Below are 144179 nucleotides of genomic sequence, written 5' to 3' on the forward strand. Positions count from 1 at the left end.
CTCTTGGATTAGATTACCTAATTTTAAGAGAAATTAGATCTAGATCTAAAGCTAAATCAAAAATCGGTTTAGATGAGAATTTAGGTTTTCAATCTAACTTGATGAAAATTAGATCTCAACACCTATTCACCATGGAAATTGCTCTCTAGAAAATCCTAACTCCGAGAATCTCACATCTTATAAATTTTCTTCTCTTTTACACTTCATTTTCAATTCAATTTGAATACATTGCTATCTTGAGAATTTATCATGCAATTTCAAGTAACTTTCATTTGATCACCATCATTTCTTATCATCTCGTTCAAGCCTTAATTACCGAGAATAATCCATCCTTGTGGACGATACCTAAATACCACTATACTACGGTAGTTTGTACTAAAACCACTTTTTGATCGGGTACAAATTGCTATAGAATAGTGAATTAGGTTATAAATTTTGTTTTGATCCAACAAACGACAAAATATGAGCGATCAAAAATGGCGCCGTTGCCGGGGATGGTGCCAAGGTGATTGAGGCATTTTCTTTGGTGAGGATTAACCCTTGTGATCCACATCACAAGATTGGTGAAGTTCTCTTTACCAATTCTCCACTTTCATCTTATTTTTCTTCCAGATTTCATCTTTCTTTTTCTTTTTCTCTTTTGTCTTTTTGTTGTGTTTTGGTTTTCCTTTGTTTGCTGTGTAGGTTAACCCTTGTATGCTCCATTGGGAACGAAATTCTAAGGGAAGGTTGGAAAGAACTAATTCATCTACTCAAGTGCTGAATATTGGAATTGCTAAAAATACAATGGAACCTCAAGGTGAAGATCAACTAAGTCAACATGGTCCAAATGAAGAAAATTTCCATTTGTATCGATCTATGAGGGACCATATGCATCCACCGAGAATGAGTGCACCATCATGCATTGTTCCTCCTAGTGAGCAAATGATCATCCGTCCTTATTTGGTGCCACTTCTTCCTCAATTCCATGGAATGGAGAATGAGAATCCTTACACTCACATAAAGGATTTTGAAGAAGTATGTCATACTTTTCAAGAAGGGGCTGCATCAATTGATCTTATGAGGCTTAAATTGTTTCCTTTCACTCTCAAGGACAAGGCAAAAGTGTGGCTGAATTCTTTGAGACCGCGAAGTGTCCGCTCATGGCCTGAACTACAAGCTGAATTTTTGAAGAAGTTTTTTCCAGCTCATCGTACTAGTGGACTGAAGAGACAAATTTCCAATTTTGTGGCCATGGAGAATGAAAAATTTTATGCTTGTTGGGAGAGATATATGGAGGCTGTCAATGCTTGTCCTCATCATGGTTTTGACACTTGGATGTTGGTAAGCTACTTTTATGAAGGTATGTCACCGGCTATGAAACAATTGCTAGAAACCATGTGTGGAGGAGACTTTATGAGCAAGAGTCCTGATGAAGCTATGGATTTTCTAAACTATGTGGCTGAAATATCTAGATCATGGGATGAACCTCATGGAAAAGACTCCAGCAAAGTCAAGCCCCAAAACAATGCTAAAGGGGGAATGTACACTTTGAATGAGGATGTAGATGTGCAAGTAAAAATGGCAACTCTATCAAGGAGATTGGAAGAACTTGAAGCAAGAGGAGCTAATGAAATCAAAGTGGTTAATGATGTTCCAATGCAAATTGCTCAATGCTCCATATGTCAATCCGGTGAACATCTAGTGAGCGAATGCCCCACCATACCAGCTGTTAGAGAAATGTTTATGGAGCAAGCTAATGTTGTTGGATTTGTTAAACACTCCAACAATTCTCCATTTTCAAACACTTATAATCCGGGTTGGAGGAATCATCCAAATCTATCTTGGAAGAGTGGACAAGGACAATTTTCTTCTAACATGCAAACTTCTCAACCTCAAGCTTCACCGGTAGAACAAGCTATAGTGAATTTGAGTAAAGTGATGGGGGACTTCATTGGAGATCAAAAGAGTATCAATACTCAATTAAATCAAAGGATGGATCATGTGGAGACATCTTTCAATCAGAAATTTGATAGCTTGCAAACCAATCTCACACAAAAATTTGATAATATGCAGCTTGCTATTTCCAAACTCACAAGTATGCATACGGTGCAAGAAAAAGGAAAATTCCCTTCACAACCCCAACAAAATCCAAGGGGAGTTCATGAAATTGGAGAAAAAAATGAAAATTTGGCTAAGGTAGATGAAGTGAAGGCAATCATTACCTTAAGAGGTGGAAAACAAGTTGATCAACCTATGCCAAAACCAAAAGAGAATAAAGGAGGGGAACAAGAAGAAAATGTGAAAGAACAAGAAAAAGAGAAAGAGGTGAATGAAGATGATGGACCAAAGCAAGATGAGGTTGTCAATGAAGAGGTTAAGAAGAAAGATAGGCTCTTATCTCCACCTTTTCCAAAAGCTCTTCAATCAAGGAAGGTGGTAAATAATGCAACTGAGATTTTTGAAGTTCTCAAGCAAGTCAAAGTTAACATACCACTCCTAGACATGATCAAGCAAGTTCCTCCCTATGCCAAGTTCCTCAAAGATTTATGTACAATGAAGAGGGGGCTGAACATCAACAAGAAAGCTTTCTTAACTGAACAAGTTAGTGCAATCATCCAATGTAAGACTCCAATCAAATATAAAGATCCAGGGTGTCCTACCATTTCGGTGAATATTGGAGATACATATGTAGAGAAAGCTCTTCTTGACTTGGGTGCAAGTGTAAATCTTCTTCCCTATTCGGTGTACAAGCAATTGGGGCTAGGGGAACTCAAGCCTACCTCTATCACATTATCTTTGGCAGATAGGTCAATTAAAATTCCAAGAGGAATGATTGAAGACGTATTGTTCAAGTGGATAAATTTTACTATCCGGTTGATTTTATTGTCCTTGATACGGAGCCAATAGCAAGAGAACCTAATCATGTTCCAATCATTCTTGGAAGACCTTTCTTAGCCACAGCAAATGCATTAATAAATTGCCGAAATGGGGTAATGCAGCTCACTTTTGGGAATATGACTCTTGAGCTGAATATTTTTCATCTATGCAAGAGACATCCAAATCAAGATGAGGATGAACAAGAAGAAGCTTGCTTGATTGATACTCTTATAGAAGAACATGTGGAAGGAATAAGGGAGGAAGAGATGGAGAAGGCTTATGAAGAATTTGAAGAAATTGAGCAAGAAGAAAAAACTGAGGAAGCTAATGAAATTACCTCCATGAATCATCCTATGCAATGGAAAGCAAAAGAAAAGCCTTTATCTCTAACCAATGATGAAGAAGAAAAGAAGGAAGGATCACCTAAGCTCGATCTCAAGCCCTTGCCAAGTGATTTAAAATATGCATACCTTGAGGAAGATAAGTTTCCAGTGGTGATCTCTTCAAAATTATCATGCCAACAAGAAGCTAGCTTGTTGGAAGTTCTAAGAAAATGCAAAGAAGCTATTGGTTGGTCCATTTCTGACCTTAAGGGGATAAGTCCTTTGGTATGCACTCACCACATTTATTTGGAGGAAAATGCTAAGCCAATTCGTCAACCTCAAAGGCGATTGAATCCTCACATGCAAGAGGTTGTTCGAAATGAGGTACTTAAGCTGTTACAAGCTGGAATTATCTACTCTATTTCGGATAGCACTTGGGTGAGTCCTACTCAAGTTGTACCTAAAAAGTCAGGAGTGACCGTGGTACAAAATGAAAAGGGAGAATCTATTCCTACAAGATTGACCACGGGATGGAGAGTGTGTATTGACTATCGAAAACTGAATGCTGTCACAAGAAAGGATCATTTTCCTCTTCCATTCATGGACCAAGTATTGGAGAGGGTCTCGGGACATCCTTATTATTGTTTTCTTGATGGTTACTCTGGTTATTTTCAGATTGAGATTGCCTTGGAAGATCAAGAGAAGACAACATTCACTTGCCCTTTTGGTACCTATGCATATAGGAGAATGCCATTTGGCTTATGCAATGCTCCCGCAACTTTTCAAAGATGCATGCTAAGTATCTTTAGTGACATGGTAGAGAGAATCATGGAAGTTTTCATGGACGACCTTACCATCTATGGTGAGGATTTTGGAGATTGTCTCTCAAATTTGGAAACAATACTTCAAAGATGCATTGAGAAAAATTTAGTGCTAAATTGGGAGAAATGCCACTTTATGGTAGAAAAAGGCATTGTCTTAGGTCATGTTATCTCAAGGAAAGGGATCGAAGTGGATAAAGCAAAGATAGAGATAATTGTGAATCTACCACCACCAACAAATGTTAAAGAAGTTAGACAATTCCTTGGTCATGCAGGTTTTTATAGACGTTTCATCAAGGATTTCTCTAAGCTAGCAAGACCTATGTGTGCCTTACTTGCTAAGGATGCCAAATTCAAATGGGATCAAAATTGTCAACATTGCTTTGAAGAGTTGAAGAGACTATTGACCACTGCACCTATTGTGAGAAGACCAAATTGGGACTGCCTTTTGAAGTTATGTGTGATGCAAGTGATCAAGCAATGGGAGCAATTCTAGGGCAAAGAGATGAGGGGAAACCTTATGTTATCTACTATGCAAGTAAAACTCTTAATGAGGCACAAAAGAACTACACCACCACTGAAAAAGAGTTGCTTGCGGTTGTCTTTGCATTAGACAAGTTTAGAGCATATCTTGTTGGAGCTCCTATAGTGATCTTCACCGACCATTCAGCTTTGAAATATTTAGTCAACAAGAAAGACTCTAAAGCAAGACTAATTCGTTGGATTTTACTTCTTCAAGAATTCAATCTTGAAATAAAGGATAAGAAAGGTGTAGAGAATGTGGTAGCTGACCACCTATCCCGAATTTCTGTGGAACACATTCCGGAAAGCCCCCCCATCAATGAAGAATTTCCTGATGATGCTCTTTTGAAAGTAGACACCAATCCATGGTATGCTCATATTGCAAATTATCTAGTCACTAGAGAACTACCTAAGGAATGGACTATTCAAGAGAGAAGATTTTTCTTATCCAAGGTGCATGCATACTATTGGGAGGAACCATTTTTGTACAAGTATTGTGCTGATCAACTCATTAGGAAGTGTGTACCGGAAGAAGAACAACAAGGAATTCTTATGCAATGCCATGCTTATGCTTGTGGAGGCCATTTCTCCACTCAAAAGACAGCTTTGAAGGTTCTCCAATCAGGTTTTTATTGGCCCACTGTATTTAAAGATGCACATGAAGTTTGTAAGTCTTGTGACAAGTGTCAAAGGCTTGGAAAATTGACAAAGAGACACATGATGCCACTTAATCCTATATTGGTAGTGGAATTATTTGATCTATGGGGGATTGATTTCATGGGACCGTTTCCACTCTCTTTTGGATACTCCTATATCCTGGTAGGAGTTGACTATGTGTCAAAATGGGTGGAAGCAATAGCTTGTAAGCATAATGATCACAAAGTGGTTGTTAAATTTCTCAAGGAAAATATATTCACAAGGTTTGGGGTGCCAAAGGCCATTATTAGTGATGGAGGTACTCACTTTTGCAACAAGATATTCAGTAACCTTCTCGCTAAATATGGAGTGAAACACAAAGTAGCCACACCTTACCATCCACAAACAAGCGGACAAGTGGAGTTAGCTAACCGTGAGATCAAGAACATCCTGATGAAAGTGGTGAATGCAAACCGCAAGGATTGGGCACTAAGACTTCAAGATGCACTTTGGGCTTACCGAACTGCCTACAAAACAATTCTTGGAATGTCACCATATAGGTTGGTTTTTGGTAAGGCATGTCATCTACCAGTGGAAATGGAGTATAAAGCATGGTGGGCCATAAAGAAATTGAATTTTGATATGCAAAGAGCTGGGTTGAAGAGATTCCTAGATTTGAATGAGTTAGAAGAAATGAGGAACGAAGCCTACATGAATTCAAAAATTTCTAAGGACAAACTCAAAAGATGGCATGATCAAATTGTCCTTAGAAAAGAGTTTCAAGAGGGACAAAAGGTGCTCCTATATGATTCAAAATTGCACATCTTTCCGGGAAAGCTCAAATCTCGATGGAATGGCCCATACTTGGTTCATAAAGCGTATTCGAATGGGGTATCGAAATTACTAATCCAAAGAATGGATGTATCTTCAAAGTTAATGGACATCGGCTTAAACCATATATGGAACCTATGGTGCAAGAGAAGGAGGAGCTGTACCTTCTTGACCCGTCCATAAATTGAGCATTCCAGGTTTGGTGGGCTTAGTCTTCTAAAAGACTAACTAGCCCAATGATCTTGCAAATCTTTTTCTTTGATTTTTTGTTTTGTTTTGCTTGTGTGTTTTTATTTTTATTTTTTTAGTCATTATGAATGATCCCTTTTTAATCATATCAGTTGTGTTTTGAAGGATTTTCCGGATGGATGGAATGCATAAGGCAAAGGGAGAAGGAGTTTTAATGGCCCAACACTAGTGTGCATATTCATGCCAAAACAGGGGAGTCTTCATGCCAAAAACAGGGGAGTCTTCATGCCAAAACAGGGGAGTTTTCATAGCTTAGGAAATGTGCAAAACGAGTCTCTGTCCCGTTTCGCATGATCATGCGGAATTTTCGCATGACTGTGCGAAACTGATAAGGGTGGTGCAAAATTTTTTAACCCTCTGGACCATTTCGCATAACTATGCGAACATTTCGCATGACCATGCGAAATCCAACTTAAGCACTGCAGCAAAATGAACCCTCTGGACCACTTCGCACACTTATGCGAAAATTTCGCATATCCGTGCCAAAATTTCTATCTATCAAAAAAAAAAAAAAAAAAAAAAAAAAAGACGAAATTGCCCCCAATTTAAGCCCTGTTTTATTTCGCACCATTAACTGAAAGTGGGCCTCATGCGAAAACGCTTCGTCTTCGTTAGTCATGCCAAACTGAGGAGGAATACCATCAGTCCTTTTTCCATTTCACCCACTCTCTCTCTCTCTCGCATATCTCCCTTGCCCTAAACCGCGATCAAACGTCGGGAATCTGATTACTTTCAGTTCTTGATTTTCGGAGATTTACTCGAACATTCCCGACATTTCAAGCGTTCCAGGTATTTGAATCTCACTCAACATCTCTCTGAAATTGCAAAACGAATCTGAGTTGAATAGTCTGAATCATTTTGGGAGATTGCCGCAATTTTTTTGCGAACTTCGGACAAATTGATATCTATTACTCCATTTCCCAGTTAATTCATCAAATTGTTCGTTGTAATTTTTTCTTCTTTGTTACAGATGGGAAATCAAAAACGAAAATCATTAGACATTGAGGAAGAATTTGTGGTGATGAATGACGGAAATGACGAAGACACCGATCCCGAATCACCTCCGGGATTTTCCCTCTCTGAACCTCCCATTTCTGGACATCGAAATCAGAGGAATGCCGCAAGATCTTCAATGGATAAAGGAAAATCAAAGATGGTTGCTACTCCTGGAAAATTACCGGTGAAGAGAACACGAAGCGTCAGAGCTCGAACTCGTTCAAATTTTCCGACATCCCTGCTACTCCTTCAGAGCAACATGCTGTAGTTCAGTCCACTGTTGCTAAAGCCCCTGCTCCTACTCCGGTTACAAAATCTGCACCTCCACCAAGCCGACCACCTCAGTTCCACTTCACGAAAGCACCGAAGAAGAAATTAGCCACTGGTGCAAGGGAGGACTGCTCAGATAGAAAATTTCATGAAGAATGTTACTATGATTTCAAGGCTTTTGCTGCATCATCTCTTACTAAATTCTCCACGGAGCTTTGTTGTCGATATTTTTTGGAGCCATTCATGGTGCCTAGACCATTCTTCTATCCTCGCATAATTCGGGAATTTTACCGCACCATGACCAGCAGAGGAGTATATCCACCTTCAGTGATTTATTTCGAAATTGATGGGAGACAAGGTATGCTGAATTCTGAAATGGTAGCAAGAGCTTTGGATATTCCTTTCACACCTCCAAATCCAGCTGAGTTTCAACCTATTACTCGAATTGAGGCTGCTGAGATGGTCCGGATTGTCTCTCAAAATCAATCCATCAACACACATGCAGTGCTGAGGAGAGAAATAGACTCAAAATTTTGGTTCTTGGATCATGTCCTACGCTCCAATGTCTATCCTTGCCAACATGCAATGCAAAGGCGAGAACAAATTCTAGAGGCATTATTCAAATTATTAGTGGACAATGGTGGACTCCTGCTGATTTATTCATGGCTGCCCTGTTTTACTTTGAAGATAAGGTACATCTAAAGCAATTGCAAAGAGCCAAGAAATATCCATTATTCTTCCCGCGCATGTTGGGCACCATATTGGAGTACTATGGCTTCCCTACTGAACCTGATAAAGAAAAGAAGCATCATTGTAGGGAAGTCTATACTGTTTCCAGATGGCAAGGTAGTGTGACCAAAACCGAGTCCACTCTCACAAGTGCCTCATTGACCACTGATAATGAACATCATTATGTGCCTCCTCCGAATCTGATCCTTGAAGATTTTGGTGATGGAGAAGATACACCCCCAAGATCACCAGCTGCAACCACACCAGGAGCTACTTCTACTCCCCAAAATCCGGATTCAGCTGCACATATTTTGGCTAGTCTTTCTTCTACCCCAAACATAGGTCCATCAGCTTCTGATGGCTATGTCCATATATCAGCTGAAGCATTCAATCAACTCTTAGCTCGCTTGGATATGATTCAAGAAAATCAAGCAAACATCCAGCTCACTCAGAGGCAACTTGTCCAAAGAGTTGATGAACTTACCATGGCTGTCCAACAATGGAATTCTTCTTCTGAGAAGCCAGCTAGTGTTCATGATGCTCCTCCTCTGTCCGTCCCACCTACACAAGAGACAAATTCCACAACAAGGGAGTCCACAGTACCCACCACCATTTTGACACCTTCCGAGATCACCCCCTCCCATCCATCTCATGCTTGAGGATAGGGAGTGCCCTCACTTTTCTCCTTGACTCCAATTTTTTTTAGTGTTCATTTTTTTATTTTTCCTCCTTTCCTAGCACACTTATACTTCTATATTGTTTTGTCACAGTTATAGAAGCTGGAAAACAAAGCTTTGCAGGTACTTTTCCCTTCCTTGCTTTACATTTTTTTTGGTAAACATTGAGGACAATGTTTAGTTTGGTTGGGGGGAGATAGGAAAGGAAGAACTTTTGCTAGCATGTTGATTCTTTTGGTTGCTAGAATTTTTTTTAGCTTGTGTATGAGCTAGATTTTTTTTAGTAATTTTGTTTTTGAAAAGATCATAGCACTTATGATTGATAAATAAGCATACCTAGCTTGAAAGAAGTTGATTTGGAATATCAGCTCATTTGCTTGATCTTAGAAAACTTGTTATGTGGATTGAGTTGATTTGACTTTGAAGTTTTCATCTTCCCAAGTTTTTTTTCTAATTGAGTCTTGACACACACTGTGCACTCTAGACCCCTGATATAAGATGAAAAACTAATCTAACCCTAAGACTTGGACCCAATTGTCTTAGCAAGTTGAATCACTTTTAAATTGAGTTGAGACACCTTAAGAAGAGGCCAATGTGCCCAATCCTTCAAAAAAAAAAAAAAAAAAAAAAAAAAAATTTGATTGAATAAAAAGGTTGAGTTATGCTTTCCTTGAAACCTGAGCAAGGTCCGAGGGGTATATGGCCCAAAGGTCTTTAAAACCTGGTGCCCTAAGCCATTATGGTTGGGAGTCACCGACCTCAATGCTCGCTACATGGGTGAATAGGTGGAGTATGAGCTCGATTGTGGGTGCTAAGGTATTGGATCCTAAATTGTGGAGTCCGGGGTGAAGTCTGAGGAGTTAGTGGCTGAATCAGTCCTATAAACTTGGTGCCCTATGCCTTATGGTTGGGAATCATCGATGAATCCCCGCTACATGGACCGTATACTTGGAGATACCTTTAGCATTGCATCCTACAATTAGACCTTTGAAAATAAATAAAGATAGGTGCGTTCTTGACCTATGAGAGAGTGGTTTTTGTTGCTTAAGATAAATTAGGCATGGTTAGGGGGATGAATAGTTTTGAATAATATATTAGGGGGCTAGTTTAATTTCACTCAAGACTTGTTTGGAAATATCATTTTGGGGAGTTGGAAATGGATATATCTTTGACGCTTTAATTTGCATGATGTCTTTTCTATTAGAGATAGTAAATGAGCTTGAGATTTTGATGACACCTATGGATGGTGAGGTGTGTTTTATTTTTGACCATTTGTGCTATGGGATTTTCAAACACATTGTCCAAATGAGTTTAAGAGTTTCTTTTTGAGTAATATTCTTTTTCTTTTTGTTATACCATTGCTAAGGGACTAGCAATGTGTTGGTTGGGGGGAATGATTACTACTCAAAAACCACATATTTTAGATACTAACTTTCATGTGTTTTACACCGTTTGAGTAGTAATTATGCCTAATTTGCCCAAGTAATACATTACTACCCTTGCAAGTGATACTAATGGTTTTTGTTGAGTTTTGGAGATATTTTAAGGTGATTTTTGAAGCATGGATTGACAAATGGAAAATGAATGGAGGAGGGTACATAATGTGGTCATGAGGAAGAGGAGATGCACTTTAACCAAGCTTTGAAGCTTAATTGAAGGTGGTGGAGATGGATTAAACATGAAGAAATGAGAAAAGTTGTAAAGAGGAGCCGGAATAGCATAATTGTCGGTTTCGCATGACCATGCGAAATTTTCGCACAGTCATGCGAAATGAGACAGAAGGGTGGTGGCTGCAGCATAAGGGGAATTTTTGAAGAAGTAATTTCGCATGACCATGCGAAATTTTCGCACAGTCATGCGAAACGCTCCAGAAGAACGAAAAGGAAGCTGTTGCATTCTCCACTTCGCACCATCATGCGAAATTGCTAGGGCTCGTGCGAAAATTCATTTCCTCCAGCTTCCTTGATGAAGAAGCATCCGGAAGACCTCTAGAATGTTGCCAAGTGTCATTTTTACCTTGGCCTATAAATAGAAACGGGATTAACTCATTGAAGAACTTTTTGATACATTTTCTAATTGTATAACTTTTCATACTTCTTCTCTCTATATAATTCTCCATTTTCCTTCAGTTTCTCTTATTTTCTCGGTAGCCAAACATGTCTTGTGAGATCAAATCTCCAAGCATGAGTGGCTAAATCACGTTTTTCTCGGAGGAGGGAGGATCTAAAGGCGAGATCTATGGTGAATTAGAGAATTGAGCCTGAATTGTAAAGGTAATTAGATCCAATTGGTTGATTAATTGAAATTTGGGGATTTTTCTCTTCAAATTGTCTTGAATGATTGCTACAATGCAAGCTAGGTAGATTCATCAAATTCTTAATGCTAGATTTGATGAAATTGAATAGTTGCATTGTGTGAATCATTGGAAGATAGTTTAAGATGAATTGGATTTATGATTCAAATTGATCTCTTGGATTAGATTACCTAATTTTAAGAGAAATTAGATCTAGATCTAAAGCTAAATCAAAAATCGGTTTAGATGAGAATTTAGGTTTTCAATCTAACTTGATGAAAATTAGATCTCAACACCTATTCACCATGGAAATTGCTCTCTAGAAAATCCTAACTCCGAGAATCTCACATCTTATAAATTTTCTTCTCTTTTACACTTCATTTTCAATTCAATTTGAATACATTGCTATCTTGAGAATTTATCATGCAATTTCAAGTAACTTTCATTTGATCACCATCATTTCTTATCATCTCGTTCAAGCCTTAATTACCGAGAATAATCCATCCTTGTGGACGATACCTAAATACCACTATACTACGGTAGTTTGTACTAAAACCACTTTTTGATCGGGTACAAATTGCTATAGAATAGTGAATTAGGTTATAAATTTTGTTTTGATCCAACAAACGACAAAATATGAGCGATCAACACTTGAATGTTGTTAGAATTTGATATTTAGGAGATTAAGTGATTAAATATGGATTGTTTGATGAATTATAATTGAGATTGAGTTAATTTTTTAAAATTTCTTTTCATCCAAATAAGTCATTGGATAATCATATGACAATTGGCTTTGAATAAACTTTCTTGATTTTGATTCATGAAAATCTGATTTATCTTAATTTTTTCAAATAATTCACACATGTACACTTACAATTTTTTTGGTGATCCAAGTTTAAAAATATATATGAATTGTTTTTCTTTTATATTATGGATCCATAAATCTTTTATATAATTTTATTCCTTTTTTATGTTTTCAAATTTATCGAAATTATTCTTTATTTTTCTTAAAAAAATTGAAAATATTAAATTTGTGTTAAAAAAAAAAACAGGAATAATAAATAAACCACAATTGCTAGATAGGTGTTAGGATAAGAAGCAAATAGAGCAACATCATATGCAATTATAAATCCTTCTAATGAAAAAGAAATAAATAAAATATTCAAAAATAGTAAGTTCTAAATCCAAAGAAAGTGAGAGAGCTTCAAGAACTCTAATAAAAAATTACACCACCACCATCATATTAGCCTTGCCTAATGATCAACTACGATTTGTGGGTGGTAGGGAAATCAACTTAAGTTGTGTTTCATAGTAATTCTAAAAAACGTTTTTAATCTATCCAACACTTAAATGATAAAAAAATTTAAATATTAAAAAAATTAAAAACATTTCCTAAAATTACTATCAATCGAGCTCTTAATAACTTAAAGTGACTTAATAATTTAATTTAAATCATTAAATAAATTAAATATGTTTGATAAAATAATTTAATAATATGATTTAAAGTAAAATATATATATATATATATATATATATATATATATATATATATATATATATATATATATATATATATATATATATATATTTAAATAATAAGTAAAAACAATTAACTTATTATCAAGTCCACATTTTTATTTTACTTTTTTATTTTCATTTGTCATAATTATCTCCACAATCCCTTTTGTTACTCCACAAATTCTATTATTACTCGACCTTATTTATCTTAATTATAATTTATGAGGATAAATATGTCAATTTGGTGATTCAAAATAAAATTTTTATGTTAATTTTATCAAAGAAACTTAATACTTAAAAATAAGAATTAAATAATAAATTTTAAATCAACAACTTAAATATAATTTAACTTAAATCATTAAGGAATAAGTATTAAATTTTATTAAATACCCTCTTAGTTGCCAAAGGTTGCAGTTATAAATCAAATGATAATTCATTCACAAAGTACATAACACTGCACTGCAGTTATAAAAATGTCATTCAATCTATATTCAATCAAAAGAAAGCCCAAAGAATGAAATCCAGAAAGCATGGAATTTCAAAGAAAAAAATTAAGGGAAGGGATCATATTGATCATCATCATCATCTATGAATCCAAGTACAAAAACAACACAATGCAAAAACTGTGAGATTTCATCACATCAATAAAAAGGTAGACAGCAGATTTGAGTTCTGAGGCAAATGTAAGCAGAAGCTTCAAAAGCTGGTTAATTCAATCTTGGTGTGAGCATGCATCAACATAGCTCTAAATTGGGAATCACCCTAACCCAAAACAATGAATAAATGAATGAATGAATCAGACTATATCCATGAAGCAAATGTTTACCTAAATTTTGGTGGTAGCCAACTTAACTATAGCTGTAAACTACTGATGGGAGGTGCGCCAGTGAAGGTAGATGGATGACATGAATGAAGATCATCCCCTAGAGATGGCATCTAGAAACAATAGAAACACAGAATAGAAACTTGAAGGGGAAAAGGAGCGCAATCAATGGCAGCTCGTTCCCACTAAAACCATAGATAAAACACATTATCCCTATTTAACAAGATTATTTAAGAAGTTTAAAACCATGTCCTGGCATGGTGAAAACCATTCTCCTATGTAAGCATTTCCTATTCCATATCCTCCCGCTTTTCTGCCAACCAGAAGTCAGCTTTACAAGTTAGAGATCCCTCTTACTATTAGACTTCTCAAAGATTCTATGAACAGACACCCCTTTGAAGGCTACAGTATCAAATGTAAGAAGCAGCAAACTCACGTAGGAGCGAACACCAGCATTGCTTTCATAGGAGACCTTCCCTCTCTTGTCATTCATTTCTTTCTTTTTTTCTTTCTTTCTTTCCCTTTTTTTCCCCCTTTTTTTTTCTTTTTTTAATTTTCATTTTTGCTTTCACAGGTAAGGATAGATATCCTTTCACTCAAGTCACTAAGTAGCCCATTCAAAATATGAGCAAAGTGCACCCCTAGCTGCAGTCCAATTCCCACATCCAAAGAAGAAACTTCCATGCATTGGACCTGGCTTGCGAAGCATCTGCCTGATGCTCCTCACCCCACAGAAACAATATGTTCCTAGGTCTTTTTCAGGCTCTACTGGGATTGGAGGAAACCGCATAAAGGGCCCTAGTGGGTGCTTCAATTCGTGGGGATGCTGGATGGGGCCATATTGGCAATCAAGGAACTGCTGCCTTATCGAAGGGCGCTCAGTAGATTGCCAAATCAGTGAGTTGGTTATACTGAACCTAAATCCACGATGCATGATATGGGCAAGTAAACGAGCAGTGTTCTTAGCATCATCCAAACCACAATGAGCACGGCCTTCCCACAGTAGCCCAGCCCGCTGAACAGCTTCTTTTAGGTTGCACCTGATGTTGCCAAATACCTCATGGAATGGAACCTTCAAGTTAATCCACCTGAAAAAAGATGAAATAAAGAGAAAAATCCATCACAAGTTTTTCTTTTGGTGTATGATATGTATGCATTAAGAAGGAAGATGAACTAGCAATAGTTTAATGACCTTGTTTACCATCTGAGATGACCATGAATGTGACAACATTACATAAGTGCAAAATATTAACACTTCAGCACATTCAGGCAAATAACAACCTGTTGTGGTGATGGCACATCAACTGTAAAGTCTGGTAAAAAAGAAAAGATGGTAAAAGAGACATTAAAACTAGCATTTTCCTATCAAGGACCATTCTTAAATGTGAACAAGGTGGAGCATTAAAATGTGTCAAATGGCATAGAATGTCGTTTTTGGATAATAATTTTCTGACATGTTTTCATATACCACAAGCGGAAAAAGGAAAATAAGAGAGAGAGAGAGAGAGAGAGAGAGAGAGAGAGAGAGAGAGAGAGTAATGCACATATAAGATGCGAATATGATTGTCATTTTAAGTTGCAATTTGTTTTATTAGCTGTTACAAGCAGTTCAAGAGAATGACAGAGCTAGTGTCTATTACTTTCTAGGGCTTTATTAGGCAGCGGACCCCTTTTTCCAGCTTATCAGGTAGTTACAAAATCCTGTTTGGGGATAAGAAAAGGCATAAAAGGTGTTAACTACCTAACAGCAACCATGCTGCAACTTAAACCCTAACTATCCTGCAGCAATTCACCCTAAGCCCTACACACCATGTAGCAACCACTCTAATCTACTGAAAGACTCGAATCACTTTGAATCTTGCAATTTTTATTTTTATTTTCCAGAAAATCAGATCTGGTTGCCTATGTAGATTTGTTCCTATTTTCTGCTTCCTCTCCAATTCTCATATTCAGATCTATTTTCTGCAACTTTTTGTTTGCCACTAGCTGTTTCTATTGGTAATTGATGATAGAAGTCTGCTGTATTTATGGATTAGAGACATGCAATTTGCCTTGCCTTTGGTCTATGACTTACTACTACCTACCATTGGAGTCCTATACTGTGAACCATATGCTGATCTAGAAATCTCCTTTTTGGTCTGTGGCCTATATACCTTTATTTTCTGCTACTATAGGAAATGATAATTCTGTCAAGTGACTATGTTCTGTTGTCTACTACCTCATAGCTGCTGTTGTCTTCTACCTCATGGTTGCTGCTTGCCTCTTCCTACTGTTTCCCCCAATAAGGCACAGAGTGGATCTCTATCTCCTGATCCTATGAATTTACAAATTATCTCAATAAAATGAATTGAATTGATCTATGTGTGTCTAAGGCAATTAAAAGTACATATTGGTGCATAAGGGATGCTATCTCCTTTTGAACCTCCAGATTCGAAGTCCCTAATTTTGAAAAGTGGCAATAGGATGATTTTATGATCATGTTGTGATTATTGAATAGCATGTCTCCTTATGTTAGTGCTAATATGATGTTTTTGGGTATTGCTAAAGAAACTCGGGACACTGTCTGTGAGGCAAGAAACTTATCCTCAAGATGGAAACATCTATTAGTTTGGAAAGGTATTTTAACCAAGGACAAGATAATGAGGATAGGTTGGATTTTGGTGAATAGGTGTTTTATGTGCAAAGGTGAGGAAGAATCTATTGAGCACATTCTCCGCCACTGTTCCAAGGAAAGAATTCTAGGGCAGTTAGTCTTCTCCCTACTTAGTATTGCATGGGTGTTGAGTTTTTTGGTGAATCAACTATTTTAAGTTGGAACAGTTGCTTTGTCAGGAAGCAATGGAAACACGCATGAAAGCCGCTCCTTTGTGCTTGCTCTGGACTATTTGGTAGAAGAGAAATAGGAAGGCTTTTGATAATGAAGAGCTTATTGATCAAGAGCATAAATCCTTTCTTTGCAAGACTTTGTAGATTGGTTAGATTGTAAGCAAGGGGAAGGAATGTTTTTGGTTTCCCCTCATCTTATTTTTAGCCCTTTAGTGCTCTTGTATACATCTTGTGTACTTTGGGCACCATTCTTTTGGCACTTTTTAATGTATTGTTTCCTTACTTGTCGGAAAAAATAAAAACATTTATCAGACATGAAAATATTTTTGGCCTCAAATATGATGATAAACCTCTTGGTGAATATGATAGGACTCTTAAAATTATGAGTGAAGAACTAAATATCAATTATAGTAATATGGAAAATTGCAAAAGCTAGCAAAAAGGGTTTCTAGTTGCTAAATTTTTATTTGGTCTTCATCCCATCTACTATAAAGTGAAGACTAACATAGTCTCAAGTGAAACCTTACCTTCAATCAGCAACATCTATTCTCCCCTTCAATGATTAATGTTTCCTCTAGCACTAGAGGAACAGGTGGTAATAGTCCTTGTGATCAAGCTCATTATGCAGTGGGAGGCCATGTTAGGGATGACCAATACTGTTTTTTTTTTATAGACAACAAGAACATGCAAAAATTAGCGCCTAAAAAGGAGGGGGGGCGCCCTATGTATATAGGTTGTATACACAGAAACAAGCTAAACACACCTCAAACAAAGAAAGATCACACAAACAAAACAAAGCAAAGTTAACCACAACAAAGAGTATCTAGGAAAATCAACATAAAGGGAAAATCCAGCTCCAAAGAATCCCTCATCCACTCAAAAAGAGTCCGAAAGAAGAGATCCTTTAAACCCTGGTCAGAGAGTTCTTCATCTTTGAAGGTTCTTCGATTACGCTCTTTCCAAACACACCAAAATAAGAAAATGGGAGCCAAGCACCAAATTGGTCTATTCTTCTTTTGAAACCCCTTAGCTTTCCATTGAAGGAGGAGATTTCTTAATGAATCTGGAAATACCCAAGTCACTCCAAAGAGGACTAATCCCTTAACTTTCCATTGAAGGAGGAGATTTCTTAATGAATCTAGAAATACCCAAGTCACTCCAAAGAGGACTAATAAAAAGATTCAAAGCTCTCTTGTCTTGGTGCAATGAATTAGAATGTTATTGGCTGATTCGTCACTCTCTTTACAAAGATTACATCTATTGACCATTTGTCATTCCCTCTTCATTAAGGTGTCTACAATTAGGATCTTCCCCCAAACAGCTTCCCAAGCAAAAAAGCAAGTTCAGAGGAGCACGGGATCCCCAAACCTCCTTTCCTGGAAAAGCAAAATTATTCTCCCCACTTAGAGAACAATAATTTTTTTTTTTTATGGATAAACACAGTAGAGAGTAGATTAATTAGAAAAAGGAAGACCGGAAAGCAACCCAAGGCATACAGAAAGTATACAATAGGTGCCAAAAGGCAAAAAAGAGCAAAACAGGAGGAAAAACAAAACCTCACCCGCTCTCACCTAGAGCCCAACCAATCAAAAAAGTCAATTAAAGATAAAGGGTAAGCATCTATATACAACTTTGTCCAAGACCATAAACTACATGCAAAAGAATGCTTCAATCTATGAACTGAAAACTCTTCTTTGTCAAACGTTATCCTATTTCTTTCTTTCCACACCACCCAAAAAAGACATAAAGGAGCCAGCTTCCAAGCTTTTTTGCACTTCTTGCCCACAAATGACCCAAACCAACCAAGGAGAGTCTCCCTTACCAAACAAGGGAGAACCCAAGTCACCCCAAAGAGAGCAAATAATAACTCCCACAAAACTCTAGTCTTCGTGCAGTGAATTAAGATGTGACTAGTAGACTCCACTTCGACTAGACAAAAGAAACATCGGCAAGGGACTAACCCCTCCTTTTGAGTTGATCCAAAGTTAAAACTTTCCCCCAAGAGGCTTCCCAAGGAAAAAAAACCCATTCTTGGAGGAACAAAAGGGCTGCAAATTATTTTTCTTGGAAACCGGACTGTACTTCCTGGTTCCTCAGCACTATAAAGAGACTTAACTATGAAAAACCCATTTTTTATCTTTTTCCAAATCACCCTATCCTCCAAATCTGCACTAACTCTAATTCCTTGTATTGTCAAGAGCAACCGCTCCACCAAGACTACCTCCCAATCATTGAAGGCCCTCAAAAAACAAGGACTCCAACTCCCCCCCTCAACCGAAGAGTCCCACACCTCCGCCACCCACTCTTCTTTAGAAACCACCAAAGCAAACAAAGAGGGGAAAGTGTTGCACAAAGCCTCACCACCAAACCAAGGATCCAACCAAAATCTGATTCTACTTCCATTACCCACAGAAAACCCAATGTATTTGCTCAACCGAGAACCTTCCTTTCTAATCTCCTTCCACAAACCCACTCCAAAACCCTCTATACCTTCCCAAGTATACTACCCCCCTTCTTCCACTTCATACTTCCTACTAATAACTTGATACCAAAGAGCCTCCTTTTCTACCATAAAGCGCCAACTCCATTTACCCAAAAGAGCTCTATGAAGAGTAGAGAGGCCTTTTACCCCCAAACCCCCTTTACTTTTATCCAAGCAAACAACTAGCCATTTAACAAGATGAATCTTGACACTGAACAATCCTCTCCTATCTTCTTTCCAATATAAAGTGTCCTCACGTTCTTGCACTTTTAACGAGTCAATACTATATTCACCATGGTAAGACTAGTCATTATTTCGACAAATGCTAGGACAAATCTGGGAAACAGGACTGGGATGCATCAGAATATGTGCCATCTACTATTCAAGTGGTGCTAACATCATCTAAGGCCCCTTCCACTACTAAAACCAACACTCCCATGGCTACAATGGCCCATACAGGTACTGCTCTTCTTTCATCTCATGACCCTAACCCTCAGATTATTGGCTCTGACACTTCCTTCCATATTTCTGGGACATCTTCAAAATTTTCCATACTTAATCCATCTTCAACAATTTTTCCATATGATTGGCTCATGGTTTTTCTTCTGTTGATAGTGGTCTAGGTGTTGCTCATCCTACTTTTTCTTTACCTCTTCACCTTGACCCGTGCTACATATGCCTAAAGTATCAATTAATCTTGTTTCTATTAGTCAATTAACAAAACAACAAAATTATTATAGTACGATCCTTCTTTTTTATTGTGTTTTTAAGGATTTGATCATAAAGAAGAAGATTGGTAGCAGCTTCACGATGATGGTTATTTTCATGTTGTTGCATTGTCCTCCTCTGTGTCTCCATTTCATTTTATCAATTAAAATGTCAATCTTATGTGTAAGGGAAACATCAGTGTTCTTCCTTTCCCATGCAACTTAAAAAAGAGTCCTCTTGTTTTAAAGTGGCTCCTTATGATGCTTGGGGCCCATGTCAAGTTCCCCATATTCAAGGCTTTTGCTATTTTATCAGTTTTGTCAATGATTGTTCACATGTTATATAATTCTACTTACATAAAGAACTTTTTGAAGTTCCTCATGTATTTCATTATATTTTTAATGAAATGAAAACTTAGTTTGATTATTTTAGTTGTTTTCTTCATTCAGATAATGTCCTTGAATATAAAAACGATGCTTTGACTTCTTTTTGCACAAGTTGTGGTATTATTCATCAAACTTATTGTGTACAGACCCTAACAAAACAAGGTTGCTGAAAGAAAAAACCACTATTTTTTTATGTTGGCCAATGTCTCATGTTCCACATGCATGTTCCTAAACAGTTTTGGGAGAATGCCATCTTAATTACTTACTATTAGATTAATCGGTTACCCCCCTTCGTATTAAAAGGGTATTCTCCATATTTGTTGTTGTGTCTTGATCAGCCTTCATTTGCTCTTCCACCTTGTATCTTTGGTTGTTTTGTTCAACATTGTCCTCCAAATCAAGATAACTTATCATCTTGTACCATCAAATGTGTTTCTTTCAATATTCTCAAACTTAGAAAGGCATAAATGTTATGATCCTATCTGTCATAGGAGCTTTGTCAATGCAAATGTGACTTTTCTTGAGTCTACTTCCTTTTTTCTTCTACAAGATCCTTGCTACACTCAAAACTTTGTTCTTCACCTCCTCATCCTTCACAAATTTCAGAAACTATTACCTCAGCCCCTTCTAAATTGTTGTTAGCATATCAATGGACCCATGGTTCAACTGCTCCTAATTAGTCTCTTTCATGCTCAATCCTATCTACTCTACCATCGGTTATCGAGACTGATCCTTCCAAATTATACATGGCTCTTTGTAAAGGTGGACATCCTTGTCTTCAATATCCCCTTGATAGTTATTTTACCACTCATGATCTCTCTCAATATTGTGCTTTATTAACTGCTTTGTCTGTTTTCTCTACTCCTAAAAATTATCAAGCCACCTTGAGTCATCCAAAATGGAAGAAAGTTATGGAGGAGATGAATGCCCTGGTAAATAGCGGCACATGGGAACTCACTACTTTACCTACCAGGAACACTAGTAGTGTGTAAATGGGTATATCCCATAAAATATCAACTAGATGACACAATTGAGCAGGGCTCAAAGTTGAACTTCTTGTTAAAGGCCATACTTACGCTTATGGGTAGACTATTTTGAGACATTTTCTCCAACTTCCTGTCTTGATTTAATCCATATCTTGATTCCCTTGGTCACCAACTTCAATTGGAAAATCTATCATGGAGTAACCACTTAGGTTCGTTGCTTAAGGGGAGTAAGGATTACAAGCATGATGTTTAAAGAGGGGAATCTGAGGGTTAAAGCAATCTTCTCCTGCATGTCTTGATAAGTTCAATGTTGTAGTAACAACAAATGGCTTTTATCAACGTCGGTCAGATCACTCAATGTTTGTTCCTAGAAGGAAGTCTAAAATAGTGATACTCATGCTACATATGGATGACACTGTCAATTGAGGAAGCAATTCTGTAGGAATTGAAAAAGTAAAGAACCACCTAAAAAATAACATTTTATACCATATAGGGATGAGTATGAGAAGGTTGTGCTTTGAGGTAAGATTTGAAGGCAAGGTTAGAGGGATATGGATATTGGTGTTAGAGCAAAGCCTAGGCTCTATTTTCTCTATGGGTTTTGAAAAGAAAGAAGTTCGATGGTTACTAGAGCAATTGGGGAAGCAGTTGAGGTGGAGGGGTTCATGGATTTCAACAGAAAATACTAAGGAAAGACTAGGGTTCATCTAATGGAAGTGCAATTCAACACAAATGGCAAGTTTATCAAGTGATCTAAGCTGCCATCTAACTGAAAGTCTACCTTTTTAGTAATACTAGACGGTGAGAAAGGCAATGGATCGAAGAAATCAAAACATGTGATTTCTTCAAGGATGGAGTCTCCACCTAACATGGCAGTTTATGGTGGCGGAGTGGTGGGCTCATGCCCGCTCCACATCCCCCCCCCCGGAGTGTTAAAACGTATTTGCGGTTCGTTCGGAGGTTTGACAATGATCCTTCTGCAAGTTCACCTACGGAAACCTTGTTACGACTTCTCCTTCCTCTAAATGATAAGGTTCAGTGGACTTCTCGTGACATCGCAGGCGGCGGACCACCCACATCGCTGCGATCCGAACACTTCACTGGACCATTCAATCGGTAGGAGCGACGGGGCGATGTGTACAAAGGGCAGGGATGTAGTCAACGCAAGCTGATGACTCGCGCTTATTAGGAATTCATCGTTGAAGACCAACAATTGCAATGATCTATCCCCATCACAATGAAATTTCAAAGATTACCCGAGCCTATCTGCCAAGGCTATAGACTCGTTGAATATATCAGTGTAGTGCGCGTGCAGTCTAGAACATCTAAGGGCATCACAAACCTATTATTGCCTCAAACTTCCTTGGCCTAAGCAACCATAGTCCCTCTAAGAAGCTGGTTGCGGAGGCTCACCTTCACATAGCTAGTTAGCAGGTTGAGATCTCATTCGATAACGGAATTAACTAGACAAAGATGCAATGCCCTATTTATGTTGAAAGAAAGCAATATTGAATCATTCCTATGCAAGAGTTGTTCAATAGGAAGGATCAAGGGAGGACATTATATTCCAATCGAGATGTGGGTGAGAGTAGTGATGCGCAAATACCCTTTGTTTAATGTTGACTGAGTTAAGGTGGGTCAAGCTCTAAGTTCAAAGGGCATGGTGTCTATTATCCCTTTCACAACAACAAAGGGGTTACTCTTTGCGAAGACAGTTGAGGAAGCTTCCTTTATACATGATTCGGGGCATGTCATGGTTGAGGGCAAATACAAAACTCTAGTGAGAAGAAGGTCACCTAGGGAAAACTTTTAATGGTTTTAGGTAAGTTCATAAAAAGGGTGGATTAAATTACATGGATTATCATTTCATTTGTGGTATAAAGAACATTTGAAGATGATTGTGGAGGTTCAGGGGATGATGGTAGAGATTGATTGGTGCACTCTGAAGTTGTATGATCTATCAAAAGTTAGGGTGAGGGTAGAGATGAAGGAACACACTGTCTTGCCCAGGTTGATGGAGGTGAAGGATTGGGCATGGATGTTTACAATCTCTATTGTATTGATCAGAGATGAAGATGAAAGGTGGTTTGGAAAGGTTGAGCCAACTCAAGGGAGAAAGGACTTATAATCAAGGACATGTGGCATGAATCAGCACAGTGGGGCATATCACGTGGCTAGGACTGGGTCTCAATGTGGGACACGTGGCAAATATCAACATTCTAATGCTCTTCAAAGGGCTAGGAGAGGGTCTCATAATGGGACACATGGCAAGAGAAGAGTCTTAGTGAAGGACAACTGTGATCCACTATCTCTGGTTTCAAATTTAAATTCAAATGGAGGGGGGCGGCCTCTCAGCAAAGGCAGAGCAATAGTCTAGCGTTAGCCCGTTTCCAAGACTCTAAAGATCTATTAATTGAGTACTTCCCCAGTAAGGAGCAAGAGTAACAAGTGTTAGAATAATAACATTAATATTCTTACAACCAACACATTTTCTCAAGTACAATGAAGATTTAATCATTACATTTCCATACTATTCAAAATGAACCACATTTGTTTTCCTCCACAAAAGGGTAGTCATTTTTTGGTAACCTTTGATTAAGGAAAAATTAGGACAAGGAGAAATGAAATCACTTCTAGCTCATAAGCATCTTACCGATTATGTAATGGTTCAATTTCAAACCATCAACTTGACTTTTGAAATGTGATATAAAGCACAATGAAATAATCCCATTTCCTAAGGAAATCCAAACAAACACTCATCAAAGGAGATTAAACTTGCCTATTGAAATACGGTGGCTTTCGGATCCTCTTGAATCGGCACTCAGATTCCAACATCACCCGACAATCCCAGTCTGACCATGTCACCACAGCAAAGTTGGTGTGCTTAATCCCCTTCTGTTCAAGCCATCTATCATGCATGAGTAGAGCTTCACTTAGGAGAACACCATTGTCCACCTGAAGGCATTGTGTATATTAAGATAACTAGGAAGCTTTATATTTATATGAATCAATAAGAGCCAATCTGGTGATGAAATAATGGATTATAATGTCAGAATACAAGAAAATCCAATACCTCAAGTTAACTGAAAAAGGAACTCAATTTGAATTATACAAATTTATTAAAAAAAAAAATTGATAGATAAAAAGGAAGTATATTAAACGAAAAGAGGAAGCACCAAAAAACAGTGTCCTCCAAGTATACAGGGAGTATACAATCAAGCCCAAAGACATACCCCTAAGGAGAAAGGAAAACAACACACCAACCTCCCTTACTTAGAGCCTAACCAGTCTAAAAAACTTACAAGAGATGAAGCGCTCAAAACTAAGTAAACCTTGACCCAAGACCAAAGATTACATACAAAAGAATATTTCAATCTTTAAAGCGAAAGCTCCTCATTCCCAAAAGCTAAAAAATTCCTCTCCTTCCAGACTAACCAAAAAATACACAAGGGAGCCATTTTCCAAGCCTTCTTACGAGCTTTCCCCACAAACGCTCCTTGCCATCCAAGAAGAGTTTCCTTCACTGTACACGAAAGAGTCCAAGACACACTAAAAAGGGAGAAAAGAAGATTCCACAAGACCCGCGTCTTGACAAAATGAAGTAAAAGGTGATCCACTGTTTCTACTTCCAATAAGCAAAGAAAGCACCTGTTTGCCAAAGAGAACCCCCTCCTTTGAAGTTACTCCAAAGTTAAGACTTTACCCCAGGAAGCCTCCCAAGCGAAGAATGCCACCTTAGGAGGCACTCTCACTCTCCAAATACTATCATAAGGGAACAAAGAAGAGCCTCTGAACTCCAACATAAAGTAAAGAGACTTGACTGAGAAAGCGCCACCCTTTGAAGTTGTCCAGAACACTATATCTTCCTCCTCCCTTTGCACCCGGAAGGCTTGAATCCTCTGCAAAAAATGTTCCACCTCCTCAATCTCCCAATCATTAAAAGCCCTTGCAAAAAGAGGGGTCCAACCCTCCCCATCACCAACGGAATTCCAAACATCCAAAACCCATGCATTCTTAAAGAAAGAGATGGAAAATAAAGAGGGGAAGGACTCACAAAGTGGCTCATCTCCATCCCACTTGTCTGTCCAGAATCTCACTCTCTGCCCACTACCCACATGTTAGGCCAATCTACCATTTAAAAGCAACCACTCCTTCCTAATTGCTTTCCAAAGTCCAACACCGTATCTCCCACTTCCTTCCCGAGTGCACCATCCCCCCTCATCTTCACCATACTTATGACTTATGACTCGCCTCCAAAAGGCCTCTCTTTCATTTGCATACCGTCAATTCCATTTACATAAGAGAGTTCTATTCATCAGAGCTAAATTTCTCACACTTAACCCACCTTTCTTTTTATCCAAGCAAATCAAGTTCCACCTAACAAGGTGAGGCTTTTGAACAAGAGCTCCCCCACCCCACAGAAAATCCCTCTGGATCTTCTCCAATCTCAGCCTCACTTTTCTTGGCAAGTAGAAGAGAGACATAAAGTATACAGGCATACTAGAAAGAGTGTTTTGAATTAGAGTGAGTCTCCCTCCTTTTGAAATATATTGTCTCTTCCACATAGCAAGCCTTTTACGAAAACACTCTTCAACACCATCCCACACAGCCATTGATTTGAAGGGTGCCCCTAAAGGCAAACCTAGATAACAGGAAGGGAGCCCACCCACTTTACAACCCAATTCCAAGGCCAAATCCTCTATATCATGCACCCTCCCCACTAAGATTAACTCGCTCTTCTCTAAGTTGATCTTCAACCCTGAGCACGCCTCAAACCACATAAGAAGCCAACTTAGATAAGTCATCTGGTCTAAAGTCTACTCACAAAAAACCAGTGTATCATCCGCAAATAACAAATGCGATATTTGTAACCCCTCACCATTCCTACCTCTCACCCTCCACCCAGATAAGAAGCCCCCACTAATAACCCTTCTCAATAAGCAACTAAAAACCTCCATGGCTATCACAAACAAATAAGGAGAGAGAGGATCTCCTTGTCTTAACCCCCTCGAGCTTTGGAAAAAACCGGAATGAGAACCATTTATTAAAACAGAAAATCTCACAATAGAGATACACCATTCTATCCACTTTATCTATCTCTCCCCAAAAGCCATCTTTTTAAGAACTACCATAAAAAAACTCCAACTAATATGATCATAAGCTTTCTCTATATCCAACTTACATAACACACCCCCTGCATTGTCTTTCATCCTTGAGTCCACAGCCTCATTTGCAATCAGAACTGCATCCAAGATCTATCTACCCTCCACAAAGGCATTTTGGGACGCCGAGATTACTTTCCCCATCACCTTTTTAATTCTATTAGTCAACACCTTGGTCAACAACTTATAAAGGCTGCCCACAAGGCTGATCGGCCTAAAGTCTTTCAAATCTTCTACACCTCCCTTCTTTGGAACTAAAACCAGAAAAGTAGCATTTAGAGACTTTACAAATCTGCCCCTCTCATGGAATTCTCTAAAAAAAACCCATAATCTCAATCTTTACCACATCCCAACAAAACAATCAAAAAGTCATGGCAAAGCCATCCTAACCAGGGGCTTCGTCCTTGCCTAGATCTGTAAGAGCTGCATACACCTCTCCTTCCGTAAAAGGAATTACCAGCCCCTTAGCCTCACTGCTCGCTAACCTCATGAAAGATAAACCCTCAATACAAGGACGCCATCCCTCTTCCTTAGAATACAGCTTTTGAAACTCCCCCACCACACTATTTTTTAAATCATTCTCCTCCGTATACCAGCAGCCATTCTCCATAATTGCGAGGACCTCCAGTGTGGTTTCTAAAATAGGACCAACTTCTCATGTTGTCTAAAGATTTTATCAGGGAATTAATTTCCATTAGTTGACCATCATTTCAAAGAGAGCTTCTACTTTTCCTTTTTGCAAGGAAATGACTCTTTTAGCTTGCTTGATCCCGGCTTTCTACAACTTCCTTAAACTCGTTTCCTTTCAACTACAAACTCCAGCTCTCTCTTTCTCTCTCTACCACATCTCTTTGCTTCCCAAACTGCTGTTATGCTCAACAGAGTTAGTACCATATCTCCCTCAGCAATTTCTTGTGCTTTAGTAGCTTTAAAAGAGTGTTTAATCTTTTCATGTTAGTTTCACTATGTTTCAAGTTTTTCTTTCAAGTGCTCTCTCCCTTTCAGCTTCGTTTTTTTTTTATCTTCTTCATTCTCCTCATGTCTAGTCTCAAAGGAATCATTTTTCTGTTCTATTTCATGCTCTCTTACTCCCTGCCTATCATTTTCATACCTTGCTTTCTGTCCCTACTGAGATACATTGCACATTGAGTATGCTACTTACATCAATTTCATAAATATTCACTGGTTCTGAAAAATCTAGTTGTTGTGGACACTGTCACACTAAGGACTACTAATAAGCCTTATTATAAAGGGACTTGTCCGGTAAAGAAAAAAAGGCAAAGTCTTGTTAGTGCCCAAGTCAAAAAGCTTATTAACAAGATCACTACTGAGTCCAATTTCACATATTATGGCTCCAGTAATGCTGCTGAGAGAGGCACATTGGAGAGAACTGGCCCAAAATAAAAGTTAGAAACTTTGGTGATTTGATGGTTGTGAAAACCACCAATGGGCAAATAGTTTCATTGTTTACAGCAAGAGCAAAAAAAAAAAAAAAAGAACATATCCTCCGTCATCATCTATCATCTTTTTAATATATGTTTTTGACACAAACAAAAAAAAAAAGAGAGAGAGAGAAAAAGAAAGACAAAAAAACTCATCACTCATGTTATGGAAGAGGCATCTTACTTTCATTGCTACAGAGTGCTAAGTATGGGAGAATAAAACCATAGACAGTTGAGTATCATTGGGCATCAGCTAACATGTTAACAAAATTTTAGACCTCTGAATTCAGCCACCAAATTGAACAATAAAAATAAGGAAATCTAGTCAAGAACAGGAAGAATTTGCTGAAATGTCCCTAGTATAGCAATACAGCAGGTACTCAATCAGCAACAACATTGAGACGCAATAACACAGTGAAGTAAAGGTGCACATCTTCTGAACTCCATGGCCGGCCTGCTGATTGAAGAAAAGGAGTAAAGTGCATGCAAGCAACGCTTGTTTAAGCACATGCAGAATGAGACATCATCACTTCAAATGAAAAAACAAAATTGAAAGAATGGTACTCACATTCTAAACATACCTGAATTTGCTGGATGCCAGTAAGCTCTTTGCAGAAATCACTCAGAAGATGATTGCATGTAGGCCGCACATATATTTGAAAAGAATCTTCCAGTTGGCCAGTCATACTGTTCACTAGTACTGATGGGAACTCGATAATCTCTTGTGGATGAGGATTCTTCTCTTTATCACAGGTTGCCTCAAAGTCAATTACCACAAAATACTGAAATTCTTGGAAATGGAAATCTTGTGGATGACTTTGAGATAACATCTTCAAGGGCACAAAGGGCACATAGTGAGGCTGATTACCCATAGGAAAGCAGGACTTGTGATTCATGGGATAAAAATGGCTTTCAACCATATGAAATTGGTTGTGGTGTGCCTTTTGAATGTATGGATGGGAAGTTGACCGTTGATAATAATCTTGTAGATGCATTGGCCCATAGTAGCCTTCATTAGGAGGTGCAAAAGACTCTATACTTGATGAGCAGTCTCCTTCAATGATACCACCTCGAGAATCAGTATGAACTTCATCTTTAACCCCTGGCACCCCTTCCACAAAACTCACATTAAATTGAGGGTTGTAAGGGAATGCCTTACTCTGGAGGCATCTCATGGATGCCTCCCAAGCCTTCTGCATTTTTTCTGCAATGAAAAGGCTGCAGGTAAGCAATAAACATCTATATTGGACATGATGTAAATAAAATAGTATCGATTCATTTCCAGATCAGAAAATTGCATGCTAGGTGCATAACACAATATTTAAAGTCATGTAAGCTTCATTAAAAGGATTTTGGTTTCTATTTGAAAGGATCCATCCAACTATATATCTCAACACTTGAACCATAGCAATAGAAGCAAAAGACATGCATGCATGTGTACAGACTCTACATGCATGCACACTAGAAAATTTTAAATCCCGATTTGAAAGCCATTTTTAAGTTTCAGCTAATGCTGATTATTAAAAACTAGAAACCAAGAACAGAACTGAGAAAACCAAAGAAAAATACAGAGATAAAACCACAGTAAAAGCCAAAGATGAAATTGCAGATCTATGCTAGCATAAAATAGTGTAAATATTGAATATTTAAATATTATAAAAAAAATTAAATTAATAAAGCCTACATATACATAGGAGGCTACTACAATACACACATGACATATCATTCATGCAGTGCACATGATGCTTTCTGGAAAAATTTAAAATACATAGAGGGAAGTTTTTGCAGGTGGCAGCAACAATGATGATGGTAATGCAACAATGTTAGGTTCAACTGTCTAAGTGGTGGCAGTGGTGTCCCTAGAATGGACCCCAGTAGTTGTAGTGAGTCTAGGGGTGATTGTAGGTGACAGCATCTTTTCTTCTTTGATTTAAGAAAATCTTATTTAGAAATGGAAAGGGTTATTGCAACAACAAAAAATGTTGCATTAGTTCAGTTATTACCCCCTCTCCCCCAAGTGTCAGCATATGCATTCTAACATAATTTTCATAGGTGCTTTGTATATTACCATCTGCCATGCAAACAAAGTATCTTTTACCAATCAAAATATTAAATATTTTGATAAAGATGAATATACAGATAATAAATCAGCTACCTCATCCAGAGGAAGAAGATTCCTAAAGTCATAATGCATGTTGCCTTTGACTATCCTTTCTCTTGATAATCTCCACAACACAAAAATAATTTTCCAATAGCAACTTCAGACAAATGTGGTTTCACAATCTTTGATATGGAACAATGCTATATCTTTTTCCCATATGCTGATCATCTTTTCTGTCATTCTCCCCTTGCATTGAAGATATTGTAAAAGCTTTTAGCTGAGTTGCATTGGTAGCATTGAGAGACATTGCACACTTGTAGGTGATCCTATTTTGCAGTTCTGAGAGGAGCTCTAAAGGGAGAGCATTACGGAATTGAGCTGCTCTTGCTCTGATATAGGAGCTCTAAAGGTAGAGTTGTTTTTCATGTTCTCTCTTATGTGGCTTTGCTTTTTTGTTCCTGTTGTATACTACTCTGGTGTACTCTTTTCTTTTGCCATATATATACGTCTTTCATTGTCTATCAATATGTATAGGCGATCTGAACAGAGAGGAACTCCAGAATTTATCAAGATCAGTGGATGAGATGGACTTATGTTGATAATTTGAGCACTAAATAACAAGTTAATAAGAGGCAAAAAGGACAATTAACAATCAAACTTCTCTTAATAAGACTCAAAATTCTCCTAATAGGGCTCAAACTAAAACTATGATTACCTAATTTTAAGAAAACTCTAACTAAATAACTCAAATGGACTTCTAAAAACCAAAACTTTCAAAGTGAATAAAACTTAATCCATAATGTGAATTGAAAAACCACATGCATCAATTAGTGTAGCTGATATCGCATTTTATGCTGCCAACATTGCACTCACCTTCCAATTTACATTAGTAGCATCAAGAAAGTCTCTTCAATAGGGGATAAGATATTTTTTTTGATAGGGATAGGGGATAAGATATTGGACAGTGAATACATCAGAAATGCAAATATGATGTGGCAACTTCTATGATAAGCATCATAATTAATCCTTTCAGAATCTCAGAACAACAAATCTTCCTTAGGCTTAACTTGTTATGTTATTGGGTGGAGGTGTAACTTTTATCATGATGACCCAAACAAAATCACTCATGTCAAACACATCAACTTGTTATATGTACCAGGTGGAATTCTATCTTTTGTCATCACAGACCGGGAAAAACACCAGTATCAAACACCACTCTTCTTCTATGTTCATCAACAAAAACATTATATTTGTTGTTGCTAACCTCAATGCAGTTCTTCCCATCCTCAGAACAGCACAAATATGATCAATTATGTTCTCAGCCTTCACACCAACTCTCTTTTGAGGAGATAAGGCACAGGATCCAAAACACTATAAGGATTTCAGCTATGAACTCTTCAAAAGGACTCTTTTCTGCACAAGACCTGGTTGGTTCCTCCTTGGTATGGTGCAAGTTTTTCATGCAGCCCCCCAAGCTCTAGAGTAAAACAAAACCAAACTCTTCACATAAGACTCACTCTTGAAAGGCCACTTTATCAACTTCCTCACAATCCTTAGGGCTTTTGCCTCCAAGGGGTTCATAGATGCACCTGTCAGCATTTTGTCACCAAATTGAAGAACTACCTGGTATTTTCAGGATTCCTCCACTTTAAGGGGTCCCTGAAGTTACTTTTGATCGTATCCTTGGGAAAATCCAGGTCATATAAGGGCCTTTTCAAAGTGAAACAAATTGGTTTGGCTTTTCAGACAGAAATCCTAGCCTTAATAGAGGGTCTAAAATAAGTCAGTAATTTGAGAATCTCTACTTTGTTGGCAGGAGATTTGACATTAATGATCTCTTGGGCTACACTGGTAGGAGAAGATATTGGAGATGAGCTCATGAGCTTTAAGGAATAGTGCACCTCTCTAGAGTTTCAAGATGCTTCTTCTTTTACAGACATAGAAAGGTAAATCAAGAGGTTGACTGTCTCATCAAGAGAGGAGCAGCAACCCTCCTGTAATTTGGGGGATTTATTTCCCCCAATGACCTTTTTGGGTTATTCTTGTATTGAGGTTTATCGTATCTATATTTCTCTTACAATGTCCACTTAGTTTTTGCATTTTATGAAAGGATCTGTCATCCTTCCTCACATACAACCTTATGTATAAGATTGGAGCCAATATGGCTTTGGAACATGTATGGGCTAGACATGGTGCAAGTCAGTCATGACTCAAATGTACCAACCATGACCCGTCCAGTATGGTCATGACTAGCTAATCCATTGCTGCAGTGGGCAAATCTTGTATCAAGTTTCGCTCTTGTCTCAGTAATGGCTGTTCCAATTACACTTAAGCTTAGTAGTATCGAATTTGACAAAAACTTTGAACCTTGATGCCAGCTCTCTGATTCCATTCCTTCACACACCCAAGTTATTGGCATTCCCTCCTCCAAGTGAGAATGAAAAGGAAAATACACACAAAACAAGCTATCCAAGAAATTGGAATAAAAAACCAAAATTTTTAGTTACATTCGATTTCATGTTTTAAAATTATTTTTGTTGAAATGATGATTTTCTATTCGCTTGAAAAAGAAAGTAGAACAAGCAAAGAGAAAATTATTTCTAATTTGATATTTTATTCTTTTAGGTTGATGAAAAAGCAAGTAGTCTGTGCTTGATCATAAAAGAAGCAATGGAAGAAAAAAAAATTTGTTTTTCTTTTTTCAATTGCATAATTTATGTAGATTTTCTTTTCTTTTTCTCAAAAACAAAAAACTCATAGAAATCAATTAGTAAGTACAATGAAGGACAAGACACCCTTCCAAAACTGCAATTATTTTATGCAGATTTGGATAATGAGAAAGTAGAGATTTTATGTGTGGCTGTCGAAAAGGTGGAAGAAACAAACAAAAATGAAAATTTTCCAAATTCATGCTTTGCATTATCTTGATTTATGAAAATGTGAAAAACTTTCCTTTTATTGCCAAGAGGGTGACGGAAAAGAAGAGAAAAAATGGCCCTTTTTTAATTCTTTTGGTTAAGAAAATGGAGGTTTTTTGTTTGGTTATCAACAAAGCGGAAGAAATATTGACAAAGGGATTACTGAAAATATTTTCCTTTTCTGATTTCATTAATGATACTGTTGTATAGAAAAATGGAAATGAGAAATTATTCCTACCATTTTATTCTTTACATGTTCAAAAAAAATCATATTCCCATCTAACCAAGAATTGGAATTGTGCATACATTTCTAGACCCCAATGATAGTCTATCAAATGCACCCTTAAGGTGATGCACTATCAAGTGAAAGACATAAATATCATTGCATATACCCTTATATTGTATTTTTTTATTTTAAGAAATCGAATCACCTATTCCATAAAGAAAATGAAAAATAAGTCTTTTCAATTGCAGGGTTGAGAGTGTGAGATAAGTGATGATAGCATTCATCATTTTACTTTTCTATGGATGGTAGTTGCTAAGAAGCCCGTTGTTGTTGTCATTGGCATCATATGGTCTGATTGGGGATTGAACTACCCACCTCATTTGTGAGATGTTGTTATCAGGGCCATATGGGTTTTCCAACTAATGAATGCCTCAAGCTCAATAGCGAATGGTAATGGGTGCTCGTTGGGTAATCCAAGTCAGATGGGTATTAAGGCCTTTTTAGGAGCAAGATTGATAGAGAATCTTCTATACCTATAAGGCTGATATTTTAGCTCTGGTTGAAGACCTCCAAAAAAGGCAATTTCATTACATATTACTAATATTTTAGTAGAGAGGGATTCAGTGATTGTTCTAGCCCAGGTGTCACAAGATAGGAGAGGTCCCTCAAGACATAATTAGTGGCTGTGGTAGATTTCCGTTTTTATTTTAGGATGCCCCTAAACCCCAAAGGAAAGAGACTTCTCAAGGGGGAGACTCCTCCTTCATAGTGTTTGTTAGGAACTTTCTCTCCCCTTGAGTCTATCGATCATGGTCCACTGGGCATTGTGCTTTGGAGTGATCAAGTCTTAGAGGTAGTGGCTTCTGTCTTGTATTTAGGAGCTGATTTCTTTGGATTTCATTTTTCTATGTTAAGCTAGAAATTTTTAATGAGGAAGACCACTTGTTATACTTCCATTTAAAATTTGAACCAACTGGAAACATATAATGGTTCATTAACCTAAAGAATTGGATACGATAATCAACAGAGCAAGTTAACACTTTTTATCTTTTCCACTGACATTGGTGTTTTAAGTTTTAACCATCACTCGACTTTCTGGAAGTTGCTGCATTTCAAGTGAATTGTACATAATAAAACCCACAAAGTTCCATCCCAGCATTTTCAAAATCCCTCCATTGGCTAACCTGAAGTCGAATCAAACAGTTCTCACAGTATAATACCACACACATCAAAAACAAACCAATTGACACATTAAAATCCATAAACCCACCTCCAAACACACCAAAAACACCAGAAATTTACAAACAATCAAAACCAACAACCCATTTCAGGTCCCAACATCAAAACCAACAAAAGGAACACACAAAAAAAATCACCTGAATTATCCCAAAAGCAGAGATCAAAGGATTCAAGTGATTGCAAGGTCAAACCTTTATGCTCAAGCGGCATCATGATCTTGAATGCAGCTGTAATCAACGGCAGGGCACATCAGATCTCCCTCCAAATTCCTGACGAAAATCAAGCCATTAGAAAAAAAAAAAAAAAAAATCATACCCAGAAAAAACCCGAAATGGGTCATCGAAAAAGGGAAGTACTTGGGTAAAACTCTCATGAGGGAGGGTGGGCGTGGTTGTTGCTTACATTAGGGAGAGAGAAAATGTATGAGAAATGAAAATGCTCCTGAGAAAGTAGGTGAGGTTTGGTTCCAAAACAAATATAGAAACTCACCCAAATTGAAAGTAAGGTATAAATATTATAACCGGGGAGAGAGACCAACAGCGGACCCCCCGCCATCTTGATCTGTTACTGTTACAGGTGCGTGCCTGTTGTTTCTACTCGCCCCCTGATTTTATCGTGCTCGCGCTTTCTATGGACCGCCTTTCTGTGGTCCCTGACGAAACCTCCACCAGATTTTTACCACTCAAACCCATACAAATCTTATCGGTAATTTTATAACTTATTTTTTATGGTTCAATTGCAAATTTTCACCAATTTTCTGTTTTTGAAAAAATAAAATTACTTTTTTGTTTGGGAAAGTTATCGAAAATATTTCTTAAAACATAATTTTATGTATTTTCATAATAAAAATCTATATAAAATCCGAAAATTTTTAATTCATTTTTAAAATCATTTTTATGTATAATATAGTGTTTTATTTTTAATCCTTTATCATATTTATATAATTTTTTTTTAAATAATCTCAAAATAATTATAAATATATCAAAAAAAATATTTTATTTTCAAAATAATTCTCAAAAACCAATTTTAAAATAATTAATAACTTAACTTGCTTTTATGTTAGTTTATTATCGAAAATACAAAATTATTCTAAAAAATAATGACCTAAAACTTGTTTACCAATTGCTTTCGAAAACAGTTTTATATTATTAATAACAAAAAAAAATATATGTTTGGCAACTAAAAATTATTTTTTGTTTTTTGAAAATAATTTTTAATTATTTTTACTTATTTTTTTAGGATTGTTTTAAAAAATAATTATACAAATATGTAAAATAATAAAAAATAAAACATTATATATAAAAATTATTTTTAAAATCATTTCTTAAAGTAGATTTTGAGAACCATTTAGTACATAATTTCCTAAAATTCTTTTGAAAATATTTAGAAATACAAATTCTTGACACATTAATAGGATTTTACAACAAATAAAATAGTAATTTTCATATTTAATGATAAACTGCTTTTGAAGAAAAAATTTACATCATAATTCAATTTCAAATTTTCATACAAATAGAGAATGTGTATGCTTCCTTGAATCCATTGTTATTAAGGCAAAAGATTAAATCCTCTTGAAGTAAGAATATGACCACCCTTCATGGTGACATCAACTTGCTTAAGATTGACAACCAATATTTAATTTAAATATTTATTAAAGTACCGATAGCCTCTATACTTAAATTGTCGTGTATCTAAAATATCTATGGGCTATCCCTTGAAATTCAATTGGAATATGGGTCTCAAACTCCTCTTTAGGTCTTTGAAAAAACTTAGCAATATTAAAATCTTTTTAAAATTAATAATTACAGCGTTACGTGTCTATTAAGTGCAAGAATTTTTAACATTTAGGATAAGGAATAGAAAGGATAAATTTAAAATCCCGGAAAAAATATGAATTTATAATCAACATCGCCCTTAGACCTAGATAAATTGCAGATGAACGATGTCGTTTCACCTGGAAAAAGCAATTTTAGAGTGCAATGTTTGACATAATGTGTATTTATATATGTGTGGACTATTCTTTGAAATTCAATTGGAATAAGGGTCTCAAACTCCTCTTTAGCTCTTTCAAAAACCTTAGCAATATTAAAATCTTTTTAAAACTAATAATTATAGCGTTAAGGTCCATTAAGTGCAAGAATTTTAACATTTAGGAGAAGAGATGGAAGGGTTAAATTTAAAATCCCGAAAAAAGTACAAATTTACAATCAACATCACTCTTACACCCAGATAAATTACTGAGGAACGACGTCGTTTTACGTAGAAAAAGCGATTATAGAATGCAATGTTTGACATGACGATGGGAGCTGATGCAGGATGTACAAATTTACAATCAACATCGCCCTTTGACTCTCTTGTTCTTCGAGTTAATCAATGTCTTTCAAATTACCAATGGTGAAAAGCAGTTATCCTGGCTGGTGTGAGATACTAGTACTGGGTGTACCCTCCTTTTTTTCCCTTTTGTTGGTTTCTTTTGTAGTCCCATGGCACTATTTCTTCTTGTTCATAATACTAATATTTTTACTTAATATTAGGACATGTCTTTTCTTAATAGACATAACTTATTTTAAAGGATGTGTTTTGATTTTAAAATACACAATCTCTTCCAAATTTTGTATTTGGTGTCTTAAGATACAATCCTTCAAATGATGTGTCTAGTATTTTAAAGATGCATCTCTTTTAAAGACCATCATCAAATCTATAAATAGGAATCCTCGTAACATTTTCATTAATTCATCAATTCTCTGTACTCTTTATACTGGGAGACAGTTGTCAATAAACTATAATCACTTAAATGAGGCAAATTTATCTTAATTGTTAAAAAAAAATTAAAAACATTTTCTAAAATCATTATCGAATGTACTCACATTTAATAGCGATTTTAGGAAATGTTTATAGTATTTTTAACACGTGTTTATTACCTTTATAATACTTGAAAATTTTTATCTTTCAAGTCACTTCCTATAATAATTGTCAAACACACACACTTTTAAATCTTTTTTAAAACTAATTTTATGAAAATGAAAATACAACCAAATACAATTTTAGAACCTTTTAAGATTGATTTTGCCCACAGGTTAAAAAATACTTTTAAGGATTGATTTTTTTTTAATTATGTAGTACAATATAAAAAACACAACTAATTTTTTCCAAAACATGTATTTTAACACCAAGGATTATCTTTAGTAGTGTTTATAATAGTATTACTATTGATAAAATCTTTTCAATAGAATCACTCCCAACATGCTCTTAGGTCGTGTTTACGCATCTGGGAGAGTTTTTATTTGAAGTGTTTTTTATTGAAGTTTTCTCCAAAAATATTTTTGAAAAAAATTACTTATCAAATACTTTCCTAAAGAAACACTACACTATAAATCATTTATTAATTTTTTAAAAATATTTTCTAAAATTTCGTTTTAGAAGATTTTAGAAAGTGTTTTTGATATTTTCTAACACTTGAAAATATTGAAAGAGTTGTTTTTATATATTAAAAATATTAAATAATTTCTAAATTTTGTGAATTTTTTTATAAGGATTTGCTTGGTAATGATTTTAAAAAAATATTTTAAATCTTTTTTAGTGTTTAAAAATTTGTATAAAAAATGTTTGTTTTTTAAATAATAGATTGATTAAAAATACTTGATGAGAGAATAATTTTTAAAAACTGTTATCAAAAATTGAATTTCAGAATTTTTTCCAAAAAAGTTATCGAATAGACTTTGAGGTTTAAATTTTTTTTAAAGTAATTATAAAAAAAAAATATGGAGAGAGTGAAGAAACATATGAAACAATTAATTAAAAAAATTACTTGGAAAAAAATTGTTAAGAGAAAAAAATAAAAAGGAAAAACCTTAAAAGAGCATAAATTTTTTTAAAAATTGAATATTTTTATATGGATTAAAAATACTTGATGAGAGAATAATTTTTAAAAACTGTTATCAAAAATTGAATTTCAGAATTTTTTCCAAAAAAGTTATCGAATAGACTTTGAGGTTTAAATTTTTTTTAAAGTAATTATAAAAAAAAAATATGGAGAGAGTGAAGAAACATATGAAACAATTAATTAAAAAAATTACTTGGAAAAAAATTGTTAAGAGAAAAAAATAAAAAGGAAAAACCTTAAAAGAGCATAAATTTTTTAAAAAATTGAATATTTTTATATGGAAATAGACCCTACATCATACTTATTGAGAAAATTTATTAATTAGAAAGTAAAAAAATGATAGTATATTTACTATGAAAATTTTAAAAATAATTAGAAAAGCAAGACGTCTTCGAATTAGAGTGTTTGGTTAGAAAAATTCTTTCTGAAGGGAAGAATTTCTCCTCCTTGCAAGATCTAGGGCAAAACCCAAACCGGAAACCACCGCCATGGCGACCATCTCTCTTCGAAAAGGCAACACGCGGCTGCCGCCGGAGGTGAACCGAGTACTCTACGTCCGCAACCTGCCATTCAACATCTCAAGTGAGGAGATGTACGACATCTTCGGAAAGTACGGTGCCATCCGCCAGATCCGAATCGGCACCAACAAGGACACTCGCGGCACCGCGTTCGTTGTCTACGAGGACATCTATGACGCCAAGACCGCCGTCGATCATCTCTCTGGCTTCAACGTCGCCAATCGGTACCTCATCGTTCTCTACTATCAGCAGGCCAAGATGAGCAAGAAGTTCGATCAGAAGAAGAAGGAGGACGAGCTCGCCAAGATGCAGGAGAAGTACGGCGTCTCGCTTAACAAAGATAAGTAGCCTGTGAGGATTCTGAATTTCATGGAGCTTTGGATTTGTCCACAATTGGAACTTCTATGCTGAATTGTCAATTAAAGCCATTATATTTGTGGACAGGGATGGATTTATGGATTCGATTACTTGTATATCGAAGTGCCTGATAGTATAGTGAAATGTAGAATGTTTTGGGTTTATTGCTTGTTGGTTCAATTTCTTTTTACTATGTGCTTCATGCTTGGAGACTTGGAGTAGTGTGTGTTTTACGAAGCAAAACCATAAAAAAGGAAACTTTATAGCAATGCGAGGGGCTACAGACAGGGGCGAGTAATGCCAAAAGATAGCATGAGTTAAGGGGTATGGTCTAATGGAGGTGTACCGCCTTAGATTTAGGTGAAAGGGAAAAGCGGGTTTGTGTAGTGGATTCTGAGTTTTTGGGTTCATGGATTTTTGGCTTTTCATTGAGCAGGGCTGCATATTTTTTGTTAAATCTATAAATTCTATGAAATGTGTTGCTGGTTTGTATTTTTCTAGGTGCATATACTTTTGACAAGTTGGGTTTTGATTTCATCTTTTCCCTGCCATGATTTTAAGTAATTTGTAGATAGTAATATATTCAGAGCGGTAAGAGGGTTTGATGGTATTCTACTAGATGATTAGGATTGATAGGTTTTATTGCTTGCCATGATTGGCCAATACCTTGCAAGGGCAGGAAATGCAGGATAGAGTTGTGACTTAGTAGGGACCAAAATTCTTCTTGGTAAAAGGACACCAAGCTGGACTCTTCTGAAGTTGATCATAGGATAACAAGTTTTGTGTGCATGATGATTTTATGGGCTTGTTGACTCTACTGATGGGTTCAAGGTGTATGGTTGATGTCCGGTTCTCCACTGGTGGGTTTGATTCTATGTATGGTTTAATGAATCATTTGTTAAGGTCCTTGAATGTATTTTTGGATGTTGCTTCCTGCTTCAAATCCTTAGTTTTTTTTCTATCATCAATTAAAAATATTTGTTACAGCTAGGCTTACCTCAAATCCTTACCATTTTTTCTATCGTCAATTAAAAATATTTGTTGCAGCTAGGCTTATAATCAATTGTTTGATATTATGGAGATATTGCATGTGGCAAAATCATATTAGTCAAAACATCAGCTAGTAAGGTGGTTTATTTTTTAATATTGTCTACATTTTTGTTGTTAGTTGGGATATTGTTTCATTTTATCAGGTTTAATTTCATAGTTTGGGAGTGATTTGTGTTTCAGCTGTCTATCAATCTCTTCATAAATGACTTGCATCATTGGTAGGAATTAGTTAGAGCAAGAAACTTAAAGTAGTTATTGGTGTTCAATAATAATGTTTCACTAGAAATGCTACTTCGACACTTTTTCTCAGCTAAAGCTTTTAGGCCGAGCTCTTACTCTTAAATAGGTTTTGCAAGTTCATTTCATTTTTATTTATTTTCAGTTGATGGAAGAGACTTAGTGAAACATATTAAAGTAGCTATTTAGCAAGTAATGACATGTAGTACACTAGAAAATGGGTGTCCGAAACAAAATATAAGAACATGGTGTGTCACTTCTGTTGCTCAAAGGTGTGCACACAACCTTAGAAACTTCGGTTTTGCCTAGACCTTTATCATTAGTGTGGCAGCTGGATCAAAATTTTATTTTCTGGCGGTAACCAACTGAAAAGAAACAAAAATGCTAAAATTCCTATAGATATAAATTTGAAGGTTGAGATGTGTCTCTCATATGCTTAGTAATGCATGCAACAATAATTCTTTGGTTAGAACTTAGAACCTTCAATCATCATATTCCATATACCATATTGTATGAACTTATATGGTTGGAAGGAATTCATGAGTAGTTTCCATTGTGAGGCAATTTGTGATTAATTGCAAATGCTTCATACCTCAAGGGGGAAAAAAAAGAATTATTTGCTTGATGCTTGTTTGAAAGAGAAATGGTGTGAACATGATTTTGAATTCTTATGACTTGATACTTAGAATTATCTTACTTTGGGAAGTGGGAGTTTTTATCTGCATTTGAAACAAATCTTAATAGAATGCGGGTCGCTCCTTTGTTTGGATGTCTTTATCTTGCTTAGCTAGAACATCACATAGAGGCATATGATCATTTAGTTTGTGCTTCATAACCTTGCATCTAATCTGTGCTTCATAACCTTGTTCCTATTGATTTTGATGTGGTTGCATGAGCTTGTTTGAACAGTCAGAATGGTCATACTTGTCAGTCATTGTCTTCAGGGGGTTTGGAACAATGATATAATTCCATTGCTTGAGCAAATGAATTGAAGATGAGCCTGTTTAGATTTAAATTCTTGTGTGCCCTTACTGTGAGCTTTATTATATAAATTTATAAAGAGGCCTGAGATGTGGTTCATCAAAGGCACATTAGCATAATATGTATATGGGTTTTGTAACCAAGCTTCTTCTTAGGAGGATAGATGGTGTGAAGTAACCTATGTGGCTCTTTTTCTTCTCAAATATCCACGGTTGAGTTCATGTTTGTTTAATGGCTGGTTCTGAAACCAGAGAGTAGCGTCTGGAATGTAACTTTTCTCTGGAGTTGGAACACAAAAAAATGATCATCTCCCAGGGTGAAGACTGAAGACAGTGGAAAAGCCGACTTTAGGCAACATATATATGCCTTCAATTCTTTCAATGGCATGCCCAACCCAATTTCATGGTGAAGACTGAAGACAGTGGAAAAGCCGACTTTAGGCAACATATTTATGCCTTCAATTCTTTCAATGGCATGCCCAACCCAATTTCATTTTCCTTTGTCTTGTTTTGCAACCCTAAATTTGTGGTCCATAATTTTTGCAATTATTTTCAACAATATAACAAGCTTATTTAATGTAACCTTTGACTGTTTAATTTTTTTATTTTGGAATCATTTTCAACAATATAGGATCCTAAATGACTCTGCCACAAAAGTATAATATTACTTAAAGCAAACATCAATTGTTAAAATGCATGGTTGTTTAATATTTTTCCTTATTCAAGTTTTCTCATGAATGGATGTTTGCAGAGATGGGGTTATTGTGTCTCGGGCTTTGGGTACTAAAATTTCAGAATTAGTTGGGGTATTGGTTGGTTTAGTGATAGTTGAAATGTTATTTTCCTTGTTCAAATCTTTTCAAAATGGATGTTTGCAGAATTCAATGGGAATTGTTTTGGTTTAGGGTTTAGGGTATTACATATTGGGTATCAGTTGATTCGTTTGGTGTCATTTGGTTTAGGATTAATTTTATGGTTTCAGAGTTTTTGTGTTTCTACTTTCTGAATAGTCTCTTTACTAAGAGATTTCATTGCATGAGATGGATTAGAGCACAAAACCACCTTCCAGAATTCAATTGCCAATTTGCCAGTTATAGAAACATGAATTATGTGAGTAGGTTCAACTTTTGCTTACTAACTAGCCAGTGGTTTTTTAATTGAATGGGAATTGTTTCGGTTTAGGGTTTAGGGTATTACATATTGGGTATCGGTTGGTTAGTTTGGTGTCATTTGGTTTAGGATTAATTTTATGGTTTCAGAGTATTTGTGTTTCTGTTTTCTGAATAGTCTCTTTACTAAGAGATTTTCATTGCATGAGATGGATTAGAGCACAAAACCTCCTTCCAGAATTCAATCGCCGGTTATAGAAACATGAATTATGTGAATAGGTTCAACTTTTGCTTACTAACCAGAACTCAATCGCTAGTTATAGAAACATGAATTATGTGAGTAGGTTCAACTTTTGCTTACTAACTAGCCAGTGGTTTTTTAAACTAATAATGTTTCACCATAAGTGCTATCGGCTATGTTCAAACATTTTCTTGACTGAAGTTCTGATTACATTACTTGTCTTCACTCAAGGTTCATAACCTTGTAGCAGTCAATCCATGAGCTTTGTTTGGATGGTCATGCACATCATTCAAGTAAATGACTTGAAGATACTTCTGCTTATATTTGATTGTGCTCGCTTTCTTCCCTTTCAAATTCATTTTTAGATTTTTAATGAGACCCTATGTTTGCTATAAAGGACAACACCATGTCCATCTTCTTGTTGCCTCTCAGACACATGTGTAAGCCCCAAAGTTTTAGGTCAGGTTTGTTTTTCCAATGTTGTTAAACTGCTTTAGACCTGCAACCTCTCAAGGCTCTCAATTGAATCGAGCTTGAATGAGCCACTTCCAAGGTGGGTATGATTGGGGATTTGATCCTTTTTTTGCCTTTTTCTAAAGATGTACAATTCATTTTGCTGGGCTAGTGACTAAGGCACTTGATTGACCATAGTTTCAGAGAAATGGCTTGTTCTGAAGCAGAGATAGGCTCTGTAATGTAATTTTTGTTCATGGTTGAAAGTTCAAAAAATTGATTCTCTCCCATGACGAAGGCTGTAATATGGGGCACATCATTGCAGTGACGGGAGTCCTGATTGTACATGTTGGTAGCATACAAACTCAACCATGCTATGACAAGTACCATAAATTGATAAACCCTTATTTTATCCTTAGCTATATGCCAGCTCAGAACAAGGTCTTTGTTAGAAAAGTGGGAGGTGTCCATAGGTGTTATCTATTCTGGTGCAGGTCATAGTACTGGTAGTGAGTCTGATGGTTTACAGTGCTAGTGGAACTCACATGGCTCATAAGGGGAAAGGGGAAAATGCAATGGAGCAGAAAGGACCATAGTTTGTAACAGATGGTGAGACAGCTAGGCTTATAATCAATTGTTTGATCATATGGAGACATGCAAGTTGTCATTGCCTTGTTAATGAACAAGACTCACTAGATCATGAATCCGGCATTCTCTAACCCTCTCATTCACACTCGATTCTAACCATTACCAAGTTTCTCTGTCCATTAACTCTGGGTGAGATAACCCTCGGCCATGTTCTCCAATATTCTTTGTCCTTGTTGGGGAATGAATCCCTCTGCAACCCACAAAAAAGATACGATATAGTTTTCTTACAGAGATAAATGTTCATCTGGGAAAAGACTTAAATAAAAGAAATCAAGATCTCCAAGGAAGGAGGCCAAACTTGATATAGCTTTGAGCATGGCATCCACTCCCTTCTTTTCCAGAACAGCAGGCCTCCCAATACAACAATTGCCAATGCTAAACCAACAAGAGGAGATGGTTGTCTGAGCTTTTGCGGCCTCTGATTTGCGCTAGCCGCTAGATGTTGGGTACCTTCTCCAGTATTACTGATTCCATAGCTTACCCTACTTTTAGGAGATGTCCTGGATCGATCCTTATCTGGATGCCTTCAATTTCCTTCTCACTTCCCGCCCTTATAGAGATCCATCTGTCCAGTACTTCTTGAAGATGAAGTGATTTCTATTATATCTTCCTTTATATATAAATGCAGCATTCTGAATTTTAGAAACCCAGTTCCCCACTCTCTCATCTCCTTTTTGCCTTGCCTGTGCATCATTCAGAAAATACTGCATCCGCTTCAGCTCACCCACCACTCTCTCAACTTGGCTCCGCACCCCTTCCAAGAAAATCGCTTTTTGGAAGTAGATCACTTATCCTTTAACAACAGCCTCTGTCATCCTCATCTCTTCTCTCTTCCCCCTCTTTGATGGATTTGCTCCCCTGACAGTTTGGATTCATCCCTCATACTACTTTTAATTTCTAATGTTATTTTGGAATATGATAAAGGGAAGGGGCATTAAAAAAGGAAAACAATTCCATCTCTGAAGATGTTGAAATTATTCAATGAGTAATTGAATTTTTAATTTTTTATTCATTTGTTCCATGGATACATGGAGGATTTGGATTTGGATTTGGTAGAGGAGGACCTTGTTCTTTTGGTTGAGAGGTGCTATTTATTTTTTTGTTTTCATTTAAAAAATCTCTCAAAATACAAATAGCTTAAAATAATTTTTTTATTTTCATTTAAAGAATATCTTTGATAATTTTTTGGCTAAATAATAAAAGTTTATTTCACTGTGTAATTTAAAAACAATGCTTTATTTTTTTTAAAAAATATTCAACAAAAATTTATAGAAATGTTTGGTTGTTATTTTATAGAAATAATTTTTAAAATAAAGTGAAATAGAGAATAAAGAATAAGAAGTTGTTTTTATCACTTTTTAAAAAGAAAAAGAAAATATAGAGAAATAAAAAAATAAATAAAACCACAAAAAAAAAAATATAATAAAAAATATTTCTTTATTTTCTCTCTACCACACAATACAAAAAAAAAAAAATCTTAAAAAATGATTTTCCTTTAAATCATGTGTTTTTCTAAATTTCTTTTTAAATTCTTTAAATTTTTTATTAAATAAATAGATTCTAAATTAGCCAACGCTTAATACAAAATTCATATATATATATTACAAAAAAAATAATAGACTAAAATTAATACTTCATGAGTCATAATTTACTATTTTTCCTATACATATAACTATGTTTTCTAAATAAATTATAAACTAAATAATAAATAATTAATGTTTTAAATTCTTTAATAAATCTTATAATTTTTAAGAATAATTTAAAATTCAAAAAATTGATTAATTATTTATAAATTAAATAAAAAAATTAGAATACTACATTCTTTTTATAATTAAGTACTAATATATATATATAATGAGCAATTTATCTCATTTATACCTCAAATTTTTTTTTCTTTCAAATTCATTTAAAATAAAATAGTATTAGTAATTATTAATTTTAAGTTATTATTATTATTATTTATTTTTAACAAAATAAATCAATTATGCTTTTAGGATGATGTTAATATCCAAAATTTTATAATATTTATAAAAAATATATAATTTATGATTTTATAAAAAATGATTTATTTTTAACTTATTTGTAATTAAAAAAATTCTTTTATTTTTAATAAGACTTAAATTAAATTTATATTATATAAATTAAATTTATAATTTACCTATAAAATAAAAAATAAAAAATTATTTTTAGAAACAACTTTTTAAAATTTTGTTTTTTTTCTTTTTGAAAAAACTAAAAGAATCAAAGTAACTTTACTTAACGTGACTTAAAATTCCGCTTATAAAAATAAGATTTCATTTTTCATATAATTATTTTATTCTATTTTCATTATCATTTAAGGGATCCAAATTTAAGAATAGATGAGAAAATAAATAAGATATAAGTCTTGACAATTGATTTGGAGAATAATTTTCTATTCTCTAAAAAACAAAAAAAGTTTGATAACAAAAAAATTATTTTTTGTTTTTAAAAATAGAAAATAGAGTATTTTTAGATGATATTTTTTAGTTAATTTTATTTATTTTGTAAAGATTGTTTTAAAAAATGATTATTTTGAGAAGAATTAAAAATAACATCACATATAAAATTTATTTTTAAAACATATTTAATAATAAGTTAAAAATACATGAGATTCACAAAAGTCAAAATTTGTTTTTCAAAACTGTTTTGAAAAACAGTTGCTAGAGCGTCCGCTACCATGGCCATGAAGTGATAGTAACGACGTCGTTTTACCTGGACCAAAAATTTTACAGTGCAGTGTTTGACATGGCGATGGGTGTCGGTGGTGAAGACAGGTACGAGAACGACGTCGTTTTTCGTCAGCTTGTTTGGTGGGGAGGGAAGGAAAAAAAAAATTTGGACCATTTCTCGATTTGTGCGTGTCATCCTTGCGCAGGGGCCATGCTAATCTTCTCTGTATCGTTCCAATTTTATCGGATGTCTCCGAAGAGACAAGCTTCAGTAGGAGAGCTGGATAATATGAAGACACTAATTTATTGGTGGAGTTTCGATGTGGGATGAGAGAAGTGACGGGGGATGTTGGGTATGGGATGCCCAAAACGTTGTCGTTTCACATGACCTGCAGCGCCTGATGGAGTTCATGGGGGTCCCCAATCTTAAGGTAAGGGTTGCTTCTCTTGTTTCTTTGTTTGGTCGTGGATACGTTCTGTTCGTTTATTTCTTTAATTCTTAGTTGTACTTATATTTTGAACTTTGATTTGGGATATTGGTTTGGGTTGAACTTTGATTTAGTCTAGGTTTCAGAGTCGAAGATGAATCAGTGAGACTGTTGGTGTTGAAGCTAATAAATGATTATGCTTTAGTGTGTCCTAGGATAGAGAGGGTTATGGGTTTCTATGATTTCTCAATCGTTCTTTATAGTTTCCTTTTCTCTATAAATAATTCTATTCATGTTTCTGATCAAAGACAGATTACCTTGTTCGCACACAAAAATCATATAGAGAGGGAGTTCCTTGTCAACTATCTCTTGATCATCTGGTTCTGGGTTCATAACCTTTATAGTGCATGCTCCTCGCTCTAATTTGTGACATATGCTTAGACCTGCCATCTCAAGGTTCTCAATTGAATTTGAGGTTGTTTGAGCCAGCACCAAGAAGGGTATGGTTGGGGATTTGGTCCTTTCTTTCCCAGCAAGTATAATTGATTTTGCAGGGGCAAGTTGCTGAGGCCATAGTGTGTTCATATGTTTGACAGAGAATGGTCTGGAATGGAAAAAAACATGGGGGGAAATGAGAAAAAAATTTGGACTATTTCTCGATGGCTGGACAATATGCAGACACCAGTTTATTCGTAAAGTTTCGATGTGGGACAGTGGGTACGGGATGCCCAAAACATTATCGTTTCACATGACCTGTATCGCGTAAGGGAGTTCATGGGGGTCCACAGCCTGAAAGTGAGGGTCGCTGTTCACTTCTCAGTTCTCATTGTTTTTCTTGTTTCTTTATTTGTATGTGGGTATATTCTTTATTTGGTTGTGGGTTTATTCTTTATTTGTTTATTGGACAATGAATGAAAGGAAAATTCCAATTCTATTTGGTTTTTTATTGAGCAAAATTGGGGAAAATTTATGGAACCAACAAATTGGTGAGAAAATCTGGGAGGAGTGGATGAAAATTTTATTGGGTTCAAATTTGTATTTTATTTTATTTTTGCCACATTTTTTCCCCTTGTGCTTCGCTTTCATTTCCTTCACAGTTTCCTGAGAACCAAACAACCTGTAATTATTGTTATCATCACTGTTTTGGGTATACAATTATTTAAACTAAACTGTTAAGCAATGACCTATTGTTATTGTTACAGTCATTTTATTGGTACAGAATTATCTAAAGGAAACTGTTAATCAGGGTTCTATCTTTTATGAGTTTCTTACACTGACATCAATTGGTAAACTGCATGGTTGTTTAATATTTTTCCTTATTCAAGTTTACTCATGAATGGATGTTTGCAGATATGGGGTTAAGATGCATTGTGTCTAGGGCTTTGGGTAGTAAATTTCAGAATAAGTTGGAGTATTGGTTGGTTTAGTGATGGTTGAAATGTTCTTTTCCTTGTTCAAATCTTTTCAAAATGGATGTTTGCAGAATTCAATGGGAATTGTTTTGGTTTAGGGCTTATGGTATTACATATTGGGTATCGGTAGGTTAGTTTGGTGTCATTTGGCTTAAGATTAATTTTATGGTCTCAGAGTATTTGTGTTTCTGTTTTCCGATTGGTCTCTTCACTAGGAGATTTTCATTCCATGAGATGGATTATAGCACAAAACTTCCTTCCAGAATTCAATCACCAGTTATAGAAACATGAATTATGTGAGTAGGTTTAACTTTTGCAGGAATGCAGGAGAAGGACGTTGTGTTACTTTTACCTGGAGAAAGGTCTTGTTTGGTGGGGAGGGAAGAAAAAAAAATTTGGACCATTTCTCGATTTGTGCGTGTCATCCTTGCGCAGGGGCCATGCTAATCTTCTCTGTATCGTTCCAATTTTATCGGATGTCTCCGAGGAGACAAGCTTTAACAGTGGAGTTTCAATATATGAGGAAACATATCTGGTCTTAAAGTTTCGATGTGGGATGGGAATGGGGATGTCAAGACCCCCGGCTGCCCAAAACGATGCCGTTTCACTCAACCTGCACCGCCTTTATGTGGGTCCACAACTTGAAAGTGAGGGTCACTTTTCTTGTTTCTTTATTTGGTTGTGGATATGTTCTGTTTCTTTACTTCTTCATTTGTTTGTTATACTTATATTTTCATCTGATAGACAATCAAAGGAAAACATCCAACTCTATTTGGTTTTTTACTCAACAAAATTGGAAGAACATATTGTCAAAATTTGGGGAAAATTTATGCAACCAAAAAATTGATGAGAAAAGTTGGGAGAGCTGAGAGGGAATGAAAAATTTATTGGGTTCAAATTTCCATCACTTTTATTTCTGTCACAGTTTCCAGAGAACCAAACAACCTGTAATTAATGTTGTGATCATTGTTTTGGGCATACAATTATTTAAAGTAAACTGTTAACCTATGACCTATTGTTGTTGTTTTATTGGTACAGAATTCTCTACAGGAAACTGTTAGTCAGAGACCTTTCTTTATACGAGCTTCATGCACTGACATTAGGTGGTAAAATGGAGGGTTGTTTCAAGTTTTCACATGAATGGATGTTTGGAGGTACGGGTTTAAGATGTATTTGGTTTTGGGCTTTGGGTACTAAAATTCCTGTATTAGTTGGGTTAGTGTCGGTTGAAATGTTAGTTTCCTTGTTCAAGCATTTCCACAATGAATGTTTGCAGAATTCAGTGGGAATTGTTTTTGTTTAGTGTTTAGGGTATTACATTTTGGATATCTATTGATTAGTTTGATGTCATTTAGCGTCGGATTAATTTTATGGTTTCAGAGTATTGGGTTTATGTTTTCTGAATAATCTCTTGGTAAGAGATTTTCATTCCATGAAATGGATTGGACCTCAAAACTTGACCCAAAAAAAAGGGAAAAATCACAATAATACAACTTTGAACACCTTATCTCCAGTTATAGAAACATGAGATATGCTGAGTAGGTTCAACTTTCACTAACTAGCCTTTGGTTTTCAAATTAGCAATGTTTCATCGTAACTCCTATGTTCATACTTCATACAGTTCCTTAGCTGAAGTTCTGAGGTTGAGCTCTTACTCTTTGGCCAGTCTTAACAAATTTAGAAAGTTGCAATGTGGATGACCATGGTATGCAAAACTGAAATGGAAATACAGTATCCACCTGTGGAAGTATTATGGGTTTGGGTTCATTTGCTGTACTCTGTATATAGTATAGCAAAGGAATTCATGGGTAGTTTCCACTGTGGGACAATTTGTGATTATCTGCAAATTTTCCATATTTTAAGGAAAACAAGGAATTATATAATTGATGCTTGTTTGAAAGAGAGATGGTAATTCTTATGCCTCCATAGTTAGAATTATGTTGCTTTGGGAAATAGAGTTTTGGTCTGCATTTGAACCAAGCCGTGATAGAAGCCTGAAAGAGTTGAGATAATAACATTCTGTTGGAGAAAGATTTAACAACTATGCTTTATTTGGTGTCTTGGGGTAGGAGGGTTACGGGGATATGCCCGTTGGTTACAATGTGGGCTAATCCTTTGCTTGGAAAACCAGGATGATAAAGGTGGTCAAGGTAATATCATCAGTTGCCCTTTTTAGGGACTTAACTATCCTTGAGTTTCTCCAGATTTTACTTGGGTTATTCTATGCTGCAGTATTGTTTCTGGGTTCCATGTTGGGCATTTGTTCTCTGTTTTTTTACCTTCTCTTCCTATCTTGTATTTCTTTTTCTTTGAAGGTTCTCTCATCCATCTTTATCATTACATTTTCTCTTTTCGGGATTACTAATTATATTCGTGCTGCTGATAAAAGAATGATTCCATCTTTCAGACACTCAAATCTTGACAGATTATTGGTTGATGACTTCTTGCCCAACAACAAAATCACATAAAGGGGGTTTGCTTTCAACCATCCCGTTATCATATTGTTCACAATTCATAACCTTGTAGCAGTCAATCCATGAGCTTTGTTTGGATGGTCAAACACATTATTCAAGGAAATGACTTGAATATACTTCTGCTTATATTTGAATGTTAAACTGGTTTAAACCTGCGACCTCAAAGCTTTCAATTGAACTGGGCTTGCATGAGTCAAGACTCAAGACCGAGTTGGCTATGATTGGAGATTGAATCCTTCTTTTCCCTCTTTGTTTTAAGATGTACTATTCATTTTTCCTGGCAACTGGCTAAGGCTTTGATTGACCATAGTTCAGTTCATGTTTCAGAGAAATGGCTGGTTCTGAAGCAGAGATGGGCACTGTAATGTAATTTGTTCATAGTTGAAAGTTGATTTGGGGGAGAAAAAGACAAAAAAATTTGGACCATTTCTCGATTTGTGCGTGTCATCCTTGCGCAGGGGCCATGCTAATCTTCTCTGTATCGTTCCAATTTTATCGGATGTCTCCGAAGAGACAAGCTTTGGTGGGAGAGCTGATAGATATGAAGACATTGCTGGCTTCATAATTTTTCGATGTGGGAATGGAATTTTGGATGAACCAAACTTAAAAGGAGAACAACATGGGCCCACAACCTGTAGGTGAGGTCTGCTTCTCAGTTCTGACTTCTCATTGCTTCTTTTGTTGTTTCCTTTGGTTGCTGATGTATTATTTTTATTGGTTCACTTCATTGTTGTATTTTCATCTTCCAAACAATGAAAGAGTTTTGATTGGAACCTTAGTAGTGGAAGGCCTGAAAAGAGGTGAAATCACAAGGTGTTCCTAACCTTATGGTGGATGAGACAGAATTTAATGACAACTCTTTCTTGGGTGTCTCAGGAAAAGGAGGTTATGGAGATATATACCCATTGATTTGAACCAGGGGGCTGATAAGATGGTGAAAGGCCTCTCATCAATTACCCTTTTTTGGGGAGTTTCTACCTAGATTCTCCATATTTGGCTTGGATTATAGTGGTAGATGTGTATTGTTTCTGGGAATCAATTTTTGGGTGTTCGTTCTTTGTCTTCCTCCTCTCTCCTCTCCTCATCCTCTTCTACACCCATATCTATGAAAGATCTCTCTTTCTGCTTTGTAGTTATGTTTTCTCTGTATATAATTCTATCTGGGTTTCTTGCAGAATAGGTTACATCTTTCAAACACTGAACTGAGAGATTATTGTTTGGTGGGGATAGGTAAGAAAATATCCATTTGATTTTATGGATATATTATGGATATTTTGACACAAATTATTAATAATGAAAAAATTAATAAAATTTTTAAAAATATTAAAAAGATTATATAAAAAGTAAAAATGGATATTTTAAAGTTAGTTTTTTTTTTTTTATAAAAATTGATATATATATAATTTGTAAGATTTGATAATAATATTTTTTATGTGGATAAAAATTATATATTTTATAAGTGTTTATATATTGTTAAGTTGCATTATATATTATTTTAAAATAATATTATGATAATGTGCCTAATTTTAAAATATATTTAATATTAAAATTATGATTCATTTTAATTTAAATATATTTAATGATATCAAATGATAATATATGTTTTTAATATTTATATTTTTATATTTAATAAATGTATAGATTATATAAAAAAACCTATTAAGAAAATTATGTTTTTATATTTTTGATAATAAATTAAATCAAATGTAAAAATAAAATAATTAGAATTAATTAATTTAATAATAATAATAATAAAAATCAATGAAATATCCGTAATTAATTCGGAATTATTAGTTCTTAGATTTGAGTTTAGTAGCATGTCATTCTTTGTGTTGAATTTGAAGAAAAATGGTGAGAGAAAAGAAGTAAAGGATGTGATTACAATACATAAATGTATTTTTTCTTATATATATATATATATATATATATATATATATATTAAAAATACACCATCAATTAGGCGATGTTTCGTGTACATTTTCAAGCATCCTAATTGTATTTGTTTGTATTTATTCATTTTAGCCCTATTTGTTGGTACCCTCGTTTGAAATGATTTTTTATTTAATAGGTATCGATTGTTATGATAATTTAACATTTTTCAAAAGTAAAAAGAAAGAAAGAGTGTATAAAAGTAAAAAGAAAAAAATATTTAAAATAAATAAATTATTTTTATATGTGATTTTAAAATCATTTAACTTATTTTAATTTATTTGTATAAAAATTAAATAATTTAAAAATATATAAATTTTTAATTGATTTTAATTATATTATTTTTTATTTATTATATTTTCCAATAAAATCAAATATGAAAATATTTATTTTAATATTATTTTTTGAGGGAAACGTTTGGACCATACAAGTGGCATATTTTGAGCTTTATATAGGGGTTAAAAATTTTAATATTATAAATAAATAACAATACCTCCTTTTTCCTCTATCTCCACATTGGAACACCATGATATCTGATTAAAACGGCGTCGTTCAGTCCCAAGATCATATCCAAACCATGAAACTGAAAAAGTAATCCAATCTAGCGGTGGAGGGGAGTCCAGCAGGGGCGACCTGAGAACACATGAGAGCAAAGATGGGTGATGCGGGCATGTGATTCTCAGGTCACTCCTGTAGGACACCTCCACAGCACAGCAGAGCTTCTTCTTCCAGCTTCTCCCTTACTTAAAGCAGGAGGTGGTGATCGGGTGTTATATAAGGCAACTTAGCAAAGTACAATTGGGTTGAGCGTACTGCATATTTATCACATCACGATTTTCAAACGGAGTACGTACTCGTTGGAAACACATGATTTGAGTTTTTGAGTTGTGAAGTAGTACATGTACTTCCCAATTCTGCTTCATCATTAATTGTACTACATTTTGGACACGTGGACTAATCTTTGAGGTTGTTCAAACTTGTAAGAAACTTCGTGAGGCTTAAAGTTTAAAATTAATGAGTTTTGACAAAAAAAAAAAAAATCTATAAAATAAACTTGCTTCCAAATTAATGTTGGACATCCGTAGGTACCACACATAAGTTGGTATGCCATAAAATTATTTTTTAAATGATTACGAACCGTAATTACTAACCATAATTTTAACTATAAGTTTAAAATTGTAATTCATCTGTATTTTGAATTATTCAAAGTCATAATCAACGATCATAACTTTAATATTAATATATAAAATTATATTGGTTTCATTTGAAATATTTAATTTTATTTATTTTTAAATAAAAATATTATATCATTTTGATTTTAAATAAACTTATCTCATTATTTAAAAAATAATAATATGTAAAATTAAATAATTAATATTTTTAATTTGATATAAAAATATGTATATTTTTAATTTTATTAAAATAATTGACACTATATTTAATATAAATATAATTAGTTAATTAAAATTAAATATAAATAAAATATAATAAATTATATTTATTTAAAACAAATAAATTAGAAAAGCCCATTTAGAAAAAAAAAAAAACTGAGAAAATAAAGACTAATCTTAAAAGAGAAAACATCCAAGAGGGGGGTGAATTGAGATTAATTTTTTTTTTTTTTAAACACAACAAATTTAAGTACAAAATGAGCAAATATAAAGAAATAAGGTTAGAGAAATCAAACTCAAAATTTATAATAGTTTCACACTTCCTTGACTACGTCCATTATCCTTAAACTCCTAATCGAGTGCGGATTTCACTAACTTGAAGTTTAAACCAAGCTTCTAATTGCCTTTACAGTTAGATTTTGACTCCAATGGGTTCTTACACAATCTCTTCAAGTTGCAACTCACTTGAATGTTTTATCACTCAAATAATAAGTTAAGTCTCTCAACCTAACTCAACAATGACTCAAATACAACTCAAGGTTAGGATGAATCACAATGGTGCACTAAAGAATATGCAAATGGAGATTTAATGCACCAAGAAAAGAATGAGAGATTTTAAGATAAGAACAAGTATGTAAAAAAATAAATACAGGTGTTATATTGCTCATAAATGAAGTTGACCTCTTTATTTATAGGTTTCTAACATCGGGAGCCAAAAAAATAAAAAAGCAGCCTTGATCGGTCTAGTTGGGGGTCTATCGGTTTACTATCCGTTGGAGCATTTAATGCTTGGTAGGTGATTGTTACCCTTGATCGGACCTTGACTGGGAAGGCAAATCCCTCGACTGGGAAAGAAAGACTATTGGAAGAGAGAGAGAGTTTTTTGCATCTCTCGATCAGACCTCGTTGGGAAAGGGTAATCGGTCGACCGGTACCTTAGCCGATTGAGCCAATTTGACTAGTGCCTCGACCAGTTCACCATTTTTTGCCCAAAAACCTATCTTTTTCTGGTCCTTTTGCTTCTAGTACTTAGGTAAGGTCTTTAGATAAAATTATATGTCAATTTTAAAATGTTTTGCCTAAAGTTTATTTGATAGATCTTAGATTTTGATGGAAATGTAACTTTAAAGTATAAACCGAGTTTTTCAAATATGCATGAAATGATATGTAAATCCTAAGTGCACCCATGCATTTATCTTACGCATATTTCCTATAATTAAAGATTTTTCAAAAGTCTTGATCTTGCATCCATTAGGTCTTTTGATAAATTTCCAAATTAACACTTGAAATTTTTTATAATTCAAATCAATTAGTAACTTAATCATGGTTTGTTATCATCAAAACACGATTAAGAGAATCTTGGGCTAACAAAAACAAATAATATAAATTATTATATTAATTAATAATTTTTTATATGTTTTATGTAAGTGATATATAATCATTTATATTTATAAAAGTTTAATTTAAGTTTAAAATTTATCATATTTTCATTTAAATATAAAATAAATTATTATACATGATATAATATTATGAACTTAAATTAAAATATGATACATTTTAAAATTAAATTGAACTTTTATATATATATATATATGTGTGTATGTGTGTGATATTATATACCACTTACATATATTAAATTATTTTTTATATTATATTCTTTGGGTTACTATATGTAAGTGGTATATATTATATTTATTGGTATAAATATCATTTTATATAAATTAAATATATATATTTTTAAAAATGTTTCTATTAATTTTGAAATTTATCTTAAAAATTAACTTATACTAATTATTTTTAAAAATAAGATATTATTTATTTTCTTATTTTTTATTTTATTAAGATTTATTTTTTCAAATTAATATGTTAAAAATTAAATTTTAAGATAAGTTTTTTTTAAAAAATAGCATAGACATTTTTTGTCTTGTTTTTTTTTTTTTTTTTTCATTTTAAATTATATTTAATAAATAATTCTATACATTTAGTTTTTTTTGTGGATGATATTATTATAAGCATTCCAATAATTTCATTTCCAACCATTTACAACAATCATTCAATAATATCAACCATTTGATGTAAATCAATAAAATCTGCCATGAATTCTTCATCATGCCAGAGCTGACAATGGAGATTCTCACAACCCCATTTGCCCTCAATTCCAATTTTGCAATACAACCCAAAGGAACGTCTCCATTACAGACTCTTCCAACCAGAAACTGTTGCATAGTAGCTTCAACCAATACAGAGTCTCAAAATTTACGAAAACTGACCAATGCCCGTCAGAGGATTACTGGGTTCAGTGGAGGTGGTTCAGTTCATAGAAATGGGGTGTTAAACAATGCTGCTATGCTCTTGAGTTCAATGGATTTAACCAATCCAGATGAGTGTATTGAAATCTATGCTTCAATTCTTCAGAAATGTCGAAAACTCTATAATTTGCGACTGGGTTTTCAAGTTCATGCTCAGTTGGTTGTTAATGGTGTTGACGTGTGTGAATTTCTTGGTAGTCGGCTCTTGGAAGTTTACTGTCAGACTGGATGTGTGGAGGATGCACGCAAGATGTTTGATAAAATGTCTGAGCGAAATGTTTTTAGTTGGACAGCTATAATGGAAATGTACTGTGGAGTGGGGGATTATGAGGAGACAATTAAGTTGTTTTATTTGATGGTCGATGAAGGAGTTCGGCCTGATCATTTTGTCTTTCCTAAGGTTTTCAAAGCATGCTCGGAGTTGAAGAATTATCGGGTTGGGAAAGATGTTTATGATTACATGTTGAGTATAGGATTTGAGGGGAATTCCTGTGTTAAAGGGTCTATCCTTGATATGTTTATAAAATGTGGGAGAATGGATATTGCAAGGCGGTTCTTTGAAGAGATTGAATTTAAGGATGTTTTTATGTGGAACATAATGGTTTCAGGCTATACATCAAAAGGTGAGTTCAAGAAAGCTTTGAAGTGTATCAGTGACATGAAGCTTTCAGGTGTGAAGCCTGACCAAGTAACATGGAATGCAATCATTTCTGGTTATGCTCGGAGTGGGCAATTTGAGGAGGCTTCCAAATATTTTCTTGAGATGGGTGGTTTGAAAGATTTCAAACCTAATGTGGTTTCTTGGACCGCATTAATAGCAGGAAGTGAGCAGAATGGTTATGATTTTGAAGCACTGAGTGTTTTCAGGAAAATGGTTCTTGAAGGAGTAAAACCAAACTCGATTACCATTGCAAGTGCTGTCTCAGCATGCACCAACTTGTCTTTGATTAGACATGGCAGAGAGATCCATGGCTATTGTATAAAGGTGGAAGAGTTGGATTCAGATTTATTGGTAGGTAACTCATTGGTTGACTACTATGCTAAATGCCGATCCGTGGAGGTTGCACGTAGAAAATTTGGTATGATCAAACAAACGGATTTGGTCTCATGGAACGCAATGCTGGCTGGTTATGCCCTTAGAGGTAGTCATGAAGAAGCCATTGAACTTCTTAGTGAGATGAAGTTCCAAGGCATTGAACCCGACATTATTACATGGAATGGATTAGTTACTGGGTTTACACAGTATGGGGATGGGAAGGCAGCTCTTGAATTCTTTCAGAGGATGCACAGTATGGGTATGGATCCCAACACAACAACTATATCAGGAGCTCTAGCTGCTTGTGGCCAAGTAAGAAATTTGAAGCTAGGGAAGGAGATTCATGGTTATGTTCTTCGGAATCATATTGAACTGTCAACAGGTGTTGGGAGTGCTCTTATATCAATGTACTCAGGATGTGATTCTCTGGAAGTTGCCTGTTCTGTGTTCAGTGAACTTTCTACAAGAGATGTAGTTGTATGGAATTCAATTATTTCTGCCTGTGCACAAAGTGGGAGAAGTGTTCATGCTTTAGACTTGTTAAGAGAAATGAATTTAAGTAATGTGGAAGTGAACACAGTGACAATGGTTTCAGCCCTCCCAGCTTGTTCAAAGTTAGCTGCCTTACGCCAAGGCAAAGAGATCCACCAGTTTATTATCAGGTGTGGGCTTGATACATGTAATTTTATATTGAACTCCCTTATTGACATGTATGGACGCTGTGGATCCATCCAAAAAAGTCGAAGAATATTTGATTTAATGCCTCAGAGAGATCTTGTCTCTTGGAATGTGATGATCTCAGTCTATGGAATGCATGGCTTTGGGATGGATGCTGTAAATCTTTTCCAGTACTTCAGAACTATGGGACTAAAGCCAAATCATATTACCTTCACAAATCTTTTATCAGCTTGTAGTCACTCAGGATTAATAGAGGAAGGATGGAAGTATTTTAAAATGATGAAAACCGAGTACGCAATGGACCCTGCTATGGAGCAATATGCTTGTATGGTTGATCTACTGTCAAGAGCAGGTCAATTCAATGAAACAATGGAGTTCATTGAGAAGATGCCTTTTGAGCCCAATGCAGCAGTCTGGGGGTCTTTATTGGGTGCTTGTAGGATCCATTGCAACCCCGATCTTGCAGAATATGCTGCTGGGTATCTGTTTGAACTAGAGCCCCAAAGTTCTGGGAACTATGTACTCATGGCCAATATTTACTCTGCAGCAGGAAGATGGGAGGATGCAGCTAAAATACGCTGTTTGATGAAGGAGCGAGGAGTGACAAAACCTCCAGGTTGCAGTTGGATTGAAGTGAAGAGAAAATTGCATAGCTTCGTTGTTGGGGATACTTCACATCCATTGATGGAGCAAATATCAGCAAAGATGGAAAGCTTGTATTTTGATATAAAAGAAATCGGGTATGTCCCTGACACGAACTTTGTGTTGCAGGATGTTGATGAAGATGAAAAGGAGTTCAGCCTGTGTGGGCATAGCGAAAAGATTGCTCTAGCTTTTGGCTTGATTAGCACACCTGCTGGAACCCCTTTGAGAATAATAAAAAACTTGAGGGTGTGTGGAGACTGCCACTCTGCAACAAAGTTTATATCCAAGGTGGAAAAGAGAGACATCATAATGAGGGATAATTATAGGTTTCACCACTTTGTTGATGGAGTATGCTCGTGCGGGGATTATTGGTAGATTAAAATTGTAACATCTATACAAGGGAATGATAAATGGGAGCAAAAGATTGAATGGTTGAATTACCAAAATGCTTTAAAGTTCTCCAAACTCCAGTTACTGAAGAAACAGAAAAGGCAGGTGGACGAGAAGTAGGCCTTCTAAGCAGCTTACTGATTCGGAAAACAAGATGGAATGTGAAAAGGCAAGAGTACAAGGTATCTTCACATTTCTTGTAGCCTCTACTTGAATTTAGTAAAGTAGCAATAAGCTTCCATCAAGTTTCTAGCTTGCTGTTTTTACAGATCACCCAAAACCTTACACTGTCCTAAAAGCTCCAGCTGAAGCAAAAAAAAAAAAAAAATCATTCAACCAAGAATTTTGGCATTGACATATATGTATAGCCAAAACATTCGGATGAAATTAGATTTGGATGATATTTTTACATTGTTCATAGATGATCTTCCTATAATGGTGAGGACACAATCTCATGTAAGTTTTCTTCTGTAGGTGTCAGTCTCCAACTTGATCGGTATCCAGCATGATAATGTTGTGGCTGATTGAAGAGGTTATACTGAACATCTTCCAACTACTCAAGACTTCGACTTCAGTTGATAATAAAGATGTAATAAAAGAGTCTCATCGACCATTGGATGGGGCATGCGCTCCTGTGGTAGCCACAATGATGCTAACAGAATAGCTGCTGAGTTCTCTTCTCTTCAACCATTTTCAAGACCTACATCCATTCCAAAGCTTGCTCATTGTTTATCTTTCCATTTGATAGTGTTGTAAATTATTATCAAGAATTCATCAACATGCTTTGATATTTCGTTAGTAGCAATGAATAAAGAAACCGGTTCTTGAATTATATATCTTTTATCTTCTGTTTTCAATGATAAAACATTCTCAGATAACAGAAAGCATCCATATGCTATAATTTTTCAGACCTTTACCAATAGTTACTATCATATATAACAGACAATTAAGCTTAGAGATTGAAGCCACCAGTTGTTACAATTGCCAGAAACACACTGATATTCAACAAATGAAATGGTCTTCTGCATTGCCAATTTCATTGAACCCTCCTGCCCAAAACAAATGAAATTCAAAGTCTAGCAATCATGCATTTTTTTCACAGAAGTCTTCCCAAAAGTTGAAGTCCCACCTCCAGTTGTATTATCCTTTTCCATACAAACAGACAACAAGATATGAACCAGCCAAATCCAACGGAGTGAGCTGCCAAATGCTTATTAGCCTACTGGGGTCATCAAAAGACTCAACCCACTACTTCACATGCCTAGACAGCATAATTGAGAAATGAATAGGAGACGAAAAGATTTAAACAAAAAGTAAAGAAATTAAGGTGTATTTTCTTCATAGAAGATATGGGCTGAATTATTGAAGAGACAAAGCATAGTTGCTGTAACTCAATCTATATACAGTAATGAAGCTAGGTCTATGCATGTAAAATATGTGAAAAGCATAGTTTAGACTTGATGCACATGCACACAAGAAAAGCATATATCAAATTGCTCTTTCCAACTCCTTTTAAGTACACAAGAATCAATGAATTTTCTATTGCTTTGCAGAGAGGCTGACCCATATTGTTGTCTTTCCTAGGGTGAAAAGAAAGAAGATGTTCCTCTCCAAAGCATATTTTGTCTTTGAACCCAACAATCTCCCAAGTATCTTTTGGCCTTTAGCTTTTTCAATAAAATTGAAAAGACTCATAATATATATATACATTATGGCTATCTTCTGACCCCCCTCTTTGGTATTCTCAAGCATCTTCAAACTCACTTTCAGTATACAGTATGATCTTTATCATTTTTATTTCAGTCATACTATTATTCTAGTGAGAGCTGTGTTAAAAGAGACAAATGCCATGAGATGTAATGATGCAAGAATCCAAGATGCAGATCCATTTCTGTAAGGAGTTGCAGTATCATTTCACAATGAGTTAAAAAGTATATTTGGATCTTTTGCATGTGAATTTTCATGAGTTAACCAAAATCAGAAATCAGGTGGAGGGGTACAGTCAAGCTAAATCAATTTTTTAAGCATTTTGAGGTTCAGTGGTGGCACATGTAATGTTTCTTGTAAACATTATTTTATTTTTATTTTACCTAAGACTTATTGTGTGAATGTCCAGGGTTGGACCATTCTCTTAGTCAAGTTGTTGAATCTATTGAAGTATTTATAATATGTTGGAATTACTCCTAGAAAGGAAGACTTTTTCTATCATTATAATTTAATTTGCATGTATCTTTATGGATGCTTTAACTTGTTTTCATTCCTTATGATCATACATTGAATATGATTTGGGCATATAAAAGATTTTAATCATGATCAGCATCTTTCACATAGTGAAATGACTTATCTTGATAATTGGAATTGAATTCTATAATGGATTTATGTCACTGTATATATGTTATATATATTAAACTAGACCTATAGAGATGTATGTCATCAATACAATTACTTTTATATGTATTTCCCAATGTTTTAAAGATCGGTCCAATCGGTCTAACTGTTGGCCTATCACCTTTCGGTCCGGTTCACCCATTTGAACTGGTCAGCCTTTGAATCCGTCTTGAACCGTCAATTTTTTATGAACCGAATGATTCAAAAGGGTTTTTTTTCTTTTTGTTTTCTACCTTCCAAAACAACGCCTTCCCTTTCTTCTTCTAGCATGTTCCCCCTCTATCCAACCCGCATGCTGCTCCCTTCAAACCCCTACTTCTAGCCCAGCCAACGCGACCCGTCGGTCGATGAGGATGCCATCCCAACCACCATAAGTCCATCTTCAAATTTTCTTTATTTATTTTTATTTAATTACCTTATTTCCTTATTTATCTTAATTTTTATATTTGTAATTTTTTAAATTTTATGATTTTTAAAATTTGTAATTTTAATCTAAATTAATGAACATTATGGCGTTAAATAAATTTTTGAAAATATTGTGTCCTCATATTTTAAATTAATAAATTTCTAATTTTAAATTAAAGTTCTGGTTTTAATCTAAATTTCTGATTTGAAACTAACTTTCTAGTTTTCAAATAATTTTACCATTGTTAGTTTATTGCTCATTAGTGGATACAAGATAATAATGGTTTGATAAATGTATTCTATTGATTTATATTATGAATGTATAACATCTAATATTGTATTAGAAATATGATATAAGATAACTTGATAGAATTTATTATTATTTTTTTAATTTTAATAGTATATCAAATATATATTTATGACATCACCGGTTTAACCGCTGGTTCGATCAATGAACCAATAACTTTTCTAGTTCGATGACGGGTCCAATTATAAAAACATTGGTATTTTCTTTAAATTGCATCTTACATGTGTTCTTAATCTTGGAAGATCATTAAAATATTATTGAATTACTAATCTCTTCAAGTTTGTGTATGAGTGAGTTCTAAAGTAATCATACATTATCACTCATATGAATGACTATTTATTTCAATATGTAGTAAAATTTATCTTTAACATAAGTACCATGATATTTGAGTATTTGAGATAATTATATCATCTTGAGTAATCTCTTAAGATTAATGATCATGTTTAATCCATGATTATGGTAATTCCATTAAGGCAAAATTTGATATTTATCCTCAGGGATATAGATGTATCAATTAATTATAGAAATAAAGTGGATTTGCAACTTAAAAAGTAAAGATATTATTCAAATGGTGGATCAAAAATTCCAATTTAGATTATTGATATCAATTTGGATTATAATTCTTACCATCTCACAGCTTTAATTTTATGGGTGTACTGCCACCTTTTCCCTTTCTCTCTTTTTATGGGCCTTTGAGAATTTACTCATAGCTCAACCAACTCATGCCTACTTATAAGGGAAGCTTGTCTTCTCCAACTCTTTGGATTCATTTAGCTCCGCCTCCTAAGTCTTAATCATACATTTAATTATCAATCAAGAAAATGACACGTAGTTTTTATAAATCGTTGAATGTTGTGGAATTGTGTATAATATTAGTTATTAAATTATGTGGCTTGATTAATACTGTTGAAATGTTCCTTTGGTGTTATTTGAAACTTAGTAATCCCCCTTAACCCCAAGTGATAGAACTGTATTATCTTGTAAAGCTAATAAGTATATTATTTATAAAAAAAAATTAGTTTTATTACTTTATGCAAATTTATTATGATTATTAATAACATGTTAACATAGCATGTTTTGTTGATATGTTACTTTCTATAGGAATCATATGAATGTAAACTGATTAGTTTACAATGAGCTAAGATTGCCTAAATTCCTTATTACCTAATATGCAACCTATAAGTATGAATTAGAAAGTATATTGAAATTGGTTGTTAGTTGGTAAATGTGAGAGAGTGACATGTCTAACCACTAAAATAGAAGACCCTTTTCCTATTAAACATTGTGGGTATTTATAAGATGACAAATATTGAATAAGGCTTATATATGATTGTTGTGATTTTGACATTACCAACTGGTGATGTCTAATAAAAAAGGCTATGTACAAATGTTGGTTCATATTAAGATTTGTAGACATCTAATAAAGAATCTATCACTTTTCTATTGCATGTAGAGGAGAATAATTGATTCATGTCTCCTATGAACATAGGTTAGTACAATTTGGAAATTCGTCTTCATTATGATAAAGAGACATACCTAGCTATAAGCTAATTAAGGGTATTAATGGTGCCAAGGGTAGTCCAACCATGTTAGCTTATGTAGAATATTGATAGAAGGACTAATATGTAATATAACTATGCAAAGAGAGTTCCCTACATATTTCCCTACTCTTTTGGATAGAATTTTAGTTTATTGATATACATAATTGCAATTGTAGACTAAAAGGTAAACCAATACTCAATTAAAAAATGAAATGATGTGGCACTAAAATAATATTGATAAAATTAATAGATTGGTATGATATTAGTATATCATCGATAAATTAGTAAAAAATGAGAGAAAAGTTTAAAATTTTCGAAGAATGAGATATTTGTGCACATTACTGTGTTGGGGTGGTCAAATACTCAAAATATCACTGACAAATCTCAAAATTTTAATTCTTGTTCCTTAATGTTAACTCATGAGTCCTATTAATATCGGAATAAATGAATCTTGAAAGAGATTTTCATAACTTTTAGTATTGCTTCAAGAATATTATCCCAAGATTTACAAATTTTCTTATAAGACTCAAGTGAATTAAAAAGGAAGCTAATGCATCTTATTGTAGAATTCATGTATACCAATTTTGAATTTTAGAAGTAAATGTTTCTTATTAAGAATAAACATGCTTCTTGACCTTTTCCAATAGAAAAGAAATCCCAACAAATCTCATGCTTCATGCTCTCTCTTTTAACCTATAAATAGAGGACTTTAAAAGTCCTTGTAAATATGTGAAAATAGTATTGTATTGCAAACTTTGCAATTGAAAGTTTTCCATTTCTGTCTTTAGTTTAAGATGTTGAAGTTCAAGCTTTCTAGAAGCATTGCATGCGAGTTTCAGAGGATTTTGCACTCGTAAAATTTTGGGAGGAAATATATTTATATAAATGTATAAGAGTTGTTATGAGTGTATTCATATTTTCCCTTAACTATAATATAACTATGAGAGTTAGTGGGTATTTGATAAAACTTAATACTTATCATTTAATAACTTAAATTGAATTTAAGTTAAATTGTTCTTAAATGGTTGAATTATGTTTAATTCTTATTTTTTATTTTAAATATTAAGGTTGTTTGGTAAAGTTAATTTAAAATTTATTCTAAATCATCAAATTGATATATTTACTCTTACTAATTTTAATTAATAATTATCATCATCGATTTTAACTCATATTTGTTTTCATTAATTTTAAGTAATAAATTTATTTATAAAACTTTCATATTTAAAGTATTGCATATATATAAAATAATCATAAAATATTTATTATAAAAAAAGAATCATGGATGTGAAATCATAATTCTTAAATATATTCTAGCTAACATGGGCAAATAAGGTTAAAAAAAATTGAGATTAAGAATAAGTTTGCTATTTTGACTTAATACTTAAAGTTATTTTTGACTTTCAATTATTTTATCAAACATATTTAATCTACCTAATAACTTAAATTAAATTATTAAGTTAAATTAAGTCATTTAGTTGATTTACCAAACACCCTTTTAGAGAAATTTATTTAGATAATATTCTCTAAAGGTCTTCCATTGTGGTTTGATAAGAATAGTTATAGCAAAAAAAAGGTTATCGGTTGTAATGACTCCTGCCCTACTATGTAGATATTGTTTGGTTTGAACCTAAGGGACCTTTACGACTTTAAAATGCATCCACGTGGTTAAGAACTTATCCTTATAAAGTGTCGGGAACTTTCTCTCTTGTTCAATGTGGGATATCACAATCATACCCTCCCCTCCCCCTATATAGACACAACATCCTCGTTTTATTCCATAGGATTGTGGGATCAAGCAAACCCCCACATTGAAGTTGAGAATCGACTTTAATACCATTTGTAACAACTTGTTCCCAATCATGTAAATATTGTCTACTTTGAACCTAAAAGACCTTCATAACTTTAAAACACGTCTATAATATTAAGAGAAGTCTATACTTATATAGTCTCAATAACATTGTATCTATATGGAAGGGAGAGGGGGAGGGGTAATTGTAATATTCCACATTGAATAAAGAATAAAGTTTTTGACTCTATATAAGTATAACTCCTCTTAACTTTGTAAACTTGTTTTAAAGTTGTGAGGATTCCTTTAGGCTTAGAGCGGACAAGATCTATAGTTGAGTGTGGGTCATTATACTGGTAAAATGATAAGACTTATATTTACTTCTCATTGTTCTTGTTTACTTCATTAAGATGACAAATATTGTCATCAAAGCCAATAGACGTATACACTATAATGGGTATTTTACATATATTATCATGATCGTGTATTTAAAGAATGAGTAACATGATGGAACTCTTAAAACATTGACATGATATAACAATTTGATTTTATGGAACTGAGTTTTTAATATTCAAATGTACATATAATATTTTTTTCCTTGAATAATAGTTTCTTTACATTATTATAAGAATTGATTATTATTATCATAATTAAACAAGTACAATATTTAATTTGAAGCATGTTTCATATGGTAATAGGTTCATTTTTCATTAAAAATTAAAAATTGTATTTAATTTTTTTGTAGCTAACCTTGGCAAATGGCTCATGCTCAACATTGACATATGTGAGGCAATTATGATATGCACAAAATCCAATCTTGACATTTGTACCTAAGGCCCTTGACATATGTGGGGTTAGTTATGATATATATCACACCTAACCTTGACATTTGTTAGAGCAACCTTAATAGAAGAGCAAGTTAACCTTAACAAAAGATCAAATAATGATGACATATATAGAATCCAATCCTAATAGAAGAGAAAGAAACATTGACATATGTTATACTAATAAGATTCTATCATTTGGTAGAAATAGAGACGACTTTTACATATGTACATGCCAAATTAGCTTTAAACTTTTCTTAACACTGACATAAATGACATATGAAAAATAACCTGCTTTGACAGATATACCTTGACATATGAGTTAGATATTAACCCAATTTAATTCTAGGAGATAACATGGATAATCAAAGCAATCAAATATAAAAGTAATAAAACAGTTAAGCAAGAGACATTTTATGTGGAAAACCCATACACTAATTGTAGAGATAAAAAACTATGGTGTTTAAGACTTCTAATATAAAATCTACTATTTGAGATCGAATCACATAGAAGTACTTGGCATCTTACCCCTAAGACTTACTCTCTAGAACCTATAATTTGATCAATGTCCATGACGCAACAATCTCCAATTGCTTCAATAAATTCTCCTCAACCTCGTTGAAGGGATGCATGTCTTTTAACAACCCAAGATTCAAAATTGAATCTTTATTAAGAGATTGAGAATGATAGGGCAAGTTAGGTTGAGTCTCTCTCAAAATGTCCAACCCTAAATGGGTTAAAGGAGGGTTTATATAAACCTACAAGCCTAGGAGATCAATATCTTAAATTTTCCAAAAAGAATACTCATGAATTTCCCAAAAAATAAATCTATCATATTTTGCTAGATTCAGGACGATCGCTTAAGTGCACTTACCCCGCTCAAGCGCCTTGGGCCTTGAGCGATTCCAACACTTGAGCGTTGTTTCTATCGCTTAAGTATCCCTTGTTTTTCCAAAACATTAATTTAAGCATTTTTATTTATAAAAAAAATTATCAATTTACTTTAACTATTTAATAACCAAACTTGCCACTAAACAAACATTTTTAGACTTACTTGTAACTTTCTTATTAAGCCGATCGTAACCTTGAATGTTTAGTGGAGAGTAAGTTGTTATCTTAAAAGTTTCATAAGTTAAAATATATTGGAACAAAATTGTTAACAATGTACTAGACTTATTATCCTAATAGTTTCTCTCAAGGATAAATTGATACTTAGTTTTAAGAAACTGAATTTTCTCAATGTGATTAGCCTTTTCTTCACAAAGCATATTAATCTCATATTTGTGTGAATAAAAAAATATCATTAACTTTCATGAATTTCTCAATCAAACATTGATATTCCACAACAATATTTTCAAGAAATTAAACATTTTGTTCATTAGTAAATTCACATTCAATCTCAGAATCATGCACATAATCAATAGATGCAACAAAAGCTAAATAATTATTTTACTCATACTTGTGATCCTCAAAAATTGTGGAGTCAATCTCAATGGAGTATGTGTCACTCAAAGTGGCTTGCATAGATTTATTAATGTCCTTGGAACTTGGACAATTAGAAGAAATATGTCTCAATCCACCATAATTAAAACATTTTATCTTTTTACCCTTAAAATGTCCCTCGTCTTTTTCTTTAAATACCCTTTCAGAATTTTTGCCCTTTCTCAAGTATTCCTTCTTATTGGACCTTCTTTGAAATTTTAAGGCCTCTTTGCTTCTTAATCATTATCAAAAGATTAAAAAAAAAAAAAAATGGACATTAGGTAGGATAGACAAACTTCTATATTAAAGAATGATTTAGTTGGATTATTATGATGTATAAGGAACAAAAGGAAATTTTATTTTAGACAAAATGTTTAATTTTCAAATCCAATTCAATAAATTGGCTTCTACATTAAGGATCTTTATTTCTAATAAACAAACAACTTTAAAGAATTTATCATCCAAGATTAGGAGACATTTTTTCTTAATTTGAATGATAATATAAAATTATTATTTTATATTTAGATTATTTAAAACTAACCTTAATTTGAATAAATACATAAAATTGAAGTTTTTGAATAATTTTCTATGACTTAAATGAAAGGAAATTATAACTTTATATTCATTTAATCTGCAGGGAGTCCAAATTCCTAGAGATTTGACAGCATTTACTTTCCTTTGGAAAATTAAAATCAAAATCTTAATCCTATCTTTACACTTCCTCGGATTAATAAGAGAATAAAATACTAACAAAAAAAGAGACAGTTGCTTTTGCTATTTCTTATTACTTTTACTAATTTATTTATTTTTTAAATATTTAATGGGAAAAATTATTCCTAATGGATTCAAAATAAACTAAATTAGTATATTTAGTGGAAAAATTATACCTAATGAAAATTATAGTATCAATTCAATTATATGATTTAGCAAAAATCATATTTAGTTTCACTATTATATAAAAGAAAAATAAAATTAGTTAAAAATTTATGTATTTTTAAATTAAATAAAATATAATTAAAATTAATTAAAAAATTTATTCTTTGAAATTATTTAATCTTGTTATAATAGATAGAAATAAATGAGATAAGTTTGAAAAAAACATATAAAAATAATTTATTGATTGAATTTAAATTTATTTTTTATTTTTTTTTTCACTTTTCCTATCATTATATTTTTTCTCTCTATTTTCTTTCTTTTATATCTTTTGTCAAAATTTTCAGGAACCAAATATAGCTTGAAATTTATCAACAATTAAGTAAGAATATGAAATGGTGGGATATCAAATTTACTTTAAAGATTTCAATCCCCCTTCCTTTAATTCCTCAAACAAAACTATCTTAAGTCATTTATCATCCCAATTAATATGTAATTATTGGGCAAAAGTAATACACATATGAAAAGAAAATAGTTATAGATATAAGCTTTTATATGATAAATTTTAATTTATTTGATTTATTTATGTGCTTATCATGTGGATGTCTCCCATCCATTTTTGTTGAAAAACCTATCAAAAGGGTCTATTACAAATTTATACATAATTCAATATTGATTTTTTTTTTTTAAAAAAGTCCCTACAATTTAAATTAAAATTCAAATAAAATTAGAAGAATAATTTTTATAATTTACCCAATTAAGAAAAATTTATTACCACCTCTAATCTTATATTCAAAGAAAAGAACTTAATGCCAAGAAGTTCCTCCAAATTTATTTTAAAATACAATAAATCCCATGTCACATAAATCATCATGCAATATTTTTTTTAATAATTTTTCCAACATAAAAAACATTTTCAATTTCTATTTTCTACTTAGAGTCACATTGAAAATGTCAATAATGACATTGACTTTGTACTTTGCAATTGCCTTCATAATTTAGATGAATCATAGGCATAAGAGAATGAGGGCCTCCAAAAAGGAATCCAATGGATTATTCTTTTTATTTTTAAAAATTTTTCTTCTTTATTTTTTTCTGTCCTGTGGACCTAGCCTTGAAATCTCTTCTCTTTGGCCAAAATGGAAATAGAAAATGACTTGTCTCTTCCAAAGGTTATAAGTCTTTTTTTAAAGTAGAGGATAAATATTTTATTCCTCACACCCACTGACTTAACCTCTTTCTTCTTTCTACATCATCTGAGTCACGGGCATACCTTGGAATTTACAAAGAAATAAATGAAAAAGGGTTGGGAATGTTCCTAAGATTATGCACTTTGTATTATATTTTGCATAAGGAAACAGAAATGCAGTGAACCTACTCTTATGTTTAACCTTCACTTTAATTCGTACCTTTGCCAACTTTTTCTTAGAGAAAAGGAAAACAAATAGTAAGCACATTATTAAGAAGGTAGGAAGGAAAAAATTTGTCCCAAAACTCTTGTTCCAAAATATAAAGAAAATGATAAAAGGGGTTTTTAAAAAAAAAAAGGAAAAATAGAGAATTATGATAAGTACACAATAAATTTTTCAAAAACCAAAAAAAAAAACTTTTTTCTTTTGGTTTTTTTTTTCATTTAAAAATAACACTGATGGGATGAAGAAAAAATAAGACAAAAATATGACGAAGGATTATGGTGCCATGGTAGGAGTAACATTACTCTAACATAAATAATAGTAGTTAAGATTTGTAGTAGTATCAAATCGGAATATATTAAAAAATATGATCAATCAAGTTGTCTTATATATGTATTACGATGTTATTATTTTGCATCAAATTTGGTCACATATTTTATATTTTTATTTTATTACTTTGTATTTTGATCTTGTTATTAAATATTATCATTTACGATTTAGATTTTATCATACATTTTTAACGATTGAGATGTAAAATTTTGTACCTTAGGTTTTTTTTTCCTAATAGTCAACTATACCACTCTTTTAAATCACTAACTTGCATTAACCTATAAAAAAAGCCATGTTAATCAATAAAAAAAAAAATTCAGAAATGGGCATTGAACATAATAAAATGTGCCTATATATGAAACCAGTGCTGTACAACCCAAGATATGCAGCTGTGAGGATGAAAGATTATATCACTTCTCCTATCAAAGGTATAAACTTCCAAATTTCAGTTCTAGCTGGATGAGAATATAGATTTTGCCTCCTATGGTTAAAATGAGGAGAAAAATATAAGAGTCTATGTTCCCACATTATTGTTCTAGAAAAAATTTGCCTATGAATGGGATTTATATCTAGCTATATATATATGATAGATCATTATGATCATGAACCAAACTAGACAGAACTTTAATCATCATGCCCAATGATCTGGGCACTCCATTTCCACCAAAAGTTTTCATCAATAAGGACAGTGAAAGTTAAAATTATCCTTTAACTGTACAAGACAAAAAGGGTAGTGCCAAAGGGTGCAGAATTGTCATCAAATGGAAATTTGGCAGTGCCCTTATCAATACCATTAACAATTTCAAATAAATTAATTTAAATATTAAAAGAAGAAAGAGTTAAAAAAGTGAAGTGGTGCCACTGCTTTCCTGCCAATGGAACAATCAATAAGTAATTAAGAACTCATTGGATCTTATTATATATGGTAAACCTAGAAAAATTCATCAATAATTTACTGACTGGGTCATATGCTTCTTAAAGTTAGAGAAACAGTGCATCTGTGGGGAAGAGAGAGAGAGAGAGAAATGGTTTGCTGATGACAACTTTTATTAATTTAGTGACATGGTCATATGTTTTCTGTTTCTTAAAGTTAGAAAATTATAATGAGAGAGAGAGAGAGAGGGAGGGAGGGAGAGAGAGAGAGAGAGAGAGAGAGAGAGAGAGAGAGAGAGAGAGAGAGAGAGAGAGAGAGAGAGAGAGAGAGAGAGAGAGAGATGGTAACTTTAAAGATATTGGAGTAGTGAGTGAATGGCGGAGATGTTTTTATGTAAATAGTAGTAGAAGTAGGTGGTATTGTTGGTAGGAAGAACACAAGCTTGCTTGGTGATAATGGCTTTCACAGTGGACAAGTGTGAAGAAATGGTGTTCTCTGTGGAATCACAAAAGGCAGTTCCAGCACCATTCCTCACAAAGACATACCAGCTAGTTGATGATCCTCACACAGACCACATCGTGTCCTGGGGTGAAGATGAAACCACCTTTGTTGTTTGGAGACCCCCTGAGTTTGCCAGGGATCTCCTCCCCAACTACTTCAAGCACAACAACTTCTCCAGCTTTGTTAGGCAGCTCAATACCTATGTGAGAATGCATCATTAACCCTCTCTCTCTCTCTCTCTCTCTCTCCTGATTCAAGCACTGTGTTTCATTTTCACTTCATTGGGGGTCTTACAAATCTGTGCTTCTCTTATTGAGAAATGTGTGTTGTATGAGATCTTCACTTTTGTGTTAAACAGTGCTGAGATCTTCACTTGGACTCTGTGTTTCTTTATATTGTTTGGAAACCAAAAGGGTTTATTTATTTTACTTTAAAATATTTTCTTGGAAATAAACCCTAGGAACATCATGTGATGAGCCCTAGAAAAGGAACATATATTCCATGAAAGTGGATGATCCATCATGTGGTCTAATGAATATTTTCATTAGGATAGTATATAACTATATATCTATAGTATAAGAATGTTTTTCTTAATTTATTTCTCCCATTACATTTCCAGGGTTTCAAGAAGATAGTTGCAGATAGATGGGAGTTTGCAAATGAGTACTTCAGAAAAGGAGGGAAGCACATGTTGTCTGAAATCCACAGAAGAAAAACCCCTCATCACCATCACCAACCCTACCATGACCATCACCAACCACCCCAATTTCTCCAACCAGAGCTTGAAAACAGTGTCTGGATTGATTCCCCATTACCATCCCCCACAGCAAGTTCTGATGTTCTAACAGCTCTCACCCAAGATAACCACCGTCTGAGGAGAAAAAACTTCATGCTTTTATCCGAACTAGTTCACATGAAGACTCTATACAATGACATTATCTTCTTCATCCAAAACCATGTAAAACCAGTAGCACCATATGACCAAAGACCCAAATCAAATGCAGCTCCTAAGCTCATAGAATTGGATTCCTCACTTCAGTCTCCAAATGTTTCAGGCATGCAAACCCCGAAACATCGCTATTCGGCCGGTACCTGCTCCATCAGTACTTTAACTGATGATCAGCAAACCAACAATGGCTCCTTCAAGCTCTTTGGGGTTCCACTAAGTGGCAAGAAGAGATTGCACCCGGAAAAGTTTGATCCTGAAGAACTGCAATGTCCTTACTGATCATGATGATCAGCTAGCTTCAATACTAGGCTGTAATAGTTTTCGTGGATGAAGATTTATTAGGAGAGATGCCAATCATCAGGGCTGAAGCTCAGTTGAAGTTTACCTACTTCATGATCTAGATTGTGATCAGGAACAATATCTTGGAACTCTCCATTAGTTGAATATATATTTCCAGAAACAGCTAGGAAGAGTTCAGTTGCACTTGGATCTTGACTAATCATCATTTTAACTCTTCTCAACTATAGTTCAATATGCTCTCTCCAAATTATTAATAGATGTAATGTGGATTTTGAAGGGACTATGATGCTTAATTATAACCTATATTTGTACACAATTTGAATTTTCGTTGATCAAAGTGATGAATTTGTATGATTTTACTTCATCATCAGTCGATCATTTTCATTTTATGAAGAGATAAACAGCTGGAAAATGTTCCCAAGGAAAATGGGAGTCAGTAAATTTCTTGGTCTTCATTTGAATGGCTATTTGAAGAAGCTTGGAACAAGTCCAAAAAAAAAAAATGCTTGAATCAAGAAGTGGTGCAATAAGAAATCTGAATCTGAGCGTTTGTTCATTATTATACAAAGTTCCTGTGTCTTTTTTTTATCTTTCCTCTCTCTCTCTCTCTCTCTCTCTCTCTCTCTCTCTCTCTGTCTCTCTCTCTCATGAACATCACTGGCAAATCACAGAGGCATCCGCCAAAAACAAGCAGAAAGATTCTTGCTTTTCTTTTACTTGTTTTAGGTCGCTATCAGTCTGGGCTTCCATTCATTGAGAATTCCAGTGACCCACTCTTCTCGCGCACTTCAGAATGTTTTCTCTGTCTCTATCTCTCTACCTACATATAGAAAAGCACAAACCAAAATTCATAAAGAAAAATCATGCCATTTCTTTCTCTCTCTCTCTGAAGAATCCAATTTTTGAACTACTTGAATCACCTTACCAAAAACTAAACTGCAAAATATGATAAAGATGAAAAAATTTCAACCACTTGAGGCAGCTCATCATTTTAATTTATTTTGAAAAAAATGTGTTTTCACGTTATTATATAAAAATAATTATAAAATAAGACCCTCTAATTCAAGTTTCATACATTCCTCACTCAAAAATAGTATTTAAGATAATAAAAATGAATATTTATATCATAAAAAAGTAGTATATTTGACCCAAAAAAATTACATGAAATATTAATTATTTTTCAATCACTATTTAAAATTTATATTTTATAAACCTGAATTCTACTAAAGTTTAAAGTAAATTTCTTAGTTTAATCCAATCTTATTATTTTCAAAGGATTTTCCCCCACATCTATTGAAAATATATTAGTCATGTTTGAAGGAATTCTCAGATGTTAAATGAAAATTTGAAGGATATTTGGATTAAGCTCTCAAGGAATGAAGAGGGTGAATATGAAATGGATGGAGAAGGGTATGGAGTATGGAGCAGTCATTTCGAACTTTGGGGTTTGAAGTTTCCATGATGTGGAATCTAGGGATTTTCTTTTTTGTTTTCCCTGAAAAGAAGAAAAGATGAGATTGAAAAAGAATAAACAGTCGGAAAAGAAAGAAAAGAAGGGGGGAAAAGAGTAGACAATGGTAAAGATTGCTTCGGGATTGTAATTTAATGCGTTTCTTTGTCATGCCTCGATTTTCTCTCCCATCTTCTCTTACCCCTTTTTCTCTCCCAAACATGACTTTACATGCATGACTATATTTCTATTCCATGTATTAATTCTTCTTACTATACCCTCTGATCAAGCTCGTAAAGTCATATTTGGTAATTGGGAATGATAGGATTCCATATCTTATTTACTTTCATATTTATTTTTATGTTTGGATAATTTAGATGAGGATAAAAATGAAATAGAAAATAATTTCGAAGGGAATGAAATTTTACTTAAGTGAGATTTTAATTCATCCCTTTGGAGAATTTTGATTTTCTAATATAAGTTACTTTTAAAAACGTTTTTCAAAAATTTAAAAACTAAAAACATTTTTGGATAAATTATTATTTCTTATTTAGATTTTGTAAAAAAAAATATATAAGTTCCATTCATATAGTATAAACTTAATTTAATTCAAGTCTTTTTAAAATAAAAATATTTTTATAATTATGAATAAATTAAAAAAGTAAATATTTTTTTAATAAGGTATGAATAGTAATATTATAATAAAATCATAAATTATATTTTTTATAAGTATTATAAAAATATGGATATTAACATCTTATTAAAGCATAATTGATTTATTTTATTAAAAATAAATTTTAATAATTGTTAATACTATTTTATTTTAAATGAATTTAAAAACAAATAAAATTTAATTTTTTTAAGGTGTAAATGAGTCAAAATTTTCATTACATACTTATTGAGATATTAAGATATTAGTTGTGTTTTCTTTGTATCATTCTTTCCTAATATCATCCTTTCCTTAAATCATTATTTCTCATTCTTAGAATGGTGACTACCCTCTATATACATACTTTGTACATGAACGAATGAAAGTATGAATGAAAAAATATCATTCATCAATTTGAAGTTGGTACCATAAGGAAATTCAAACTCTCGATTATGATTATCATATCTCTGAGGATGATGCATCTGGACAATCTGAACTAGTGAACTAGGAAGCGGATGAATTGGATATGAGTGGTACAACTCTTGAACCAAGTAGTAATAACCACCCAGAAGTTGAAGAAGTGATAGAAGATGGGAGAGACGGTACAATTGAACCATCTGAACAATTTGGGTCTGAAGATGCCTTCACTGAAATACCAAACCAATCGTCGTCTGTTGAGGGTGTTTTTAATTTGAAACCTGATCCATTCATGAAACGGTTACCATACCGTCATAATAGAGATATTCCTAAACCCACATATGAACTTGAATTGTCTACCAAAGTCAAATATCTCATGAGCAACTATGTGTCTAACCATCATTTGTTTGAATCAAATAAGTCATTTGTAAATCAATTATCTACTGTAGCTATTCCTAATAGTGTGTAGGAAGCCTTAGCTGATCCAAGGTGGAAAGTAGTCATGAATGAAGAAATGAAATCATTACAGAAAAATGAAACAAGGGAACTCGTAGAATGTCCACCAGGAAAGTAGCTAGTTGGGTGTCGTTGGATCTATATTGTGAAGTAGGTATATGGTAGTATTGAACAATTTAAAGCAAGACTGGTAGCAAAAGGGTACACTCAAACTTATGGAATTGACTACACAAAGACATTTACACTTGTAGCTAAGATCAACATAGTTCGAGTATTACTGTCTTTAGTTGCAAACCTAGATTGACCATTACAACAGTTCGATGTGAAAAATGTATTTCTTCATGGCGAGTTATCTGAAGAAGTATACATGGATCTTCCACCAAGATGCATGGTGTCAGAAAAGCAACGTCAGAAGGTGTGCAAATTGAAGAAGTCATTATATGGGTTAAAGCAATCCCCGAGAGCATGGTTTGGAATTGTCAAAGTCAATGAGTTTTGGCTATTGTCAAAGTAATTCAGATCACACTTTGTTCCTAAAAAAGCAACATGGTAAGATTACGACACTCATCGTATATGTGGATGACATGGTAGTTTAAGGAAATGATCTTGAAGAAAGAAAAGCTCTACAGAATTATCTATCTAGAGAATTCGAAATGAAAGATCTAGGTCATCTGAAATACTTTCTTGTGATTGAAGTTTCTCGATCAAGTGAAGGAATTTTTCTGTCTCAAAGAAAGTATGCCTTAGATATTTTATAGGAGACTGCAATGTCAAGATGTCAACCTGTTGATATACCAATAGAAGAAGGTCTAAAATTGTGTGTTGAGCCTAATCAAGTATCAACCGATAAGGGAAGATACCAAAGACTTGTGGGGAGATTAATGTACTTAGCTTATACAAGACTAGATCTTGCTTATGCATTGAGTGTAGTGAGTCAATACATGCATAATCCTGGAGAGCAACATATGAATGCAGTCATGCGTATTTTGAGGTATTTGAAGAATGCTCCTGGGAAGGGAATTTTGTTTGCTAAAATGTTGACCATTAGAGTATAGAAGTATATACTGATGCTGATTGGGTCAGTGCAGTGGATGATAGACGATCTACATCTGGTTACTTTATCTTTGTAGGTGGTAATCTTGTGACATGGAAAAGTAAGAAGTAGAATGTCGTCGCTCGTTCAAGTGCAAAAGTGGAATTTAGGGGTATGACTCTAGGACTTTGTGAGGCATTATGGCTAAGACTCCTCTTACAGGATTTAAGTTACCTATCTAGGCAACCAATCCGATTGTTTTGTGACAATAAAGTCGCATGTGACATTGCTCATAATCCAGTACAACATGATCGTACAAAGCATGTCGAGGTGGACATATTCTTCATTGAGGAGAAGTTGGATGATAAGATTGTGGAATTGCCTAAGATTCGATCAGAAGATCAATTGGCTGATATTCTCACCAAAGTTGTCTCAAGTCGAGTGTTCTCAAAATTTTTAGACAAGTTGGGCATGTGTGACATCTATGCACCAACTTGAGGGGGAGTGTTGAGATATTAGGATATTAGTTGTACTTTCCTTATATCATTATTTCTCATTCTTAGAATGGTGACTACCCTCTATATATACTTTGTACATGAATGAATGCAAGTATGAATGAAAAAATATCATTCATCAATTTGAAGTATACATACTTTTATTATTCAATTAAAAACATGATTTTCTAAAATTTTTTATTTAATCTCTAAAATTTTTTATTGAAAATAAATAATCATTCTAACCTTAGCTTTATTTTCATATATACATCCAAATGTAAAATTTGGAATCTCCAAACTTATTTCTATTCAAGGAGGATTGAACAAGACCTAAGAGTAATTAACAAACAAAAGGAATCGTTAAAATTCAACTTTATTTTAGTTTCTTTTTATTTTTGATTTTATTTTCTTTGGAAACCTGAGTTCATTGAAATTGTTTACAAAGGTTGAAAATTTTGTATGTCTAGAGTAGACTATATATATATATATATATTTGTAGGATAAAGTTTTGCATGTTGTTGTTTCATGAATTTTAGCTTAAGACTTTTCATACTATTAGTATTGATTGCACAAAATATAGTGGCATATATGGATACTGAAAAAGAAGAAAAATTGGCAATTTTGTAACCAAAATCCAGCAAGATGAGTTCAAATGTGGTTATTGGAAGTGAAAGGAGAACTAAACTAAACTTGGATAAAAGATATTTTTGTGGGGGAGAAGTGGATGCAAGAAGATTTTCAATTGGTGGAACAAAGTTGCATCAGCCAAGCCCATTGGACTTGGTCTTTTGAGTTGTTGGTTTTGGATAAAGAATTTAAACCATTCCTCAGCATCTTACAAGCTGTGAGGAAATTAGCCAGAATTTTATTAGCCTATATTTGGTTTTTTCTTTCCTTTTTTTTTTTTGGAAAGTTTTAATTTAATTTAGTTGAAATTTATGTTAATGTATTAGTTTAAGTTGATAGTTTTATTTTTTTATTTTTTATTTTACTAAAACTAGCAAATCATATATTTTGAGGATCTTATCAATTATAGGTGACTTCAAGTGGCTTGAGAGTTAAGTTCATTGGAGATACGTGAATTTTGACTAAGAATCTTCTTGAACCATATACATGATCTCATAGCCATTATTCTACCATAACACTAACCCTCAAGCTCTTCTAAGAATCTTCTTGAAAATCTTTTTGGTCGAAAGGTGTAGGCATCAAATGGATTGCCTCAACACAATGTTAAGGTGATTCATTACGGAATATAAGATATTGCATCACAAATATGAATAAAAGTGTAAGTATTGATTAGTATATGATTGTTTGGAATAGGCATATCCAAATTAGAGAATCACATATAATATTGGTATGCATATTGCTTTGACTACTCATTCGCCCTCTCTTTGGGTAGTCTATAATGAAGATCCAACTTTTAGTTGATAGATCAAGTTAAAAATTTAATTTTTTTTTTCAATTCCTACTATTTGATTCGTGAATTATGGAACCACGGAATTAAATCTTCCATCAATTGTCCTCCATTTTTTTATGGGAATAATTACCACCATTGAAAATTCATGATGAAAGTTTTCCTAAAAATACAAGAAGAGGGTGTTTGGAACATAGTAGAATATGGGTAATAAACTCCCATATTTGTGATGGCAGTAAAGTTAATGTTAAAACTCTTTAATCATGGTATTTTCAATGGTGTGAGCTTTAATGAATTCAGAAGAATAGCAACATATGAATATACAAAAGAGGCCTATAATACCTTCGGTGGAACTCATAAATACAAAGTTGTCTAAACTACATATATTGACTACTCAATTTGAAAGCATAAGAATGAATGAAGATGAAACATTTTATGAGTTTTATATTGAATTGAGTGATATCGTGAATTCTTGTTTTAATTTGAATGATTTTTATTTTTATTTTTTTTAATTTTAAAGATGGACTCTAAGGTGGTTAGGAAAATATTGAGGTCTCTCCTGAGAGAAGTCTACTCTAGACACAAATTGTTGATGTTTTTTTTTTCTTTGGATAAAGTATTGCATGTTATTGTTTGATGAATTTTAGCATAATGCTTTCATTTTGGCATTAACTACACAAAATATAGTAGTATATATTTTGGCATTTTGGCTATTTTGTAACCAAAATCCAGCAAGATGAGTTCAAATGTGGTTATTGGAACAGAAAGGAGAACTAAACTAAATTTGGATTAAAGATCTTTTTCTAGGGGAGAAGTGGAGGAAGAAGATTTTCAATCAGTGGAACAAAGTTGCATCAGCCAAGCCCATTAGACTTGGGCTTTTGAGTTGTTGGTTTTGGATAAACAATTTATAGTATTCCTGAGCATCTTGTAAGCCGTAAGGAAATTAGCCAGAATTTTATTGGGTTATATTTGGTTTTTTTCTTTCTTTTTTTCTTCTTTTGGAAAGTCTTTTGAGGGTCTAACCAATTATAGAGGACTTTAAGTGGCTTGAGAGTCAAATTCATTTGAGTTATGTATCTATTGGAAGAATTAAGGTGTGATAAATGGCTATGGTAAGTAAAAGAAATGGAAATTTGAAGAAAAAAATGATTTTGAAAAACATGGATGGAGGTTCAAATGTCTTGTAAAGGGCATTTGATTATGGTGAAAGTTAACTCTCTCAATTGGTTTGTAAGCTTAGTGAACTTTTTAGTAAAATTGCTTTGTAAAAACTTTTTCTGAATATCTAGTTAGGGTTTTGATATAAAAAACTAGCCTTTTAGACTAAGAACTATGCATATGATCTGATAGTCAATATTCTGCCCTACCTGTCTAACTCTCAAGCTCTTTTAACAACCTTTTTGAAAGTCCTTATAGTTAAAAAAAAAGTTGTAGTGCATCAAATCACTTACCTTAACACAATGTTAAAGTGCTCCAATCCACTAAGGAATACAAGGTATTTTCTTACGAATGTGAAAGAAAAGTGCAAGCGCAAACCAATATATGATACTTTGGAATGAGTACTTCCAAAGTAGAGAATCATATATATATATATATATATATATTGCTTAGACTATTTATTCACTCCCCCTTTAGATAATCCATAATAAGATCAAACTTTTAGTTGATGAAGTTATAATTTTAAAATTAATTGTTTTCAATTCGTACTATTTGATTCTTGAATTATGATACTACAAAGAGTTGAATCGTTTGTCATATGTCTTTCATTTATCTATGATAATAACAACGTGCCCTCTAAAAATTTAGGCCAAAATTTTTCCTTATAATGCAAGGAGAGGGTGTTTGGAACATGGTGGAATATGGTGAGTAACCTCTCATATTTGTGGACAATAATGGAAGATCAACCGGTACAACTAAGTCCAATCAAGAATGGGATAAGATAGATGAAGAAGACGATAAATTTATTGTATTTTCAATAATGTGAGTCATGATGCATTCAAAAGAATAGCTACATGTGAATACATGAAGGGGGATATAATATATTAGGTGTAACTCATGAATATGTTGTTGTCTAAACTACAAATATTGACTACTTAATTTGAAGCATAAGAATGAATGAAGATGAAAATTTTTCTAAGTTCTATACTGAATTAACTGATATTGTGAATTCTTGTTCTAACTCAAGTGATTTTTTTTTACTTTAAGGTAGTTAGAAAAATATTGAGATGTCTCTTTCAAAGTTTAATTAGTTAGGAAAACATTAAAATCTCTCATTGAGGGTTTAAGTCTAAATAACTATCATAGAAGAAAGTAAGAATATTTATGCATTGAGAGTGGATGAGTTAATAGGTTCCTACAAACTTATGTGATGACCCTTTGTCAAAGTGGTATAAAGAGTTAGCCTTAAAAGTTAAAGTTACTATGAAATGAAATGATTCAAAAAAAAAAAAAAAAAACTTTTTAAAATAAATAGGGTTTGGCTAAGTGGGTAAGTCTATAATTCCCACTAGTGGGGAGATTACTTCCTAAGCCTATGAAAAATTATTGTTTTAGGCAAAAATCTTTTAAACAAGCCTCTACATGTGCTTTATACAATAAACTTGAACATAATCAAGGTAAATGTTACAACATGCTCTTTCAAAAATTTTAATTTCATAGCAATATACTAGTTAGTGAATCCAATTACATCAGAAATTAGGTTTTAAATATTAGGAAGGCAGGAGTGTAGTGTTTGTTTTTTTACTTAATTTTAAATAAAACTTTAATAGTGTTAAATATTATGTTATTTGTTTATACGGTATTTTATTTCTATTAAACATTAAAAAATAAAAAAAAATCACTATATTATTTTTTTTATTTAAAAAAAGATTTTCCATGATAGCATAATATATTGTATTTTGCTTACTTTAAGGGTTGCTGAAGGTAGCTTCAAGCATTGATCAACATTTCTATTCAGCACCATTTGAGAAGAACATACCTGTACGTGTCCCAAGAACATGATCTCTAGAAGTTGTAATTAATGTTACATGCTGAATGTGCCAGAAGATGATCCACCCATGGCTTTTACCTATTTCCAAGTTATTACACTGGCATGGGTTCAGAAACAGACCAATGCACACAAGGAACGTTATCAGAGATAATGAGTAGGCCCATCGTGTGCTTTTTTTTCCTTCTTCACTTTCATGCATTGGCTGTTTGTCTGGGTCTCCCATGTGGATCCATTGAATACCAGGTTTCATGGTAGACCTCTAACATGCCTTCAGGCAATCTTACCATACTCCCAAGCCCTGGAGAAGTTTGGCCCACATATCCAACAGGTGTGTGCCATGGCCTCCTGCTCGAGTTTTTAATCTTAGAAGTGTCTTCTCATCATGCCAAATTATTTTGGATTTAGGCTAGCATGGAGAGTAATGGAAAGGGTGTCTCAACTGATGGTATGCCACTGGGACTGCCAATTTCAGTTGTGTTTGATACAGGCATTCTTGTAACCCTGGTACATTTGCTCACCTAACGGGAGACCCCAATGAGTGGGAGGATGGTCTGCATGGTTCATGGGTGTGCTATCTCTTAAAATGTGATCATATGTGGGCCTATTTGAATTTGAGTTAGATCCTACCCAAATCCTGATGGATTTAGCTTTGCTAGGCTGGTATATTTATCATCAAGAAAATGGTAATATCATCAACAGTTTACCAAAGAGTTAAATCAATTCGTATCAAAAACACTATAGGTAAAGCAAATGGCAAATGCCAAGGCTAGACCAGTTTCCAGCATCAATTCGTATAAAAAAAAAGGTAGGCCCAATATGTGGGTACTGCGTGCCATTGAAATGATGCAAATGCTATCAAATGGTTAGCAGTAAGCGCGGACACACTCTCCACCAACATTAGAATTTAGACCACCTGCGTTATGTTCAAATCATGCAAAATATAAACCACTGAACTACAGTAATAATTGTCTACTTCCATTAGTTTTGCCAGAATAGTAGAGCCCATAGGGCAACAGTCTAGCGACTAACCCACCATGTTTGTGCTTTACTACTAGTATCCAAAAGTTGAAGTGCCATACGGAGTAAGAGGCTAGCCCACCACCTGTTCGACACAATTACTCAACCAGCTTGTCCCACGCGTCTCTCAACGCCCACCAACCTACTCCTAACCCCACAAGAAAAGGATAGAGAAAACTACAACACACGCCCACCCATATGCGTAGGAAGTTCAGACACCGGTAGATCCGAACCCTCCCACACCCCTCTCTGTAGAATCCAAGTCCTCGACCTCCATAACTTCAGGAGTTATAATCTTCTCGATTATCAGTTGAGCAATTCTATCGCCTAGTTTCACTTCAAAATCAACATCGGAGTGATTGAATAAGATGACCCCAACAGATCCTCTGTAGTCAGCATCAATCACACCGGCCCCAACATCAATGGAGTGTTTCCATGCTAGACCCGACCGCGGAGCTACAGAAAACAAAACAAAACAAAGATATGGCCTACTTTTAGAATACTGAACACTGAGTATAAATAGAGAGATATACGATCAAGAACTAAAACCAAATTCCGTATTGCTCTGATTTGTTGCCGATAATCATGATGAAAATGTGAGGGATAATGAAAGAGGCCATGCATTCTTTCACCGTGCGCTTCCTTAGAGACAGGGAAACTAGCGTGTTTTTTTCCTTTTCTATTTTGGTTTCTTATGTTGGAAAACACAAGGATGAAAAAGTATAAAAAGCTTTGACTCACGCTCTCTCTTTTTCCCCTAGATTTTCTCACCAGCCAAACAGAACGACAGACAACAACGACAAAAGCAGAAAAATAAACATACCAATGCGGGCATATGTTCCTTCCGGTATTCCAATGCTTAAATCTGTTGGAACCAGAGCTTTTCCTCTTGCCGGTACCTTGGTCTCCGTTGCACTACACGTAACATTTAAAAAAAAAATCATGAAACAAACTGACAAGGTCTCAGACAACAAATAAAACAAAACAGAGCAAGTAAATTTACCTGGAGAGATCGTAACCAGCGGAGAGAGGAGAAGCCCTTGAAGGCAAAACAGCCTTTTCTGAAAGCTTCTTCACTCTCAGAAGAGAGAGGGGGCATTGGGAGACTTGAGAGACGCCATTTTGGTGAAGCTTCTGAATCTTCGGTGCCGGCTCTTTGATCTCAGGGCTTTTACACTGTGGATCGTGCTGGGCCATTCTTAGCAATCGATTGAGAGAAAGGTTACGAGATAGGTAGTTACAGAAAATTTGACAATCGAAGGTTTTGAAAGAGGAGAGATCCGGTCTATATATAACAACACCGGCGTGGGATGGGGTCATCGCCGTAATGGCGCCAAGAATTCCCGCCATAGTACATGGGCTCATGGGTCGGATTAAAAATGCCCAGCCCAACATAGTGGAATCGTTTCTGAACCGTTTCGGCGGCTGAACCCAACTCTGATACAAGCAACAATTCAGAAAAAGGTCAAATAAATCATCGTCCGATTCGCTTCGTCCTTAGGGAACGTGATATTTTTTCCATAGATCAGGAATTTTCTTTTTTGAATCTACAACCTCACATTTAGGAGAAGCGTTGTGTTGTATATCTAGAGTTTAGTCTTTTAATAAACATTAATGATATTGTAGAAAACATTCCTTGCCATCACCATCTCTACCCATGCATGAGTTAGTTAATTTTAAGCTAATGATGAATCACATTGGAGGGCTTTACCTTACAAGCCCAAGTGTTACAACCTACCCAAAATGACCCTCTCTTAAGCCTATATAAAGGAGCAAGAAATTTTTTGAGCTACCTAAGTCATTAACTAGAAGAGGAGTGTGGGAGATTCTAGAGTAGTGCAAAGACAACCCTAAGGAGTAGTTCAGTTAGTCCGATCTTGGGTTTACTTCTCAATTGTTACTAGTTCGAGTCCCCTGAGGGTTACTAAGGCTATGTTTGGTTCCCGAAAAATTTGAGGGAAAATACGAAGGAAAGAAAATACAAAGGAAAAATAGAAGGAAAGAAAAAGTGAAGGAAAATAAAAAAATAGATTAAAAGTTGATAAATTATTTTTTTTGTTACTTCAAACTCATTTTATTTATTTTAACTTATCAATATAAAGATTAAATAATTTAAAAATATATAAGTTTTTAATTAGTTTTAATTATATTTGATTTTCTTTGATATTTTTCATAGGACAACCAAACATGAGAAAACCATTTTCCTTAGCATTTTTTTTCTTTCCTTTGTACTTTCCGAGAACCAAACATAGCCTAAAGGTTTACGTAAACTGATCCGAACATTCACGATTATAAAAAAAAAAAACAAAAAGAGCAGCTCAAAGTCATTCACATATCCCTATACTAGTATGAAAGAAATGGAAAATATGCGGAGAATTTTAGAGAGTTAAAAAGATGTCTCGTACATAACTTGCACGTAGGATTTATGTACATAAGGGTGCACTCTTGTAATTTCTTATAGCAATTTCCACTTAGGCTAAACTTGGGTGGGTTAGGTAGGTTTGAAGGCTACTCCATGCCAAACCTACCTATTAAATGTCTAATCCACGTCAAACCCAACCCAAAATCAGGTTAAGATTTCTTAACTCATGTCAAGCCCACCAATAACTCAGGTTCCTATGGCTTTTATGAGTCGTCAAATAAAATGCCTGTAATGGAATCTCATAATAAATAAACTACTTATTTCAAAGCAATAAAAAAAATAGAAGCCATATTATAAAATAAGATTTTAAAAGCTAAAACATGCCTCAAAGCCATAAAATGTATTATTACATACTAATTAATATAAAGGATTTCTAAACTTAAGTTTTAATAATTAAATAAAATGTTAAAAATGATTAATTTAATATAATTAAAAAATGATAAAGATCGGAGTTTTTAAATTATCATTTTTATATTTTTCATAGTTTAAATAAATAATAAATAATACAATTAAAAATAATAATACACAGGTTTAAATTTCAATAGGTTATATACACCTTCAACCCGTCTTAACCCTAATATTTTTTTTAGTTAGTAATTTTTCAATGCAAGTCTAACTCTAATGTTCACAACTTACCCATGTCAACTTGAACATTGGATTGGACACAGGTTGCTTCAACCCACCCAAAGTTGCAATCCTCGCTTCCTTGTAATTGCCACCTCTCCTATTTAATTAATTTAAATAATTAATTAAATGATGCATTTTAGTGAATAATTAATAAAAAATATCATTGTAACATGTAAATGTTAAAACCAGCCCAAAATCAACATGGGCCTTGAAGGCTTTTCAAATCCTAAATTTTAAAAAAAGCAACACAACATCAACTTGGGCCTTCAAATTAATCTAGGCCCATTTAGCCATGTTAAAATTTGGGCTGGAGTTAGGTCCTGGGTCCACTAAACCTAGCTCAATACAAAAGTCTGTCTGGAGCACCTTAGCAGGCTATGTGGTAAGGTATTACAAGTATTGGGTTTTAACCCTTTTCTGGAAAAAGCCCAAACCAGAACTCTGGTATAAATGAGAATTATATTCTATTTTTTGAAAAAAAAAATTAAAAAAATGCCCATTTTATATGATACATCTCAGAAACCTAACTCAAAATGCCAAAAACTTAACCAAAATGATCAAAATACTAACTGGGTTTTCAGTGTAAAAATCCAAGGAACCAAAACCCTTTTAGCCATGACACACAGTGATTGAAAAGATGATGGGAGTGATGGGGGAGGGGTGCTTGGACTTTAGGAGACAATCTTTGAAAAGAGTGGATAGGCTCATGGAAATGGCTTAGGGAATATGCTCAATGCCTGTAAATGACCTCATCTTATTATCAAAATGAAGACATCTTTCTAATCTAATTTGTTCCATAATCCATGGAGGGTCTCCCCCCCCCCCCCCCCCAAAAAAAAAATAGAGAGAGAGAGAGAGATAGGATGTGGCCACATGAGAGATGAGAATCAAGTCACCTCTTCTTTTTGGTTGAACAAAGCATATTCATTTAGATAGGATTCCCCAGTGCAATCATGCTACGTGGCAACCCGAAGCATGGACAAGTGTGCGTGAAGAATTCGTCGGTCCACCACCCTAAAAAAGAAATCTTATTCCTTTAGCTCTCCAATGCAAAATGTTGCCATTCTTTAAGTGTTGGTAGTGATTTCTAGCACATTGGTGGGGGCATATTTCATCACTATTGTTTTCACACATCCACCTATCTCCCCACTATACCGACCAATATAATGTTGCTTTTCATTTTGTCGCCTTTCGGGGTCCATTTTGTCTGGTCTTATCCCCCTATTTCTCCTTCATTTTTTTGCCTTCTCCAATCAACACATCACTCAACACTCTTCATTGCCAATTATTATTCTTTTTTTATGCTAATCTAAATATCATACTTAATTATTGGTTTAGGCTTTTAGCTTGAAAAGGGCAATGGTTAACAAATAATCTTATGTTATGCAGATGTAAACCCGAAATTAATTAAGATTAGGAAAGTGTACAAGAAAGGTGTTAGTTTAGGTTTCTTGTTAGATGACCTAAAAATCACATGGTTTAGATTTTAATTTTAGTTGGCCCTATGGCAATGGCAACGTGGACAACATTTTTTTTTTGGTTAGTTTGGGTATGTTGATGGGCACTTTCTCAATTATAGTTTCATCTAAAATTGGAGTTACGTGGGCTTTCATTACACCTCTTTAATGTGCAACGTGAAACTTGAGGACTTGAATAGGGAAAGTTCCTTTTTTGTATTTGGATTATGAAAAGTATTCACAAAAAGAAAACGAAGAAGGAAAAAAAATAGATTTTTATGTTTGATTTATTAGAAAGAAAATGAAATGTATTGATAATTTTTAAATAATTTATACATCTTTGAATTTTTCATAGTATTAAAAAACATAATAAAAATATTATGTTTTTTTTTTTCCTTACTCTTTTATTATTGGAATAAGGTTTAAGCTCTATTTAAATCTTGAAATGTGATATCTCATATTAAAAAGAAGAAAAAGTTTTTAACGTTATATAAGTTTGATTTTATCTTAACTTTATAGATATGTGTTTAAAACTGTGAAGGATCTTTTGAACGCAAAATAGATAATATCCATACGGTTGGGTATGAATCATTACAAAATGATATATCTCAACCCCTATGTAAAGATTTATCTGATTACATGAAAAGTGTTTATTTGTTTGACCCTATAATCTCATAAAACATAATAAGTTACATGAGAGGGTATTTGTGAGGTCTCATATTATATAAGAAAGTTTTTATCGCTATATAAGTATGAACTCATCTTAATCTTGTAGACGTATTTTGGACTCAGAGTGAATAATATTTTACACAATTAAGAGTGAGTTGTTACATAAAAAAATGTTAAAAATATAATTTAATTAAAAGATTATATATAAAAAGACTTAGAGTGTATTTGATAATGATTTTAAAAAGTGTTTTTAACATTTCTAATACTCACTTTTATAAGCTTTTGTAGGATTGGATACACTTCATGCTTTCTATTTTTAAAATAAATAAATAAAATTAAAAAATAATAATAACTAAAGATTTGTTATATTGAAAAAATAATAAAATTTAAAAATAATTAAAAAAATTTAAAAATTACTACTTCAATTTTTAAAATTTTTGAAAACGATTTTTAAAGATATAAAATAATTTTTTTTAGAAAATGTTTTACTTTTTTGTGGAAACTTTTTTATTTTAAAAGCAAAAAAAAAAAAAAAAACAAATAGGAGAAAACTTAAATATTTCCCACCATACTATTCAATAATAGCATGATGATACTAGATTCATTGAACTACTTTTTTTAAAAGTTGGTTGGATAAGATTTAAAAAGGAAAAAAAAACCTTAATTTTTCAAAACAAAAGCACAATTTGCAAAGAGAAAAAAAAAAAAAGATTTTTCCAAAACCTATCATTATCTTTTGAAATTATGCTGAGGAATATCAAATCAAAGGATAAAGGCTAAACAAAAAAAGTTGGGATGAGGACTCTATGAAAGATGGATGTCAAAATTTTTTTGGCTTTACATTACTAAGGGGATGTTACCTAATTCTGCAGTTATTACACATGCCACTTCCAAATTGCCAAACCTAGTTCTATGATATTCTCTTCCATCTTTCTTGTCTCATCAGATGTGATTTCTCCTTTTCAAATCAAAATGAACATTCAATAATTGAGATGGAATATTGCATAGGATCATCATTTCTATTTTTACCCTTTCAAATGAACCATTACTACTTTTGTATTCATTTTACTATATCCCAATGAACCCAAAAAAGAAAAGAAAAGAAAAGAATTCAAAATTTAGAAGTTTTTTACTATCATAAAGATGTAAAGGATATATATATTTGTGGGTATAATTTCATGTGTCAAATAAAGAAATAGTTAATTTCATTCACTTTTTCAAAGATTTGAGCTAAACACATCTCATTCCTGCTAATTTAAAATTTTGTCAAAAATTTCTCCTATCTTGAATAAAAAAGAGATGAATAAAATTAATCGATCAAAAAGATTAAAAAAAATGTTTTTGATGAAATTTTAAACCCTAATTTAAGGAGAGAGTAGTAAAACTAACTCATAAATAAATTGTCAATATCCAATTTTATGTGTATGATATTAACATAAGTAATTCATAAAATTAATCAAAAAAAAGTTTTTTACCAAATTTTAAACCCTAATTTAAGGGGGTTAGTAAAACTAAATTTTTTATGAAATTTTAAACCCTAATTTAAGGAGAGGTCACTAAAACTAACTCATAAATAAATTATTAGTATCCAATTTTATGTGTACTATATTAACATACCTAACTGATAAAATTAATCAATAAGAAGGATAAAAAAAGTTTTTGACTAAATTCTAAAGAAAGTGAGTAAAACTAACTCATAAATAAATTATCAGTATCTAATTTTAGGTGTATTATATTTGACATATGAGGAACTCTAACAAAACATGTTATTACATTTTTTATATCTATAATAATTCAATCTCTTTTTAAAATCATTTTAGCTTTTTGAATTTTCTTTTAAGATTTTTAAATTTCTTACCAACTTCAAGAAATTTATTAATTTGTAATCAATTTTCAACTCCAAAGGGTCCCTTAATAAATGCTTGAAAAGTTAATACCATCCTTATATATTTAACATTTAAGCTTTGGACAAATAAAACTTAGACCCACTTCATCAAACTTAAAAAAGATGTAGGACATGTGTATAAGAAGACTAGATCAACCTTAATATAAGCTTTATTTAATATTTGTCACAATTCATTTAATATTAATTTTTCTACCTATAGCAAGTCCAAAGGCACTCCACTTAATACCAAAATTTCCTAGTGTAAAAAATATCTGAATTTCCTATTGAATTTAGATGGTGAGGTGAGTTGGGCAAGTCAATTCAAGAGGATAGAATAAAAGTGACCTTAGAACTAGACAAGCCCATGAGTTACAACCTTAACTTTAACATATAGTCTGATATCCCATTTACTAATGTGGACAGCACACCATTCACCTAACACCCATATGTGTGACCTCAATAATTGTGCCCTTATTTAATGAGATTTGTACTCTTCTTTAGATTCTTATCCAACCCACCACCTTCTTTTAAGTGCCCTAAAGATCTCCACAGGATCTCATAAAATTTTAATAATTTTTAGTAAAAAATAAAATAAAATAAAATCTTGGCAGAGGACAAATTTATAGCCACCCATCCATACATATTTTTGTATGTGCTTGGTATTCTAGATGTATATTAATTTATTGAATTTGTGTAGAAATTATTGCATTTTTAAATTAGTGAAATCATGAGATGAGGCAAAGGTGGCATATCATTGGACTGCAGAAAAAAAACTACTAATAATTGTAGATTGGTGAGAGGATTGTATTATTATAATATTATATTATTTTGTTTTATTTTGAATATAGTGGAAGGTTAGCTTTTTTTGTATCCCACCACAATTCTAGCTAGTTTTATGATTTTCTATTGCTCAAATAATTGGAGCACTGTGAAATTTATTGGGATTTTTGGATAGTTGGTAGTGAAGTCCTTTTCAGCCTAAAGCAAAATGCCTCTTGTTCCTAGAGTCTTGGCACATGTGCTATGGAATATATAAATAGAGAGAGAGACAAAGAGTAAATTACAAACTTCCTATGCCCTTTGAAAGTTGCTACACACTAGGTCATATTTGGTTACTGTTTCAAAAATAGTTTTGAAAATAATTTTTTAAAACAGTTTTTTTAAAATTGTTTTATAATATTTTATAAAATAAAAACCTATTTGAAAATATGAAATATTTTTAACCTATTTTTAATGTTTTAAAAATAATTTTTATATTTAATATTTTATTTTTAATCATCTTATATATTTGTATGATTATTTTTTAAAACAGTTATAAAAAAACAAGTAAAAATAGTTGAAAATAACTAAAAGGTATTTTATAGAAATACTCTATTTTTTTATTTTTAAAAACAGATGAAAAGAAAAAACAGTTTTCCAGGTGTTAAATAAATTTTCGTATTTTTTTTTAAAGAACAAAAAATTATTTTCAAAAATAATTATCAAACGGGGTTGGACATTTGATAATTAATATATACCAAACTTGGCTTCTACCCATTTCCATAATAATATTAAAGATAAAAAGCTTAAAAAAAGAAAAGAAAAGAAAAGAAAAGGATTCGTGTATTCTTCAATTTGGACAAGTAATTCCAAATTTAGTTATTGCTAGGTGATTTTAACTTTTGAACTTTAACTTTAGTGTCCTAAACAGTGGAGGACAGGCCAAGACTGTTGTCCACTTTGAGAACTAGTACCCAACGTGAGCTTTGGTTTGATATGGATAGGCACCAAGCAATTAAAAAAAAAAAAGGAAGCCCGAATGGACTTTAATTATTTATATGGAAGTGGTTTTGGTTGTCAAATTTTATAATATGGGAGTGTTTTAAACATTATGAAATTCATTATTGAGGTGTAGTTCCATGACAATATTAATGAGCACAAAATAATATTGAGAAATTTAATTAATCATGTTGAAAATAACATTCTAAATTAGTATTTAAAATATTGAATTTTCATCTTTCTCATCTAAAAATTAATTTGTTCAACCATGAATATATAATCCTTAATAATATTTAATATTATACCTATTTTTAAGGTTATGTTTGGTTTTTGAAAAGTTTGAAGAAAAATACAAGAAAAAGAAAATAAAAAGAAAAATAGAGAAAAAGAAAAAGTGAATAAACATGATAAAAAAATAGATGTAAAGTTAATAAATTATTTTTATATATTACTTCAAACTCATTTTATTTATTTATTTAATTCTTTTATATAAAAATTAAATAATTTAAAAATATATAAAATTGTTACTAATTTTAATTATATTCAACTTTCTCTTATATTTTTCATAGTAAAATTAAATACAAAAAATGATTTTTTTAACATTTTTTTTTAATTTTCTTAGTACTTTTCGGAAATCAAATATAATCTAAAGAGTTTTTTGTTTTTTTTTCTCAAACTTGTAACTTGAATGAAACAACATTATTGCACTTTCCAACGTAAGAAAACTTTTTGAAAAAACAAAAATTATAATTTTGAAAATAAATCGAACCATAGAACCATATAACCATATCCATTCCCTCAATTCACTAGACTATCTTAATGTAGTATGACAATGACCCTCATTGGCTTTAGCCACAATAAGGCATGCGGAGGAGGTCCTACTTTCCAAAATATATCAATAAATTGCAAACAAATGTGGAAAATATTATTGGTATTATAAAATTTGACATTTATTTATTTTTTTTTAAAAGAAAAATCTTAAAAGCGACAAAATTCTTTGAATATTAAAAAAAAAATTGAGCACCACTTTTGGGATACAAGTGCCCAAGGGTATGAAATTTTACAGGGACCAAATACATGGTATAAAAATTGGTATGGTCAAGTCCTTTTCAGCATAAAGCTAACCTTGTTCCTGGAATCTTGGGACAATGTGTTGGGAAGTGAGATAAACAATGAGATGAGTACAGTGGGCAGCACCTCATTTTTTTTTTCTTCAATTAAAATATTTGGGATTAAACTTTGAATAACGTTCTAGATAGAGGAAGTCCACAAAACAAAGTGACTTCTCCATTTCAAGAGTACCCAATGGTGGGAGGCATTGACCTCTCCATGTAAGGGAAGTTTGAGGATTTTTTTTAAAATTTAAATAATATTATTTTTCAAAAATAGCACTTCATAAAATATTTTGAAAATAAAGTAAATTTCACTCGAATTCCTTAAGTTTGAACTGAATAAACTTAGTCACTGTGAAATTGAAATGTTATCAAATGCTTTTGTATTTAAAAAGAAAAGTGATTGAAAATAATAAATGAGATGCATTTGATGAAATTTCGAATTCACGATGGTTAGGTGTGTTTAGCTCAACAGAGGATAAATGAATAAAATTAATGTTCTTAAAATACAATTTTATTTGAAAAAATCATTTTATATATGAAGACCTTATGCCCAATAAATGATTTCATTGCAAAAACAATTTTTAATTTGCAATCGAATTTTCTTTTGAAAAATAATTTTAGAAGTCAACAATATATTTTTAAAAGACAATTTTAGTATAATTATAGACAATTTATTTCTTTGTAATTATGATTCATTAATTTGTATTAAGATATAAAATTATAAAGAGGATTTTAATACGACTATAATATGACATGTAATATGACATAAGTGTTGTAAGGTTAGAAATAAATGCTCAGTTTTTCTTTTTTTCTTTTTTTTTGTTTGTGTGTGTGTGTGTTTTTTTAAATTTTGTGTAAAGTTTAGTCTTTGATAATTTATTTGTTAAGCAATCATGTGACAAAGTTTGAATCTTATAAAACCCCAATAAAATAATACTCTCAAGATCAAGAGAAATTATTCTCTTAATGGGGTTATTGATTTATAAATAAATAAATAATTTCTTAATTTAACAATAAATGAATATTTATTCATTTATGAAGAGCATTAAGTATTTATTGTACATTGCTTGTACATGTATGATTTATAAATCTAAAATAATGGACGTGGTAGAAAGTTAATATATAGAAACTTTAAGAAACTCCAAAAACTAAAAGATGGTTATTAGTTTTTAAAAATAAAAAGACTCATAAAAAAAAAAGACGTGATATTAAAACTTAATGCTCTAAATGATAAAAATGTTTTAAGTATGTGATGATTCAAAAACAGAGTGAATTGAGAAACATAGAAGTTATAAAAGGTCACTTAATACTGTATTATGAAGTTTTATTTGCTATATTAAATTTTTGCATGTTATATATAAATACTTCATCAATTATTGTTTTATATTTCTTTGGCTCATTAAATATTTCTAAAAACATTATTATTTTATGCACTTAGCAAGGTTATTAATTTAGTACATTGACCCGAGTTGAGACTAGAATATTTTATTATTTAAGCAAAGTAATTAATTTATCAAAAATTTATTTATCGATGTTTTATTGTATTTAGTGAAGAATTTCATATAATAAATCATTATACAAATCTACAAGTCATTATTTAATAATTTCATCCAACACTCATTCATCTCACATGTTTATTAAATATTGAGAAAATAAAGACTATGTTTAAATAAGAAAAACACCCAAGAGGGGAGTGAATTGGGTTTTTAAAATTTTTTTTCAACACAACAAATTCAAGCACAACATAATAAAAAATAAGGAGATAGAGTTAGAAAATTCAAATTCGGATTTTATAGTGGTTCGACACTTCCTTGCCTACGTCCACTCTCCTCAAACTCCTAATCGAGTGAAGGTTCCACTAACTTGAACCTTCAACCAAGCTTCTAAACTTCTTTACATTTGCATTCTAGCTCCAATGGACTCTTACATAATCTTTTCAAGATTCAATTCTCTTGAAGGCTTTAACACTCAATTTTTACAAGAATGAATCCCTCAACCTAGCTCAATGATAACTAAAAAACAAATTAAAGTTAGGATGACTCACAAGGGTGCACTAAGGATATGCAAGTGAAGATTTAATGCACCAAGAAAGAAATGAAAGCTTTTAAGACAAGAACAAGTGAGTAGACAGTTGATTGCAAGTGTTCTCTATGTCATAAATGAAGTGGAGCTCTCAATTTATAGTTTGCTAAGCTCGGAAGCCAAGAAAACCAAAAAGCAGCCTCAATCGGTCGAGTTGGGGGTTGACCGGTTCACTAGCCGTTGGAGCATTTAATGCTTCGGGAGGTTACCGTTGCCTCGACCGAACCTTGATTGAACAAGGGTAATTGGTCATCCGGTTCCCTGGCCGGTTGGTTTATGCCTTGACCGGTTCAGCCTTTTGGCCTCAAAAACCTATTTTTTTCAATTCTTTTCCTTTCTAACACTTAGACAAGGTCTTTAAGTAAATTAATATGCCAATTTTGAAACGTTTTGCCTAAGGTACATTTGATAAAACTCAGGTTTTAATGAAATTGTAATTTTAAAGAATAAACCGAGTTTTCAAAGATGCATGAAAAGATATGAAAAACCTAAGTGCACTCATGCATTCATCTTACATTTGCTTCCTATGATCAAAAGTCTCAATCTTGTATCCATTTGGTCCTTTGATGAATTTCCAAATTTATACCTGAGATTCTTTACCATTCAAACCAATTAGTCACTTAACCATAATTTGTTATCATCAAAACCTGATTAGGAGAACCCTTGGGCTAACAAATATATTTGGTGGTAATTATTTTGCTAGTGGATCTACAATGTTCAATTCTATGTTTACGAGTTCTATTCACGCTCTTTGTTTCAAAACCTTCTCCTTAAGGATAAAGTATGTCAACTACATGTGTTTTGCATTCTTACAATACTTGTCATTTCTAGAGAAAAAGATTGCTATAAAATTTTTGAAAGAAATTTTCAATAGCTTGACAATAGAGTTGACAACCCTAAGTCTTGAAATAAGATTTTATAGCCATAATCCTTGATTTATAGCCTCAAAGTAAGCTATAAATTTAGCTTCCATAGTGGATGAAGATATGATAGATGACTTTGCATTTTTCCATGAGATTATTCCTTTATCTAATAAAATTGAAAAAGAGCTTTTTGCTATCTAAACATCTTAAAAATAAATAAATAAATAAAAATCTAAATTTGAATATCCAATCACTCCTAGATAATCGAATTTCCTAAATGTTAGTATATGATCTTTCATTCCCTACATATACCTTAACTTCTTTGCAACTTTCTAACGATTCATTCTTGAATTACTTTGGTATCTAACTAATATGCTAACATCAAAACTTATGTTTAACCTAGTTCAAATTTAAGCATACATTAAGCCCCCTACAATAGATGCATGGAGATTCTTTCCATTTCCTTACTTTATAAATCATTTCTTAAACATTCCATCAAACTAAATTTGTTCTTTTTCTATATTGAAACAATACTTATGAAATAAAATTTCATTACAAATCTTTCAAAACTCTATTAACATATGCTTTTTGAGGCAATCTTAATAATCCATGTGACCTTTCTCAAAATATGTCAATTCTTATCATAGAAGCTTCCTCTTTCCTATCATTAATTAAAAGATCATGGAATGAAATTTCTTATTTTCATGCTTCATACCAAGATCACTACTAATGAGTAAGATATCATCGTCATATCAAACAAAAAATATAAATTTACTCTTGTAGACCCCTTAGATGTATATTTGAAGTAACGGTGTTTTTCTTAAATCCAAAGGATTATATCATTGAACTTAAAATAACATTCTTAAGAGGCATGTTTTAGTCTATATGTTGAATACTTTCACACAAGACCATAATCAAAGGGTCAATGGATGTCCATGTCATCAATCTTCACACGAGTGACTCACTTTGATGAAGAAACTGGAGTTGTTCAATTTAAAGGAAACATCTGTCTTCATGGGAAAAATTGATCCATATACACTTCTTCTAAATCTCCTTTTAGAAAGGCTATTTTCATATTTGTTTGATTTAACTCCAAATCATAGTGAACTACCAGTGTTATAATTGACACCTTTTCATCACACCTTTTTCACACAATTTATCTCAATCTTCTTGCAATTGTGGAGATCATAGAAGCTCAAAGGGAGTGAATTTTGTATTTTAAATGAATAATTTTTTTCCCACTTTTTAGCATATATTGAGAATTACTCTTTTAGGGATATTTTAGTAATTTGAATTACAAGAGCATAGATTGGTTGGAACGTGAATAGACCAACTTCTGAGGGTAACCTTTGTATGAATCTCAAGGCACGTGGATAACCAAGGCTTAAAAATATATTGTGAAAACTGAAAGCGTGATTCTTAAAAAACAATTATATTCATTTCATTTGTTTGGCTTTATCTCCAATTTCTCAAATATTAAAGTATTATTATATTAAAAAACAATGAAAATAAATTCATTTATATTCACAATGAAAAAAATATTATATTTGACTATAGCATTAAAAACATTTATTTGGTTATTTTCAAGAAGCCATGTGCTTTTGGTTATTTTCTTGGTATGTTTGGTTTCTTTTTCCTTAATACAATTCATGCACATGCTAAGATCAGTAAAATTTAAATCTAGTAGAATATTATTCTTGATCAATCTCTTTAATATTTCTTTGGATATGTGAACCAAATACTCATATCATAAAAAGTTAAAACTTTCATTAGTTAAACCATGTTTATTTCCAACATTGTGATGTAGAGCTAAAAAAGTTCAACAAATAAGTTATCAAATTTTCATTTGTCTAAACCATCGTATAAAAGATTTCAGTGATAATTTGTCTAAACCATCATATAAAAGGTTGTGGTGATAATTTTAAGTACATAAAACAACATGACATGAACTTTAGTGAGTTCAGATAATGTACTCACGTTCATGTCAACCCATATAACTTGTTTTATAAATGAGTTTTATTCAAGTTTTATTACTCAACTCTTTTAAACTATTTATTTAATTGTGTCAAGATCGCTCATATGTTACCCAACTCATTCAACTGATATAAAGTAATGAATTTGATATTTTTAAAAATTATAAAAATTGAAAATGTTTTTTTATTATAAATATCATATAGTTAAAAAAAATTAAACACTAAATAAAGTAAAATTTTATGTATTTCATTTTTAAAATTTAAAATGTTTTATAGTTAAAATATCAAATAAAATAATAAATAAATATAAAATTAAAATTTTAATTTACTTTCTATATTACAAACATATTATAATTAAATTAATTATGATTTAAAAATTTTAAACTTCAAAGTTAAAACAACTAAAAAGTATCTTAAAATAATACTTTTACAAATTCAAATTTTGAAATTTACAATTGTATTCACAAATTTAATGTGTTAGAATTGTGTTAATGAGTTCTATTTATGTTAACGTTGTGATAATTCATACACAATTCAACTTAACTCATTCATTAATGGGTTAAACAAGTTGTATTATATTACCTATGTAATAAACAAGTGAAGTTATTTTGACATCATTTTCGCTGTGAATGATCTTCCTTCACCATAAATTTCAATTACTAAATCAATCTTTGGGATTGAAAAGTTCAAGCACTCATAATTGAAGAATTCATCACACAATCCATGTAAGAAAATGATGGAAAATATAGAAAGAAAAATAAACTTTTACAAAAGTTCTCAATGACTAAAATTTAAAATACAAATGTTTAAAAGGTCCATATGAGTAGCAAGAATCCCTATTTATATCCAATTTCTACCTAATGACATTTTAGATTCAATAATTGATTATTTAAATGTCCAAGAATGTCACATCAACATTGACATTTCAACAATTGATTGTCCCATTTCCAAGAATGCGATATTAATAGAAAATTTCATATATTCCAATCTTCTAGAAAACATGACACTAAAATTGAAGTTGATATGACTTATTTGAAGCATAATAACACTTAGATTACTTTTTTCAAATATGGAGTAACTTTTAGATGCATTTGGATAACCTACTTATACTTGGAAACCAATCGACATTCAAAATTGTACAAAACTAAACAACTTTTAGATGCATTCACATGACTTGTTTAAACTAGGAAACCCCATTTGAAATTATGCTAAGCTTTAAAGAAGTTCAAATAGTTTGTTCAAAGCACTCAATCTCCAATTGGAACTGTTCATTCAAGTTTAGTGAAAATTCATTCAAAGTTGATGAATTTTAATAGTAAACTTTGAATATAGTGTTCAAACTTATTTGTAATTATTTGAATTTCATGTAATCCTCTAGAATACTTTACATGATTAGTTGGAAACGTCATACATCTATTTGAAATGAGGACTTGCAACTAGTGTGGTTGAAAGACTCGTTCAAACTTCAAGGCTTCTGCCATATTTAGAATTGAGTGTTCGAACTACACAAAAGCTATTATAACTTGTTAATCTTTCCATCTTAGTTTCAATTGAGACTACACTTGATTTTTTTATTATTCTCAAAATTTCATTATACTACTATACTCATAATGAATCTTCTTGGAAAACTAGTTTCCTTGCACAACTCAATTTCTCTTTTGTGCAAGCTTGAATTCACTCTTTACGATCTCTTAAACCAATTTCAACCATACACCCTCAATACAAATTCATATATCACCTTTCAATTCTTCTATTAGGTTATCAATATTAGTAATATATATCATTTCTCATTTCCTTTCATTTCATTACGTATTTTGGTTACCTTTATTGTATGAGATACACAACACCACCGCTCCTCACCATCCACTAATTCCTTTCGACTCATTTATTTATTTTTCACCTTCCTTAAAGTCATTATGATTTTTAGTACAAAACTATAAACCTACATGCCTATTGTGCTAAAGAGGTGACTTTTACCCAAAATACATAGTCGAATCGTCAATTTATTATAAAATAAAAATACATCATCCACTAATTCCTTTCAACTCATTTATTTATTTTTCATCTTCCTCAAAGTCATTATGATTTTTAGTACAGATTATAAACTTATATGCTTATTGTGCTAAAGAGGTGACTTTTACCCAAAGTACATAGTCAAAATGTCAATTTATTATAAAATAAAAGTATTTTTGAGTAATAATTACATCCATCCAAAAATATTTACTTCAAGAACTTCCAAAATTCATCTCCAAACATTGAAAAAAAAAAAAACAAAAAAACAAAAAACAAAAAAAATCTCTCAATCCTCTTTTAAGTAAGAGGTTAACGAGATCTTCAAATAAAAATAATATAATCAAATTTAATGAACTTCAATTGAACAAAACATAATTTTAATATTTGTCTCAGAGAACACATGGATTCAAAATTTAGCAAAAAAAATCCAACTTTTTTCTTCTTTCTTTCCTTATTAATTCCTTCACTTTCTCTATCTAGTTTCTTTATTTAATTCTTAAGATTATAGTAATTTTTGAGGTTGAAAATAATATCAATCTACCTCTTAAGGTGACATGTTCTAAGGTTGTCACCGGTCAATATTTCTTTCATTTGTAATTAGCTATAAATTAGATTTAATTGCATAATAATCAAATTGGTTTCAAACCCTAACTAAATGTGATCAACCTTAAGGTAAAATTTATATTTAATACCATTGGGGTATATTCTATTATTGGCTATGAATAATAAGTAAACTATAATAATTGTATCTAAATATAAAATAAATTAAAGAACATTAGGATAAACTAGTACAATGAACTTCTAAAGAGCAAATTATACTAACAAAATTAGAATAATTACTTAATGCATGGTTAAAAATCAAAACAAAGATTGGAAACTAAACAAAATGATATATTTTACAAAAACAAAAATGGTGTATTATATGGAACTTCCATGAGATTAGGTCATATGTATTATGTCAATTGCCCAATTATTTGAAATATTACAATAACCTTCCTATTGAGTTCACTAACTAATATTCTTTAATGAAGGAGTGAAATGACCAAAAATCAATGTTTATGTTTAGGAAAAATGATTTAAGTTCTTGTGAAACAATAATGTGGCTCTTAATCATCTCAATTATATTAACATTGATATTAATAATGAAAAATAAAAATTACAAAATTAATGTTACTTTTGTTAGTAGAACCCTAACTTACACCTTTTATTTTTGTGCTTGTCATACGTCATTAAGTCAAATTGTCTTATTCTTTTGAATGGAAACCTTAATAATTGTTATTGTCATATTTGATTGTAAGTGACATGCATATTCAAATCTCTAATCTAATTGTCGTTGCTCTCCATGGTTACAAGCCCAAAATTGATGTACTATGTCTCGTTATTTTGAATTTATCTCCCTAGATTTGTCATGTATCCCTTTACAACAAGATTATTTATCAATTTCTTAGCTAAATATTCATAAACATGTGCATATGAAAAAACAAAAATAACATATTAAGTCAAAGCTTAGTACCAAGAAAATTAGTCGTCGTAAAACACTCGTCAAAAAATAGAAGCAAACCAATAAATAATCCTTATTGACTCTAATTGCGACCACATGTCTTTATACGTATTAAGATACGTATTTGACTTAGTGTATTGTTTATGTCATGTCTACTAATATGTCTCTTCTTTATTACTTGTTTTCTCACTAATTGTAAACTGAATAGCTTTGATTAGACCTACTAAGTCTCCCATAAGTTGCATGCTGTAGCCTTAAATTTACCTTGTCTTCTTGTGTACATCATTTCTATCGTTGAAGTCTTTATAGAAAATCTCTTACTATATTCTGTGTCTTCAATGGTGCCATCTTGGGTCGATCATCCAACTTGAAGATATCGTAGCTCCTGTCCTTTCCCTTTCAACGACTTTATTTGGTTATTTGTATGACATCTATTATTAGCCTGTCATATTTTTATGTACATACGCGTCTTATATTCGTTACCCACAAAAAACAAAATCACTCAATCATAGTAGATGATGAAAAATCAAATAATCCTATGAGATAAAAAGATATTATAATTTGAGGTTTAAGATTTATGAGTTTGTGGTGATTAATTGAATAGTGTAGTATAACATCAACAATTAATATGAGCAGTGACGATCAATGCAATGAAAAGCAGAGGCTTGAACTACCAGCCACGAACAGGAATGGATCATTTGCTGTCAGTTGTATTGTATGGTTGGAAAGTGTTTTGAGGTCTTGTTTAATGCTTTTGTCATCCACACAAAAATGATGAAAACCATCCAAATATGGCTTTAAACTTTAACCGCTCATTCACTCTCTGTTTTTCTCTCTTTCCTCTTATTTGCCCACTAACTGTTTGTTATTATACCCAATAAAGAAGAGAGAGGGAGGGAGGGAGGGACAGAGAAATAGAGAGATAGGGAGAGGGGTGTGTTGTGTGTGGGTGGTGGATGAATTGATGAGATTTTTGATGAAGAAGAATATGATGAACTGAGGTGTGTGAGGGACCTACCTTCATGCTCTTCATCATCATCATCATCATCATCATCTGCTTCTTCATCTTCAATCAATCCCAATCTCCTCCCTTCACCAACCCAAAGATCACCATCTCCTTTTCTTTTGAATAAATTGTTTGTCTACTTTTTTTAAACAGATCTTCAGAGGTTGGTTGGGTCACCTAATTGTGCTTCATACCCAACCACCCACACCCAGATCTGTTGTTCTTTTTTTTTTTTTTCTTTTTTTTTTGCTTTTTTTTATTTTTTTATTTTTTTTTAAATATCTCCAAGGATTTGTGTTTGTTCTATACAAATTCAAAGATTTGGAGATATGGGTCTTTGTATCTAGACTCATCTTCAAACTTTTCTTGGAATTTCCATGTGTCAGAATACTGCATATTAGATCTGAAACCCCCACCATCTTGATTGCCTTCCTGGATTCATTCAGGAAAACTCACTCACTAAATCCCACAGTTACACCCCTCTCTATATGTGTGACAGCTGGTTTTGGTGCTTCCACGGATTTGCGACGTAATCTGTAAAGAGATACCTCTCCTTTCCCATTAGATTAAGCGTATAGGAGGGAGGCCCACTGCTGGGTTTGGTGGGCTTCGCGAACCAATAAAAACCCGAGTTTTGAAAGGTGTTGGAGATCCTCTTTCATCCTCTTTTTTATAAGGCGAGAAGGAGAGAATACAAGTGGGATGCTACTTATTTAGACCATTCCTTTTCCACAATTTGATCCATCTTTGGGTTGTTTCTAGTCCTTTATATTAAGCTAAGAATCTGACCCATCACAGAATTCTCCTTTTCTGATGCTTTTCTTCTTGATCACCTGCTTCTCCTTCTTCCTCCTCTCCCACTCTTTTTCTATTAGACCACTTCCTTCATGGGTGAGTGAGATCAGACTGTCATCATCCCTTTGGTTCTGGAAAGAGTTATCCTTCTTTACCATTTACAGGTCCATTAAGAATAGCCTTTTTGGTGGCTTCTGGGGAATTCCTTCAAAAATGTCCTCCACGGAAAAGACCCCCCTCCACAAAGTAGAGAATGTTGAGGTGGGATTGGAGATGGGGTTACTGGACTTGCCTGAATTGGTATTGGAATGCATTCTTGAGAGGCTTCCACCTGAAGGGCTTTGCAGTTTGGGGGGTGTCTGCAGTTCTTTGAGGGACAGGTGCATGAGCGACTACTTTTGGAAAAGGCACATGAAGGATAAATGGGGTAGAATTTTAGGCCGAGCCGCTTACCGAGAGTGGCAATGGCATATGGCCTCTAGGAAGGATTCAGATACCCTTGAGCAAGGCAAGCCAAATGGCTTGATGAGGTTGCTATCTCGCTTCGGGCCTCTTTCTTGGATTAGATCAAGATTAAGCAATAGTACCCCACAGAGGAACTCAGTTCCAGTGGATTCCATCATGTCTTGGTATCTTGCTCTTGAGACTGGCAGGTTTTGGTTCCCTGCACAGGTTTACAATCGTGAGGTATGGACTGTAACTGCTTGTTTCCAGCTATAAATTGTTTGTCTTTCAACTTCAATCTCCCACTTCCTTAAGGCTCATGTCTACAACCTAAACGAAGTCACTTCTGTTTATTCTTTTGCTCTCTGGGTTTTTCTTTTCATAATGGAAGTGTTTTTGCTGTTTAGCAGAGTGGCCATGTTGGGTTTATGTTATCATGCTATGATGCAGAGCTTAGCTATGATTCCCACACTGATACCTTCCAGGCCAGGTAAATGGAGAAATGACCTTCAAGTAGCCCACTGTTCAAATAGTATTACTCTTTCAATCATGAATTAGGTAAGAAATTAAGGATGGTGGGTGGCTTAAACCTGAGATGATTTCTGTATTGCAGGTATCCCCCACATGGAAGGAAGACGGTTGCCATAGAGAATGGAGTGTCTTGGGACAGGCTAAGAGCACCCCCTGTCGAAACTCCTCCACATGATCTTCATATGTCTGACTGTTTGAATGAATTACACCCTGGTGATCACATTGAGATTCAGTGGAGAAGAAACAAGGAATTCCCTTATGGTTTGTTCTTCACTCTATACCCTTACATCCCCTTACATCAGTTCCAGACTCTTTACTGTTTATCAAATTTTTGTTGCTAGATCACTACTGGGTATAAGCTTGTTTGTTTTCTTTCCAGACACTTCCCTGTTTTTCCTTTATTTTCTGTTTGTTATCTTTAATCCGGGTTGGTGGGAGGTGGGTTAGGGGTAGGCGCACTTAAACCTCAAGGAAATTTAATGGAAGAAGACTGGTTCAACCTTTATCATGACATTATTGACTTAAGCAAAAAAGTTGTTGGCACCTAATTTTCTTTTTTTTTTTAAGAGAAGAATCAAGCCAACAGTGCTTTCCAAGTAAATTGCCCAAATATCATTACAGTATCCTTTCTCTTGACAAGATTGACCGATTACTGTTTCTCTTAACAACAAACAACTTTCTTTGTACTAAAATAACTCTTCCATGAATTTGCTTTCATGCACACCTCAAACAAATTTCTTTAGTCTTTCAATATAAAAACAAATGAATTATATTGCAGGTTGATTCACTGCTTGATATGAGGTGCTATCATATTGCAGGTTGGTGGTATGGTGTTGTAGGACACTTGGAATCATGTGATGGGAATGAATCTTATTGCCGCTGTCATAATAGTGGTGAGTTGATGTGGGGTTTTTTTTTTTTCCTGCAAGTAGGACTTTTTGCTCCTCCAACTTCCAAAAACATGAAAAATAAGGGGAAAAAAAGAGAGAGAAAGGAAGGGAACAACTACATAGATGAAGTTAGGAGATCAAACTATGTTCCCATTTCTTTGTATAATAAAGTGAGTAGAGAGAGACCTTTTTCTGTTTTTTAGGGGGTTGGGTTGTAGAGGGGGGGTAGTGATTAATTACAAGACGCATTAAATCGTTGAAAATGTGGTTGGAATGCATGTAGCTTTGCTCAAAAATCAGGCCCTGGTTTTTGTAGGTCCCTTCCTTGATTCTCATCTTTCTGTATGTGGTCACCTTTTGTGCTATTTGATTGGTCCCTAGACATATCTTTTTTGCTTGTCAGTATGTCATAATTTCCTCCAACAGTGTCATAACTTCTGTCTCAGTGGAATGCATATGGCCAACCATTCTGAAAGAACCTACGTTTCCTTTAGGTTTAGGTTCTGTTTGGTTGCCGAGTTGAAATCTTCCAGCAATTTTGGCTGGAAATTTTATTTCTTTTTTCTGTCTTCTCTCCAACCAAACAGAGTACCATGATTTATAACTCAATCATCAATGCCAGCTTGACCCACCAGTCAAGTTGCCTCACTTGGAATTTCCATTACCCTGTTGGCTTCTCTTCATCACTTTTCTCAACTTGACAGGATATAGCAGGTGTTAGATTTCTTTGAATTCCAATGGACAAAGTTCACCTAGCAGATTTCTATAAACTTAATCTTTACTGGGTCTTAGGGACCCATGTTTACTTGTTTTTCACATGGAAATTTCCCTTCAAGACATTGATTTTGTGCCTTGTGTTCCTTTCTTTAAATTTTTGTCAATTATTGACATTTCTTTCCAAATGCCACATTGCAGTGGAATATCTTGATGTGTCTATTTATGCATAGAGCTTCAGATGCCTTTCCAAAATTTGGCCCAGTTTCTTCTGATGACCCCTTACATAATAACCCTAGAGCAAAGGCGGGGTTGTACCACTAAATTCAATAATGAAGAAGTTGTTCAAGTGCCAAGTTACTACACATGGTACAATTTTAGACTGTCTAGAAAAATTATAGGAGAGCCCCTCTGCAACCCCCATTTTTTATCTTTTACTTCATAATCTTGGGTTAGTTACCCCCCATCTATGGTGCTGTTGAAAGAAATGTCCTTATATTTCGATTATTTAGTGGATATTCCATGGAATCTAGCAGAGTTAAGAATAACATATTTACCTGTCAAATGACTTTGTGGTAGCAGAGACTGTGGTGCTGGAGTTTAATCAATATACACCAGGTTCACGGTGGAGACGCACGTCCATCAACAGAAAAGACCATCGGGAAGAAGGAAATGAAGCAGATGGGTTCTATGGAGGAATCAGAAAACTCTGCAGAAATGATGAGATTTCTGTGTGGAAACAGCTTTGGCCGGCCGAAGTCCTGGAATAGGCTTATGTATCAAAGGGCTGTCAACTGCTCACCATGGTTCAGACATAGAAGCCTAATTTTCTTCTGACTAGTGAGAAACTTCTGTTTTTCAGTTGTAAAAGCAGCTTTTAGGAGCAGAAAATGGGCTTCTATTTCATTTGCATGAATGTGGAGGTCATTTTCTTTTCTTTTTCTCCTATTCTGTTTCATATTTTTTCATGGATTTTAGGAGAATTCTTGGCTATTTCATTAGGCTCCGCTCCATGCAAATTGCCAGCCTCCTAACTGCAAATCTGTTGTACCATGTTTACCATGATATATAATTTTTAGTTAGTTGCTGTTTGTAATCTTCTATTCTCTGTTCTTTCCCTGTTCTATCAGCTGCCAGATGGTCCAACCTTCACCACCATTGGCAAAAGATGAATTCAATTAAAATGCACTTGAATTTGAGAGGGGGACTACATGAACCACATTTCAGAGACAACCCTCTGACAAACCCATCTTTATGTGACCAACAGGACCACATTGATGTCAATGAGACCACCTGGTTGTATTTATAATAACAAAAAATATGAATCTTCAAGAAATATGTAGAAGCAAAGTCTCCATCAGTTCAGCTCAGTTGATGTTCCTTGGACATCTAATTCCAAAACCAAAGCATAGAAACAACCTTGGCCTGTATTGGATAATTGTCTTCATCTCTTGATACACCCTTCTCTTCCCACAGGAATGAACTGCTGCAATAGACTTTCTAAAGCTCCATCCCCTTGAATTCTGAGGCGGCTTCCACAGTGCTTCAATTCGATATCTGGGTTTCTCCTTGCTGCTTTCCCCACCCATAGAGACGCTCCTGGATAGAAATGCTTTCATCCTCTGCCTTCTGGTTTCCACTGTACAAGACCCTTCACCTTCTTGCCTCTGTACTGTCTTCCCTGTGTGGCCTGCAAGCTCTATAAGACTATCAGGCCTTTCCTGTCCCACTTTAAGGTTCCTCACCCTTCTTGCAGTAGCCAACCCTTTGGTCTTGGCAGGTGTATTTGGGCCTTTCCCACCTTGTTGGGCTGGTTTACTGCTCCCCATTGCTTTGTTTCGGAATTGGAGCCAACTTGCATAAGCTGATCCATTGTTCTTCATGTACTGATTTGGATTTGGTCCCAAGAGTGGCATTGATGCTTGGGTGTTCAATCCTATTGAATCACTAGACCTCTGGGGAGTGATGGCACTCAACGGTGAAAGAGATCGAGCCCGTCTATGATGGCTTCCACAGGCTAAATCTTTCTGTTCTGCTTTAACATTCTTCAAAGCTGCCGTGAAAGGATCATAGTCATCGTTCCACAAAGTCCTACGCAAAAAAGTAAGCCTAAGTACCGAACTTGGGGAACTGGGGGAAGAAGCTGTTGGGCTCAGGTTACCACTCTTATTGCCATTAACATTTTGAAGGCGAGGTGGAAGCTTCAATGGCAGCACCTGTCCATTACAGAAGAGTTCATCTGCAAAAGCCATAGCCGGCTGAGAATCCCCACACTGTTGCTGCTGCTCTTGATCATGATCCAACAGGTACTCAAAATTCTGACTCTTCTCAAACTCAAAGCCATCAAAATCAAAATAATGACTCGTTTCAAATTCAAAGGCACCAAATTTGCAGCTGACATCTTCATGTGCCTTTGGTGTTCTTGGCCCAGAATCACAACTGGAAGGAGCTTCAGATACCCCTCTTGTGGGGCTAGTTGGCACACTGTAGAAGTACACATTGTTGAGGCTGCATTTAGTTGGACGGGTGGGTGCACTCACATAGGGAGTATCATTTGGGAGTGGGGATGCCACCATTTCCATGGTTTAGCCTGCTGAATGAACCCAATGGATTAGCGTTTCTCTTAAAAAAGCTCGATATCGTGGAAGGGAGATTAGTGCAGACCCTTTTTCCTCTTGAATTAAAGGAAAAACTTGGTCATATATATAAGAACTGGGTCCTCAGCAGGTTCCAAAACAATCTTCAAAAGCTTAAACATAGGCTATGGAAAAGATCTCGGTTCACGTCCCTTGCCTCAATGCCTAAACAACTTTACAAACTTAAAAGGCACGATATCATAGTGATTACAGCTATTATATGCTCTATAGTTTATTGAAACAATACCTAATCTTGGAGGTTTCTGAATAATATATATGACCAAATATTTGTCTTTTTTGCTTCAACATCCATGCATTTACCACTGTGCAAGATACTGAACCTTGTAGTTTTCAAAGTTCATGCCAACAAATGAATAAACAGAGATAAGCTTTGTTTTCAAGGCATAGATAAAGAATCCATGTTAAAGAATTGGGCAGAAAGAGTGATGCAATTCAAGCAAGGTTTCATGTGAATTGGTTAAGTCACGGATTGGATTTGTGTGCTTCAAAAGAGAATCAATCAATCATGGGTTAATCACTATTCAACTTGTGACAGTCTCAGCAGCAAGAAGAGTGCATTTGAGTGGAATTTTTGTGCCAAAAATTGAAGAGATTTAGCACCCATAAAAGAAGGCAAGTTTATGGTTCCACACATGCAGCAACTCTGTTATTTTTTCTAAATAAGATAACCTCTCCAATGGATTGTACTGGTCACACCCCAAACCCAGGCTAGAGAGACTGGGTTTGGCTCGACTTAGTCATAGTAAAAAACCAAAAGCTAAAGCAAAATCAACTTCCACAATAGATAAAGGAGTTGCTATTATGAAATTTAAACCTTGGATGCTTTTTTTGGATTGAAATAAGTTTTGTCAAGGGATTTTTTTTTTTAAAAAATTGCATACAATTTTTGATAGAATTCTAAGTGTGTATATATATGGAACGTCAAACATGTACTCATGATTAAGATATATTCTCTATTGAAATATACATTGTTAAGTTTGGAAGTAACCTTAGTTTGCAGCATGAGCAATATGGAAAGGTGCCTGAGGTACTACAAAGAATGGAGGAAAGGCACCAAGTTAGGTCACCTTGTAAAGTAATATGGGGGAACGGTCTCTGGATTAAAGTCTCTAGAGGAGGAAGAGTAAGTACCCTAAGGTGAAAGACCTTAAAGAATGCCTCATGAATATTCTTTTTAGAATTAATGGGGGATATAAACCTATATCTCCATGTGAGAGCCTAAAATTTTAGGTACATGAGCTTAGATATCTCAATTGAGCAATAATAACAGCATATGGCAAAGGTATATGTGTGTGTGTATATACTTGCTATTAAAGGTGTGATCCATGATGGGATTATTGGGATTGGATCACAAGTGCATATATCTAAGATCCTACGGCTATAAGATCTAAACATAAGTGGAAAAAAAAAAAAATTTCGAAGGCTTTTGTAGGTGTTAAAAACTTTATCTTTAGATTTAGATATTTCTAGATCCTATTATAGTTGACATAGGCATCTCAAAAACTAGGTGTCTTCCTCTTGATGGTTGTATCATCGATCCTTGGTACATTTGTAGAATGGATACACACCACGAGGGTAGAGAGAAAGGGAGGCTAAAGTTTTTGGAAGACCATTAGTCTAAAAGTATTCAACTTTAAAACCTAAGGGCTTTATATAAATTGACGTTTAGGTTTAAGTGACTTTGACCCAACTTAAGTTTGGGTTACTTAATGTAGCCTATTAAATCCTAATTAATCAAGTAGCTTTAATATGTTTTAATTAATTAATTAACCAAATCTAAAAAACCCTAAAATAAATAATCATAAATTCTTATCTAAACTTGTGTTTTACCAAAATACCCTTATGCACATATAAGATTGAAACTTCAACTTCCCTCAAATATGTGTTAATAAAGACTTTCAACTTGAGCAAGGACTACTTGTACTCATAAGAAAATACTAATTTCCTCAAAATCGAATTCTGACAGTGATTTAACTTTCTACTAAAGAAAGTCAACTACACTCCAATAACCTATGATATTACATTGAAATGAAAAAATATTAAATCTAATTTAATCAATTTTTTTGGGTTTGTGACCTATTATCCACTAGATGTAGGGTCTCCATGTAGGGATGGCAACGGGACGGGTTTTTTTGGGTACCCGCCCCTTCCCGCCCCTAATGAGACAGAGTTTAAATTTAATAAACAGGTTTGGGATGGGTATGAGATTTTTTTTTTTAAACCCGGGGCGGGTTTGGGTATTGCCCCATCCCGTCCCGCCCCACCCCTATTACATATAAAATTAATTTTAAAATTAATTTAATTTAAAATTTTATTTTACTATTTTTAATATATAGATAATAATAACAATTTTTAATAAAATAAGTTATAAAAAATATTATTATTTTATTATTTATAAAATATATTTATTTTAATGTAATTAAAAAATTTGAAAGTAATTTTTTTAAAAAATTAAAAAGAAAAAAAAGAAAAGCTAAACGGGGCGGGACGGGGATGAGGGCAACCCGTCCCGAACTCGCCCCGTTGCCATTCCTATCTCCATGAATGGATATTCATAATCTAACAAGATGAAAGCTATTAACCTCTCAATATTACCTCTACCATCCTTGAATCTTAAGTCTTAATATTTTATTATCAACTAATATACTCCAATCCATAAAGAATATATGTCAAATCTCACTTAAAAGAATTACTATGGTACTATAGATTTCATAGTCACAACTATTACCTAAGGGGACACACTATCTCAATTCTATGAGATATTATAGTGCTTTTATTAAGAATACCTATTGTCACCCATCTTAATCGACAATGACCCAATTTGTATGGAATATAAGACCATCTTAGGGTTTCATTCATAGGTCAAAGTCATTGAAGACCTTAAAATTAACTCAATTGTTTAAGATTTTCATTCTACCAAACCTAAAGTAATCACACTAAAGGAAGGGTGAACACAGTAATTGTCATTTTTTTTCAAATTTAAACTTAAAGAATGTAATGACAATTATATGCGATCATATAATAAATAAAATCAAATAATAATTTGCATATAAAATAAAGAGAGTAGGAAAAAAAATTGCAAACACTTGTTTTTATAGTAATTCAGCATAACCTTGTCTACGACCACTTCCTTCAAGCTCCTAACCAAGTAACCATTCCAATGGCAAGGCTTCTAGCCCAAACCTTCAAACTTTCTAATTATGGATTCAATCAACCTTTTTAGACTTACGACACCAAGCTTCCTCTTGGATTATGGTTCTAAGCAGCCTCACAAGATATAGAAAGTAGCCTTAGGTTCATCTAGGTTATTCTATTTCCTTGATCTGTACTTCATCCATCTTAGAGAGTCGTAACCCATGTTCTCCTTTAGGCATGGATTAGATACCGACAAATATGGTGTTGAAAGTGGCACCATCAAAATTGACAAGTGAACAAGGGTTTTTGCTACTTGACTAGATCCGGTTTCTGAGAACCAAGGATTTAGATATACCGACAAAGTTTATTGAAAGCATTCGAGATGGAAGGATGAAAACACACTCAAGCTTTAATTCACCAAATCAATGCATTCTTCCTGATGAAGCTAAAAAAACTATTTTTGGGATGATGAGGACCGTTCTTGAGAGATTTCAATTCTAGACCAAGACTTTTGTATGAACCGGATTACTCTAAATGCAGATAAGCTAAAATTTCTTGGTGTGAGATTTGGGTCGGATGCTGTGCAAAAACTTCTTGTTGATCTCTTTGAGTCTCTTCCTGCTTCTGGAATGAGTAAAGAGTGTGCATTTTCTTGCTAATGAGGCATGGCTGGAAGTAATGAGGGGGGAAAATGGCTGAAAACTTTCAATGGCTGTAATGCTCCAAGGGGATCTGTTTTCCTACATTGTTCATCATTATTATAAGAAACATTTCCAACACCCATTCATATGTAGCAATACTTTCCGATTGTAGCACCTACATTTTAGAAAACATGTTTAAAATTGTAGGAATGATAATTTGACGAAGAATCGTATCACTTGCATATAAATCGATTGCATAATTCCAGTCAACTTATAATATAGGAGTCATCCATTTTAAAGGCTGTGAGTACCGGTTGACATGTTAAATTCGATTAATAGTAAACTGGTCGACCTATTGGTCTATATATTTAAAATTCTCCTACTTTACAGTGTCTACTGATTGAGAAAAAAAGTCAACCGGTTGAAAAAAAACTCAACCAGTAGACATTGGTTGCATGTATGTTTTTGCCATTAAGTTGAAATAAAAAAATGTCAACTGATGAATATTACTAAGAATGTGCTATATACATGCATAACCTTCATTTTTATTATATATATATATATATATATATATATATATGTATGTATGTATGTATGTATGTATGTATGTATGTATGTATGTATTAAATTACATATAGGTTTGGAAGATATTTTCCCCATCCATTTGAAGGTTGGGGGTAGTTAGATTAAAAAAGCTATTATGGTTTTGTTTAACAAATCATTATTGAGTTAAGAATGATACCTTGATAATGGAAATTGCAAGTTTGATACAACTTTAACTCAAGAAATGTGGTCGTTTGTTTTTTTGTATGAAAGGCTCTAACAAAGAGAACACCTCTTTCACTCTCCAGCTTCCTTAGAAAATGTTGGTTTCCAAATAACTAGTAACATATATAGGTGGTTGGTTGGTGAAGTAATGAGAGATTTTAATAGGTTGCCACATGTAGAAAAAAAACTTGTATAATGGTACACTTGGTGGTTGAAATTTACTATTTTTGGTTTATTTTATTATGGGACATTAAATAGAACAATAATAAGTAGGAGGAGAAGTCACCCTAATGTGGATCATTACACTCATTTAAAAATGATCTATGTATAACTTTACAAAATATAAAGTGGAGCTATGGACTTAATTTATAAGATTTACATTTCTCAATGGAATTTACCCTAATTAGTTTAATTAAGTTGTCATACTATATCCTACTTAGTATAAATTTTAATCAATTAACTTCAATTAAGCTATCGTACTATATCCTAGTTATTATAAATTTGAATATATTAACCTTAATTTAATTAAGGTATCATACTATATCCCACCTAAGAAAATTGTTAGTCAATTAACCTGAATTAATTTAATTAAGTTATCGTATTATATCCTACTTATTCTACATTTTAATAAATTAACCCAAATGAATTTAATTAAGGTATCATACTATATCCTACTTATGAGAAATGTTAGTTAATTAACCTGAATTAATTTTATTAAGCTATTGTACTATATCGTAGTTATTATAAATTTGAATCTATTAACCTTAATTAATTTAATTAAGGTATCATACTATATCCTACTTAAGAGAAATGTTAGTCAATTAACCTAAATTAATTTAATTTAGTTATCATATTATATCCTACTTGTTATATATTTTAATCAATTAACCTAAATTAATTTAATTAAGGTATCATACTATATCCTACTTATGAGAAATGTTAGTCTATTAACCTGAATTAATTTAATTAAGCTATCGTACTATATCCTAGTTATTATAAATTTTAATCTATTGACCTTAATTAATTTAATGAAGTTGTCATAGTATATCCTAATTATTATAAGAACAAAATAATTACCCTGAATTAATTAAATGAAGGTATCATTCTATCCTACTTATTAGAAATGTTAGTCAATTATCCTGAATTAATTTAATTAAGTTATCATACTATATCGTATTTATTATAAATTTTATTTAATTAACCTCAATTAATTTAATTAAGCTATGTCCAAATATTTTTTTCATATAATCAATCTAACTAGGGTGATAAATTAAATGACAAGTATGGGAAATTTGAAATTACTAAAATACAAAAATAATGTTTCATCTATATAGAACATTAATTTAATTAAAAGGTTTTAACCTCAAACTACATGCATTTCAATTTAAAACCATGGTCGACCGATATGGGCAACTTGATTGGAGTCAAAACATGTGCTCTAATGATACATATTCTATATGATTTGTGCACCAAAAGACATTCAAATCACCCAATTTGACCTAAATCAATGCTAAGTCCCTAGCCATGAGTTTAATTTGTACTTTGGAGACTTATCTCAGGTTCAAGGGAAGAAAATGGTGCAAGTTGAATCACTTTAGATTTTGAAAGATCAAGAAAGGGCTAAATGAGGAAATAAGTGAGTCAAGACTCATGGACCATAAGGAAAGGCAAGATGAAGATATCATGAGTTTTTAAGATGAAAAATAACCATTATGGAGTAAGAAAGAAGGCAAGAAAACATGGGAAATGAGGCATGAAGCAAGATTCAGTTGCATGGAAATTTAGAACTCAAAAATCCGATGATATTATATACTTTGAATTTGAGGAAAAATTTAGAGAACTTAATGGAGTCCATTGTATACATACTATATATTTTTTCTAATCTTGGGAAGTCAGGAGTCCAACGCTTCAAACGGTGTGTAAATCGGAGCTGAAATGAAGAAGTTATGGTCATTTGAAGACAATTGCACCAAACTGGAAGGTCATTTCGAAATGATTTCGAAATTCAACTTATGAATTCGAAATCCACTTCAAAATGACACCAATTTCGAATTCACCCACTTCCACTTTGATGTTTCGCCTCCTCTACCTCGGGAATTGCATCTATTCAACTTATGAATTCGAAATCCACTTCAAAATGACACCAATTTCGAATTCACCCACTACCACTTTGATGTTTCGCCTTCTCTACCTCGGGAATTGTATCTAGGGCACTCCATCCGCCCTAAGTGGACCCCACATGACTAGTATTCACCATTTTATTATTTTTTAATCATTTTTAGGAAATTATTTTGTAATAAGTGGCCAATGAGAGTGTGCCACGTGTTAGGTAATTGATGGTATTATATAAACTCTCTCAATTCTAGGTTTAAGGGATCTTGAATTTTTTTCCAAAGAGTTTGACATTGAAGGTGGAAGAAGACGAAAACGTGGTTTGTTTTCTTTTTCTTCTTTATTAAATATAAAGTTTTTAGTTTCTTTTGATTCAAATTATGGATTTTTACCCTATTATGGATTGTGAATGTGACACAACCCCCATGAGAGGTTAAGAGCCAACTTGGGGCTTGAAGCATGAAAACCTAAGGGCTAGGAAACCTATAGGGACAATGGGTAAATTATTATAACAATGAGATTAATTATTGGTTGGGTGACAATTTATCAATTTTTTTATTCTATCCTTGTGAGTTAGTTTAGGGAATGATACGGTAGGTTATTACCTGATACTAGTGATTCTTGGTAATTCTTGATCATTGGTTATCCTCGTCTTCCCTATCATTATTTTCCCTAAAACAAAGCTATAAGGAGTAGGAAGGGTTAAAAAGACAAATCTTAAACCAGTAATTAATCTCATTCATCTGATGGTTTTAGGAATTTGTTTTAGAAAGGAAAAATTAGGTTTCAGATGCAATTTTGAGTTATAGAACTCAACTTGATCGCGAGCAACTAAGATCCCAAAACCCTAAGATCATATTACTTAAAAGACCGTTGTTTTCTCTAATTTTTATACTCTAGGTTGGATTGTGGAAAACCCCAAACTTGAATCAATCGAATTTAAAATCAATATTCATTTTTTTATTAATTTAATTTCTTTTACTTAGTTTAACATTATTCACATATTGTTTTTCACTTTAGGATTTAAACAAAACAATTCATTTATTCTAGTATTGACAATTTCTATAAGCCAGTCCTTGAGGACGATACCCGGAATACTACAAAGTCGTAGTGACTTTTTCTCTTGTTTTTTTTTTTACCAGAGTTGCTACATAAAAATGCTAAATATTTTGGTACAATAGAGAATTTCGGTCACAACCCACTTAAAACCCTCAACTCTTCCCTCTTCTCTTTCCTTCAATTTCAACTTCCTGAAATCCCTCAACCCCAAATCAACTTCCCATGGCACCAAAACGAGCACCGGTCGTAGCAAGCTCCAAGGGTAACAAAGGAAATAGACTGGAGGTAGCAAGGACTAGCGCTAGCAAAAGGAAGAAACCGGAGGTAGCAAGGACCAACACCAACAAAGGAAAGACACCGAAGGTAGCAAAGACCAGTGCCAGAAAATGGAAGACACCAGTAGTGGACGAAAATATTGAGGTTCGTAAGAAGGCCACCTTTGATCGAGCTACATTCATAACCCCAAAGCTAGCACAAAGATTTAATCTTCATTTTTCCAATAGTACTGTAATCTCGAGTAGGAACATTGATTTTTCAAAGCTCGTTTATTTCCAATTTGATAGGCTTTTCACGAGAATGGGATGGCTACCTATTGTGTCCGTGAAAGAGTTTCTTTAACCTAGGCTTGTGAAATGCTTCTACTGTAATATGACTTTTGAAGAAGAAAGACCCATTAGTATAACTGTTAATGGTGTACAAATAAAATTTGATATAACTGAGCTTTGTAAGATTTTAGACATTCTAAATGAAGGGGCTTGTTTATATGAATCAAAGTTTTTAAAGGTGAGGTGTTTTTGTGCCCATGAGGTGTGGCGTAAGCCTCGAAGCGTTGAGGCGTAAGCCTTTTAGGACCCTCATTTTATAATTAATAAATATTTTACAATATTTAAAAAATAAAAATAAAATAGCATAAATTAAAAACATGAAAACAATCCATTAGAATTATAAAAAAAACCTTACTAGTTCCATACTTTCACAATAGAAAATAAAGGCAACCATACTAATAGTTCCAAACAACCATAACCAAGTCACAAAATATCAAATAGAGTTTAACACATTACTACAATGTTTCAACTTAAATCATCATTTCCATTGTCATCATCATCCTCGTCCAATGTATCAATAGTTGGAAAGTTCCCACTATCAAACCCTCCCAACTCATCTAACTCCTCATCTTCATGAATTAGTGTCAAATTCAACTCCTTCCCTTTGCCTTTGCCTCCACTTTTACCTAACATAAAGTATAAATTAGGTGTAAATATTATAAGTTCCTGAATAAATTTAACAAAATTTATAACTTAAAATTTTGAGTACTTACTTGCAAATTCATCATGTTTTCTTTTGTTGGAATGTGAAGAAACCATGTTGTTTGATGACGCTTGTGTCTCTTGGTTTTGAGATGACACAATTCTAATGGCATCAACATTAAATAGTTCATTATCTTCAAGCCAACAAAGATCAAGCGGGAGGAAGGGATCTTCTTTCTCCACAATCCACTCATCATCCGAATCAATCTTATCTACCAAAATCGGATCAACATTTTGTTTCCTTTGTAGACTTCGCTCTCTCAATCTAGTGTTGTACCTCACAAACACTAGAGCAATTAACTTCTTATGTTTGAGTTTATTTCTCATTTTGGTACGAATCTACAAATAATAATAGAAACAAATGTATATATTAAAATTAAATTAAAGTTCTCTAACATTAGAATAAAAATGCATATACTAAAATTTTTTAAAAAGTAGAAATATTATTGATTCAAAAGTGTTCCAATTTCTCTCACATCTTGAAGCACTACAAGTGAGGCTAAGGACTCGAACAACAAACTTCTGCAACTCTGGTGTGGAACCCCTAAAATGCATCCACCAACTCGTAAGACTTCTTAATCTTCAAGAATCAATTGCAATTCGGCTTCCAAATTCACCCATTGCTTGGTCATATGAATCCAACTAAATGTCAGCTTTTAAACGTTCTTGGTAATCCAACATCCTATCCATGCATTCAAATAATCCTTTCATCACCTCATCCACATTAGAGAACTTATCTTCATAGCACAATTGCGGATTAAGATAATAACCTGCCGCATGTAAAGGCCGATGAAGTTGCGGAGTCCATCTTGCATCTACTTTTCTCCAAATTGGGTCATATTTCCTCTTCATGCCCCCACAATTAAATGCAATTTTATCCTTGGCTGAGTCCATCAACTCATAAATATAACCCATTGCTGGTCTTTCCTCTGAATCAACATTTCTTAAGACACTTACTAATGGAATAGTGGTCTTAATACAAAAAGCAACATGAGGCCAAAAATTTGGATCGAACAATACTACACTTCGAGCTTTTACACCTTCTACCTTTTTGGCCCATGTACTAGAACACCATTTTTCAGAGAAGAACATTGCTATAAGAGCTTGTTTTTTATTATAAAGACTTTGGAGAGTAAGAAATGCAGTAGAAAACCGTGTAATTGCTGGACAAATAAGTTAATGATTTTTTGTAAATATTCTCATCAAGCTAAGAACCCAAGTATGCCTATATATGAACTTCACCACTTGTCTAGCTCGCAAAAATGTATTAGTATGAACATTTAGCTTCCCAACATCCTCCAACATCAAATCTATGCAATGAGCAGCACAAGGAGTCCACCACAATCTTCTTCTCTTTTCCATAATCCTCATTCTAGCATTGACATAATTAAATGCATTATCTTTAATAACTTGCACAACATTCTCCTCTCTAATTTCTTCAACCACCTAATCAATTCTCCATTTTTTTATCGTATCAGATGCATAAATTGATTTCAAAAACCATGTGCCAACAGGACTATTTACCAAAAAATTTATAAGACATCTACTTTTTCCATTTGTCCAACTATCTAACATAATTGAGCATCCATATTGCTTCCAAGCTTTTTTGTGCTCTTCCATCATGATATTTATATCATTCACCTCTTGTTTCAAAATCCATGTCCTCAATTCATGCATAGATGGAGGCTTAAACCCGGGCCCAAAATTTGTAATTGCATCAACCATAGGAACCCAATAAGGATCATTCACTGTATTAAATGGGAGACCTTTTGAGTATATAAACTGACCAATTTTTCTACACACTTCCTTCCTTTCTTCTAGCTTCCACTTAGAATTCAAAGTACTTTGTCTAGGTTGTGAAATTGTGAATTTATCCATGGGTCCCCTAGGTATAGGTTCTTCACTCCCATTTACACTCCCACTACCATTTTCATTACCACTGCCACTCCCACTCTGCAATGTTCCCATTGTTTTAGAGAAAACACTCTCATTTGGACCCACACCAATTTCTTGGAGCAACTCATTTCTTTTTTATTTTTGTTCTTTATAATTACTCAATGCCTCTTGGCATTCTAATCTAACATCTTCACTGACTTTAGTACATGGTTTCATACCATGATGAGTTCCGGCTAGGTGATTTTTTAGTCTATTCACTCCTCCCACGCATCTTTGATTACAAAACTTACATCGTATATACTTTTCCTCAGAGACTTCAATAACATATTTTCACACAAAATCTTTTCATGAAGCTTTCGAATAAAAAAAACTCATTCTAAAAAATAATAATAACAATAATAATTAAATTTCATTATATAATTGACCTTAAAAATAATTATAAAACATAATTGAAATGTCAAATTAACAATTAAAAATTAAAAATAAAGCAAGAAAGAGTGAAAAAACAATGTCGGGTGCCTATTTAAAACTCTAGTGTTGTGCATCGTTTTAAAAATGGTGCAGCACCATTTAGCTTTATTGCATTGTGCATGCATAAATGTTGCTGCCAGGTGCAATAAATGTTGTTGGAAGCAATAGAGGCTGCTGCTGGGTGCAATTAAGGTTGTTTTAGGGTGCAATAAAGGCTGTTGCAGGGTTAACAAAGGCTGTTACAGGGATTTATTTAAGATGGTTGTGAGGGAAAAAAAACTAAAGGTCAAGAACCAGAGAATAAAAATAGTGTCGTTGAAGTTATGAGAAGCTGGACACTGAAAAGAGTGAAAAATAGATATAGAGGAGAGGAGATGAGAACGCTGGGACCGTGTGAGACTAAGAGAGGGTGAGTGACAGAGAGAAAAAACCTATCTATTGAGAATCGAGATGAAGTCGTCGGAGTAAGAAAGAGGAGTTGCAAAAGAAGAAGTCGATCTTCAACTTGCCAAAGAAGAAACCGATTTTCAGGTTGCCGAAGAAGAAACTGATCTTTAGGTCGCCGAAGGTATGAACCACGAAGAGCTAGGGTTAGGGTTAGGGTTAGGTTTCTCCCCCAATTTGTTCTCTTTGTTCTCTCTGTTCCTTCTTCAGTCTTCAATGTGTTTGCGGGGTTATAAAGTTTTCAACGGTAAGTTGTTTCTTTTTTTTTTTTTTTTATTAGCCACCTCAGCAAACCAAAGGCTCACACTTTAGTGAGCAAGGCGTCAAAGGCGTACGTAGGGCGCGTCTTTGAAGCACTTCAGGCGAAAAGGCGTTCGCCTTTTGTGTTCAACGTTGTTGTGCCAATGCCTCAAGATGTTTTCTAGATGCCTCGCCCTAGAGCATGCCTCAAGAGCGCCTTTCAAAACACTAATATGAATCAAAGAAGTGGCCAAGGGTGGATGGTTTCAAACCTATAGAAACTGTATAGATACTGTGTGGTTATCAGAAAGCTAGTAGACTAACATCTCATTCATTAACTATGTTGAGTTGTATCATACAACACATGATCTCTTACATTTTTATCCTTAAAAGAGGACATTGAGACGATGTATCTTTCTTGGAAGTGTTTTTGGTTGACAACATTCTGACTAAGAGAGATTAATATGGGGCATATAATTTTTTGGCATATGAAAACATGTTCATTAAGCGAAGATTCAATCCTCCCATATGGCTTGTTCATCACAAAGATTGTGAAATACTTCAATTTGAATTTGCGGAACGAGACAAACAGTAAGAAACTAAAATCCTTTGATACATATGATCGGGTTTCACTTCGTCGCATGCATTTTGTGCACAACAAAGATGGTTCTTAGGGAAGAAAGTCTTTTGTGCCCCTTCAGATGTGGATATGTCTTCAAACGAAAAATCCTCCAATGAGGAAAATGAAAATGATGATGTAAATGAAAGATGTATTGAAAATGAAAATGCGACAAAAATACCGTCAAACAATGGGGTAGGAGTAAAGGTGGTTGCAGATCATCCTTCAAAAATTACTAGGAACGAGGTTGAGGCATCGAATAACCTCAATGCCCATATTAGCTCCATTAGTGCACGTTTAGAGGAGATGACGTTAGTTAATGATGGACGTTTGACTTTTTTGGAGCAGCGCATTGATAGTTTCCAGGAGGAATTCAAAGCGGGTATGCAGGTTATACGAGACCAACATGATGAGATTATGGCATTCTTGCGAGCCTAGTTCCCACCTCATGACCCAACCCATAAATGACCATTTCCTACATCTTCCATTGCTTATATAGCTAACAAAGTTCAATTTTTTTTTTTTTTTTGGGACATTTGGCTAATGTAATTTACATTTTGTACTTATGACTTCCTCTTACGACTTATTTGGGTACTGATAAGCTATTCACATATATGGCATAAATGTTTTCTCTCACTATTGATGATAGTATATGGATGATGTATTTACTTATACATTTATGGATTATATTATGCATTGATATATTTAGTAAGTAATATGGTACTTTTACCTTATTTTGATATGTTTCATGCGAAGATTAAAATTTCCTGCATTTTTTTTAACTTTTTTTTTTTGTATATTTATAATTATGGGTGGAGATGATATAATATGAAGTTCCATTGGGATGCCATGAATTTTTAAGTCTCACTTTATTGATTTTCCAATCGTTATAAAAGGGTTTCCTACTCATCGCATGAGAATAATGGTAGTTTGTTCACCCTAGAACAGGGAGCCTAATCTTTAATGCCACCATTAATTCATACCCATGCATATTTATTGTTGCAACATGTAATATGGATTAGGATTTTGAATGCACTGTGGTTGTTGGAGGTTACAATTGTTTGGTTCAACTTCAATTTCTTGATGCAGCGAAAGACATAAAGCTATTCCTGACAGACCTATAATAATTTTTTTCTTGTATATGAGAGGAAATAATCTAACTAGGAAAACCATCAAAGAGTTGGGATCATATGTGGGCTCTTGATTAAAGGTATTGCAAATTCTCTTATTTCATAAGATATGTATGGGAATATACTATTTCAGTGTGCATTCAATTACCTATAAAAATTCAGGTCTGCATTTGGTTTAGGCACCTATCAAATATCTATGTTTCCCTTTCTTTATCTTTTTAATTTTAAATGCATAGAACACCATACTTGCTTTCTCTTCTAACTTTTGCTTTAGGTATCTATCAAATACTTGATTTTGGCCCTTTGGCTTGTATGTGTTTTTTACTTAGAGATTATGAAATTATCTTAAATGCACTTACTTTGGATTTCTTTCATACAAATGAAACATTGAAGTGAAATTACCTTTTTGAATTTAAAATGTTCCATACTAATTGATTTTGATTGTTGCTTTTTTATTATGGCTTGTTGAAAACCGATATGATTTTCATATGGTTTTTTTGCAACCTTAACTATGGATTTCTTTAATAGCTTCAAATTTGAGGACAGTGGTTTTATACTTCAATGCATTGATATGATTAGCAATATAAATATGACAAATTTAAGTTACTTAAACTTCTTCATTAGCACACAGAAAACATAGGAATGATAGACTAATTTTATGTGTTTGAAACATATGATGAACCTCATTTTCTTAACCAAAATTAACCCGATGAAGGCAAATGATTGGTAATGGCTTTGTTTAGGTGAGCTATGTCATAATTGGGCAATACCAATTTCATGTCAGAACAATTGGGTAAAAATCCAAAATTACATTAAGATCATATATTGATTTATCGGTTGATCTGTCAAACAATCGGTTACAATTATTTCTCTACCGCTACACACTGCCACTTTAGGTACTTCCTCAACAAAAATGGCAGTGCCTACTGGTTGAGAAAATTACTCAACCGCTAGGATTACCGGTTGACCTTTTGCTGCTGCTCCAAATCCCAACCCACTAAAATCTTTAAATCCACAAAGTGTCTTATGAGACAATCTTTGTCCTTCATCTTTGTTTTTAATCCTATTTTAGCATGTTCACCAAGTTTTTAAATTATCTTGAAAAATCGGCAAACTCACTTTGCATAGCTAGCTTTGCGATATCTTGTGAACTTATGATGTATACCAAAGACCATTGAAGAATTTCCATAACAATTCATCCAATGCCTATTTGTCCTAGATTCATCAAAGACCAACAAGTACAAGTTATGGAGAACAATTTCCTATTCTCACTCTAATGTTCCTATGATGTTTCATAATGGGCAAGAGACAATGTGGTATGAACTTCTTGTTATCACTAAGCCCTCTATGGAGCTTAAGTATACACCATTTTTTTTCAAATGATTAAGTTAAATTCAATACAATTCCATGGCAATCACATAAAATGTGGAAGTCTTGATGATGCAAGGAACACCATTAGAAACACTAGAAACAAATGAAATACTAAGATGATCACAAATTTTCAACTAATCTACTACAAAGGCCTTAAAGAATTTATTTTTCTATCACTTGCTACATTCTTCGATAACCCTTGGGGAAACAAATGATGTTGGGATGATGGTTTTTCTTATGTTGAAGATATTCCAAGTCGCGCCTGCACAATGGGCCACAGATGCAAATGCATTTTTTGTTGCCTTCCTTGCACTATACCCAAATATGCAATGAAGAACGATTAGTTGAAAAAACCAAGAGCAAAAACCAAAACCAAAACTAAGGATGCTATTTGGCAGAAATAGAATTTAATGGCCACGAATGTGCAAGTTTTGAATAAGGTCATTGACATCTCTACATATGACAAGCTCATTAAACCTCACTCATTTGTAAATTAAATATAACAAGTCAGATGGAAAATATACCAAGTTTTAAAAGATGTAAACATCAGATGGTTGAAACTAGGACCTGTATTAGTAGCCAAAAGATCTCATTATAAAATTTGGTAGATGACCTATGCTTCTGTTTTTCAAATTTCTTTCATACAAATGAAACATTGAAGTGAAATTACCTTTTTGAATTTAAATTATTCCATACTATCTATATTAGAAGGCATTCACAATATTGATATAGTTTCATTGCTTTAATGAAGACCCCTTTGTGTCTACAAATATATAGTTTTTGTGTGTCTACCTTATCTTCATTTAAACTTGCATTATAATTATGCATATATAGGCGCTTGTGTAATGTCCAATGACTAAACACTTTTATATGTGTAAGAATGGAACATTAAGGCAACATTTGCTTGTACCTCTTACCCTAGTCTTCTTCAACTTTCAAGTTCCTCCAATATCACTTGAAGGCCTCATTCTCTAATTGTTAGATTATATATGTGTTTAATTTAAATACAAATTTGGAGAAGATTCTCACTGTTGATTCTGCTATGGAGGTAACAATTTCTATATTTAGAATGACTTGTCTTGAAGAGTGTTTAATTGTGTCAATGGAGTGTACTCAATTTATAATATTGCTCTTAGATGAATTTTAGAACATATTGGCAGGCTATTGCCAACTTGTTTAGTAATCTTAAAACACAGTTTGGACTTCTTTTTGTAGGCAAAGTAGGCGGATGGATGTTGCAAGGTTCGATTTGATTTTGGTCATTTGGCTTTTAGGTGTTTTTTACTTACAAATTATGGCATCCTCTAAAATCTACTTACTTTTGACTTCTTTAATACAAATGAAACATTTAAGTGAGATTAGCTTTTTCAATTTAAACTATTCCATACCAATTGATTTTGATTGTGGCTTACTGAAAACCGAGATGATTTTCCTATGGCTTTTTTGTAGCCTTAACTATGGATTTCTTAGATAGCCTCAATTATAGATGGTATCATCTTTCTTAAGACTGTTTTATAACAATGCCTTTTAGTGTGCTTGTTTTGAATCATTTTCTAAACTACCTAAGAAGAGTAGTTATAATAATGTCAATTAGGCTTGAAATTTAAGCCTTTGAAATATGAGGAGAATAGTTATATACCTCAATTTGGCTATTATAGTTATATACCTGAGGACCGTTGATATGATTAGCAATGCATTGAAATCTGTAATGGTATTGTTCAGGCAATATATGTCATAATTGGGCAATATCATTTTAATGTAAGAATCACCAGCTCAAAATCCAAAATTACATAAAAAAACATATTGGTTTATCGATCGACCTTTCAATGAAGTAGTTGCAATTTTTTTTGCACTAGTGTCTGGCGATAGAGAAAATGGTTCAATCAGTTGAATTTAAGCGACCGACTATTTGATGCTAAGCCAATTTCTCTCTTCTCATTATCCACTTCTTTGATTATTTTAAAAACTTTTTGAGACTTCATATGGTTTGGATAGTGTTAAATAGGTTCATTACACTTAGTGGGTGTTCAAATGATGCCCAGAAGAATCAAACTTCAACTATACTTAAAAATTAGAAAGGGAACGAAAAATGTGAGGAATCCTCACATTCTTCGTACACTCCCCATTCTCCACTTCTTTGATGTTTTAAAAGTTTTTTGGGACTTCATATGACTTTGATATTGTTTAAATAGGTTCATTACACTTAGTGGGTGTTCAAATGATGCACGGAAATACCACACTCCAAAAATACTAAAAAAATTAGAAAGGGTATGAAGAATGTGAGGAATCCTCACATTCTTTGTACTCTTCCCATTCTTTACTTTTTTGACTTTTTAAAAAAAAATTGGGACTTCATATGACTTTGATATTGTTTAAGTAGGTTCATTACATGTAATGGGTGTTCAAATGATGCTTGAAAATATCAAACTCCAAAAATACTAAAAAATTAGAGAGGATACGAAGAATGTGAGGGATTCCTCACATTCTTCGTATCCTCCCCATTCTCCACTTATTTGATTTTTTTTTTAAAAAAATTGGACTTCATATGACTTTGATATTATTTAAATAGATTCATTACACTTAGTGAGTGTTCAAATGATGCCCGAAAATATCAAACTCCAAATATACTTAAAAATTAGAAATGCTACAAAGAATGTGAGAAATCCTCACATTCTTCGTAGCCTCCCCATTCTTCACTTCTTTGAATTTTTAAAATAATTTTGGGACTTCATATGACTTGGATATTGTTTAAATAAGTTTATTATACTTAGTGGGTGTTCAAATGATGCCCGGAAAATCAAACTCCAAATATACTTAAAAATTAGAAAGGGTAGGAAGAATGTGAGAAATCCTCACATTCTTTGTACCATTCTCATTCTCCACTTCTTTGATGTTTTAAAATTTTTTTTGGGACTTCATATGACTTTGATATTGTTTAAATAGATTAATTACACTTAGTGGGTGTTCAAATGATGCTTGAAAAAATCAAACTCCAAATATACTTAAAAATTAGAAATGGTACGAAGAATGTGAGGAAATATACTTAAAAATTAGAAATAGTATGAAGAATGTGAGGAATCCTCACATTCTTTGCACCCTCCTCATTCTCCACTTCTTTGATTTTTTTAAAAAAAATTTAGGACTTCATATGACTTTGATATTATTTAAATAGGTTCATTACACTTAGTAAGTGTCCAAATGATGTTTGAAAATATCAAACTCCAAATATACTTAAAAATTAGAAAGGGTACGAAAAATATGATAAATCCTCACATTCTTTGTACCCTCCTCCTCATTCACCACTTATTTGACTTTTTTTTTTAAAAAAAAATGAACTTCATATGACTTTGATATTGTTTAAATAGGTTCATTACAACTCAAAATATACTTAAAAATTAGAAATTGTATGAAGAATGTGAGGAATCTTCACATTCTTTGTACCCTTCCCATTCTCCACTTCTTTGAATTTATAAAATAATGTTGGGCCTTCATCTAACTTTATGGTGTTCAATTGATTTATTCATATATAATTCAATTTAAATGCTAAAAAAATAATTTATTCATATATTTCTCAATTAATAATTAGCACACAACTAATTTATTTTTAAATTAATATATATGTTAAAAAATATTATTTCTATTTTTTTTTTCATTTTTTTCACTTCATAAACCAATTATATTGTTTTCCACACTTCAAATATTCATCCAATTTTTTCAAAAAATAATTTGAAGTTAAAATAAATTAAATTTACTTTCCTTAATTTATAAATTATATCACCAAATTATTTTAAAACATTTTTTAGTTTATTTTAAATCTAACTTTTATCTTTACCTCTTGGGTTTATCACTTTATATTACAAGAATAAATAAATTGTAATTTTTTTTTTCAATATTTTCTTTATTTTTCTACTTCATAAAAAAAATAATTATATTAAACATGATTTTACAATTGGTCAATGTTAACAATGTGTGCTGCATGGGATTAATTCCCATGGTAGCTAGGATTGGGTAACCTGAAGAATTGGTTTTCTTTAATTTTTTATTGGGAAAGTTGTGTTTCGGGAGGCCCATTTCTCAATATTATTGTTTTGAAAATCGAAGTTTGCGTAACGCAAGAGATGTCCACTATTTCAAAAAAAAATTCCTTTTCATGCACTATATACTGTTTGTAATTGCATTTCCGAAAATACCCCTCCTTGCATCCCTATCAGCAGCCAGCCTCCTATCCATGTCATCAGACCTTGTGCGTTTAATAAACACAAAAATCTAAAACATAAAAGTTATCAAATTTGCAAAACCCAACCGACCCGATAAAGTTAGAAATTTGGGAAAACTTTGTCACTTCCTCTCATTTTGCCCTATCCCATCTGGATTTTCCGAAAACCTTCAACGAAGCCAAAGTTGAGTCATTTCTTCATCTTTGTTCATCAAAGGTGCAATATTTTGAAGGTTTCTGGAAACTGAAGTGAAATTTCCTCTTTCTTTTGGATTAATCGTAGGTGAGTATTCCATTTAAGGATTTGTTTAGCTGTTGAGAAGAAATTTGGGTCGAATGTTGTTTTGCATTGTTGGCGACCCTGTGATTTAGAATATTTGGGGTTTTTATTTATTTTTAAATCTTAAATATTTATGTTTACAAAACGGCTGTTTGTGGGGAATCATTGAGGAAAAAAAATTTGAGAACTACCAGTGTTTGAAATATGGTGAAATATTTCGGTATTTATGGGTATTTTATTCCATATTTTTGGGAAATTTCCTGATATGTCCTACCAGCCGAGGCCATGCAGGGTCCAAAATCTATCCAAAGTTTTGTTTTTTTTTTTTAAACGTAAGATACTATTTGGTAATTTGATCACAATTTGCAGGCAAATGTGGTATTTTTCAACTTGGCTCAAAAATCATGGATTTAGGTTTTGTGAAATTTAAATCCAATGTACAAAAAAAGCTTAGTGGGTGAAAGCTAAGATTGAAATTATTTTCAGTCTAGAACCCAATTATCTATTAGACCATTTTGTACATTGGTGAAAATGCAAATAGATGATAGTATGATAAATAAATGGTAGAGAGGAGTGTAGATTTGTTGACAAAGATTTTAGGTTTATAGGATGAGTTAGTGGACTTTTTGAGCATGTAGGGAGTTGGAAGAGGTTTATTTGGATACTGCATCTTGCACTCCTACACAATTGCATATTTGTCAACAATTTCTTTAGTCACTTCAAATAAGTGGAATGTAGTAAGTGCAGCCAAGGCTTTTTCTCTTCTTTTTTCTTCTCCTTTTCCTTCATTTTCTTCTTTTGTTTTGATAGTGAACTACCATTCTCTGCATTATTGCTTAGAATCAATCCCTAATTCATTCACTTCATTCGTTGTGTTTGAAATCAAAGTAAATTCATCAAAGACTTAATTATGTTATGTTTGGTTGTCGAAAAAATAAACATGTAGAAAAATTATATTTTTTGTGTTTGGTTTTTGAAATATGAAAAATTAAATATAATTAAAATTAGTAAAGAGATTTATATATTTTAAAATTATTTAATTTCATATATATGAGGAAAAATGATATTTGCAGTTTGGATATATTTCTTAATTTTTTTTATATGAGAATTATCTATTAAAATTTCATTATATTTTGATTTTTTTTTTTTTTGGAAATTTATAATTTGAGATAGTAAAAATATTGGATATCTCAATTTATTTAAATAATTTTAAAAATCATTACATTTTTAAGAACTTTTGTATCTCATATAAAAAAAATATTAATATTTTTTATTTTTAAAATTTATGACAAGAACTATAATTAGATAGATATTAAGTTAGGGATGCAACTTGGGCAGAATACGGACCCAACCTGTAGACTTGGACAATCATTTTCAGTACTCGGGTTGGGCAAAAATTAGGTTTTTTTTTTTTTCCTGAACGTAATCAAGGCTGGGTTTAGGTCAAGGTTCAAACAACCTAAGTCTAACTTGAACTTGATTTAATGTTTTTATAATATTTATAATGTTGTGAAACAATTGCCAATAAGAGGGCACTTCCCTAGTACTTGTCATGTTCATAAGGATTTTAAAATGAAAAAACATGGGGAAAATTAAACTCCCTGATCCTTAAAGTAGTAGTTGAAATATCAAATGAAATCTACAAAAGCAAGGCTTCTATTTCTTACTGATGTAGCAGACCATTCAACAAAAAATTCAGGAAAACATTTTTCAGGTACAATTCTAATTTATCAACATCATCAAAGATTGTTTTATTCCTTCACTTCCAAATACATCAAGATACGCATGGTCGGCTTGTAAGCCATACTTCTCTCTTTCCTCTTGTAATCTCCTAGTCAACTATTCAATTTGTCCTTAATTTAAAGATTTGTTTTATACAAACTTTCAATCTTGTCCTCTCATAAATCTGTGTTCCATTTGTCTCTCTACCAAACATGATCTTAGATTCTAAGACTGTTCACCAATCCTATATAGAATATCACATGCCTGCACTATCTATTAGTAAATACAACTTCAAGTTCATATTGGATACTTACCACAATATGTTACAGAGACTATATTATATCTACATATACCTAAAAAATTAATTCAACTAGTCTTTGATCCAGCTACTTCACTGGTACTGCTATATGAATCCTTCGTTGCCAGCCAACTTCATGGTTGGTTCAACCCTTCACTATCATGTTGTTTTTGGCCACCTCTACTCGCATGCTTAATGGTCAATAGTTGAACATAATATTTTGAGTGATAGAATCTGCATAGTCATGGTATATACTGTAATTTGATTGAGATTTGTTTATATTAGCTTCTAGATTCTTTCTTACTGGTTCTTGCTTCTTAAAAGTTGTCTTCAATGCTTATTCTGGCCTCCCTTTTCATAGCCCTTGAAACCTGGTTGGCGTAGCAAAGTGTTGGGGGTGGGATCCTGGTAGGTTTCCACTTTAATTTTCAGGAGAGGGCAAAAATGTTACCTATATAAAATGTTTATTTTGTTGTCATACTTATTTCCAAACATAAGTGACTTTAACTTCTTCTTGTTCAAACATACCAGAAGAGCCCTATGTTATTCACAATAAACATTAATCCTTCTTAACTTATTCATTATGTACTATATCTAAGCTTTTAAATTCCTCCCCTGTCCCTTTTTCCCTTCCCATTCTCAGCTTCTCCTTGTTGGACTACAAATATATACGAACTTTTTGAAGAAACCAACTTTCTAGCATTCATAGATTACTTGGGAACTGTTTTTTAGGTATTCTCTTTTTCCTATGCTTCTTCTTCTTTCTTCTATGTGTGTCTGTCTCTATCTCTCTATCATTTTCTTGCGAGAACATCATGCAAATGTAGGGAAAACCCATAATTATTGTGATGTTTCTGCAATCAACTTTTCTTCCTAACTATGCAACTATTATCATCTGTTATGTTCACTAAGACAGTAACTTATTTGTTTATAGTCACCCCCATTAATCACTCACTCACTGTTTACCACATATTTTTGCTTTGTCTTTGTCCACCAAAATTTCTTTCAATTTCTTACCTTGAAAGGATGAGGTGATTGAATATTAACTCTATGAACGAATTTGATGCATTATACAAATTGATTTCGAAAAAAACTATAATATGGGATTTATTGAAATCTTTGTGAAGATACGATGGACTTTTCACTTTCGAATCAAGTTCCATGTATAAACACATTAGGCCTAGGTATACACCTACAAAATTAAGATAAGAAGTTATGTACATGAGAGTGAGAGTTAGTCATAGAGTAATTGCATCAAAAGAATGTCCCTCTTCAATATGTGGGATCATTTAACTATTACTGTCTTGTCCCTGGTAATAGGTACTTTTTGATAACTGTTATAAGATGTAATTATGTTTTTAGGATGATGGGGAATGGAAGTGGAAAGAAACATAGAAAATCGGTTGGAGATGAGGACATGGGAAATGTGGGTAGGGAGGAAGCCACCATTCATATTCCTTAAGCAACTTCATGGCATTAGATTATGGATACATGTATATATTAGGGATTTGAATATAGAAAGGGGCCCTTCATTCCATGCTCCCTCGTTTTCTCTTTGTCTTCTGTGTCACTAAGAAAAAAATCTTAGACGTTCGATTACCATCACATGGCCCGAGAATGACCCATTTATGGCCTTTTTCTCTACTCTCTCTTCTTCTTTTTTCTTCATCATTATATTCATACATAACCCCTATTTACTTTTGTAACAAGTTTCTATTTAATTAAGGTGATGGAAGAGGGCATGTTCTACTACATTCATGAAGGCGACCAACTAGTTAAATGTGTTGGAGGGTCTGTTGAATATCAAGGTGGTCGTGCCGAATCGATGGTTGTTAGCCGATATATGTCACATAGTGATTTCATTTCAAAACTGTGTGATGAACTACACTTTGACCAGAATTCTATCAAATTGGAATTCACGGTCAAGTTTGAGCCATCATGTTTACTACCGTTGCATGATGATGCAACCCTACTTAAGATGTTTCGATTCAACGAAATGTTTTGTCATGTCTATGTCTCATCATCAATTGAAGTTGTTGAAGGCTATATAGCACCGAATAGGTACTGATAGCCTTCCTAACATCACATCCACTATGCCTATTAACTTTTCTTCAAATATATGTAGACGGATGATTTTTTTTTTTCCTTTGTAGTGCCCCTACTCCTATTGTTGGTCCAAATTCCGCACACCTACTTCCCTCCGATGGTCATCTGCTAATTGATATCTGTAATTACTCTCTTCCAATTGAGTCATATGGGTTTTCCCATAGATGTGCGGAATCAAATATGCTCGAACGTGACTCAAGGCGGTTTGAAAATTCCATTATGGGTAATGCACATACCTTCCCCAATGCTGCCGAGTTCCATGATGCTATTTATTTGATGTCAATTGCTTGTAGATTCTGTTATTACTTCAAGAAGAATAGTATGAAACACATGACAGTTGTTTGCACAGTTACTGAATGTCCTTGGAAAGTCACAGCTCATGCAGTTGGGGATTCGAACAACGTTCAGGTTCACACTTTTCATAACCACCATAATCATAGTTTGGAAGAAGTTGTCACATGCCAACTTTTAGTGAGATCTAATCTGGATTCATTGCTTATTGATGATGTCATCCGGTCCGCTCTCGATTACCAACCCCGCCAAATTTATAAGGACTTTTAAAGGCAACATGGGATGCAATTAACGTATCTTCAAGCATGGAATATCAAGGAGAAGGCAAATGAGCGCATTTATGGAGAACCCAAATATTATTACAAATTGTGCCTGGGATGTGTGAGAAAATGGTTGCAACAAATCCGGGAAGCATTATTTAGTTGGGGCATTCAAGTGATGGACATTTTGAACAATTCTTTGTTCCTCATTCGGTATCTATTCAGGGGTTTGCAATGGGGTGTCAGCCAATCATAGCTATTGACTCCGCCCATATGAGTGGGCCATATAAGGATGCGTTATTTTCGGCAACCACATACGATGCTAATGATGGCATGTTCCCTTTAACCTTTGGCGTGATGAGCTCAGAAAATTATGACGATTGATCTTGGTTTTTGCAAAATTTGAAGAAGGTTGTTAGAGATAAGGAAGTCGTTATTATCTTGGATAGACATCCCGCTCTCCTTTGTAGTGTTCCTGAAGTGTTTGAGCTTGAAAACCACGCCTACTGTTACCGTCACTTGAAGGAAAATTTCAGTTTTTTCTTGAGCAAACATAACACAAGATGGAATAAAGGTAAAGAAAATGCACTCCAATTCCTTGATAGTATTGCATATACAAGGTTAGAGCACAATTACAATGTTTCCATGTTTGAACTACGGAAATACAATGATACTTTGGCCAAATGGGTTGAACAAAATGAACCTGAACATTGGGCTATGTCCAAATTCCCAAAACAAAGATGGGATAAAATACAAACCTTGCCTAGTCATTTAATGTTTGGCTAAGGAATGAAAGACATCACTCAATTTGTACATTTCTAGTGGAACATATGGCTAAGTTAGGTTCTATGTTTGTCAAACATAAAGAGGAATCAAACAATTGGAAGGGATGTATAGGGCCAAAAATTAAAGAAAAAATGCAGCAGAAAATTGCTAAGGGTGAGGTGTATCCGATCACTCCTTTCATGAACAGAATATTTGGGGTTTCTATCAGAACCACCTTCTTGAATGTTGACATTATGAAGCATACTTGCACATGTAGGGGTTGGGAAATGTTGGGCATCCCTTGTGAACATGAGGCGGCCATTATTCTTTCCATCGGTCAGAATGTTGTTGATTTTGTTCAAGATTGGTACAAATTCCCAATGCAAGAGCTAATTTACTCGGGCTCCTTCTCCGGTATACAGAAACCCATGACATGCCAATGGTCAATAATGATGGTTTGGTTCGATCTATCACCAGTGAAGTTTTCCTCTCTCTTAACCCTCCCTATACCAAGCGACCTCCCGAAAGACTAAGAAAGAAGCGCATTGAGTCCCAATTTCAAGATAAATGGACTGTCTATTGCTCAAGATGTCATACTTCCGGGCACAACAGGAAAACGTGCAAGAACCCTTTGTCTTAAGTGCAATGTTGTCACATTCTTCCCTGACTAAAACTATGTTCCATTGTATATCCATTACATGTTTTGAACACTCTTCTAAAGGTTGTTACCAACCAAGAACACATATGTAACACTTATCATTGGTGTGTTGTAATGTGTAATATTACATCAAGATTGTTATCATAATTCCTTTTGATTAATTTCTTAGTAGGCTAATTTTGTTGAAAACCATATAATGGTGTACTTTTTAATTCCAATTTAAGGTATATGGTAAATATCAAGCTCCTATTTATTAAGAACTATGTTGTACAATACTTGAACAAATGTTATAGTTGTACTAAACAAGCTTATACAGGTTGTAAAACAAAATCCATCATTTATAGACATAGGGACAACAAAGGTAATATTGGAAAACTGTCATTCACATGACATTTCTTGCTACTATCCCAATATATGGAAAAATATGACTATGCTTCTACTGAGTCTGATCAGCCTCTTCTCATACATCTTTGTTGTTTCCTTGCTATACTCTTCATGTTTATTGTCTTCTGATGCAGCATCAACTATGACCATGTCTTTTATAGTATGTTTCATAACCTTAAATTGATAGTAATGGAGTGCCATTTCTTGCTTGTATTAGGCCTCCATAGGCTTTCCAACCACTTCTGTAGGCAGTTTCCATCTATGATACCATTGCAAGAGAAAGACTCCCTTCACAGAGCCTGAAAAACTCCTAGGGGTAAGCACATATTTACATTTGTTTTTTTTTATTTTTCATAATATACAACCATTCCTACTTCCATTAACGCATGTTTCCTCTTATAAGCAGTGGATGAAGTTAATGGTATCTTTGTATTGTGTAATTTGTTTATGTTGCACCTAGTTGACATGGCAAGTTGAGCAAATTATTTTATTTGTTGTCTTGTCATCTAGATTTTTTATAAATCCATTTGGGTGTTACTCTTTTCATTCTACAAATTTTTTTTGTTGCCCTATTTAATTATAGAAGCATGTTAATGAATCTGTGTTTTTAACGATATTTCAATCCAAATAGGACTTGAAATTTATCGACCAATGGTAGGAAAATTTGGGTCATTGTTAAAGGCATTGTATTAAATTTCCATATTCGGTCCCAACTGATAGGTGACGAGTTATTTTCCATGTTCATTTTCATGGTATATACCTAAGGGGGTGAAGTTCTCCTACGATCATCTATATTCTCTAATATGCTTCTTGGATGTACTTGCACCATTCTCCTCAAGGCATGAATGTGATATTTTCACCTTTTATCTTTTGTTGTTTTTGATGCAAAGTCAAAACAAGGCAACCCATAACATGCATGCAACAGATTGGAACTTCAATTGTTGTAATTATTTTATTACTAAGACCCAACATTTTGATGTCTGGCTCCGTGTCCTTTATTGGCACATGGTGCATATGAAGATATATTTTTAAAACAACCAATTAATGAATGCTTCCTTACTTTTATTTTCAAGAAAAAACACTTGATCTCTAATTTTGCTTTTGGTTTGAGTACTACACAGATTTTTTAGTTCCAAAATTGTAACCTGTTTTTGCTCTCTCTTTAATAGAAAATCCCTTATGGTATTTGCATCAATGAAGTTTCTTTTAATTCCAATCTAATGCTGCAATGAAATTTTTTCTCTTTACAAGGTGGCATGATTACAACTTCTCTATGTAAAATTTCAAATCTTCTTTCTCTCACTTCCATCTGCAATCAAATGAAGCAGGACTGTTAAGTTAAAAATTTACAATTATATGACATATGTGCTTCACAACATTTGGATTGTACGAATCTATCCTTTGAATGTGCTTTAGCATAATTTATTATTTCCTCATCAGTTTTGTCTGTATTAACACAGGCAATCTAATTAATTCCATTTATATTCATTTCTATGTTTGTTTAGATGTTTAATCAATTAATGCCTATGTCCATATGTAATGTCTTTTTATTTATACTAATATATCCTATATCTTTTTTTATCATGGAATATTGGGCCATTTAATTTGTAATGCTCAGCATTATCCAATTCACAGCCTTGTTCCAAAATCCATAACTTATAAGCTTTTCCATTGTTTTTTCCCTGTCCACATCAACTTGTTTTGAATCATACACCATCAGTTCACTTTGGCTTTGGACTAATGGTTTGTTTGGTCAGCTTGATCTGAAATAGTTTCAAACTAAGCAGCTCATATGATCTACGAATATGGATCCATCAAAAAATGGTTGTAACCACTTTATGGCATCATACGCAATGTATCACCAAGATTGTATTAGCATCAATTTCATCAGCCATGTCCAATGCATGGTTCAAAATGGAGTATAAAATGAAAATATTGGATACAATATTTAATATTAAGTTTCTTTTATAAATAAACTTAATATTATTATTATTATTATTATGTTTGGACTTTGTGCACTAGTTTACTTATATTGTTTTGACATTTTTCACTTTTACTGAAAGTTGTTTTCTATCTTAAGGGTTGAAAGGGCCAACTGTTTTATGTAAACTTTATGAATTTTCTTTGACTTTGAACTCATTTTTATTATATTTGAGATCAATTCTGATCAACCGATACAACTACAACACTATACATGTGGCCTTTTAAGATTGTTATGTTGTTAATGAGAAATACATATATAAAACTGCTCATTTCATTATGCAGATACAACATCAACCCCTTATATTGCAATTGTCACAGTGATGCTCCATTCAAAATCTCTTGGTGCATAATTTTTCCCAACAGCTAGTCTACACCGTTGCTGAAAATACTCAAGCAAAAGAAGCACTTCATTTAATAAACACATGGATAGCAAACAAAGGAAGCAGAGAAGCCATGTTCCATCAAGATCTGAAGCAGTAAAATATTCGACAGCCCTTTAACATACTTTTAAAACTAGTGCCCTGATGGCTTAACTCTAGAATTGCGACATATTTGTAATATATTTTCCTTCTTTCATGTTATAGGTTAAGTTACCAAAACCCCGCTGCTCGGGAAAAAAATTCCTATCAATCATGGATACTCTCCCATTAGATAAGAAAAATATGATCAGCGATATGGGATTCGGGGGTTTGCTGCAGCTTGGCTATAAAGAATTGCGTTATGAGCTAATAACGTGGATAGTCGCCAATTACGACATTGGCTACCACCGCTTATGTATGGAAACAAAAGTTGCTATCCCAGTCACGCCCAAAGATGTTAAAGAGGTGTTGGGCATCCCGGACAATGGCGTTGACATTCTCATTTACAATAGGCGCGGCACACCCAACCACACTTACGACATTAAAATATTGGAAGCTAATTTGCATGATCTACCAATTGGTGAAGAATTCATGAAGTCCTTCCTCATTTTTGCATGTGCCACTATCCTTGCCCCCAACTCAAAACAAGAAGGTATGCATGACTTGTGGGACACAGTTTAGGATAGTGAAGTGGGGGTGCGATAAAATTGGGCCAAGTTTGTTCTCCAATATGTCGAGGATGGGATAAGGGACTATCGTACAAGTCACCCGACATACATTAGAGGTTGTGTCTTGTTTCTTCAGGTATTCATTTCTCAACCTCTCCACATTAATGTCATATGCATCTACCAAAATAATTTCTTCTTTTGTTGATATTGTAATAGCTTCTTTAACCAACTTATATTTGATTCCCACTTCACAGCTTTTCTATATCACCAAGTTCTATATGACGGCTTTCCAAGTTGAAGTCCGCAGTCCACTTTCTGCTGCATGGACAGATAAGCAAGTCAAGAGGCACTTGGCTGCCGAAATACATACCTATGGCAATTATGACCATGTCCAGGTATGGTAAAATTCATCAACTCCATAAACGTAGTTTGGTGTTATCATTAATTTATGTTTCAAACGTAATCATCAATATTTGTTTGATGTATAGGTAGGTTATACAAGGAAGCGAACCTTCTGCACATAATGATGGACTTCCATACGAAACGAGCAGTTCACACTCTGATGACCCAACTAAGGTACGCCATGGCACTACGAATTTATTACTTCACAAACAAACTTGAGCACCATCCTCATTCTAGTTGACCGTGCTAATTGATACTCATTTTCCCTAACACTAGACTATTGAAGCACGACTGAGTCGGAATTCAAAACATCTTATGAGCCTCGCTTCATCTGTGGCACAAGACATTGCCACACTATGTGTAAGGTCAAGTGGAGAACAAAGTAGTTGTGCACGCACCCCACCAAAAGAAGCTATGAATGTAGAAAGAAAGAAAGACGAGGGAAGCACCGGTGTGCATCCTTGTAGTGATGAAATGATGGGAAAAGGAACATGTGCCGCAAGTACTCATTCTAGCCAGCAAAAAGTCTCTAGTGCAGCAGTAGATGATGGTCTATGTATTGACCACCACACATGCCCACCTTCACAAAAGAGTGCTGAATTGCAATCACCTTAAGGGGTGCAAATGGGTGTTCAAGAAGGCTGTGGCAGCAAACAAGTTACACCTACCCCTAGACGGAGATTTAAACACACAGCGAAAAGGCTTGTCAAGCCAGCCGCCAATTGCAAATCACCCTTCTTCTCTCAATGTGTTAAACTATTTCCTAAAATCAGCCAACAAGAAAGGTTGGTTGCGGATTGTGCGTTGTCAGAAGACGGTGAGCCAAGGTACTTGACATGAATTCACCATTTATGGTTAAAGTGAACATTATTGTTAAAGTTTATGGCTATTGACTTAACACATTTTTTAAGTTGCAGCGAAATCTTGTGCGATATGCATGGCACATACATAACATGGGATGAGCTTTCTTCGCTTAATGGAGGTCGTTGGGTAAACAGTGCGGTATGTGTCAAAGATTTCGACTAGGGTCATGGTCGTTATATAAGAAGCACATTATTATGTTTTTTGGTCATTTACATGTGTACATTTTCAAATTATCGGAGTGGTCTACCGAATGATAAATGCAGAACAAGCTATACCACCGCATGCACACTATTTCGACCCATCATTCTCCGTGAGGCCTTAATCATAATTCTTTAATGTGTTTCTTTATTATTTTAAATTGGAGACTATGTGGTGAGTTGTAAGAACAAATGGACAGGTGGTGCTAGCCAGCCTTACGACAAAGGCCAAAAAACATGAAATCAAATAGCGGTGTCGGATGTTCCTTCATGCTGAATTTGTGGGCCATGATTTATCAAGTTGTGATTTGGTACGTCAAACCTAATACAATGGCATCATGGCCAAAGCCTTTGTTTCATTTAATTATCATATTATAGTGCCCTACTAACCTATTAATGGCAATGTCATCAATATGTGTGTAGCTATTTTTTCTCGTCTGCGACAACAACCATTGGCACATGCACGTGGTCAATATTCCAGCTTCAAGGGTCGAAATCTTATCTTCGTTGCCTTTAAGAAGGGGCAATGGGATAAGTGTCGTATCAAGACGCTTGTCTGAGGCAATTGATAAAGCATTCCATGCTCATGGCATGCTCAGACGATTGGAGGTCTCAAAATTCATGCATGTGCAACCCCAAATTGTGCAACAACTAAATGGGTAGATTACTTTAACGGTTATTATTTTACGCATCATTAAATATGTGGTACTGATGTATTTGTCTTTTATGCTTGATGTATACATATGATTGGTGTAATGCAATTGGTGGTGTAGATATGATTGTGGCATGTTCGCAATCAAGTACATGGAACATTGGAATGGGACGACACTAGCACATTCAATCGCGGAGGTAAGTGCAATAAGGACTTTAGAAATTGGTTTATTTGAATTTTTACCAAACCGGCCTATGATTTTGGTGTGTGTTGTGCAGGACAAGATGCATCTATATCGATTGAGGTTGGTCGTTACTTTGGTTACTAATGCGGCAAACAATGCTAGAGATAAGGTCTTGAAGGCATGTCAAATTTGATTAATAGAAGCCACTTTGGACAGGCAAGGTCAATGATGGAACCGTACTTGCATGAGAGTGGGGCTGGTGGTGCCGGCAGTGCATAATCAGAAGGTGGAGCCCTCTATTTTTTTTTTATGTTGTTTGTTTCTTTGGAAAATTTATATTTGAGGGAATTACCTTTCCAATAAAAAAATATTCAGGCATAAAAGTTGACTTTTTCCTGGAATCACAATTAAATACATATGAACTAAGCCAATAGATTAGTGTCCTTGCGAGTTTTGACAAGAGAAGACACACTAGAATGAATACCCTGTGAAGTATTTTATTTATTATTTTTGATAAGTACCTTGTCAAGTGATTTTGATAGTTTATTACTGAAAACTTTATACCAGAATTATATCTGCTGAAACATATAGAGGCTTATTGTTTGAATATTTGAGCATTTAGGCTTTATCAGTGGAAATTTCATGGTGCAAAATTTGGAGGTGGTTCGTAAAATGGGAAAGCACTAAGAAAAGAAGAACAAGAAAAGACCAAGGTTCTCCTCATTAATGGAATCTCACTTGCACATGCCAGTTATAAGTTATCATTTCTTGGATGGTTTGGATCTTTATGTTAAAGTTGTTAGTATCATGTGAAAGAGTTACCATCATACTATTGACTTCCTTTTTTTTTATGTTGTGAATTTCATTGAGTGCTTCTGTTTTCTGCTACTTTCAACGATACAGATAAAAATTATGTTACAAGAAAAGCTTCCTACCATCAAATGTTTGTAAAGAAAAAAGAACTATCCTTGGCAGTCTGTGAAGTAGTGTAAGATGAAATGCCTTGATGAACTCTCCAAGATGCTTGTGATTAAAGACAAAATTTTTGAGTTAAGACATAAGTTAGTGCAAACAATTATTTCTATCAGTACAAAGAGTAGTACAGGAATGTTACACAAAGCACTTGTGGATTTTTGAGTAATTTTTTATTCCCTGTACTGATAATGAATTTCCATGATGGTAACTACTTCGAATTTGTCTATGAAGGTGAATTTGGACGTCAATTATGATTTGCCGCTTAAATATGGGACATAGGCAAAGCTTGACTATGAGGTGTACTTGCATAGAAATGGGAGGGCATGACGTTTTGGCCGCAGAGGGTATGTTCTTAATGTCATGCTTATGCTGTTGTTACTTTATGCTTGACGTAATACTTCCTCCAATGAAATGTAATTATTATGCCTCTTTGTTTGTTGTTGATCCCATGATTCGTTGTTGTTTCAAATATGGGAAATCAATAATGTAGTTTGACCCTCCTGTTGCCAATCATTTGAAGCTCAGATTCTAAATTGTTGTATTCCCCCACAAAAAAAAAAAAAAAGTAGAGCATTCTAACGGATTTGTTTTACATGATTCTATAGGAGCTGTTATTAATTGGTTATGCAGTGAGAAGGACAACATCCTGATCTCAAAAATTGAAAATCACTTTGAGGTTCAAATAGTAGAGTTCAAGTCTCCTTTATGATTGATTTGGTTGAGCATTAATTTATATAGGATAATAGAAAATTTTGAAAAGATTTTGGAAATCATCCGGAGTACTACATGTTTGACCAAACCAGGCCATGATTTTGGTGTGTTGTGCAGAACAAGATACATCTATATCAACTGAGGCTGGTCATTACCTTGGTTACTAGTGCCGCAAACAATGCTAGAGAGAAGGTCATGAAGGCATGTCAAATGTGATTAATAGAGACCACCTGCAACATGGAAGGTCACTGATGGGACCTTACTTGCATGAGAGTGGGGTTGGTGGTGCCAGCAGTCCATAATCAGAAGGTGGAGCCCTTTATGCTATTGTGATGCTCAAATCAGTTTTAGGTTGCACTATTATTATCTACTATATTTTCTATGTTTTAGATAAAAACTACTTCTTAGCTTCATGTCACCTTCTTTTCCTTTCTTTTTATTCTCATCATTATTGGTATTATTATTATATTTTTTTTCTTAATTGCAGGCGACAATTGGAAAACAAGATGGTTGACAACCATAAAGACACCATGACGAAGACGAGCAATGTTACAGTTCGGAATCATGGCTGATGGAGAAAGGGATGTGATCATAAGACATTCTCATCATGACTCAGACTTTATAATATAACTGTTCCTATTTTGATTTTTGTTTGTAAATTTAGGCATGCCCAATATCGAAGCTTTCTAAAAACTATATAGATACATCATAATTGGTTTTTTTTGGTTTAGCATTTTTACTTTGGGCACCCATTGCATACTTCCGATATATTTGGGTTGTACCCCCCCCCCTTTTATTAGGTGTTTTTAGATTAATTTACCACTGACTATAAAAAATACATTGGTATATGAAATTTTGGTTGAGCTAAAGAGGTTACTCCATGACCTCTTTGCAGGTGCGTAGTTCTATGAGAGCCATGCAATATGAGAAACTATTGCCTAGGTTGAAGAAATTGCTTTCTATTCTACCTACTATTTGGCCAAGGTAATTATGCTATATGAGAGGTAAAGCTGGAATTTTCAAGTAAGATTTTGATTCTTTATTTTTATATTGCTTGTCAAGCTTTTCCTATTATTTTAATTTATTTGATACCATCAGTGGGAAACTCGTAGTGATTTGTCTTTTATAGCAATGTTAGACTAAGGAAGTGTCATTGGTTTACTACTTTGATAGTCCACTTTCAAAATTTGTGTGAAAAAATGACACTGAAAAAAAAAATTATATCAACTAATGCATTAAGGTGCCAGACTAATAGTGATCAATAAAAATATTTTGTAGGGCAGGATCAATAGTTTCAGTTAAAAGCAATATAAAGCTGGAGTCACATTTAGTGTCATTATGCAGAACAATATGGATTAAGTTGTTTCTATCCTTATAAATGAATTTTAGTCTTCTAAACCAGTTTAGTTTATGTAGTTAATTTTTATGATTCTTGAATATTTGACTCTTACAAGCATGCCATTATAAATTATTTGAAGTCCTCTATGTGTGTTGGGGTGGGGGTGGTTGGAGGGTTTGTTGGATGCTACTTTGTTATTAGTGATTGTTGTAATTTAATGCTACTTGTTTGGATGCTTATAATCTTCAACACATTTGCCCATCCCTTTATAAGCTCATATATGAAAATCAATTTTTCCCCCCAGTCTGGGCCAAGGGGCTCTCTCATTCAGTGTTATATAGAACGGAATCGTACCAACCAAACATATCATCTCTATCTCAGTTTAATTCAAGGTGAATAACTAAACCCCATTTATTTTTTGATAAGTTGTGGTTCATTAATGAAGGCTTTCTTGCATATAGAACCTGCAATGATCCAGGGTCATTTGATGTATTTAGTTGCATGGTTGGATTGGTGAAGAGCTAGATGTCCTCATTCTTAATTACCAAGTAGGATATTTAGAAGACAGATTTTTAGAAGATAGGTTCTGTTTTCGAGTTTCCTTTTTGAGCTGTAAATGTTTTAACTTTTTTGCTTTTGTTTTATCTGTTGATAGCTTCAACTGATGATGGAAAGTTTCTTCTTGCTGCATGGAACTATAGACGTAATACTTGCACAGACGATATCATCTCTCTTAATGCTAATGATGTTTGGAAGGGAAGAACCACTTATATAGGAAAGTTGAGGTATGTGTAGCAGTTATATGAGGTGGTTGTTTCTCATTGATGATGTTGGCCCCACTTTTACTAGCTCATTTCCCTTGCTGCTAGGTCAAATTTTCAGGGAACGAAGTTCACTATCTATGATGCGCAGCCTCCAAATGTAAGAGCGAGGATTAGTAAATCTCGTTCAATCAGGCAACTTGGTTGAAGACAAGTCTCCCCTAGAGTCCCTACTAGCAACTATCCTATAGGCCACATTTCATATGAATTGAATGTCTTGGGTACCAGGTAAGAAAGTTTCCTTCAACTTCTCCCTTGGCTAGAAAGAGACATGAACATGTGATGGGTAAATATGAGAATAAAAATATTATGACTATAGTAGCTTTACCTTATGTTTGGTACCAAGAAAGTAGTAAGGAAATATTTTTTTTTTTTTTAAGGAAAATGTTTTGTTTATATGAATTAACTAAAAATTTCATCCTGTGAAAAGTAGGGGTCCAAGGATAATGCAGTGTGTCATGAACACCATCCATGCCAATGCCATTGAGCCAGGTGGAGTGGCCCACACCCAAACTGAATTTCTTCTTAGCAATGTCGAATTCTTTCCATCATTCCAATTTTTCAGATCAAAATCTAACCGAACATAGAGTTTGCATTATGGGTTTTTCCCTGGTCCAAAAAATGAAATGCTGGTATTGAAAAACAAGGCCCCTAGGTGGCATGAGCAACTCTAA

General features: G+C 33.5%; 8 protein-coding genes, 3 non-coding genes and 1 pseudogene across 22 annotated transcripts; 7 read left to right on the plus strand and 5 right to left on the minus strand.

Annotated features, from left to right (window-relative positions):
- The first annotated feature begins 1187 nt into the window (after window positions 1-1187).
- LOC117916346 lies at window positions 1188-8895 on the plus strand. Its single transcript, XM_034832298.1, is given in 9 exon segments — window positions 1188-2280; window positions 2412-2418; window positions 2483-2583; window positions 3495-4440; window positions 4443-5060; window positions 5565-6052; window positions 7212-7421; window positions 7493-7978; window positions 8200-8895. Coding segments are annotated over 9 exon segments (4599 nt in total). The 5' UTR covers window positions 1188-1233.
- Window positions 8896-13487: 4592 nt separating this feature from the next.
- Window positions 13488-34507, minus strand: LOC117916186. 4 transcript variants are annotated; one of them, XM_034832090.1, is made up of 5 exons: window positions 34426-34507; window positions 34215-34292; window positions 28121-28743; window positions 23715-23890; window positions 13488-14635 (listed from the first exon to the last, which is right to left on the minus strand). In XM_034832090.1, the coding sequence occupies exons 2-5, from the start codon at window positions 34234-34236 to the stop codon at window positions 14152-14154; spliced, it is 1305 nt and encodes a 434-aa protein (XP_034687981.1). In that variant the 5' UTR covers window positions 34237-34292; window positions 34426-34507; the 3' UTR covers window positions 13488-14151. The 4 variants fall into 4 exon arrangements, with proteins under 4 accessions (XP_034687981.1, XP_034687979.1, XP_034687982.1 ...); XM_034832088.1 differs by having other exon boundaries at window positions 34161-34292; XM_034832091.1 differs by having other exon boundaries at window positions 34380-34471.
- A 3797-nt stretch (window positions 34508-38304) lies between these two features.
- Window positions 38305-38971, plus strand: LOC117915573 (splicing factor 3B subunit 6-like protein). Its single transcript, XM_034831163.1, has one exon. The coding sequence runs from the start codon at window positions 38395-38397 to the stop codon at window positions 38770-38772; it is 378 nt and encodes a 125-aa protein (XP_034687054.1). The 5' UTR covers window positions 38305-38394; the 3' UTR covers window positions 38773-38971.
- A 7368-nt stretch (window positions 38972-46339) lies between these two features.
- LOC117915931 lies at window positions 46340-51682 on the plus strand. Of its 7 annotated transcripts, none has more exons than XR_004651486.1 (5): window positions 46340-46620; window positions 46926-48676; window positions 49068-49183; window positions 50437-51141; window positions 51380-51682. XR_004651486.1 is itself a non-coding variant. In XM_034831689.1 (4 exons), the coding sequence occupies exons 1-3, from the start codon at window positions 46510-46512 to the stop codon at window positions 50866-50868; spliced, it is 477 nt and encodes a 158-aa protein (XP_034687580.1). In that variant the 5' UTR covers window positions 46340-46509; the 3' UTR covers window positions 50869-51141; window positions 51263-51682. The 7 variants fall into 7 exon arrangements, 1 of the variants encoding a protein (XP_034687580.1); XR_004651487.1 differs by having other exon boundaries at window positions 46930-48676; XR_004651488.1 differs by lacking the exon at window positions 46340-46620 and having other exon boundaries at window positions 46634-47412; window positions 48349-48676.
- On the minus strand, window positions 46350-46452 carry LOC117917165. The gene has a single exon (XR_004651631.1). It is a non-coding gene; the product is annotated as a U6 spliceosomal RNA (small nuclear RNA).
- Window positions 48419-48521, minus strand: LOC117917167. The gene has a single exon (XR_004651633.1). It is a non-coding gene; the product is annotated as a U6 spliceosomal RNA (small nuclear RNA).
- On the minus strand, window positions 50916-51018 carry LOC117917166. Its single transcript, XR_004651632.1, has one exon. It is a non-coding gene; the product is annotated as a U6 spliceosomal RNA (small nuclear RNA).
- Window positions 51683-55877: 4195 nt separating the features above from the next.
- Window positions 55878-59705, plus strand: LOC117915780 (pentatricopeptide repeat-containing protein At3g24000, mitochondrial-like). Its single transcript, XM_034831460.1, has 2 exons — window positions 55878-59063; window positions 59356-59705. The coding sequence occupies exon 1, from the start codon at window positions 55933-55935 to the stop codon at window positions 58864-58866; it is 2934 nt and encodes a 977-aa protein (XP_034687351.1). The 5' UTR covers window positions 55878-55932; the 3' UTR covers window positions 58867-59063; window positions 59356-59705.
- An 11732-nt stretch (window positions 59706-71437) lies between these two features.
- Window positions 71438-73217, plus strand: LOC117916601 (heat stress transcription factor B-4b-like). The gene is made up of 2 exons (XM_034832717.1): window positions 71438-71807; window positions 72224-73217. Exons 1-2 carry the CDS (start codon window positions 71559-71561, stop codon window positions 72830-72832), a joined length of 858 nt encoding a protein of 285 aa, XP_034688608.1. The 5' UTR covers window positions 71438-71558; the 3' UTR covers window positions 72833-73217.
- A 9444-nt stretch (window positions 73218-82661) lies between these two features.
- Window positions 82662-84140, minus strand: LOC117915898 (deoxyuridine 5'-triphosphate nucleotidohydrolase-like). The gene is made up of 3 exons (XM_034831640.1): window positions 83779-84140; window positions 83599-83690; window positions 82662-83231 (listed from the first exon to the last, which is right to left on the minus strand). The coding sequence occupies exons 1-3, from the start codon at window positions 84138-84140 to the stop codon at window positions 82987-82989; spliced, it is 699 nt and encodes a 232-aa protein (XP_034687531.1). The 3' UTR covers window positions 82662-82986.
- A 17900-nt stretch (window positions 84141-102040) lies between these two features.
- Window positions 102041-106621, plus strand: LOC117916352 (F-box protein At2g32560-like). Of its 3 annotated transcripts, none has more exons than XM_034832304.1 (5): window positions 102051-103628; window positions 103793-103875; window positions 103999-104177; window positions 104735-104809; window positions 106103-106621. In XM_034832304.1, the coding sequence occupies exons 1-5, from the start codon at window positions 102960-102962 to the stop codon at window positions 106288-106290; spliced, it is 1194 nt and encodes a 397-aa protein (XP_034688195.1). In that variant the 5' UTR covers window positions 102051-102959; the 3' UTR covers window positions 106291-106621. The 3 variants fall into 3 exon arrangements, with proteins under 3 accessions (XP_034688197.1, XP_034688195.1, XP_034688196.1); XM_034832305.1 differs by having other exon boundaries at window positions 102960-103628; window positions 103796-103875; XM_034832306.1 differs by lacking the exon at window positions 104735-104809 and having other exon boundaries at window positions 102041-103628.
- A 36343-nt stretch (window positions 106622-142964) lies between these two features.
- The window catches only part of LOC117916347, a 1347-nt pseudogene continuing 132 nt past the window's right edge, over window positions 142965-144179 (plus strand).

This window comes from Vitis riparia, chromosome 6 (assembly GCF_004353265.1).
Source record: "Vitis riparia cultivar Riparia Gloire de Montpellier isolate 1030 chromosome 6, EGFV_Vit.rip_1.0, whole genome shotgun sequence".
NCBI classification, from domain to species: Eukaryota; Viridiplantae; Streptophyta; class Magnoliopsida; order Vitales; family Vitaceae; genus Vitis; species Vitis riparia.

What these genes read in the sequence shown, in the direction of transcription:
- LOC117916186 (XM_034832088.1), bottom strand. Translation starts at nt 34,236, where the DNA reads ATGATGCCGCTTGAGCATAAAGGTTTGACCTTGCAATCACTTGAATCC. An exon ending in CTGGCATCCAGCAAATTCAG is followed by an intron (nt 23,891 to 28,120) that starts GTATGTTTAGAA and finishes CAATGCCTTCAG; the next exon opens with GTGGACAATGGTGTTCTCCT. An exon ending in AAGCCACCGTATTTCAATAG is followed by an intron (nt 14,636 to 23,714) that starts GCAAGTTTAATC and finishes ATCTTTTTTCAG; the next exon opens with GTGGATTAACTTGAAGGTTC.
- LOC117915573 (XM_034831163.1), top strand. Translation starts at nt 38,395, where the DNA reads ATGGCGACCATCTCTCTTCGAAAAGGCAACACGCGGCTGCCGCCGGAG.
- LOC117915931 (XM_034831689.1), top strand. Translation starts at nt 46,510, where the DNA reads ATGTGGGATGAGAGAAGTGACGGGGGATGTTGGGTATGGGATGCCCAA. An exon ending in TGGGGGTCCCCAATCTTAAG is followed by an intron (nt 46,621 to 48,348) that starts GTAAGGGTTGCT and finishes TAACTTTTGCAG; the next exon opens with GAATGCAGGAGAAGGACGTT. An exon ending in TGTGGGTCCACAACTTGAAA is followed by an intron (nt 48,677 to 50,830) that starts GTGAGGGTCACT and finishes TTCATGTTTCAG; the next exon opens with AGAAATGGCTGGTTCTGAAG.
- LOC117915780 (XM_034831460.1), top strand. Translation starts at nt 55,933, where the DNA reads ATGCCAGAGCTGACAATGGAGATTCTCACAACCCCATTTGCCCTCAAT.
- LOC117916601 (XM_034832717.1), top strand. Translation starts at nt 71,559, where the DNA reads ATGGCTTTCACAGTGGACAAGTGTGAAGAAATGGTGTTCTCTGTGGAA. An exon ending in TTAGGCAGCTCAATACCTAT is followed by an intron (nt 71,808 to 72,223) that starts GTGAGAATGCAT and finishes TTACATTTCCAG; the next exon opens with GGTTTCAAGAAGATAGTTGC.
- LOC117915898 (XM_034831640.1), bottom strand. Translation starts at nt 84,140, where the DNA reads ATGAGCCCATGTACTATGGCGGGAATTCTTGGCGCCATTACGGCGATG. An exon ending in GCTGGTTACGATCTCTCCAG is followed by an intron (nt 83,691 to 83,778) that starts GTAAATTTACTT and finishes TGTTACGTGTAG; the next exon opens with TGCAACGGAGACCAAGGTAC. An exon ending in AGGAACATATGCCCGCATTG is followed by an intron (nt 83,232 to 83,598) that starts GTATGTTTATTT and finishes TGTTTTCTGTAG; the next exon opens with CTCCGCGGTCGGGTCTAGCA.
- LOC117916352 (XM_034832304.1), top strand. Translation starts at nt 102,960, where the DNA reads ATGCTTTTCTTCTTGATCACCTGCTTCTCCTTCTTCCTCCTCTCCCAC. An exon ending in AAACAAGGAATTCCCTTATG is followed by an intron (nt 104,178 to 104,734) that starts GTTTGTTCTTCA and finishes ATCATATTGCAG; the next exon opens with GTTGGTGGTATGGTGTTGTA. An exon ending in TTGCCGCTGTCATAATAGTG is followed by an intron (nt 104,810 to 106,102) that starts GTGAGTTGATGT and finishes TTGTGGTAGCAG; the next exon opens with AGACTGTGGTGCTGGAGTTT.